Raw genomic sequence first — 144,179 nt, 5'->3', positions numbered from 1 at the left:
TCTGCCACTGATCATTGTGATTTTCCTTGAATAATGATTTTTCTCCCTAAGATTACTCTCCTTGTCTTTAAAGGGACTACATTAAGTCCATTTTTAATTTATCCTGTTCGTTTGCATAAATATAACAAGAGCAGCAAATGATCACTTATGATCTTTAGTTCTGTTTTGCTGGAACTTACCCAAGGAACATTTAGGGTGGCCCTCAGTCTGCTCTTCAGGGCACAGAAGCTGGGCCACATACCTGGCATTCATCCTTGCCTGTACACACCTGTCCTTTCCAAGTCTTTCTGGTTTTCCATTGTGCCTTAAGGTCCCTTCTAGCCATCTTTCAGGAAAACAACCTTCGTTCCTTCCCTGGAGAGATTGCTGTGGACCGCACAACCAACCATGGCAGCAGGCCTTTTATTTCACGGGCTTTTATTACCTTTGAAAGTCATTCCCAGTTCCTTAGGGCTTTTTGGTAACAACCTGAGCCCAAGCATGTCTCCTTTAGGCTTGACATTCCAGTCAAAGGCTTGGTCAGAAAAAGGAACCTCTATTAACAACTGGTCTTATTAGTTCTATGCAAAGAAACTTAAGTCATTACTTACTTGTTTAGAATGCCAAACTCTGGAGAGATCAAATAGGGAGAAAAATATACAACGTGAAGGAAAATCTTTGTCCTAATATTCACTGAACTGGCATTTCCATTCTTCATATTTTCATTTTCCCCCACTAAAAAAATTTTTTTGTTTGTTTTTCCATTACAGTTGTCTCACTTTTTTTTTTCCCCTCTTGCTTCCCTGTATCCTGCCCCTCCCTTCCCCCACATTCAGTCCCCACTCAGTTGCCCATGTCTGTGGGTCATTTATACATGTTCTTTGATTTGACACTTCCCCTTCTTACCCCCTTTTCTCCCTCCCACCTCCCCCCTTGTTACTGTTAGTCTACTCCTTGTTTACATACCTCTGGTTCAATTTTGCTCATTTGTTTGTGTTGTTCATTAGTTTCCTGTAATAGGTGACAGCATAACGTATTTTTCTTTCGTTGCCTGGCTTATTTCGCTGAGCATAATTCTCTCTAGTTCCATCCATGTTGTTGCAAATGGTAGAAGTTCCTTCTTTCTTTCTGCTACATAGAACTCCATTGTGTAAATGTACCACAGTTTTTTGATCCACTCATCTACAGATGGGCATTTAGGTTGTTTCCAGCACTTGGCTATTGTAAATAGTGCTGCTATGAACATTGGAGTGCATAGGTTCTTTTGAATTGGTGTTTCAGGATTTTTCGGATATAATCCCAGTAATGGAATTGCTGGTTCAAAAGGCAGTTCCATTTTTAGTTTTTTGAGGAAATTCCAAACTGTTTTCCATAGTGGTTGCACCAGTCTGCATTCCCACCAGCAATGCACCAGGGTTCCCGTTTCTCCACATCCTCTCCAGCACAAGTTGTTTGTTGATTTGTTGATTATGGCCATTCTGACTGGTGTGAGGTGGTATCTCATTGTGGTTTTTATTTGCATCTCTCTGATGGCTAGTGATGTTGAGCATATTTTCATATGTCTATGGGCCCTCTGTATGTCTTCTTTGGAGAAGTGTTTGTTCAGGTCCTTTGCCCATTTTTTAATTGGGTTGTCTGTCTTCTTGGTGTTGAGTCGTATGAGTTCTTTATATATTTTGGAGATCAATCCCTTGTCTGAGATGTTATTGGTGAATATATTTTCCCATATGGTTGGTTTCCTTTTCATCTTGCTGATGTTTTCTTTAGCTGAGCAGAAACTTTTTAGTTTGATGTAGTCCCATTTGTTTATTCTTTCCTTTATTTCCCTTGCCTTAGGAGATATATCAGTGAAAATGTTGCTATGTGGGATATCTGAAATTTTCCTGCCTATTTTTTCCTCTAGGACTTTTATGGTATCACGGCTTACATTTAAGTCTTTGATCCATTTTGAGTTTATTCTGGTGTATGGTGTAAGTTGGTGGTCTAGTTTCATTTTTTTGCATGTCCCTGTCCAGTTCTCCCAACACCATTTGTTAAAGAGGCTCTTTTCACTCCATTTGATGTTCTTTCCCCCTTTGTCAAATATTAGTTGACCATATGAACCTGGGTTTATTTCTGGGCTCTCTATTCTGTTCCATTGTTCTATATGTCTGTTTTTATGCCAGTACCAGACTGTTTTGATTACCGTGGCCTTGTAGTATAGTTTGATATCAGGTATTGTGATTCCTCCTACTGTGTTCTTCCTCAAAATTGCTGTGGCTATTCGGGCTCTTTTTTGGTTCCATATAAATTTTTGAAGTATTTGTTCTAGGTCTGTGAAATATGTTGCTGGTATTTTAATAGGGATTGCATTGAATCTATAAATTGCTTTGGGTAGTATGGACATTTTAATGATGTTGATTCTTCCCATCCATGAGCATGGTATATGCTTCCATTTATTTGTATCTTCTTTAATTTCTTTCTTCAGTGTTATGTAGTTTTCTGTGTACAGGTCTTTTACCTCCTTGGTTAAGTTTATTCCTAGGTATTTTATTTTTCTTGTTGCTATGGTAAATGGGATTTTTCTTTCAGTTTCTATCTCTGAGTTTTTATTGTTGGTGTATAAAAATGCCTTTGATTTCTTAATATTGACTTTGTATCCTGCTATTTTGCCGAATTCACTTATTAGGTCGAGTAGTTTTTTTGTGGAGTCTATAGGGTTTTCTATGTACACTATCATGTCATCTGCAAATAATGACAGTTTTACTTCCTCTTTTCCAATTTGGATGCCTTTTATTTCTCTTTCTTGTCTGATTGTGGTGGCTAGAACTTCCAAGACTATGTTGAATAGGAGTGGGGAGAGCGGACATCCTTGTCTTGTTCCTGATCTCAGGGGGAATGCTCTCAGTTTTTGCCCATTGAGTATGATGTTGGCTTCAGGTTTCTCATATATGGCCTTTATTATGTTGAGGTATGCTCCCTCTATTCCCATTTTGCTGAGAGTTTTTATCATAAATGGGTGTTGTACTTTATCAAATGCTTTTTCTGCATCTATTGATATGATCATGTGGTTTTTGTCTTTCATTTTGTTTATGTGGTGTATTACGTTTATTGATTTGCGAATGTTAAACCATCCTTGCATCCCTGGGATGAATCCTACTTGATCGTGGTGTATGATCTTTCTAATGTGCTGCTGGATCCGGTTTGCCAATATTTTGTTGAGGATTTTAGCATCTATGTTCATCAGCGATATTGGCCTGTAGTTTTCTTTCTTTGTTGTGTCTTGACCTGGTTTTGGAATTAGGGTTATACTGGCTTCATAGAATGAGTTTGGCAGTCTTCCCTCTTCTTGTATCTTTTGGAATAGTCTGAGAAGGATAGGAGTTAGTTCTTTCCTAAATGTTTTGTAGAATTCACTTGTGAAGCCATCCGGTCCTGGGCTTTTGTGTGCTGGGAGTTTTTTGATTACTGCTTCAATTTCACTAGCTGTTATTGGTCTATTCAGACTTTCTGCTTCTTCTTGATTCAGTTTGGGCAGACTATAGGTTTCCAGGAATTTGTCCATTTCCTCTAGGTTGTCAAATTTCTTGCCATACAGTTGTTCGTAATAATTTCTTATAATCCTTTGTATTTCTGTGGTATCAGTTGTGATTTCTCCTCTTTTGTTTCTGATTTTATTTATTTGGGTCCTCTCTCTTTTTTTCTTGATGAGCCTGGTTAAAGGCTTGTCAATTTTGTTTATTTTTTCAGAGAACCAGCTCCTACTTTGGTTGATCTTTTGAATTGTTAGTTTAGACTCTATGTCATTTAATTCTGCTCTGATCTTGATGATTTCCTTCCTTCTACTTGATCTGGGCTTTGCTTGTTGTTCTTCCTCTAGATCTTGTAGCTGTAGGGTTAAATTTTTTATTAGATATTCCTCTAGCTTTTTTAGGTAGGCCTGTATTGCTATGAACTTTCCTCTTAGGACTGCTTTCGCTGTATCCCATAGGTTTTGGGTTGTTGTGTGTTCATTATCATTAGTTTCCAGAAACTTTTTGATTTCTTCCTTGATGTCATTGTTAACCCATTCATTATTTAATAGCATGTTATTCATTCTCCATGAGTTTGAATGTTTTTGAGTTTTTTCCTTGAGGTTGATTTCCAATTTTAAGCCATTGTGATCTGAGAAGATGCTTGATATAATTTCAATTTTCTTGAATTTGTTAAGGCTTGTTTTGTGTCCTACCATGTGGTCTATCTTTGAAAATGTTCCATGTGCATTTGAGAAGTATGCATATTTTGCTTCTTTGGGGTGAAAACTTCTATATATATCGACTAAGTCCATTCGATCTAGAGTGTTGTTCAGTGCCTCAATATCTTTGGTGTTTCTTTGCTTCGAAGATCTGTCCATTGTTGACAATGGGGTGTTAAAGTCACCTACTATGAGTGTGTTGTTGTCTATATCTTTCTTGGAGTCTTTCAAAAGTTTCCTTATATATTTGGGTGCTCCTAAGTTGGATGCATATATATTTATAAGGGTTATATCTTCTTGATGGATTTTTCCCTTAAGTATTATGAAATGCCCTTCTTTGTCTCTTTTTATGGACTTTGCTGTGAAATCTGTTTTGTCTGATATAAGTATTGCTACCCCGGCTTTTTTTTCATGCCCATTTGCTTGAAATACTTTTTTCCATCCCTTTACTTTCAGTCTGTGTAGATCTTTTGTTCTAAGGTGGGTCTCTTGTAGACAGCATATATGTGGGTCATTCTTTCTAATCCATTCAGCTACCCCATGTCTTTTAATTGGAGCGTTTAATCCATTTACATTTAAGGTTATTACCGATAAGTACTTATTCATTGTGATTTTTCCCCTTTGTACTCGTGTTCTTCTCTGTCTCTCTCTGTTTCTTTATCTTCTTAGAGCAGACCCTTTAGCATCTCTTGCATTGCTGGTTTGGTGGAGATGTATTCTTTTAGCCTTCTTTTGTCTTGGAAGCTCCTTATTTCACCCTCCATTTTGAATGAGAGCTTTGCTGGGTATAGTATTCTAGGTTGTAGGCCTTTGTTTTTCATTGCTTGGAATATTTTTTGCCATTCCCTTCTGGCTTGTAGTGTTTCTGCTGAGAAATCTGATGATAGCCTTATTGGAGTACCCTTGTATGTTATTAGTTGTTTTTCTCTTGCTGCTTTTAGGATCCTCTCTTTGTCTTTGAATGTTGCCATTTTAATTATGATGTGTCTTGAGGTGGGCCTGTTGGGGTTCATCTTCATTGGGACCCTCTGTGCTTCCTGGACTTGCGTGACTCTTTCTCTCGTCATGTTAGGGAAGTTTTCTGTCATTAGTTTTTCAAAGAGGTTTTCTATCCCTTGCTCTTCTTCTTCTCCTTCTGGAATTCCTATGATACGGATATTATTACGTTTCATGTTGTCCTGCAGCTGTCTTAGAACCTCTTCAGTCTTGTTCAGTCTTTTTTCATTTTGTTGCATTGTCTGGGAGTTTTTGTGTAGGTTGTCCTCCAGCTCGCTGATCCGATCTTCTGCTTCCTCTAGCCTGCTTTTAATTCCTTCTACTGTGTTCTTCAATTCAGAGATCGTATTCTTCATTTCCTCCTGGCTCTTATTGATAGCTTCTATGTCCTTTTTCATGCTCACGTAATTTTCTGTGAGTTCCTTGTAGTTTTTCTGGAGTTCTTTGTAGTTTCTGCTGAGCTCATTCAGCTTCTCCATAATCCATGTTTTGAATTCCATATCTGATAGTTCGCTCCCCTCTATTTCATTTAGCACTCTTTCTGGGGATTCTACCTTTCCTTTTGATGGGAGGTTGTTTCTTTGTCTCCCCATTTTTTTGACTCCTATTGTTTGTTGGTGCTTCTTAGAATGATCTGCACTTCCTGGATCTGCCTCTGGTGGCATCAGATCATGTACCAGTTTGGCCCTAGGCAGCCTGTTGGAGACTTCCAGGGATCTACTGCTGTTGTCTGTCTTCTTTGATTGTTAATCTACTCAATCTGTGATTAGCTGTCAGGCTTAAGGACTGTGGGTGTGGCAGCTTAATTCCTGTCGGCAGGGCTTTTGCTTCCCCTCAGGCTGACGCCACTTGGAGGGGAATGGTCTACCCGCAGTACTGGGGATGAGTCAGCACTGGGACCCAGTCGGCTGCTCCTCCAGTTCTCCCCTCAAAGCCACCGTGCCAAACTCTCCCCAAGTGTCTCCAGTCCTCTCTGCCTTCCCTCTGCTTGAGCCCAGGGTAAGTGGTGGCCAAAATATTTTCGTATGTGATCTACTTAAGAGCTCTTTTTCTCCTGCTGTTTCTCTCTGGCTAGCAAGAAACCCTGTGGCTTTTCACTTTTCACAGCTGATACTGTTTTACTTTCCACTCTGTTGCTGTAAGCTGGGAAGCCCAGCTGGGGGTTTAGACCCTGCCCTTCTCAGGGGGAATCCCCGGCTGCTGAGCTGTTTCTCAGTCCCTTCAGCTGCCACCCATGTAAGCCCAGCCAGCCCTTCCGCGTCTCCGCACTCCCTACCGGTCAAGTTGTGATGTAGCGGCCTTTTCTGTCTCTCCGTGGTTATAAGACTTCTTTCCAGCTAGTGTTCCGTTGGTTATTCCAGATGATTTCTCCAAAATTAAGTTGTAAATCCAGACTGGTCCTGGGAGGAGGTTAGTGTAGCTTCCATTTACTCCTCCGCCATCTTGGATCTTCCTCCAAACTTTCTTTGTGGCACTTTTAGTGTCCTAATTTTTTCGGTGACCCCAGGCCAAAAGAAATACCTAACAATTCCATTTATTAATTAGTTTTAAACAACTTAATAAATATTTATGTCTGAACAACTTAGTAGCTGTTTGAAAATATTGTACATGTCAACTAAAATAAAAAATTATAATAACCAAAATTGCTTATTAATGGATATGTAACTTGTTGGGCACTACATAGCTTCCCATACCTGGTGATCAGACTTGTTAAAAATGATTAAAGAAGATAATTTATGTAATACAAACAAACTTTATTTAGCACTTTATGAAGCAGGCAGCTTCTGTTCCCAAGAGTCCAGAGAAATGCAAAATGAGGTGGAAGGCAGGAAGCTTTTATAGGATAAAGAATAAGGAACAAAGACAGAACAAAAAAAAAATTAATAAGAAAGAAAAAATTAAGTACAGAGCCCAGAGTTGGCTTGGTGGTTGGAGACTCGCTGACTGGATATCATGCCTTTTTCTGTCAAGCAAAACATTTACAGGGACACAAACATTATCCAAGTTTTTGTTTGCCCACATGGCACCCCGGGCAAGAACAGCTCCACCTTGAGCTTAGACATTTATTTCAACAGACTGACAGCACTGTCCTCATTCCCTGTTCCACATTGCTTTGACAATCAGAACAATGAACCCAACTTTACAAGCATATGATATCATGGAAAAAGAATGCTACACAATCTAATGCTGATGCTGTGAACTACCAGGACCTTATAGCTGGTGTGGCATCTGGTAGGTGCCAAGTATTGCTGTGCTTCTCTTAACATTTTAAAATATCCTGTGACATCTCTGAGTTTGTGGCAGCATCGCAGGACATCTTGGAGCGCAGCTTGAGAACCATAGCCTTGGTAGGCACTTCACGCCCTTTTTACTTATATTTTTGTTTTCTCTTAAAACTTTTTTTTTCCACTTTCTTATTTGAAGACTTATTGCCCAGAGTCACTCAACTGGTGGAATATACACAGTGAAAAGAATGCAAAAAATATAATGTTTTGGCCATTAGAAGAAAATGTCAATAACAATATGAAAAATGGGGGGGGGGGGATGAACTCAGAAAGTCTTAGAAAATGAGATGAGGAATGATCTTATCAAATCATCCAACACATGTCAAAGAGTGTCGTAAAGACGTATTTTTTTCCCTTTACGTTATGGCCAACTCCTGTTGTTTGGTTTTGATTGGCAACTGGGATAGACTGGAACAGTGGAGAGTTGGTGACAGGGATGTTGTGTTGTTGTTGTTGTTGTTTGTTATTCTTTAAAAATATTCAAAGTCATGAAAAGCAAAGAACTAGAGCCAAGATTGCTCTACCCAGCAAAGCTATCATTTAGAATCAAAGGGCAAATAAAGAGCTTCCCAGACCAGAGAAAACTATAGAAGTTCATCATCACCAAAGCATTATTATATGAAATGTTAAAGGGACTTATTTAATAAAAAGAAGATCAAAACAGTGAACAATAAAGTGGCAATAAATACATATCTATCAACAATTGAATCTAAAAAACAAACTAAGCAAACAAAAAGAACAGAGACTGAATCATGGATATATAGAATGTTTTGAAGGGATTAAGAAGTACAAATAGGTAGTTACTGAATTGCCATGGGGATGTAAAGTACAGTACAGGAAATGGAGTAGCCAAAGAACTTATACTCATGACTCATGAATATGAACAATGATGTGGTGATTGTCTGAGGGAGTGGGGGGAGGGCTGGGAGAAAGGGAGAAAAATTGAGACAACTAATAATATAATCGATAAAATATAATTTTAAAAATAGCTCTGGGCTGATGTGGCTCAGTGGATTCAATGTGGGCCTGCGGCTCCTTTCCCAGCACATGCCTGGGTTGCAGGCCAGGTTCCCAGTTGGGGGTGTGCAAGAGGCAACCAATCGATGTATCTCTTGCACATTGATGTTTCTCTCTCTCTCTTTCTCCCTCCCTTCCCCTTGCTGTAAAAATAAATAAATAAAATCTTTAAACAAAAGAATAAAAATAAAAAGAAGTGACGGGGGAAACAAGCAAGGAAGAAACGAGAGAGAAGGACAAATACAGAAAGGGAAGAAAAGATTGTCACTCCCCTCACATATTTAGTTTGTTTTTAAGTTACTGATGTAGCAAATATCTATATCCCCTTGCCTAAAAATAGTCACATTTGCATCAAATGCTTTAAGGTAGAATGTTAAAGAAACAATGGGTGGTCAGAACTTGGGCTAAAAATTAAAGAATCATTAGTCTTGCACACGGGCCTTCCCTCTACCTCATTCTATCACAGCCTTAGTGAGACAGCCATGTCTGGACCCGCTCAATTCTTTCTGTGTTCCACTTTAAGCATCTTTGTATTCCAGTCTCTGGGTCCATTAGAACAAAATGAGGTGAAGCAAAGCCTCACAGTGGGACAGGGTTGCTCAGATTGTGCAGAGTTATTAAATCCTCAGTCATTCTGGAAGTAGGAACTGTTTTTCTTAACCCAGAGGAACCATAATTATCTAAGTGAATGGGGATCTCATGGGTGGTTCCTTAAAAACTCAGTGAGTCATAAAATCGAAAAACAAAAAACCCAAATTTGGAAATCCATAAGCAATAAGAGCACTGTTTCAGAATCACAGGGACATTTTTGCATTTGTTTTCAGATTCCTGAACTTAGGTTTCATTATGTAGAAATCTGAGCTGGTGGTAAAAGGAGCAAAAATGAATGTATATGAGCCCCATGGTTCATAATCAGCATGTTTCATAGTCCAGTGTTAGAACAAGGAGCAGTGGTAGGATTGTGTTCTCATCTCGCAAAGCAGCTGTGCTGACACTTCAAGCAGCTGGCTCTAATGTCAGCTATTGACCTGACCAATCATTTTGCAGTGAAGTGAAGCACTCTAGCCTTGCTCATAGCATTGTCAGTGACAGGAGCACTCCGGAAGACAAACAGCTAGTGATAAGAACCAGCCCTGCAGCCTACAAAAGAGAAAGTTTACCTTTCTATAAACTAAAAGGGAAAAAAGGCAAGGCATCAGATTTTAAATTACCAATTAGCAATTCCATTCTGCAGCCAAAGCACTTATCTGTTGAGCTGAATGGACCACTGTAAAGGTTTTGTTTAATGATATTTCAAGAGTTAGAAGTCTACTATATGAAATACTTAACTCATTTGCACCATCATTAAGAGATGAATTAGAGCCATGGCATTTAAGAGTTGAATGTGGTGCTGTTACACAAAAAAGTAACATCTTTTGAGCATTTCCACAGAGCCCAGAGAGGCCTCCGGGTTTCAGAAACCAGAAGTGACTAAAGAACCGTGGGATTACTGAAGGTATGGAAATCAAAACATCTGCTCCAAACTGTCTCCTTTTATGTTAGGAGCTGTCAATTTCCAAAGCCATACTAGAGAGTAAAGATTTTCTAAAAGGCATGGAAGAACAATTGCTGGCCCTTAACCATGTCTTGAAACAAGCCCAGCAATGAAGCACTTGGGGGCAATCACAATTATACTATTAGAGAAAGTGGGGAAGTGGACCTGAGGCCTTCAAATGGAGTCTAGTTTAGACTGGTGTAGCAAATTTAGGAAAATGGAAAAATATAGGTTCCATGGCTTTAAATTCCACCAAGCATGAAAAAGAAGAAAGGAATGTATAGTGCAATTATTATCTAAACCATACAGAACTCTGTTAGTTTGTGGAGGAAGCCAGGAATCACAGGTGTTTCCATGGGGCCAAGCGGACAGTGACTCTGAGTGGTTCCCAGATACAGAATGAGGAAGAAAGAAATGAATGGAAACCTCAGATTTGGGATCTCACATGCAGATTCTGCTAACAACAGCAATAAGAGCAACACACACATTCTTTCCTCTCTCACGGCCTTTAAACTTGCTCTTCCTTCTGTTGGCAGTGAGAACGGCACCAGGTGTTAGACGGGTGGAGTCAGACTGGACCTTGGTTCAGCAACCTCTGTACCTGAGTTCCAGCTAAGAAAGAATTCAGAGCCAAGACTCAAACCATAAGAGAGTTATTTAGAAAGCCTCAGAGGTAGAAGTGAGCTGTAGAAGAAATGAGCTCAGGAAACAAGTTACAAAGACAAAACAAGGGCTGTTGGAGCTTAGGAGAAAGAGGCAAGGAAAATGCACCTGGGGGAAAAGAGGGTGGGAAAGGCAAGGGCATGCTCCATGGAGAGAGCCGCACTGGGTCCTCATCTTGAGGGTATTTATCTGGAGGTCTCAGGAGAGGATCCCAGAGAAATATTCATTAGCTTTCCAGGTGTGTCCTTTCAGGGTCATGGTCTCTACTATTTGTCAGGGCCAGGACAGGGAGTCATTAGTCAATGCAGCTGATTGTCATGAGCATATGCTTGTGATACAGTCTTTTCTATGTCAGCTGGGCAACTGCTTGGCTAGCTGCCTATTGAGCAACCGGCACCAAGGAATAGACAGGAGTCACATGAGGTAACTATGCTATTCACTTAGCTTTTATTGAATGCAGATTCACTCAAAGTAGAGCATCAACATACATTAATATCCTACTTACACTCTAATAATCTAAGGTAAATATAACACACAGACACACACACAACAATTGAAAGGGGATAATGAACCCAAGTCCCAGAGTCTTAGTCAACAGGTCTAGGAGGCAGCACAGTGAGCAAGGAAGCTGTCAGCATCTTGCAAGGATGAATCCCCAGAGCCAGGTGGGCGATGTGGCAGATAAAGTCCTCAGTACAACAGAGCAGAGCCTCCAGCAGCCGATGCCAAGGGAGATCAGCATGGCGTGGAGCAGCACTCTGGTATGTGGAGCTCAGCTGTCTCAGCAGTGGTCTGAAACCTGCCTCAGTTATAACCTTGAAAGTGGTGTACTCCACCCTTCTGGGTCTCTTGATAAGTGTCTTGGCACCCCTGATGGCAAGTGAGAAATTTTCCCAGGAACCTATCTATGGGTGGTCCCACTCGGCAGATATGGCTGTTCTGGGCACATGTACAGATATATTAGGTGTGTCTCCTTGCCAGATGTGTCTAGCATGACTTAGGTGGTTTCCTTGTTGAACCAAAGTGTCATGGCTGACTGGCAGCCATCTTGGTTGACCAGAGTGACTGCAATTTGTTTTATATACATTATGCTATCTTGATCACACCAATGCCATTTTATTGGTCCTGCTCTCCACACTGGTCCTGATGTCATCCATGGCATCACTCATCTGGTTTTGCTGTTTTTCTGGGCCTGGAGCTGAAATGCAACTGAGACCCAGATGTTATCCCTAAGGGTTAATGCTTGAGAGAGTGCTCATGTAAGGACTGGAATAGGAGTTGCATGAAACCACTCCTGGGCCCCTTGTTCCTCCTCCAAAGGGTCTACCACATGACTAGCATCATGCCACGGGAGGAAAGTTCAGGGGAAGGTCCAAACCACATGACCTGTGACATGAAAGGTCAAGGGGGCCTAAACTGCATGACCAACAGTATGTTACGGAGGGAAAGGTTACCCTGGGGGCAAGGTCTTTGCTTTCCCAGTTTTGCCCATTGCTAGGCACCCAGGATTTTCTGCCCTGGGGACCTTCTGTACCTGGCCTATAGTCCTTGCTCTGATCAGATCTGTCTTAACTGCCTACCACACTCTACCCAAAATACTCTCTGTTTTCACATGGCTGGCTACAGCTAGTCATTCACCCCTCCATAATCTTTGCTCAAGCACCAGTCAACTTCCCCCATATCACTGCTTCAGTGCCTTCCTAGCTCTTACCGCCACCTGAACTTACTATCTGAGTATTTGTTAATGGTCTGCCCTTCACAGTGGTGGCAAATGTTTAATAACTGGCTATGGAGGAGGAGGAGGATGTAAATATATGTAGCATTCAACTTCCAAATAATGATAAAATAAACAATACTTTATTGAAAATTCCATATACTTAACTGATTCTCATAGAATGCCTTTGAGGACTTTTGACAAACTCTTATATCTGTAGCCAAACTATGGTTGTAGTTCAACCATGATTTCACAAATGGAGTTGCATCCCAATCTGCTCTTTTTTTCCCAGTAAAAGTATTGTCATTAATTCTGATAATTCATCTGCTATTAAACTATTTCTCACCCTCATAAAAATTATATTCACTAAACTGTGACCTCTTTCAGTTTCAGCACTATCGCAATAGAGCTAGCTATCACTTAGGATTTTTGTGTAGTTGCAAGGAGTGGACCATTGTTTATTAATAGCTTGCAAAATTCCTAAAAATGTATCAATCTGCTCTCATGGGTCAATACAAGCTCTGCACCTCTCCAGCTTGGATGGTAGGAAGTTCTATGAGAAGATGGACATCTGGCACATATTAAATACATACAGATCCTTTTTAATACAAAATGTCCTAATATCTTGGTTTTGATCCTCTATACCCAATTCTTAGTCTTCCTGGAATGGAAAGACTGGGAGGCATGCTACCATCCCAACTATGGTCACCCAGCTATTCAGGATGGCAGTTACCATCCTATTATTTGAGGATTCAAATAATCAGAGATGTTGGTCAGAGTTGAGACCTGCCTGGAGTTGCAGACATCAGAGCAATTCTCTCTGTCAGACTGTCTTTTTTATAGACATTGTGTCATGGGTTTCAAAATGTTGAAAGGGTTTTTAGTCTTCTGATTCACAGCTTAATTCTGCCTACTCACAGAAGTTTGTGACTTCCACCCAGGCTCGTCATGTGATTGGCTTTAGCCTTTGTTTAGCTCTTGATATGTAGATACATTAGTTTCCTAGGGCTGCCCTAACAAAGTACCACAAACTGGGTAGCTTAAACAACAATTTATTGCCTCACAGTTTTGGAGGCTAGGTGTGTGACATCCAGGTGTTGGCAGGGCCGGTTCCTTTTGAGAGCGCTGAGAGACAATCTGTCCCATGCCTCTCTTCTAGTTTCTGGTGGCTTCCTGGCAATCTTTGACATCCCTTGGCTTGTGGACCTAGGACCTTGATCTCTGCCTTCATGCTCAGATGCTCTTCTCCTGTGCCTGTCTATGCTTAAATTTCTCCTTAATATAAGGATACCAGGCATATTGGAGCAGGACCCACCCTCCTCCACTGTGACCTCTTCTTAACTAATTACATCTTTCCAAGGTCATATTTTTTAAGTATATTTTATTGATTATGTTTTTACAGTAGTTCCAATTTTTTTCCCCTTTGCTCCCCTCTGCCCAGTACCCACCTTCCCTCCAGCAATCCCACCCCCCTTAGTTCATTTCCATGGGTCATGTATATAAGTTCTTTGGCTTCACCCTTTCCTATATATTATTCTTAACTTCCCCCTGTCTATTTTGTACCAACCAACTATGCTTCTTAATCCCTGCACCATATCCCTATTTCTCCTCCTCTCCCCTCGAAGCTGATAACCCTCCAAATGAGCCCCATACCTATGATTCTGTTCCTATTCTGGTTTGCTTAGTTGGATTTTGTTTTTATTTTTTAGATTCAGTTGTTGATAGTCGTGAGTTTGTTGTCATTTTAGTGTTCCTAGTTTTTTATCCTCTTTTTCTTAAGTCAGTCCCTTTGACATTTCATATAATAATGGCTTGGTGATGATGAACTCCTTTAGCTTTACCTTGTCTGGGAAGCACTTCATCTGCCCTTCCATTCCAAGTGATAGCTTTGCTGGATACAGTAATCCTGGTTGCAGATTGCGTTTCATCACATTGAATACTGCTTGCCAGTCTCTTCCTACCTGCAAAGTGTCCTCTGAGAAATCAGCTGATAGTCCTATAGGCACCCCCCTGTAGGCAACACTCTGCCTCTCTCTTGCTGCCCCCAGGACTCTCTCTTTATCTTTCACCTTTGGCATCTCAATCATGATGCATCCTTGTGTGGTCTCTTTTGGGTCCAGCTGCACACTAAAAGGCAGTGGGTTTAATCCTCAGTCAGGGCACATACCTAGGTTGTAGCTTCAATCCCTGGTCAGGGTGTGTCCAGGACACAATCTGATCTAGTAGCAGTTTCTGTGTAAGATGAAAGAGCAATTACTGGGATTTTGCCAACTTATTTTTTAAGTCATACTTGTGACCTGTCTGTTAGAAAACAGTTCAGTCCTGACTAGTGTGACTCAGTGGATTGAGCATCAGCCTATGAACTAAAAGGTTGCTGGTTTGATTCCTGGTCAGAGCACATGCCTGGGTTGTGGGCCAGGTGCCCAGTTGGGTGCAAGTGAGAGGAAACCAGTCGATGTTTCACACATTGATGTTTCTCTCCCTCTCTTTTTCCCTTCCTCCCGTCTCTCAATAAATACATACATATATACAAGAAAATATCATTAAAAAATAAAAAAGAAAATAGTTTAATTAGGAAGTGATTTGGACACAGTTACATTCTAACACCAATTTGGTAGTACTACAATGACCAGAATATCAATATTCTAAGGACAACTACTGTATGATTTCACTTATATGTGGTACCTAAAAAACAAAACAGATGAACAAGGAAAACAAAATAGAAACAGACTCAAATATAAACAAACAAACTTATGGTTGGCAAAGGGGAGGGAGTTGGGGGGAAAAGAGAAAAAGGTGAGGGTGAATAAGAGGCACAAATTTCCAGTTATAAAATAAATAACTCACAGGGATGTAATGTCCAGCACAGGGAACATAGTTAATAATATCATAATAACTGCAAGATGACAGATGGTTACTGGACTTAGTGTGGTAATCACTTCATTATGTAATAAATGTTAAATAACTCTGTTGTATACTTGAAATTAATAAGATATTCTGTTAGTTATATTAGAAATTTTAGAAATGTCAGTATCCTTAATGCTTATAGTAGTTAGCAGAACACACACATATCTGACTCTGCTTCATCGAGAAGATATATAAGATTCCAGTGAACCCCAGATAAATCTTGTAATATTCACATCTAGATCATTCCTAGGGCTTGTTAAAGTACTTTGTAGAAGAAGCACATGCCCAGGAGACAAGCCTGTACATGTAGGAGGAAAATGGTGGAAAAATAAAACAGGGAAAGGGTCTGAATTTCACTTACCTGTAGCCCAGGTATCATGGATCCTTGTGAGCAGCATCTTCTCCAACTTTGAAAATGGGGCTCAGTCCACATCACATCTGCACCCGGCTCAGATTCCTCACAAATCTTCAGAGAACAATGCCAAGCTTACTAGAAATTTTGTGGTAAACAAAGAAAAGGTTCATATTGTTACTGGACAACCTTGTGCTGTTCCAGAACAGTCACTAAGGTTCTACTGCTCGTGCCGAAGGCAGGAGTTTAGTGAAAAGGAAAGGGGTCATTTATTTACAGGGTATATGGTTTTGGAATGATGGTAGGTTTCTGCCTCAGAGCCTCGATCCCTTTAAAATACGCAAAGACAAACAGCTCTGCCACCCTCTGCCAGTTCAGGAGTGTGCCTGAAATTCTCTTTCCCCACTCCTAAAGCACCGGCCTTTATGAAATGTAGAGCACTGCAGCAGGAGTACCCAGGCAGCTTGTCAGGTTCCCAGTCGCAGTTCAGCTAGTGCTGCCACTTTCTCTGCGGGAGGGGTGCGGGGGCTTGGAGCCCAGCCATGGCCACGCAGTATCCAGAGAACCTGCCGATCCCTGGCACTGAAGCGCCTTCTGTGGCCATCCAGGCTAGCCACGGGAGAGGAAAAAGCTGATGTACCTGGTGCTTCCAAGCATGCTCTGTTTTAAAGTCCTCTCCCAGAATCCCAGCAGCGCTGGAAGCCAGTGGGGGTGTTCAGCCTTCCAGCCAATGAGGGCCAGGGTGGGCCATGTTTGCCTTTGCCCCTCCTCTGGGTGCCGTGCTCCTTAGGGGGCAAAAGCCTCCAGCAGCACATGCTCTGAACCAGCTCCCTTCTGCAGAGTCAGAAGCTGCCCGGCTGCCTGACAAGCCCCCTTCTAGCGGCCTCTCCCTTCGCAGGGAGGGCAACCTGCTTCTAACCCTCAAATCTGCTTTGGGGTTTTCGTCCCACCTTCTCCAGCTATTTGGCCTGACCGCTCTGTTACAATATTGCACCTTAAACTGCAAACAACCTAATACAATTCCCCATTTGACATTTCTGTTATTCACCCGCTCTGGCCTGCCCTGTGGTGTCTCTAAATACATTTTCCTCCCAAACCCCTAACTTCACCATCTCCCTGCCTCTTAAGATTTATCCTTTCCTATGAGAACAATATGGCCCTGTCTTAGCACTTTCTATTTTGTATAACTGCACATTACTTAATATTTCCTCTGAGAAGAATTTCACTTTGCACTTAGGAAATAATCTTCCAGTTGCGGGGCCCTGTCCTCCTTATAAGGCTATTTGGGACTGTGAATAACAGGCGACCTGCAGTCAGTCTAACCCAGTGGTCCAAGATGCAGGGCCTGAAGTCAATATTCTGATCATGTAAATTACTCACGTAGTTGTTTGGGTAATTTACCTCATCTAAATGACTCGGCTTCTTTAAGTCTCACTTTCTTAATATGTAAAAGGAAGAGTGTAACCTGAGCAATAAAGGCTGAATCTTGGATAATAAAAATAATGCCTACCTTATGCATTTGAGGAGGGTCATGTTAGATATTATGTGACAAGGACTTCTCTGAGTCCAGCACCTGATGCAAAATAACAAATGGGTTATAATAATAATTATTAAATCACTCCCAATCTCAATCATTCCAAGTTGTGGGGATCCAGAACAAGTCACCCCAAGATGTGCCTCTGTGGTATGCAGATTATTTTGAGATAAAGGCAACTTTAGCCCCAGGCTCAAGAGAAACCTCTGTGCCCCCACCTTTCATTTAACTACCCAAAAGAATTTGAATTAACAGCCTTGCCCATAAGAGATTATCAGAGATAACTTCTTTGACCTACCTATAGGGCAGGGCAAACTTGTATTTATGAAACACATGCTCTTCTTATCATCCTACAATGACCCTTTGAAGCCCCCAAGGCACCTTACTCATCTCTAGCTCCAATGTCTTATATACCTCTCCTACATGTGAGGTCTCTGACTCTGTCATGTATGTGGGGTTCCCATATACATGTATGCATTAAATTTCATCATTTTCTCTTACTAATTGTCTTATGTCTATTTGATTATTAGACCAGCCCCCAAAACCTTGAAGTATATGAGGATCTACCATATTAACTCTAAGTCGTCGTCGGCGGCAGCCGTCCGTCTCGAGAGACGATGGTGTAGCTTCTTAAGAGTCTATCTGCACCACCGAGAATGGCTGTGCAGTCCGACTCGGGAGTGACACAGTATCTGTCTCCTCCCGTGTTGAATCGACTCTTGCGATGACGCTGGAGTGTCCTCTCCAGTGAAGCTGAAGCTACAGAGCCTGGGCAGGGTGATATGGAGGGTCTGCTGTTGCCCATGCAGCAGACCCCCCCTCTCTTCGCAGCTGAAGGGTCCAAGGGAAAGACGGAGTCAATACAGCTTGGCTTCAGGTGCGCCGCAGGAGTTGCCGGTGTTGACTACAACGTCAAACCGCCTTAGGGACTCCGGCTCCGGATTTTCTGTCGGGGTTTACTCCCTTAGCCTTTCCCCTGAAGAGGTATGCCGCAAGGCAGCGGAGGTTTTTTGGAGTCAGAGTTTTCCTTCTCTGATGTGCCCTGACTGGAAGATCGAACCAGAGGCTCTATAACTTGCCCAAAAGGTACAGATCTGATTTTGCACCATCTGTGTAGCTCTAGGGCCCTTTCTCTTCTACAAATTGCTGTAGCTCAAAAGTAGAATATGACCAAATTTCCTAAAGAAAATTCTAAAGGAAAAGAGAAGTGTTAGATGAGTAGAAAAGGGAGAAGAAAGAGAAAAAGTAAGGGGGAGGACAAACAAAGAGAATCAGATGTTGAGGGAGAAAAAAGAGAGCAGGAGGAAGCTGGGAGGGTAACTTCTCTAGTCCCATCTCCAGCAGCCTGGAGAAGAGCCAGCACTCTGAGCTCACCCTTATCACCTTAGGTGGTATGTAAATGCATCACTTCTGTGGTTTACCAACAATTCCAGCTAGCAACAGATTATCTCGCCCTCTCCTTAGAGAGGCTCAGGCAGAAGTACTTTTGCCTCCTTTTTTTATTTGTTTTTTGTTTTTTTTGGTACTACACAATAATTGTCTCTTATGGGTTCACCTCATTCCTGTAACCAGACTATAAAACACTCAGGACATGTACTTTGGTTTACTCTTCTGTAAGAAGGTAATCACAGATGAAAATACACTACTGAATTTCATGAAACCTTTTAAAGAAGAAATTAGAAAAACACTAGATAGAGCTTGGGGCAGAGAGAGTTATTTTAAGAGTAAATAACAGAATAGAGAGCCCAGACATAAATTCACACATGCATGGTTAATTAATTTTTGACAAGGGTACAAAGAACATACAATGGAGAAAGAACAATCTCTTCAATAAATGATGGTAAGAAAACTGGATATCTGCATGTAAAAGAATGAAAATAAGACACAAACTTTATATCATAAAAATTAACTCAGAATGAATCAGACAAATATAAGACCTGAGACGATAAAACTCCTAGAAAAAAACATAGTGAAAACATCCTTGGGATTAGTCTTGGCCCTGATTTCTTGAACAAGAGGCCAAAAGTACAAGTGCGGCTCAGTTGGTTGGAGTGGTGTCCCGCAAAGCAAAAAGTCACTGGTTTGATTCCTGATCAGGGCACATGCCCAGGTTGTGGGTTCAGTCCCTGGTCTGGGAATGTGTGAGAGGCAACCAGATGATTTTTCTCTCTCTTTCTCCTTCCCTTCCTTTCTCTCTCTCTCTCTCTCTCTCTCTCAAAAAAAAAAAAAAAAAGGCAAAAGTACAGACAACAACAACTAAAATAAGTGAGACTACATTAATCTTAAAAGCCTCTGCACAGCAAAAAACAAAACAAAAAAAGATAATCAATAAATTGAAAAGGCAACCTACAGAATGGGAGAAAATATTCACAAACCATGTATCTGATAAGGGGTTAATACACAAAATATACAAAGAACTTATATAACACAATAGCAAAAAGAAAAAAGAAAAAGAAAAAGGCAAATAATCCAGTTAAAACATAGGAAAAGAACCTGAATAGACATTTTCTAAAGAAGACATACAGATGGCCCATAGGTATATGAAAAGATGCTCAACATCAATAATAATCAGGGAAATGGAAATCCAAGCAATAATATCACCTCAAACCTGTTAGGATGGCTATTACAGGGACAGAAAAAATGTCCCTTCTTCCTTTCTTTGTTTTTTTATTTTTTTTATCTAATGATTAAATTGACATAGGTGGATTAACAGGGAAATTTTAATTACATATATACAAGATCTTCAAAGAATAAGACTCAAGGTTAGTTGTTCAATTGAGGTTTACATATCATCCTGAGCTAAGGAATGGGATAGGCCCAGGACTTAAAAGGGGAGAAGGGTGATCACTGCATGTTAAGAGTAGATATTTGATAATTAGAAATTTGCTCTGTCAGGGGCCATAACCCTTGTCAGCAGGAAGCAGTTACTGAAGAGAAAGAGACCCTCTTACTTCATCACCCCTAAAAGACTTTGAGGGGTTTATGAGACAGGATAGTAAGAAACTAGGAAAATTCCTTGGCAAGTGGAATAGGAAAACAGACAGATAGCTGAACACAATAGCTAAGCAATTTACAGCCAGATGTAAAAGGTCACCTCCCTAGAGATAACCTCTATGCCCCAGTAGTATTTTAGCTGTAGGCCCAGAAAAGCATGAAAACTGAGTGGGCAATGCCAGGACCAACTTCAATGACTAAAGACCCCCTGACCTGCCACTGACCAAATAGTTCTTTTTGTGGTACAGGTCCCTATGTAATTTTCTTTCTTCTTCTTCTTTTTTTTTTTTAGTTAAGGGAGAGATAAAAGATTTTCCTGAGTCTTCAGCTCAAAATAATCCACAAGCCAAAGCAGCATATTTTGGGGTGGCTTATTATGCTTCCCTTCACTGTTATCAAAAACACAAGTGACAATAACTGTTGACAAGGACACGGAGGAAAGAGAGCACTTATACACTGTTGGTGGGAATGTAAATGGGGCAGTCATTATGGAAAAGAGCATGGTGGGTCTTTGAAATATTAAAAACTGAACTACCATATAGCCAGCAATCTTACTTCTGGGTATTTACCCAAAGGAATTGTAATCAGTATCTCAAAGAGATATCTGTATATCAGTATACCCATGCTCATTGCAGTATTGTTCATTCACAATAGTCAAGATGTGGAAACAACCTCAAGTATCTGTCAGTGGATAAATGGATAAAGAAGATGTGATATATACATATACAATGAAATATTATTTTGGCATGAGAAAGAATTTGCAAAAATGTGGCTGGACCTGGAGGTCATTTTTTCTAAGTGAGATGAGAGAAAGACAAATACCGTATGATCTCACTTACGTGAGAAATCTAAAAAAGACAATCATAGAGAAACAGAGAGTAGAGTGATGGTTACTAGAGGCTGAGAGGTGATAGAATTGGGGACATGTTATTCAAGATACATAATTTGTAATTGGTAGATAAATTCTGGAGAGCTAATGTGCAACATAGTGATTATATAATCAACAATAGTGTATTACATACTTCAAAGTTGCTAAGAGAGTAGCTCTTAATTGCTCTCACCACAGAAAAAATGATAATTATGTGACCTGATAGATTAGTTAGGTAATGCTATGGTGGTAATCATATTATAATATAGAAATGTATCAAACCAACATTATACACCTTAAATTTATACAATATTATATGTCAATTATGACTCAATAAAAAATTTTAAGAATAAATTACAAAGATTTTGGAAATATACTGCCAATATGAATTTATCTTGTTGGTCTCATGGAGGTGAGGGTGTTTCCTGAAAAGAATAATCCCCCTTTCACCCCTTGGCTACCTGGGAAGAGTTCAGTTCAAGAGCAGACTCGGGAAGCAACATAGGAGGCAAGGTAGGAGGGATATTTTATTGCTTTGTGCCTGGTAAACCGTTGTTTTAATCTCAGGTTATAGGATTTCCAGGAGCACTCCTATTAACAGGGGGTGGCTGTTTCTTGTCACACAGAGATGCCCCAGGAGGGAGGCAGGAATGTGTGGAAGAAAAGGACTCAGGTTAGGTCCTCACTCTGCTGTATCTTTGGCTCATTCTTGGTGTCACAGATCCTTTCTCATGTGTCTTTTGTCACCCATACAGCCACTAAATCACTGCGGGGTCCACACCTACGCCTGGGTCAGAGTGACCCAGGGAAATGCTGGATCCCTTCCCTGGAGGTCAGAGCATTGGCCAGCAGAGAACAGCTGGTCTCAGCATGCTTGGAGAATTCCCTGGGGATGTTACTCTGATGGAGTCACCTAAGCAGAGCACTGTCTCAATTCCCCATTTGTAATATGAAAGGAAACGATGTCTGCCTCTCAGAGTTGTCATTAGGATTAGAGAAAATATGTGCAGAGTGACTGGAATTTACACAATTTTTATTCAACCTTTAATCATCTCACCTATGTTATTATAATTACTACATGCCATCGAGCAACAGGAATATGGCATTGAACAAGACAGATCAGGTTCCTGCTGTCTTGACATTACCTTCCTGCGAGGAAACACAGACCATCAACAGATAAATACACTATCAGCCTGAGGTGAGGGAACCTGGATGGGAAAGGGGGCAAAGCTGAGCAAGGGTGTGCTCAGGCATCTCACCTTGGCCTGATCATCGGGGACTCTGGCAGGCAAATGGCACCTGCAGAGTTATACTTTGAAGCCAGAGGATGAACCTTTTGTACCCCGGTCTCTGTCAGTCCTTGGCCACTCCATGTGAAGTGGCTCGTTAGTCAAGGGCATGTCTATAGAGAGGGTCATGGGTGGAAATTGTCCACTGTGGCATTCACAGGAGGTAGGCTATGGACTCACTGGCTGGTAAAGGATTTCTGGGAAGAATGCCAACAGCCTCTACATATGTTCACAAGGGAAAACGTCACATAGCAGTAAGTGCAAGGAAGCAATGAATTTCAGCGACATGAAAGAGACTATGTGCTTACTTTAAATTGGGTGGCCATGAAACAAGGCTTGCAGATTCAGATTCTGTGGAACAATCTGGGGGGCCCTTCTAAAGCAAAAGAATATAAAATCATAAAAAGTAGTACACACATGAAGATTTATCAAAATAAGAAATCCAGCAAATTAAAAATCAGAAAATCTAACAAACATTACAAAATCCAGAAAATAAAAGTAACACATTTATATTAATGAAGTCCCTGACATACCTCTTCCCACATACTTTGGCTATATATATTTTTTATTACCTCCTTATGTGATAATTTTTGACAATATACTCTCCATTAAGAGAATAAGAACATTTTGATCTTTTCCCTAAAGTGGTAGATCAAAAAAATATTTTTTGTTGTTACTGATATATTTTTTAAGTTTCTTTCAGCTTCAGAACTGTTATTTGGTAAAGTTGTGTGACTTTCAGGATTATTGCTAAGTTTGGGAAAGGCTTTAAAGCTTCTTTCATATTTGAGCTATAACCTTTGGAAAGATGGACTAGCTTCTGACTCCACACATTTCACACTGACTCTTCTCCCACGCTCTCCTAGTCTTTTGGTTGCTGGGTGTCACATTACATGTTCACAGTGACAATAGGCAGTCAGCAGCGTGTGAATGATGAAAGTACTCCAAGAAATTGTTCCTGTGCTAGGACATCTAGCAGAAACATACCTACACAACAGAATGAATGCAAATTACTTAAATATTTCCCTTAATCTTACATGAAATGAATCCCTACATCAACTCTCCTTAGCCAGGTCCCCAAATGCTCAGAGTCTCTCTAATGCCTCCTGACAAGGGGGAGCATAATGGAGGGACAATTGAGGGAAAAAGAGAGTAGCCTTATGTTTTAACTGATTCTGGTTAAAATATTTTACTTTTGCAACATTTATAAAAACACACAAGCATGTGACTAGGTTGCCAGGGACCTCTGGGACTTACAAAGGGCCATAAAAATTAAGACTCTGAAATGTATAAGCTTCCTGAGCTTCACCTTCAGTTCATCTCTGTTAATGAGGGACTATCCAAGGAGGTGACATAAAAAACAAAGCCACTTAGTTGACAATTGATAAACTTTTATTAATTGGAGCTTGTGGTGATTCCACTGTGGTCTTTGAAGGCAGAGATCTTTAGCTCTATCCTGAGACTCAGATCAAATGATGAAAAGTCAGGAATATAGAACTTTATCTGGAAGACTTCTTTTAAAATAGAAGTTGCCCGCATTAAAGACCCTCCCAAAAGTATCTAATTTATGGGCTACGACCACTCACACATCTAGACAATAAATGGTAATTTCCTAAGTGTCTGTACAGCATTGGTTGGAATCAGTGAAGATTTGAAACCAGTGTAGTGTTTGACTGTGTTTTGCATATTCTTTTATTTTAATTAATTTTTTTTTCAATTACAGTTGACATTCAATATTATATTAGTTTCAGGTGTACTGTATAGCATAGCATTTAGACATTGACAAAACTTAGGAAATGATCCCCCCATAAATCTAGTACCCACCTGACACTATCCATAGGTTTGCATCTTCTCTTCCTTTGCTGGGTCCCTGAGTGAGGAAGTCCCTTATTCCTGCCAGGTGTTCTTTATTAGAAGAAGAGTCTCCCAGTCTCGTAAGTGTTTGTTTACCTGCCTGTCTTCCTTACAAAACTGAGCTGTGCTAGGCCAGGAGCCCTGTTTCATTTATGTGCCCAGCACACAGACAGCCCAGCACACAGAAGGCACTTGATCCATGTTGCAAGATGGATACCTAATTATTTGCCCAAGAATGTATGAAAGAAAGAAAATTATTCCACCAGTTTTTTAAATTTTATCTCAAACTCACAAAGAGAAGTAAGTTAGTACCTTGTCTAATTTGGCCAGTAATGTAATACTTAACTCTGAATGACTTAGGAATGTTTCTGTTTTTCAGGTCATTTGCAGAAAGCATGAGCTAGTTTACATAAATATTTTTCACTTTGGATAGAAAGTATTCACAAAACAAAGGAGAAATAACACACAATGTGCAGTTTTCATTCTGGTTTCTCCGCACCAAAATACGAGCAACATTCTCTTTCTTATTTTTGAGAAGGACAAGAGAGCCACTTTGTCTAGAGTCACTGTTCTCTTTGTCAATAAATAAAAGATCCTTGTGTTTGCAAGGATTTCACATGATGTACTAAAAAAAAAAAAAAGGCGTGTAAAGTTTCCACAGCAAGCGTGTTCACCAAATTTGCGTGAACCACTTAATTACAGAGGATTCAGGGGGATAAACCACACTTCTGTGCAGTGCTAATAAAAGGCTACAGGATGTCAGCGTGCTTTTCCTTTGGGTTTCCTCTTTCCTTGCTAGCTTTCAGATCCAAAAACAACAAAAGCAACAACAACAAAGAACCCACCAATTATTTTTTAATTAAAGTTGAAAATTTGAAGCTTATTTCCATGAGACTAACATTAACTCACATCAAACTAATAGCAGAGAAAACATTTTTTCCTGTATTTAAACTACCAAGAGTGTTTAATAAAAGCAACTTAAATCCTTCATAAACTTTCTAGGGTTCTCAAGTAAAACCTAGCTTAAGATTAAAAAAACAAAAACAAAACTTGTTTAACTCCAAGGATTTCAAAGGAGTTAAGCAACATAAATCATTTTATTTAAAAAATTAAAATCAGGACAACTCCTGAAACTAGTAAATAAAAATTAACTCTGAATATTTGAAAAATATCTATATCTACCAAATATCTATGTTTCTAAGGCAAGAAGGCCCTTAGTTTCATTAATTAAGGACTAACAGGAGCTGGTAAAGGGGATTTTATTAAGTAAAAGTTTATCTATTTATTGTACGCTAAAAAAATAATAAATTAATCCAGGTAGCTTCAGGTAATAGTCCACCACCCAACAGCCCTACACCTAAGGGTAACGCTGAATGGTATTGAAAATTTTTGCCTAACTGCTCTCAACTATTTCTGTGTACACAGGTCTAGAGTATATGTGAAAATCAGGCCTCATTATTGGGCTCTGTTAAATAACTTTACTTTAATCAGTCATTAATACCTTAGTTTGAATTGGCATCTGAGCTAGCAAGGATGTGAAGGTAAGATCTCTGGGTAGTAGGTGGGCTACGGGGTCAGGAAATGTGAACACATTAAATAGTCAAAAAGTAGCTGTCTCAGGGAGACAGCTATCCTCTTCCTGAGTGTGGTCTGTGCACCCAAGTCATGCCATCCTATAAGACTTTTCAGGAGATGACAGATAACCTTCCCCAAGGCCCATGTTCTTTTCTCTCTCTATGGGGCACAATGTAGTGGTCAAGCCTATAGGCTCTGCAGCCAGTCTTGCGTTTGTGCTGTATGATCTTAGACAAGGTACATTTTTTGTTTATGTGTGTCTGCTTCGTTAAAATATACCTTTCATGATAGGGGAGACTTTCTTTAGTTCATGGTCATAGAAGAGAGCCTGGTACATCGTAGGTGCTCAAAGTTTACTAATTGAATGAGTGAATGAAGAATTTAACCTCTCTGGGGTTTCTTTTCTCGTTTGTAAAATGAGAATAATAATAGCACTCAATGTGACATATATAAAGGTAGCAACCAGAGTCAAGATGTAGGATCAGGGTTTACCTAGTCAGGGAGTTCTTTTATGCTCTTCCTGTTCAGGGAAGAACATGGTTTCAGGACGTGTTGCTGGGGACAAAGAGGGACAGGGAAAGCAACCACAGGTGGATGCTGTTATGCGCAGTTTAATCATGTTTACTTGGAAATTCACTCTGCTCTTTCAAGAGGGAGACCTGATCGTACAGATGTCCTTAAGCTCTTATTTTTGTTGTCACGAGCCAGCCACTTATATTTAATGAAACAAATGACTCATAAAATGTGATGGGGAAGGAAGAGGGATAGGAGCAGAACTTTTCAGTTACATTTTGCAGCTCTTATTTGACTTACACAGCTTGGGTGGGAAACTATTTTTAGAATTCAGTATGCTCAGTTACAAAATAAGTGTGTAAACATTGGTATCTTTCCTACAGAGGACTGTGTTCAGTTGGAAAAAAAATAATGAAAATGTTTTTGCAAAAGCAAAACTAAATATGAAACACCAATGAATAAACATAAGAAATATGAAGGCCTATATGAAAACTCCTCTGCAAAATTACTTAGAGACATAAGAGAAAATAATCCAATAAAGAGACACTTTATTTCTGGTTGAAAAGTTTTATTATTATAACTATTCCCAAATTAATTTATAAATTTTGCATGAAATTATCCACAGTATTTTTCTTGGACCTATATAAAATAATTTTAAGCATCAACTTTTTAGACTAAAGTTATAAGAATAACCATTATAACTTAGAAGAACAGAAGATATGGTTAAGGAAGGACTTGTCCTATCAGTTAGTTAACAAAACATATTATAAAGGTATAACATTTAATATAATAAATAAGACTGTTAGTCATGACTCCCTAAATTTATTCCATGGCCTATTAAGGGTCATCAACTGCATTTTGAAAAACAGTGGTTTATAGATATTAAAAATAGGAAATTTGGTTACATTTATTTCAGTATAGTCATAATGCAGAATATATGCAGTCATTAACAATAATGTGGTAGAACTGTATTTGTTTGCATGAAAAGGCTTGAAAATGTATTGGTAACTAAAAAGTTTGCTAGAAATACCCCATTAAAAATTTTTTTTATTTATTTTTAAAGAGAGGAAAAGGGAGGGAGAAAGAGATGAAGAAAAACATCAACGTGTGGTTGCCTCATGCACGCCCCCAGCCAGGGACATGATCTGCAACCCAGGCATGTGCCCTGACTGGGAATCAGACTGGCGACCCTTCGGTTTGCAGGCCAGTGTTCTATCCACTGAGCCACACCAGCCAGGGCGAATTATCCCATTTTTAAAGAACAAAAAATGCATATATATGGAGAAAAAACATAGACAGGTAAATGCCAATATGTTAACAAGAGTTATACCGCATTTTTCTTTAACTTAAACCTTATTTCCATTTTTTGCTATTTTATTTAATATTATGATTACTAACTTTATGAAAAAGACATTTTCCTAATTTCTAATGATACCTTTAGGATAGAGTCCTAGAATTAAAATTACATTAATAAGCATTTTTAAAGCTACATCACAAAATTATTTTCTAAAAGGGTTGTAGCAATTTTCATCCCTACCAGCAATGTATGAATGGCCACTTTCTTGTACTCTTAATTCATATTAGGTGCGTGATTTTTCAAAAATTAGTAGATAAAAAATTTAAAAAAATTTTTGCTCTTGTGATAGGTTAAATTGTTTTTTACTCTTGTTCTGATTTGTTCTTCTTTTATTGACAATATGGTTAAACACTTTTCTATGTTAGACATTTGTATTTCCTCTTTTGCGTATTATTGCAAATACTTTCTGCCTGGACCATTTTCTTTTGAGTAATAATGAACATTAATGCCATGATGATGACTATGACACAATTTTTTTCATGCTTAGAGAATAAACTATTATATAATCTCATATCAAAACTCAGCATCTAAAATCTCCCAGTTAAAGTCCTACCTCATTATAAAATGAAGAAAAATTTTAAGATAGCTAAGGATCTATATGCCCTTTACTTATTATAACTTATTATAATCAGTCATTGCCAAAGACATTTGCTCATCTATCCTTGATACTTCAAATATAATGACTCAAATTTCCTTTCCCCACCTCTAAATGTGCCCCCAAAAGTAATTTAACTAATATGTTGGCCCATTACTTTAACAAATTTTATTTACACAACATAAAATTTCCTTATGAACAACAATGAATAAATAAAATTGTTTAGAAAAAAATTATATTGTGTCCAACAGACCTAAAGAAAAAACACCTTACTGAGTTAGAACTAATTCTTGGTCTATTTTTAGCAATCAACAGAGCTACCATGGAATGTTCAGGACATACTTATAAAGCTATAGTGAAGACCATTGTTATTTTATTTACAAGAGTTGGACATTTTCTTAAGTAAAAGCACTTAAAATCAGTGGTTTCCAAATTGTGAGTGGGTCATGAAATCAATTAAATGGAGCAGACTGGCTTTATTTATTTACTTATTTTTAAATTCTCACCTGAGGATATGTTTTTTAAATTAATTTTAGAGAGAGACAGAGAAACATCAGTGTGAGAGAGAAACAATTATTGACTGTCTTCCATATGTGCCTGGTAAACCCGCAACCTAGGTATGTGTCCTGACCTGGGATCAAACCTACAACCTTTTGGTGCATGGGAGGATGCTCCAACCAACTGAGTCACCTGGCCACAGCGAGACTAGCTTTTAAAAAAAAAAAAAAAAAGAATGGAAGGGAAAAGAAAAGAAAACAAAAAACAACAACAACAAAAAGCTGCATTGTATATAATAAAGTTATTACTTCATATGATGTGCAGGTTGCTTGTCAAATGAATCCCTACTTTGGGCTGTGGTCTAATAGGTTTAAAAGCACAGAACATAACATAGTAGCCAGTGTTCATCTCATTTAAAAAAAAAAAATCCATCCTCACCCCAAGAATCACAGGCATACCTGGGAGATACTGCGTGTTCAGTTCCAGAACACTGCAGTAAAGCGAGTAGTAATCTTTTTGCTGGTGGAGGGTCTTGCTTACAATGTATTTAAAAACAAAAAACAACAACAAAAACCCCCACAACATCTATGATGTGCAATAAAGTGAAGAGCAATAAAATGAGCTATGCCTGTACCTTCCGTTAATGATTTAAATTTGTTTTAAAGAGGGTTTATTCGCTGCTACCATATGCTAGGCATTGTGCTAGGCACTGAGGATACGGTGCTAATAAACTAAGATCCATACTCTCATAGAGCTGCCACAGAGCGGAAAGGCAGGTGACATACAGCATCAGGTGGTTCTACAAGGACTGTGGAAAGAAGGAGGTAAAGGGAGGACCAGTGGCTCCAGTGCAGTTTTAGATAGAACAGTCAAAGAAGGCATGACAGCGAAGTTGACACATATGCAGAGTTCAATATTTGATTTTTTTAATCTGCATTTTAAAATGTTATTTTAGATGTAAATGAGCCCTGTCTGGTGTGGCTCAGTGGATTGAGCGTCTGCCTGTGAACCAAAGGGTTGCCTGCTCGTTCCCAGTCCGGGCGCATACCTGGGTTGCAGGCCAGATTCCCAGTTGGGGGCATGGGAGAGGCAACCACACATTGATGTTTCTCTCCCTCTCTTTCTCCCTCACTTCCTCTCTCTCTAAAAATAAATAAAATCTTTAAAAAATTAACAAATAAAGGTAAATGAACATCTTAATAAATAAGTAAACAGTTGCTGAGATTAAAGAACATAAACTATTTTAATTTCCTATTATAACATTTAACTTTTTGTTCATTTATATATTTAGTCATTTGCTCAAAAAAAATGCTTACTTTGTTCCTATTAAAGGCTGCTCACTGTATTGGGTCTTGGGGATTGAACTAAAAAAATATATAAACTTAATTCTTGCTCTGAGAAGTGTCCAGTTTACTGGGGTATTCAAAACCAGTACACAGGCAAAGGCAATCACAATGTGATACGTAAATAACAGGGAAATACAGGTTCCAAGTCCCTTCTTGGGAAATCAAGGAAAGCTTCCTGGAGGAATGATGACTAAATTGAGATATGGAGGCTGAAATAAAATTACCAGAAGTTTCAAAACTTTTGACTCACTCTCACTTAAAATCATAGTGGTGCTTAATGAAATATTGTGAGTTAGGCTACAAATGCTTTTACTTCACATAGAAATAGCCCAGTCATTACCCTCCTCTTAAAAAAATACAGAAGGAGGCTAGAGAATGTTTACATACCTGTTTCCATTCAGTTTAAATCTATAATGATCTTCTATCTTGTAATCATAAAGTTAGAGTTCTGTTTGTTTACTAAGAAACGCAACAGGTGTTCCTGTAATAGAGGTATGTTTTTATAGTTGGAGGGGTTGTTGATCCACAACCTGAGACTATGAATGTTTCTACTGCAGAACTACATGCAACATGTTAAAATGTCATTTGCAGAGAGCCCTGTTTCCTCACTTGAGGTTGTAAACTATTTGTCATAGGTTAGTTAAACTAGCTCACCATCCTTGTGATAATTAACCAGGAAGACATCACGGATACTGTTACAAAGAACTCAACCAGTATAAAAGCCTGTGGGTTTTGTTAGCATAAGGATTATATAGAAGCTTTTCCTTCTTGCAAAGGTTATGCAAATAAAAGTAAAACCAGCGAGGCTAAGTTACAGTAATTTTAAGTACAATTCAAGTCTCGTTCTCCCACAGAAGTTAGCACACGAGGTGGAGCAGAGGAGCCTAGCCCAGTGTTCATGGGAACGGAATCCCGTGAAGGTGCAGGACGCCAGCACAGGCAAGCTCTTTTCAGGCACTCAAAGCCATTCAAGTGCGAAGCTTCCAGGGAAGATGGCAGATTGGATAGATGCATGAGATGTCCCTCCCCAACTTAATCTACTATTGCAATACTTTCCTGGAATGGCATTTCATAACTGCCACCTCCTAATTTTTATCCAAAGCATTTATTGCTATAGAAAATACTATATATTTTACCCTTTATTTTTTCTCTCCCCCCCAACCCCCACATTAGAATGCAAACTCATGGACAACATGACTATGGTCTATTTTGCTTACTAACAGCCCCAGTTAAAAGTGAAGAGGGTCAGGACTGAGGCTAATTAACTTTGATCTTCACTCTAGGCCCAAGGTGATATGGGTGGATAATTTGCTAACTCTCCTCCTCTCCACCTTCTAACCCCAGGTTAGTCTTTTTAAGTATTTCCCCTTGGGCTGATCAAAAATTTCCCCAAGAAGAGTCTTGCAATCTCCCGCCTTGTGGGTAAGGCCTGGCAAACCATCAGATTCTGGCAGCTGAGTGAAGAGAATGTTGGAGTTTCTGCATTCGATGTATTTTTATCAACTTTTACACATTGGTTTGTAGACTTGTGGGAGCAAATCCATGACCAAGTTAGCTTATGTCAAGAAATAGAAGCAAAAAGCTGATTATCTGTCCTTTCATTCTATGTTTCCAACTTCTGACAGTTTCCTTTGATAGTCTCTCTTTGGTCCTGTTTATCAACTCAAACATTATGATATATATGTTCATTTACCTCAGGTCTTTAACATGCTCTTTGTACATATCCAATCTGAGAAATCCCCTCTTATTCCTCTTTGTCCTTCTACCACCAATGAACCACAACTTCTCTCCTTATTTAGGACAGAACCTGTCCTATATTTATTTATGTCCTTTACACAAACCAAGGAGCCTGATACAATGAAGTAACAGGTATTTCTGATCAAAGAGGATGAGGTAGAGGAAAAGGGAAGCAAAGGAATTGACTGGAAGGCCGGGAGCTTCATAACACAGCATGCTGAGGATGTTTATGGGAACTTCATGGATTTCCTTAATTCTACCACATGTATATAAAGATTCCAGCTGAGTTTATATTAACTTGATGAACTTCATTTCTCCATGAAGTCATATTGGCAAGAAAAATGGTCTTTAAAATCAAGTCCCTCCTTGCCGAACTTTCCATTAATTCTTCTGGTTCCAAGCTACCATGAGCAAAAGAACTGCAAAGATAAATCAAGTTCACTAGTTAACCAGATTTTACCAATGGGGATCCTGGGACTCTTTGGTAGATGATGATACCTTTCTCAAACAATAGCATAACACTTACCTAATGGTGACTTTATTTGCTTTTTTTAACTTGGTAGCCAAAACATTAATTTGCTGTTGGTAATGATAGAGAAATCTTATTAAGAATTCTTTGGGGGGAAAGCATTGCACTTGTGTCAAAGGAATGTCTTGGTAAGGCCTTCTGGGAGTATAAAACAAGACTAGCAACACATGTGTTCATGGACAAATGAATTGATAAATAAAATGTAGTATGTACATACAATGGAATGGAATTCAGCCTTATAAAGGAAGGAGATTATGATACATATTATGACCTGGATGAAACTTGAAGACATTATGCTAAGTTAAATAAGCCAGTCACAAAAAAATACTGTATGATTCCACTTGCCTGATGAGGTGTAGTAAAAAGTCAAGGTAAGTTGGCCAAAAGGGATCTTTTATTTATTCATTCATTCATTCCATATGCTTTCTTACTGGAAACGTAGGCCCAGGAGATTCTAATTGCATAGGTCTACAGTGAGCCCATTAATCTGTATTTTCTAAATGGTCCCCAAGTTTTCATGATGATCAGACAGGCCTGGGAACCACAAGACTAGAGAAAGAGTATTAAAATTTTGCTTGGGCTAATAAATATTTGGGACTAATATTCTAAAGTGATTATGAAACTCTACTAAAAGAATTCCAGGTTTAAAGAGGACCCTTGTCAAGATAAATCCTTATGCTAGAAAAGTTTTTTGTAATTCTATTTTCTCTTACTTGAATATTACAATTACATAAATACCTTGATTTCTTCTCTCAGTTGTTATAGGTAACCAGTATGCTTAATTCTTCTTACCTGTTCTGTAGATAGGAAAAGGTAGGTTCAGAATTGTTAGTTCACCTGAACAAGTCACATTCAGAGTATCTAAAATAAAAATGTATGCAGGGCCAGCTTCCTGAGCTCAAGACCTCTTTAATCACATTGGGCCCATGCTTACATGCTTACATGAGCCCTGTGCTTGGATTAGTGGTCTGCTGTTGCTATCTTAAAATTTTTAATGTTTTTAACAAGAAGCCTTGCATTTTCATTTTACACTGGGCCCTGCAAATCTAGCCAGTCTAGGACCTAGGTCACTGGTTCCAAAATGTGATGTTCTAGGCTCACCTGGAGGAAAGGTCATATGGGTGAAGCAGCACTGTCCCTTTTATTCAAGACTTAACATTCTATTTTAAACACAATTTTCATATTGGTTTGGCCATGTAGCATTGCAAAATTAACAAGAGTATCCACAATTTAAAGAGAATTTAGAGCACAGAATAAATAGTTACAACCAAGTTTCGGAGAGAAATCCTCACAAAGACTAATATAATTTTCTCACAAATATTTACAAGTTTTAAATTCTTGGACATTAGTCATTCCATTTATTTTGGTGTTTCCTTGTGAACGAAGTCCACCCAGTGTCTATATCTTATTGAGGAAAATCTGTGAAGCTAATGCAGTAAAAAGAATCAAGAATGACAAAAATAAATGTTTTCAACTTGAGCCAAAGCAAATCACTTGTGCATTCATATGTTACAGAAAATGTGATCCCCTTTTTCCATTTTTATAAGGCCAACACCTATCAGAAACACTAATTCTTACCACTTACTGATTTAGACTAGGTCTTAAAAGCATAAAAAGGCTGTTCATGGAAATGAACAAAGAAAGTATTTGTATCTCTATCTGAGAATGCTTGCCAGAATCCATTCCAAATTAGCAGAGTAACATTTACTTTACATTTGTATGTTTTGGTGAATTTTATAAACCCTGATGCTAACTGACTTTTGCTTGTAAAGCAGAGCTATAAACTGATGTGAGGAGAGAAGACCCGTGATATGTCAGAACTGAAATGTTCGAGCCTTATTTAGTAAACACGATCACCCTTTTGCACCAGAAATCACCACAGAAGACACTGAGGTCCCAAGTCCAGGTTTCACTTCTTCCTTATCCCAAAGCACCTTAAATGCTAGCACATGGAAAGTACTGAACAAACCCTCTCATAACCTTCCCTCCAATTTTGGCCTCTCAGGGAACAACCCCCTTTTTCCTGCTAATTTTTCACCCAGATGTGTCCTGATTGGGCAGTGCTCCCAGGTGGCCAACTTTTCATGTTCTCTCTGTCAAACTTCCATTATCATTTATTTGTTCCCAGTTCCGCTCCCTCTGATTCCCAGATGAACATAATGTGATGACTAACTTAGGATCATGTTTGATTAATTAGTGTATTAACAAGGTAGCATGAGACTTCTATTCTTTTTTAGGTGATATTTTTTACAATAACGATATATTAAGACAGTGGCCAATGGAATGACTTAAAGTTAAAATTTATGGCTACACAATTGGGATTTTGAAACACCTCTGAATCTCATAATTTATGGCAGCCTATGGACAGGACTGGCTCTTTCAAAAAGGTACGTATTCATTTCTTTACTTAATCATCAAATATGTATTAAGGACTTAGCCTGTGCCAGGGCATACAACATTGAACAAGATGATCAGGCTCCTATTGTCATGAAGTTTACATCACTGGCATGTACCAAGAGAATCTACAAAAAAGAAAATAGATATATATTATATGTGTGTGTGTGTGTATTAATAATAGTAAGTGCTAGGATGAAAATAAGACATGGTGATGTGAAAAGAAGTGACTAGGGTGTGGGCCTGGGGCTATAGCTGAGTGGTCAAAGAAGGCCTCTTTGAGGAGAGACATTGATGTTGAGACCTGAATGATAAGAAAGAACCAGACATGCAATGATCTGGAAAGAGAACATGTGTGGCACATGGGAAGAGCTAGTGCAAAGGCCCCAAGATGAGAAACAGTGCTTTTGGCCTAAGGGTATTGTGGCTAGAAAGGAGGATGAGCAAGGGAGGTGAAGGTGAGAGGTAGGCAGGGGCCAGTTCATGTGGGGTCTTGAAGACCAAGAAGAGGCTTTGGATTTCATTCTGAGTGTGACCAGAAGCCACAGGAGTGCCTTAAGCAGGGGCATGACATGTTCTTCTTATGTTTTAAAACAGCCCTCTGGCACTTGAATTGTAACTAGATGATAGAGAGATGCCAGAGAAGAAGCAAGGAGGACAATTAGGACTGAGATACTGGCGCTTAGGGCGAGATGGCACCAGCGGAGATGTTGGCAGCAGACAGAGTCAGGACAGATCTTGGAAATGAGAGTCAATAGAATTTGCTGATGTATTCCATTTGGTGGGGAGGAAAGGGAAGAGAGGAGTCAAGGATGAGTTCTGGCTTTTTGGTTTGAGTAATTGAACATACGGTAGTGTCATTTCCTGAGATGGAAAGGTTGGGAGGGGGTTGCCCTGGTCAGATGGGCTCAGTTGGTTGGAGTGTCATCCTGTAACTAAGGGTTATGGGTTCAATTTCCAGTCAGGGCACATATGTAGGTTGTAGGTTTGATCCCCAGTCCAGGCACATACTATCCCCAGTCTGGGCACAATTGGGAGGCAACCAGTTGATGCTTCTCTCTCACATCGATGTTTCTCTCTCTCCCTTCCTCTGTCTCTAAAAAGCAATGGAAAAAAAAAAGTCCCAGGTGGGAATAAAAAAATAATAGTAATTTTTTTTTTGAAAGAAAATCTGGGAGAGGGGAAGTTTGATGAAACAGGTTTTGAGGGAGAAATCACAACTCATACTTTTTAGATGTTGAGTTTGAGATGTCTATGAGACATCCAAGTAGAATTGTCAAGTGAACACTTAGCTATGTAGGTCTGGAGCACAGAGGAGAGGTCAGGGATAAAAATGTAAATTGGGGAGTTGTTGGTATATAGGTGGAAGTTAAGGTCACAGGGCTGGATGAGATTATCTAAAGAGGGAGGGTGAATGGAGAAGATGAGGAGTCAAGAATGCCACCACTCAAAGGGTAAGCAGAGAAGTCAGTAAAAGGGCAGTTTCAGAGTGATGGCAACAGACTGAGTAGATTGAAGAAATATGTGTTATACTCTTTAAGATTCCCAAAGTTGTGCTGGTCTAGGAATGCACGCATGTTCTCAGAGGTTTTTAATTCCTTTTTCTAAACTATGTGGCACACAGAAAATAACAACAAAATGTGGGGAAGTTTTCATTGCCACCTACGTAGCTCATAAATCTTGAAACACCTGAAAGAGCTCTTAAATAACTAACATTGATAATTTTATGGGGTAGCTCTCCAAGACATCATGAAGAAAAAAAACCAATAAAAGCAGCTGTAAAAAGTCTAACAAAAATAGAAAACCTGACTGGGAATAACTCATCCTGATGAATTTCTATGTTGTAATGCTAACAAAGCTACCATAAACACAATGCATTTACTTCTGTGGTTAAGGCATTCATATTATAACAAATCCCACGACTAATAAAATGTTGTCTACAATTGTGACAGGCTTTTATTTCACTTGTCACAAAGTGCTACTGAAATTGTATCATGTTCCATTTAACTCAAGAATTGTTTTTATGGAGCAGAGAGTGAAGGAAAGGGGTTGTGCTTGCGGCTGAAGGGGACACAAACATGAGTCATAAGCAGCCCCTGCCTCTACCACCAGGCTGCCACCACAACACAGGCAGGGACTGAGTCTGTCTGGGTGGCCACTGTAACCCAGCGTCGGGATGTAGAAGGAAGGCACTTGTCTTAGTCCTGCAGGCTACCACAGACTAGGTGGCTTTTGTTTCTCACCTTTTCGGAGGCTGGTAAGTCCAGAAACATGATGCCAGCAGGTTTGGTGTTTGGTGAGGCTTCTGCTTCATGCACAGCCAACTTCTTGTGTCTTCACATGGCCAAGGGAACTCAGTGGAGTCTCTTTATTGAGAGCATTAATTCCATCATGAGGGCTCCATCCTCATGACCTGAGAACCTCACAAAGGCCCCAACTCTTAATACCATCACCTTTGGCACTATATTTTCAACATGTGAATTTTTAGTGAGGCATCCAAACATTCAGACCAGAGCAGTGCTCAAGTCAATATTTCTGAATACAGGAATTAATTCAAATTAGAGAAAGATTAGTATATCTAGCACATAGTAGGTAGGTATTCAATAAATATTTATTGAATAAACATCTTAGGCTATATTACAAAATAAGTAGGAAAAACATGAAGGGATATAAAACTAGGATTGTCAGAAAAGGTTCTTAAAAAATTGTGGCTTCTGAAATAGGCCTTGAAGGGTAGGTAGAATGTTAACAGGTAGAGTTAGAAGGAAAGCTATTCTAAGCATGGAGACAAGAAAGACATGTTTCTTTAAGATTTTTAACCACAAAACAAGACCCTTTAAAATGAAAAAGAGAGAGGGAGAGAGAAAGTATATACATGCTGAAGGAGGCTTTTCACTACCCAATCATGTGAAGTGTAGCGCTTTGAGTTTGTTATCTAGTATTGAGCCAAATGTTCTGTAGGGGGAATGTGTATCAGTGCCCTGGGCTGCGTCCCACAGTGACAACTTGCAGAGAAAGCTGCTCCCTATAACTAATACCTACCTCCCCTGCCTGACCTTATCTTCTTGAGAAATAGCAGTTTTGGTTAGGTCACCTGTAAGTTTTAGACGAAGAAATTCAGCCATCCAACCTCACCCAGAATCATGCAGATAAATCAGAGTAAAACACAGGCAGCAGAGCTCAAGCCTCCTGCCCCACTGTAAGGACATGTATATGGTTAGAAAAACACATCGTTTTCCTCCCTGTCTGCTTTCATGGAAAACAGGCCAGCATCAAGGGCATGTACCTGCAGGGCTAATTGACAAGATGGAAACTCATACTGTCTGTTCTCTTCCTAAACATTTGAAAAGGAGAAGACTCTGGGAAGTGTGAAAAGATTACAGATAGGGCAAACTGGGGAAGAGTCTCTCTCTCCCCTCTGGTGCTCTGCCTCAGAAATATCCCAGATGTGTGTTTGAAAGATGAGAGAGAAATGGGCAGGGCCAGCCTCATGGGTGTGGGGACCTGCACCTAGGTTTAATGCCACAGTCTCACTGTCTTGAAATTCTCAATAATTTTTGAACATGGGACCTCACATCTTCATTTTGCACTGGGCCTCTAAATTGTGTAGTAAGTCCTGGAGGTAGGAGCTGACAAGAACTAGCCTTCAGGGAAAAACAAGTTCATGCCTGACTCCCACTGGGCCTTAAACTGATGCTTCTTGACCAGTTTCTGGTCAAGCATTTTCTTTTCTCAAGCATGTCAGAATACAGGGACCTTGGACTCACTAACCTGGGTCTGAGGAAAAAGCAGGAAACAGCTCTCCTCAACTATAACATTTCTTTGAAGGCTCGTATTTTATCCTAAAGAAAAAAAGTGATATTTGCATGCTGTTCCATAATATATCTGTTGAATACATTTAAAAAATAAGATAGACTCCATCTTCCCCCTAAAATCTTTAGGACTGACATATCAAGAAGATATAGCTTCTTTATTACTTGGGTATGAAGGTCTTTTGGCCTGTCAAATACCCACCCCCACCCCCCACTTGCTATAGCAACGGGGGGCACACAGGGCCAGGGGACACAAGGCAAAGGTCCAGATCAGCAAATACCCACTTGTGGGACTCCAACTTTCTCTCTGTCCTCACATGGTCCCCCTGTGACCTTTGTGGGCATGCTATGTAGCTCAAAGTTTCTGACTCCTTTCTTTCTGCCCTTCTTCTTTTTCTTCTTCCTATAAAAAACCTCATATTTACTTGCTAGAACACAGCCCTAAAATTGCTTTTAGCCTTTAATCAGAGAAGTAGAACCACTAGGAGTGATACAGACAATGGATTTGTTTAAAGAATCGAAACTCTAACCAACAATTTTTGGAGCTCATTAAATCGTCTACGTAAGGCTATGGATTCTGCATCTGGTGCTGGGGCTGCAATCTGTAGAGTAGGTAGTCGGGAAGGAAAGATGGACATGAAGTGGGAGAGAGCAAGGACCAACTGAAGTATATGGGGACCAGCTGAACCCCTCCAGGACACACCAGTATCCTAGCATTGCTTGTTGGTGGTGGAAGAACTACCCCCATCACATAGAACTTGGTTATTCAGACCTCTTTAGATGGGCAACAGCTGTTAATTATTTGGAATGTAGGGATAGAACATATGACAGTACACATCTATTATAAAAATGAAACTGCTTATTATCTCAATATTGTTTCTAATGTGGGTGAAGAAATGTAATAAAAACTATATGAGAATGTAAAATAAAGCATACTATTCTCTCTGCCTGGGCCCTCCATGACTTCATCCTTCAGGTTTCACCTTAAACAGATACATCTTCAAGAAGCCTACTCTGACCTCCACTCAGGCCCACCCCAACCCAGTTAGCATCCTCGGTTACTCTGCCCCATAATATCCTGTAATTTCCTTTTTGTAACATACATCAAGATGATAATTGACTGGCTGTTCATCTCTGAGTCTTCCCCAAGAGCATATGAACTCTATTAAAGTAAAGGCTGTTTCTCCTTTCCCTGTAGGATTTACAGTGCTTAGTATAATATTGGATGTTTAATAATTATTGATAGACTGACTAAATCAATCAATCATGAGGAGACAAAATAACTTGTTTTGGTGCTATTTGAGTATATTTATAATTTTACTTTGTGGAGGTATTATTGAATGGACAGGATTTAGGCTGTTTCAAAAGGATCATTGAAAATGATTCAATGAATTTACAAGTTATCAACTACAGTGTTCCCCCTTATCGACAGTTTCACTTTCAGCAGTGTCAATTACTTGCAATCAATCATGGTCTGAAAATATCATATGGGAAATTCCAGAAATAAACTATTCATAAGTTTTAAATTGCATGCCATTCTGGGTAGTCTAGCACTGTCCTGCTTTGTCCCGCCTCGGATGTGAATAATCCCTTTGTCCACGGTATCCATTAGTCATTCAGTAGCCTCTTGGGTTATCAGGTCTACTGTTTTGGTATCTCAGTGCTTGTATTCAAGTGACCCTTACTTCACTTAATAATAATGGCCCAAAGCACAAAAGCAGTGATGCTGGCAATTTGGATGTGCCAAAGAGACACTGTTAAGTGCTTCCTTTAAGTGAAAAGGTGAACGTTCTCAACTTCATAAGAAAAGGAAAAAAACATCGGATGCAACCCTGTAAGATCCCTACAACCATAAACCCCAAATCATCAATAAAATGATTATCCCCATTTTACAGAAGTAAGACAAAGAGTCTGCATTTCCGACAAGCTCCCAAGTGATGATGATGCTGTCCCTGGGCTACACTTTTTTAGGTTCCAGATCTTCAGCCTTCAATCTTCTGTACTCCCTACCTCTGTTCTTTAATTGATTCCTGAACTTGCTTCTTTTCCAACCTAGTGTGAACTCCAAGGGCAGTAATTTCAACCATACCTTGCCCCCTTGCCTTTCTGGAACAACAACCCTGGCAATCTCAATCCTTGTATTGATCAAACCTCCAGTATCCAGCCACAGAACCTCTAAAGGAAACCATATAATTGCACTGCTTTTATAACAAATGTTTGATTTCTAAAGTCAAGTCAGCAATCCTTCACTTTGTTTCTAGTCAGTTCCCTTTTCTATTCCTTATTGTGACTTTGCTTAAATCTAACTAATCTCCTCAAGCCCATACCCTCTCCTTTCAGTGAACAATGATGTAAGGAGAACCCTTTCAAGCCATCTAGAAGTCACATTTAGCATAGTACCTGCCACATACCTTTAAAAAATCCAACAATATCATCCTGGCCTGGTGGCTCAGCTGGTTGGAGCATCCTCCCATATAGCAAAAAATTGCAGGTTCAATTCCTGGTCAGGACACTTACCTAGGTTGCCGATTTGGTCCTCAGTTGGTCAGGGTGTGTGTGGGAGGCAACCAATCGATGTTTCTCTCTTACATCAATGTTTTTCTCTCTCTCCCCCGCATCTTCTCTTTCCCTAAAATCAATAAACATAACCTTAGATAAGAATTTAAAAAAATCAAACAATATCATATTAACATTTCCCAACTCTTAGAAAACTCTGCTTAATTAAATTAGATTATTTCTTTAAGAAACACCTCACACAATGACCCAGATCATGTGACACTATAGTCTTAGTTCTTCAGCGACTCCGCTCTGCTGCCTGGGAATCACAGGCAGCCGCAGGGTTCCTAAGAGTTCAACTGTACAATATCTAGCTAACAAAATGGGGCAGGCGAACTCTTGAAGGCGCATTCAATTCACTCGAGGCACTTTAAAAAATTATCTTTCCTGGGCCTCAATAAGAGAAATCTGGTTCAATTCATCTGGAGTGGGGCCCTGGCACCACAATTTCTAATGTGTTGAAGATGAATGTTATTGCAAATTAGGGATTTTCAAACTTTCTATAGTCACGTTACCCTGACAGGTAATCTGTGACAGATATATGAGATCTCTGCCGGCACCACAAACTCCCTCCAGTTTTGGTGAAGTCTTCCCTCGTTCTCCCCATTGTGAACACAGACCACTCAATCTGTACAGAAAGAAGCATTTTAGGAGAACGGAAACTGACCTAGGAAGTATTAGTGGAGGGGGTATTGGATTTACGAATAGTGACTCTATTTCCTAATATGTGATTTTCAGTTTTAAATTTAACTCTGATTTACTCAAATCTCGTACACCACATATATTTGTCGGAAATGTTCCTTCACTCCACATGACGGCATTTAAAACTTTTACACGCATGCATTCTTAAATCCCACGCGACTGCAAAACAGGGCTGCGGAGCCTGGCACGGCTGGGGCGCGGTCCCAGCGGCCGCAGAGACCGCAGAGACCGTAAGAGCCCGTGCCGGACTCCCTGCACCCCCATCTTGCGCGGCGCACCCCGGGGCGCCAAGTGAGCCGTAGGGTCTCCAGCCTGCGACGCCCAGCGCGTGGAGCCCGCCGACCTCTTATCTCCAAATTTGCAGCAATGGAGACCCTCGGGGGAGCGCCCCCGTCCCCCACAGCGGCTGGAGTTGTGGCGGAGGCGAGGACACACTTCAAACCCAGCAAAGACTGAAGCTCCTGCCCAGCCGCACAGCGCTCGCTGCTCGAGCGCCTGGTCTCGCAGGTACGAAGAAGACAGAGGAGTCCAGGACCGCACGTCTCGGCCCCGCCTAGGAGGAACCCTACGGCGCCTGAATGGGCCAGAGGGATGTCAGTCAGGACACGGGAGCGGGTCCTGGGAGCGCCCGCCCCCTGGCAGGGCTATAATGACTGGCCCCGCGGGCCGCGGGCGGCTGAAGGTGCGCGCCTGTGCCGGGGTGAGGTTGAGGGCGCGCGCGGCCGGGTGCAGCTGCCACAGCTGCCTGGCGGCGATCTGCAGTCGAGACTTGGGGAGGGAAGGAAGGGGCGGGGGGCGAGATGGAAGGCACCCCAGGCTGCCCATGTTCCGGTTGCACTAACTCCTGAAGGTGTTGCTTCCAACTTTTACCTCCTTAGGAAGCAGGAAACGATAGTGTCAGATCTGACACTAGAATGTTTGTGCCGAATCTAGTAATGCCCCTACGCGCCCCCCCCCCGCCCCTCCGCCCCGAACCAGTTCCTTGTCTCAGCTTTATTATCATTTTTATTCATCTCTAGAACATGGACTTCGGCCGCTTCTGGCTAGGGCTGCTGCTGCCTTTGGTAGCTGCGCTGGATTTCAGCTACCACCACCAGGAAGAGATGGAAGCGTTTTTGAAGAATGTTGCCCAAAACTACAGTTCTATCACTCACTTACACAGTATTGGGAAATCTGTGAAAGGTAGGGTCCGTCTCGTGCACTTTTCCAAACCTTGCTTTCGTTCATTAAATATACCTTAGCTTCGTGTCCCTCCCTCCGTGAAGCTACCCAGAGGAGCTCCAAGCGGGTACACCTATGCCTTGCTTGTTGGTTGTTTTCTGCTTTTGTGTATTGTGTTGTTTTATTTTATCAAGGGAGTAGTAACAGGACGACCTGAGTTTTACTAAATGTCCCTGCTGTCATTCGATGTCATTGAGTCCTAGGAGTTAATGGCGTTCTTTCTTTTTCGATCTTGCAAACATCGATTGCCTGGAATGTGTATTTTAGTTCTTTTTCTAGATAAGCCTCTGCCAGGGAAGTCCGTTTATCCATCTCAGGTTTCCCTTTTTGTTGACTTCTTTAAATGTGATTCAGACTGTTAGTATCACATCTAAAGGTTCTTTTGAACTAAAATAGTATGGTTCTGTTGATGAGATTTCCATGTCATGTATAATTAACCCAAATGCTTAAAGTTGTGCAAAAAATATGGCTCTGATACTGTTAAAGGCTGTTTTTAAAATCATCCATTTGAATAAGACAATTGCTGGATAAAAAATATATGTTAACAGTGATTGGTACTATTTCTAGCATTTTCACATTTATCACTTAATTGCTTTATTGATTTAATTGAGAAACTATATTAGTGTAAATATATAATTCCGTATTTAACAGTTATCATTTTTATTGATGGGGATGTTGAATCATAAAGATATTAAGTATTTTGTCCAAGATCACCATGATGGTAAGTTATATAACCAGGATTGAAACTCAGATCACTACTTCAAGGCTTGGACATTTGGGTGCAAGGCAAATAATTTTATCAGATATTACTTCTTAATGCTCTATTATTATATCAGTACCTGCCAAGAAAACTTGGTACTTAAATCAAAAGTTTTGTCAAGTTTATGCAGTTTGGATTTCAACTTCTAATATCTTCAAATGCTACCTAAATTTTGGCTGCAAGCTTTTCAGCCAATTGGGAGTCTCTTAATTACCATATTCTTATTCTTTCCCCCAAATTAAGGTCAAGGTTTTTATTTTTATTTATTTAGTTAGTTATTTTCCCCTTCTTTCTTTTCAATTTTTTTTTATTGCTCTATTACAGTTGTCCCAATTTTTCCCCCATTGCTCTGTACTGCCCTGCCCCCCATCAAGGTTTTTATATTAAAGGAAAAGTATTTCATAAATTTACTTATATGCAATGCAAAATAAAAATCCTGGGTTTATCTGTATAATGGTACCTTTGTTTTTAAACAACATTGCCAAAGAATTGGTGCTAGAATTACTCTGTATTGCTCTGTACTCTTAAGATTATAGAGGTTAGATGTATGAGAAATCATATCTTGAATCAGCATATGTATTCAACCTTTTGAAATAATTTCCCCCTGAGGCTAGAGAGGAGCAATTTTAAAAGATCTAAGAATACTAATTATATTAATGAAGGAAATGTAGAATGCAACTAGCTTGAGTAATAACTCAGTCATCACTTAAGCCACAAGGTGAGGAGGATATTGTTAATTTTAAGTACTAAATTAAGTATTAGATTTGGTAAGTTTTTATTTGTGCAGCACAAAGTGCATGTGAAAGAGAGCTGGGGACTCTCTTAATGTGAACCAGCTATTTTGATCTCTCCTGTGTGATATCAAACCACAGACCAGCAGGCTTAATTTTTTTTACTTTGTATGAACTCATATGGTTAAAGGACTGAGGAGTTATCGTGTAAAAATAATATCTGACACTAGTGGTCATATATTTGCTCCAAGTAGGTTCTGAATAATTACTCAGATTAAGAAAAATCCCAAATCTCCTATTAGGTTCCAAGTAGTAGGTTACACTACACACTAGTAGCTGGGAGTCAGTTGCCACTATATCTGCATGTTAGTATGAGCATTGAAAGACAGAGTCGCTTTGTTGGCACTCTTCACTAGATAGGCAATATTTCCAGGCCAATCTGCCCTCTAGTGCAGGAGCACTGATCTCTTATCTCTTGTTGTCAAATAAAAATTTAAAAAATGACAACAGCCAACACAACCATAGCCATTGGTGTGAATGAATCAAAATTATACCTATTATTTTTGTCAGATTGGCAAAAAAAATAATATATTTTTTGGTGTGCCACAGAATTTTAGTAGTTAGTTTATGTGTGCCATGAGATAAAAAAGGTTGAAAATAGCTGCTCTGGTTTAAGATAAGTTTGCTTAGCAAATAGGATTTATCACATATGATATTTATTTTTCTTTTTGTTATGTGTATGAACCTACACAGAAGGGAGAATAATATTCCAACTCTGCTGACACATTTTAAAATTTTTGTAATGCATATTTCATATAGTTTCATTGTTGTAATAATGGATTCCATTCTACTTCTTTCTCCAGTTCTCATTATTATATCACATATTTCTATGAATTGACAGTTTTCAAATGTGAATTGGTTCCTATATAGTATATTATCCTCTTGATTATCTGAATTTTCTTAGTCATTCACCTCTTTGAGACATCTCTATGGTTTCTGATTATCTTTTTTATAAACAGTGATGCTATAAAACCATCAATGCATGTTATGATAAGTACCTTCTATTATATTGGGTGATTTTTTTTCCAGTTTTTTATTTGAAGTGTTTGAAGACCACAGACAAGTTTAATGCATGTATACCTTGTGCCTAGGTTTCAGACATAGTAGACTGGCCGACTGACCGTATTTCAGTTGACTCTTTTGGAGAAACTCCATTACCTAATAACATAGTAAAGAAAATCTACATGAAACAAGAGAGTGAACTCAAACAAACAAAGCAAAACAAAACAAAAAACTTGACAACTGAATTGAGAAAAATCAGTAAAAGTACAATGTTCATTGGTTCCTTCCTCTGTTCAGTTAAGGAAGCTTCTCCCTCTTTCCCACCTCTTTTGGAATTTCTAACTCCCTTTGTGTAGTAGGATGCCTGGAACATATTCAGTAACTTACATCTATCTGTTTGATGGTTTGAATATTTGCTGGCTGAATGCCTTGTGGAGTAAGCAAAGGTGTGTGCCATTTGTCCCCTACCATCAGTAGTCTGCTTTAAAACACAAATGTATTGGTAGGAGAGGCACAACGTGGATTGTGCTGGTCCCACACCAACATATTGTGGATAAAAACTTGGGAGGAATGTTTTGGGAGCAAGGAGTCCCAGCCCCACACCAGGCCCCCCAGCCCAGGGTTCCAATGCCAGGAAGATAAGTCCCCATAACTTCTGGCTGCAAAAACCAGCCAGGATTGAGCTGGCGGAAGACACTACTAGAGTCCCAAATCATTCCTTTTAAAGAACCCACACACAGACTTACTCAGAGTCACTCCTTCTAAGCTCCAGCAACAGGATAGCAGCTTGAAAGGCACAGGGAGAAACTGAAGTGTCTGGCATCAAGCTGAGAAGAGGCCACTGTCTCTTTACTGAACCCTCTCCCCAACAGAGCCACAGAGTTTGCAGGCTGGTGCCATATCTGAGACTCCATCAACCTGGCTAACATTGTTTGTCCTTCCCTGAAGATCCCCAGAGATTTCATCCTATCCAACTTATGGGCCCACCCAAGCTGCTTTCCCATATTAATGGCTGGTCTTGGCCCATGCGACACAACTTCCTAAATCCTCTCAAACAAGCAACAGCCAGCCTAGATTCACAGCTTGGCTTTCCCTGGGAATCTCCAAGCTCACATCTCAGATTGCTTTATAGTTCAAGCAGGTGGCCCCAGGCAAAATACAGGTGGAGTCTGAACTGGAAACCCCAGAACCTGTGCACCCAGTGAACAGCTACAGATCACATCAGAGCACTACCATCATGCCTTGCACAGCTGATCCTCCACAGAGGATGGAGGATGCTGGTCAGTGGTCACAACCAGTCTTTGCAGCTGACTGGCTTGGGTAACACCCCCCCCCCCATTGACCTGTCAACAGCAGTCAAGGCTCAACTACAGGAGGAGGTTGTACTCAGCCACATAAAGGGAACACCTCACTTACTCATCTTGGGTGATAGGTGAGGCTGTGCCACTGGACCCTACAGGACACCTACTATAGTAGGCAACACTACAAAGACATGGAGTCAAAGAAGCTCTATCTAATACATAGAAACAAATACAGGGAGGCTGCCAAAATGAGGAGACAAAGAAACATGGCCCAAACGAAAGAAGAGATCAAAACTCCAGAGAAAGAGCTAAATGAAATGGAGATAAGCAATCTATCAGATGCAGAGTTTGAAATACTGATATTCAGGATGCTCAAGGAACTTAGTGAGGACCTCAACAGCATAAAAAAGATCCAATCAGAAATTAAGGCTACACGAATTGAAATAAAGAACAATTTACAAGGAAACAACAGTAGAATGAATAAAGCTGAGAATCAAATCAATGATTTGGAACATAAGGAAGCAAAAAACAACCCATCAGAACAAGAAGAAAAAAGAATTTAAAAAAACAAAAAAACAAGGATAGTGTAAGCAGCCTCTGGGACAATGTCAAGAGATCCAACATTCACATCATAGGGATGCCAGAAGGAAAAGAAAAAGAGCAAGAAATTGGAAATCTATCTGAAAAAAATAATGAAAGAAAACGTGCCTAATTTGGTGAGGGAAATAGACATGCAAGTCCAGGAAGCACAAAGAGTCCCAAACAAGATGGATACAAAGAGGCCCTCTCTAAGACACATCATAATTAAAATGCCAAAGCTTAAAGATAAAGAGAATTTTAAAAGCAGCAAGAAAAAAGCAGTTAGTTACCGACAGGGGAGTTTTCATAAGACTGTCAGTTGATTTCTCAAAAGAAACTTTGTGGGCTAGAAGGGATTGGCAAGAAATATTCAAAGTCATGAGAAGCAAGAACCTACAGCCAAGATTGCTCTACCCAGCAAAGCTCTCATTTAGGAATCAAAGGACAAGTAAAGAGCTTCCCAGACAAGAAAAAACTAAAGGAGTTCACCATCACCAAACCATTATTATATGAGATGTTAAAGGGACTTGTTTAAGAAAAAGAAGAGGATCAAAACTACAAACAATAAAATGGCAAAAATAGACTTCTGGCCAAGATGGAGGCCTAGACTGACACGCTCCATCTCACTCCACAACTAAGAAGAACTACAACTACCACAAAACCAGAAATAACCAGAAGTTCCAGAAAATAAATGGAAGTCCAACGTATGACGTTATAAAGTAGTGGTGCTCGTCTGGACGGGTAGGAGGGGTGAAGTTGGGGTGAAGAGGTCAAGCTGTGCTGGTGGTGGCAGCTGAGGGACAGCGGTAAGCACAGACACCCATATTTAAGGGAAGGCGAGAAGTGCCTGGGGAACACCCCCAGCTGTAGACCAAACCCGTCAGCTTGTGATTCCAACGCCGGGGAACACAGACCCCATTGCCTTGGACTGTGAAGGCTAGAGGGTGTGGGGATGGAGGAGGAGGCTCCCAGTCTCTCAGTGGAGAGTGAAAGGCAGGAATCCATCTTGGACCCCCCTTCCCTACACAAAGCACCACAGTGTGGTGAGAAGGGTCACCCAGTATGATGAGTGCATAGGGCTCCGTCCCCTATAGTGTAGGAGGTGTGACACAAAACTGTCAGGATGGCAGGGATCATGATAGAGATCCTAATTACACAGCTGACGAGACAGCAAATATATGATCTATCGGACCAGCAGACAGATAATCTTTCTGAGGCTCAGTTCAGAGCTCTGGTTATAAGAGAGCTTTCAGACCTAACAGCAGATCTTAAACAAGACAGGGAAGGAATGAAGGCTAGTCCTGCCGAAATGAACGAAAACACATATGAAACAAGTGGTGAGGGAAGGAAAACCAGGGATCAAATCAACAAATCGGAACATAGGGAAGGAACAAACAGTCAGCCAGTGCAGAAAGAGGAAAGGAAAAGTGAGGGAAATGAGGAGAGGCTCAGAAACCTATGGGACAGCTATAAGCACGCCAACATCCAAATCATAGGGCTGCCAGAAGGTGAAGAAGAAGAGGTAGAAATTGAAAAATTATGTGAAAAAATAATGAAGCAGAACTTCCCTAGCTTGGGGAAGGAAATAGACTTACAGGTCCAGGAAACACAGAGAGTTCAAAAAGAAACTGGACCCAGGGAGAACCACACCAAGACACATTATAATCAAAATGTCAAATATTAGGGATAAAGACAGAATCTTGAGAGCAGCAAGAGAGAAGAAGAGAATTACATACAAAGGGATACCAATAAGACTATGAGGTGATTTCTCAAAAGAAACTCTGCAGGCAAGAAGGGACTGGCAAGAAATATTCAAAGGAATGAAAAGCAAAAACCTATAGCCATGATTACTCTATCCAGTGAAGCTGTCATTCAAAATAGAAGGGCAGAGAAAGTGCTTCCAGGACAAAGTAAAACTGAACGAGATAATCAGTTCTAAACTACTGTTATATGAAATGTTAAAGGGACTTGTTTAGGAGAAAGAGGATCAAACTTATGAACCTTAAAATGAAAACTGTATCACAACAACTAGCAACAGAAGCTAGGGAATTGAAACAAAGGCAAACTAAGTAGACAAAGAGAGTGGGAAAAGAATTATAGGTATGGGGAACATTATGGAGGGATGTCAGCAGGGAGGGGGTAGAGGGGAAGGGGAGGGAGATGGTACAGAAATTAAGAAGCATAGTAGGAGGGAGTGGAATATTTAGGAAGATGTTGAAAAGAACTATATGCACAACCAATGGGCATGGACTAAGGGGGAGGGGGACAACCAGAGGGAGGGGGGGTCACTGGGTGGAGGGAAACAAAAAGAAAAGAAATTGGAACAACTGTAACAGCATAATCAATAAAGCATATTTTTTAAAATGGCAAAAATACATATCTGTCAACAATTGCATCTAAAAAACAATTGAAGCAAACTGGAAGGTCAGAGACAGAATCACGGAATACGTAGCATTATGATGGTTGCCAGAGAGAAGGGGTGTGTCCGGGAATGGGTGAAGATGTGAGGGGATTAAGAAGTGTGAATAGGTAGTTACAGAATAGCCATGGGGATGTTAAGTACAGTATAGGAAATGGAGTAGCCAAAGAACTTACACACATGACCCATGGACATAAACAATGGCAGGTGGATTGCCTGAGGGAGAGGGGGGTGCTGGGTGGAGGGAAAAATTGGGACAACTGTAATAACACAATCAATAAAATATAATTTTAAAAATAAAATAAAATACAAATGTATTTATTGTGGATTCACCCTGCTTGGGCCTAACACTCCCAAAATTAGTTCTAGCCACCATTTTAAATGAGAATTCCTACCATCTCTCTTTTAAGAATCATGTCTTGCCTTAGAACCTTTACTTTATCTAATTAAAGAAGATTGCAAAGGGCAAGAGGTTAGGTAATAAAAATCTCTGTTATCAAGTGTTTTCCATGTAGTAGGTACTCTAATGCATTATTTCAATCTCAACAACTCAAAGTAGGCATTATCCTCATTTACTGAACAGGTCAAATATGGCACAGAGAATTTAACTTGCTGAAAATCATACAGCTGATAAATGTCAGAGGGAGGATTGAAACTCAGATTCACCTGTCTCCTAAGCACATTTCTTTTCTCTTTGAAGAACCAACATGAATGGACCTGGAAACTATTATGCTAAGTGAAATAAGCCAATCAGAGAAAGACAAATACCTTATGATCTCACTTATAGGTGGAATCTAGTGAACATAATAAACTGATGAACAAAATAGAAACAGAGGCATAGACACACAGACCAGGCTGAGAGCTGTCAGAGGCTAGGGGGAGGGATGGTCTGGATGAAAGAAGTGAAGAGGTTAGTCAGAGAACATATATGCATAGTCCACAGATACAGACAAGTGTGGTGACGGCCAGAGGGAAGGGTTGGGGGTGGGGGCTGGGTGGAGGTGAGCAAAGGAGGGGGAAGTGGGGACATCTGTAATAGTGTCAACAATAAAAGTAAAGTAAAAAACAAAAAAGCGGTTTGACACAGACATAGATGGTTACATGGAGACTGAGGTTGTTAGTGAAGGGTTTCAGATTCATGGTTTGGGCACATTTAATCTGAAACTACACTTCTGCCAAGGAAGCGTTGTCCATTACAGTACCCATTAGCCACTTGGTTATTGAGCAACTGAAATGTGACTAGACCAAACTTACGTGTCCTAAAGTGATTTTGAAGACTTAATAGGTAAAAAAATAAAATTCTCCATTAGTATTTTATATTGATTACATGTTTAAGTGAGATTTTAATATGTAGGTTGAATAAGAAATACTTAAAACTAATTTCATCTGTTTCTTTTTACCTTTGTTAATGTGGTTTTGGTCACTAGAACATTTTAAATTACATATATGATTTTCATTATAATTTGATGGCCTATGTTGATCTAGAGAGAAATTTATTAGTAATATTTTTCTGGGTACAAAAAGAGTTCAAATTTGTTTAGAAGATTTGGATGATACAACAAAGCAACAAAAGGAAAATTAAAATCTCACCATCCAAAGGAAACATGTGCCTTTCCCCCCTCCCATTGTGCTAAATATCTTGTTTGTCCATGCAAACATTTTATTTAGAAAATTTGATTTTTAATGCCTGCTTTGTGTCCTATCAATAGAAATACTATTGTCTAGTTAACCCGCTGATGGGCATTTAATTTGCTTCTAAATTTTCCTCTTATAAACAATGTCATAGTGAACATCTTTGTAGCTAAGACAGCAAAAGTTGTTAGAGCACAAGCTTTGGAACCACAGCATCCAAGTTCAAACTCTAGATTCTTGACATTGTAGGCAGTGTGACCCTGGGTTGTTAGCATAATTTCTGACACAAAATCAGTGCTCCATAAGAACTAGTGTTAGGGATATATTAGCTGCTATTAGGGATACATTTTCCTAACAGTAAATTACTGGGTCTTAAGCAGTTTTATGCTATATCATACATGTGACCAAATTGCCTTCCAAAAATGTTGTATTGATTTATAATCTCATGAGAAATGTATGCTAAGAGAAAAACAATTCTTCCAAATCTTATACTACTCATAAATCAATACTGACATTAGTGGTTTGAAAGATTACTAGAGTATTTGTCAAAAGAGTACAAAATTTTTGTTATACAAGATAAATACTTCTGAGAGATTTACTCTACAGCATAGTGCTTATTGATAATAATTCTGTATCGCATGCTTAAAATTTTGCTAAGAGGATAGATATTATGTTGAGGTGATGGTGATAATGACGATGAAAGATTAGTGTACTATCAATTTTTCATTGTGTTTACATATGAGGGAGAATTTATTTGTCATGCTTCCCCCCACCCTACCCAAGAATTCTCACCTTCATTTACTCATTCAACAGGTATTGATTTAATTCCTCTGCCAGGAGTCTTTATACAATTTCAGATGCTCAAAAGCCTCCCTAGATTTGGCTTTGATTCCTGTCCCAAAGAGATGTGCACTATGTTCACGTACACAGATCTCTCATTGTCTACTGCTCTTGACTGTAGATTTTGGCTGGTGATTGGTCCTCAAAAAATAAAAATAAAAAAACAAATAAACAAACATAGTGTATTAAATTTTCTCACAACGTTTAGTTTTCTGTCACACTCTGTTTTCTCAACTGTGGTCACGAAACAGGTTTGCTTGAGATCCTATATAAAATGCCCTTTGTGATGTTAAAAATGGGAACATAGGACTAAATATCAAGAAAACCACTAAAATCTAGGAATTTCGGCTGTAACACACGTTTGTGATTTCAAGTTACACCGATTAAGCAAGACTTTCCCCTTCTTGAAATGCAGTCATTTCTCTGAAACATCTTATAGATATCAGCCTTGTTTTCTAGCCATTCATGTTTTTTTAAAGACACTGCTTTTTTTGTTATCTTATAAGGAAATTATTGAGACTTATGCTGTTTGTAGTATAATTTAAAAGAAAAATTGAGACAGAGAATGTCCTAAAAGTAACACAGAATTATACTCTGCTTCTTATATCTAGTAACCATTTTTATTCCAAATCTCAAATATATCTAAAGAGGTGCAAGTGGCATTTGAAACTTTAAAAAAAAAATAATGACAGCCAACACCAAGTGAATTTTGCTATTTGCCTAGCACTTAATCATTTTAACAATAGTATGAAATACCATTATTATCCCCATATTTACATGTGAAGAATCGAGATAAAATGAATTGTCCATAGTTTGTAAATCACAGAGGTGATTGGAACCAGTCTGTCTTGTGCCAAATAGTAAATAAACCCTTAAACATTTTTGCTGTAGAGAAAAGTTTCTCCAGTTATCTTTTTCTCTGTTCTTGTCACCTCCCCTCCCCTCCTACACATCGTACCCCTACCCCTGTGATTCTGAGAAATTTGACAAGCATCCTCTGTCATCCAAGCACATTAAATGTTTGTGATTTGGGTTTGTTTTTTTTTTATCGTGAGTGATCTGTGGAATTCCTTGAACCCTTTTCAGTATTTAGTTTCATCCACAGCAGTTCGAATTCCATTTTTTGCTGCAAGCTTAATTTTTTTCTATATGCAAAACTCTTGGGTTAAGAGGTAGGAGAAGGCAGAGATTCCGGTTTACACACTTAACAGGGCAGACAGGATACCACCCATCCACCAAACTACAACTTTGGAAAAGAGTGGTTCTCATTAAGAGCAGTAGCCCCCCCTAGAGGGAGTTTCGGAAATTGAGGGGAGGTTTAGGTTATATAAGTCTTGGTGTGGGGTGGATGGCCACTCCTAGTGTATCCTCCTGATCTTGTTATCAATACAGAGAATAGTCATGTATAGTGAAAACTGTCTCCTACATTTTCTGATACCCTTCCTAGGGGAAAGACCAGCTTAGAATGATCTGAGCCTAAAACCAAACGGTTTTATCTACAAACACAAAATACTATAGATAAAATGAGGAAAACTTGATTTTGTTTTTCTCTGAACTTGACTGAGATATTTCGCATTCATAAAATCTTGACACCAGTGACAACACGACTGAATTAGCTCCTGCATTTGTAATAGATGCAGTCATCATGACGCTCAAGTATAGACAGCCTTTCGTTCCACAGGTTCTGCATTGCTGGATTCAACCAACTGCAAATCAAAAATATTTTTAAAAAGTTATATTGTTGCTGATGTATACTATATAGTTAGGCCTACCATGATTGCGTCTGTACTGAACACATACAGACTTTTGTTTTCTTGTCATTATTCCCTAAACAATACTTATAACAACTATTTACATAGTATTTACATTGTATTAAATATTATAAGTAACCTATAAATGATTTCAAGTAATCAGGAGAATGTGGGTAGGTTATATGCAAATATTACACCATTTTATATGAGGGACTTAAAAATCCTTGGATTTTTGGGATCTGCAGGGTCCTAGAACCAATCCCTCATGGCTTCAGGGGGAGGGCTATATAGATAAGCATCTGACTTTATTATGTCTTCTAATTGACAGTGCCCAAATTTTTACATTCTGATACCATATTTTATTATGTTGTTCTCCTTTTGTTTCTCCTTTATATACATTTTGAACATTAAATTGATCTTTTTGAAATTATGTATATAAATGTTGTCTTTTCTATTAATTGAATGCCAGCGTAGTAAAAGGAGAGTTACAAAATATCGGACATGAAAGAAGAGTCATAGACTGATAAGGTTAGAACTGTTAGTCTACAATCACAGACAGAGAGAGCTGATAGGGACCCACTTCAAATTTATGTAGCAGCATCCAAAAGGTGTTTGGTGTCTGTTCTTCATCAATGAACATGTGCGTCTGGAGGTAACAGCATGGTGACAGCAATATCTAGAGTTGAGAGATGATAACTGCCATTAGCTCTCCTTGTATATTTAGAATTTCCCTTTCTCTAAGAATACAAAGCAAGAAAGTATAAAAAAAATCTTAAACATAGTTTGTAGTGGAAATAACATATGCTCACCTGTTATCTTATTTTGTTAATAAAGACCTAAAGATTTTTAAAATCTTAAAGTAAAAATTAAAATAAATAAATATATATATATATAAAATACCAACATGCACTTGGGTTAGGGGTAGGGGATTAAATCAGATCTTCCTATCTAGCGATTTAAAACAATTGGTACTCTTCCTAACTTCTAAGCAGTTCAATGTCATGTAACATAGTATAGCAATTTGATGAGAGGTTTGTTTAGTCCTAATTTGAGTATGTGTTAAAATAAAGCAGACATGAGTTGCACATTAAAAATGTTTCTCATCTCTGCATGTCAGATGTTTAAATTAAAGTACACATTTTCTAGCCTGTGGCCTTTCACATATATAACTTCAAATCGGAGGGCTTAGTCTTCACTGTGTCAGGAACAGTGCAGCCAACTTCAAACAAGTTGCCTTCGAACTGGCCCCAGAGACTTATCATGAATTTACCCAGAGCTGAAGATAACAGCCATTTTGTTGGGGTATAAAGTCATTAACAGTAGTGCTTACGTATTTGGTGGGTTTACCCTATTACAGAGTTCACTAGAAGAAACCAACTAACTCTTCTATTTGTTTAAGTAAAGGGCTTTCAATTCGTCACTTTTTCAGTTTTTTAATTTCACTGACAGAAATCTCTCTGAGGGTACTGGGACCACATTCATGGAGCACAAGTGAAGTCACATGAATTAACAGTTACCCAAATGCACACCTGAGACTCCTTTCTGTCAAAGTGCACAGATATATTATGAACACAGCAGGTAAAATTCAATATGATGTTACATTTTTAGAGTGGGTGTGGATGTGACAGACCATTTGATCATTTATTCAGTTTACTGAAGCTTAGTCCAAAATATTACCTCCTCTTGGGAACCTTTTTCTATCCCCTGGGCAGAGTTAGAATCCCTCATTCCTCTTCCCCGAGTATCTTCCAGGAGCTCTTGCTATGCTGTATCTGGAAAGCGGGGACTAGGCTTTGTTCATTTTGTATCCTAGGCCGGTACATGCTCATATGTGACAGACCCTCTAAGGGTCAAAGCTGAAGAGTTTTTGCATGTGTAGTAAATGAAACATGAATGTAAATATACTTTCATACAGTATACTATGTTATTATTTTGTATAAGTATATAGGATGTGTATTTTTATATATACTTTTATATAGTTCCATATACTATATGTAACTTTTTTCTAATAACTTCATAAAATTACATATTGTATATAGTAAGTGCTTTAGTCTCTCAAGAAAATGAAATTGTTTTGCTTTTATTTTGTAATGTAAACTTTTTGTGGCTAAAACTATTTTATGGTATTAATATGACAAGTTGGAGAGGTAGAATTTGAGGATCTCATTATGCCACAGCTCTAGATTAATTCCTGGAGTGGAGGAGGAGGCAGCGAGGAAGTTAGTGTGTTTCAGGAAGTAAAGGGCACAATAAATTATTTACTGACAAGCCTAAAGTTGTTCCTCCCGCTTCCCCTCAGCACCCCCAAACCTAAGCAAATGTGCATCAAAAGAAGAGAAGGTAAACACAGGATACACACACACACACACACACACACACACACACCCCTCCATTAAGAAGAGTTTAAATAAATATCCCTGGTTTAGTCTGAACAGCACAAGAGTAATTCAAGTGTCTAGAGAATATAAAAAGAGAGAAATGGAACATGTGATGAAGGCTTTCCCCAAAAAGAGCTAAACAGAGATTTGAAACCCCTCAATTTTAGGGGCCTTTTTTTTTTCTCCACACTCAACAATGTTGTACAGATTTAAGGTGAAGGCAGTCAACATGTTTAATTATTCTTGCTGTGAGTGATTCAGAAAGGCATGGGTTTGAAAAATACATAGGTAGATAGACTGTAACAGTATCTTAGCTTTAATTTTTAGTCCCTGTTAAATATTCACTCCCTTGCCATTGTTGGTGACTCCGTTGAGCCCAACCATTATAATTATTTTATTTTTTAATTATATTTTATTGATTATGCTATTATAGTTGTTCTGATTTGTCCCCCTTTGCTGCCCTCCACCCAACACCCATCCTCCCCCAGACAATCACCTCACCATTGTTCATGTCCATGGGTCATATGTATAAGTTCTTTGGCTACTCCATTTCCTACACTGTACTTTACATCCCCATGGCTATTCTGTAGCTACCTATTTGTGCTCCTTAATCCCCTCACCCCTTCACCCATTCCCCCAGACCCCCATCCCCTCTGGAAACCATCAAACATTCTCTAAATCTATGCTTCTGTTTCTTTTCTGCTTATTTGCTTAGTTTGATTTTAGATTCAGTTGTTGATAGCTAGGTATTTATTGCCATTTTATTGTTTATAGTTTTGATCTTCTTTTTCTTAAATAAGTCCCTTTAACATTTCATATAATAATGGTTTGGTGATGATGAACTCCATTTGTTTTTTCTTGTTTGGGAAGCTCTTTATCTGCCCTTTGATTCTAAATGACTTTTCTGGGTAGAGTAATCTTGGTTGCAGGTCCCTGCTTTTCATGACTTTGGATATTTCTTGCCAATCCCTTCTAACCCACAATGTTTCCTTTGAGAAAGCTGACAATCTTATGGGAGCTTCCCTATCAGTACTGCTTTTCTCCTGCTGCTTTTAAGATTCTCTCTTTATCTTTGGCATTTCTCTTATGATGTGTCTTGGAATGGGCTTCTTTGCATCCATCTTATTTGGGACTCTTTGTGCTCCCTGGACTTCCTTATCTAATTTCTTCACCAAATTAGGGAAGTTTTCTTTCAATATTTTTTCAAATAATTTCCAGTTTCTTGCTCTTTCTCTTCTCCTTCTGACATCCCTGTGAAGTGAATGTTGGACCTCTTGAAGTTGTCCCAGAGGAGGCTTACACTATCCTCATTTATTTGTATTCTTTTTTCTTCTTGTGTTTCTGATTGGTTGCTTTTTGCTTCCTTATGTTCAAAATTATTTATTTGAGCCTCAGCTTCATTCACTCTACTATTGTTTCCTTGTAAATTGTTATTTATTTCAATTAGTATATCTTTATTTTCTGGCTGGATCTTTTTATGCCATTGAGGTCCTCACTAAGTTCCTTGAGCATCCTTATAACCAGTGTTTTGAACTCTGCATCTGATAGATTGCTTATCTCCATTTTGTTTAGTTCTTTTTCTGGAGTTTTGATCTATTCTTTCATTTGGGTCATGTTTCTTTGTCTCCTCATTTTGGCAGCCTCCCTGTATTTGTTTCTATGTATTAGATAGAGCTGCTATGACTCCCTATCTTGGTAGTTTGGACTAATGTAGTAGGTGTCCTGTAGGGTCCTGTGGCACAGCCTCACCTATCACTCAAGCTGGGTACTCGAGGTGCACCCTTTGTATGGGCTCAGTACACCCTCCTCCTCTTGTAGTTGAGTCTTGGTTGCTATTGGCAGGTCAATGGGAGGGTTTTACCCAGGCTAATCAGCTACAAGGACTGGCTGTGACCACTGAGCACCAGTCTCCATCTTCCTGGAGTATCAGTTGTTTAGAGGCAGGGTAGTGGTGCTCTGATATGGTCTGTAGCTGTCCACTGGATGTGCAGGTTTCCTGGGTGGTGCAGACCAAGGTCATCCCCCAATTGTGTTTCTCCCAGGACCACCCTGCTTGAACTATAAAGCAATCTTAGATGGCTGCTACTTGTGGTAGACTTGGAGATTCCCAGGCAAAACCAAGCTATGAATCTAGGCTAGTTGCTACTAGTGCTGGGCCTGAGGCCACTTAGCAAGAGGTACAGGAACTGAAGGCTCACTGAGTCTGGCTGTTGCTTGTTTGAAAGGATTTAGGAAGTTATGAAACATGAGACAAGACCAGCCATTCATATGGAAAAGCAGCTTGGGTGGGCCCATAAATTGGGTGGGGCAGAGTTTCTGGGGATCTCCAAGTCAGGGAAAATAGTGTTAACCATGTTTATGGAGTCTTAGATATGGCAACATCCTGCCAACTCTGTGGCTCTGTTGGAGGAGGGTTCAGAAATGGGACAGTGGCCTCTGCCCACCTTTCTCCCTGGGAGAAATCTGTCCCCCAGCTCTCATTCTGATGCCAGACACTTCAGTTTCTTCCTGTATGCCACCAGTGCCTTTCAAGCTGTTACCCTGGTCTGCAGCTCAGAGGAAATGAGTCTGAGCAAGTTTGTGTGTGGGTTCTTTAAGAGGAACTGCTTGGGACTCTAAAAGTTTCTTCTACTCACTCAATCCCCACTGGTTTTTGTAGCCAGAAATTGTGGGAACTTACCTTCCTGGCACTGGAAACTTGGGCTGAGGGGCCTGGTGTGAGGCTGGGACTCCTTGCTCCCAAGACATCCCTCCTGAATTTTTATCTACCACACAAGGATGTGGGACCAGCCAGTTTTCCTCTCCACCCCTCCTACCAGTCTGGATGGATGTGGTTTCTTTAATTCCATAGTTGTCAGACCTCCATTCAACTTGATTTCTGACAGTCCTGAGTGATGGTTGTTCTATACTGTAGTTGTAATTTTGATGTGGTTGTGCAAGGAGGCAAGCCTTGTTTACCTGTGCTGCCGTCTTGACCAGAAGTCCTTAAAATTCTTTTAAAAGGGAGTATTCACTCTCATGAAAGTGTAGACACCTGGGGACAGGTGGGGAGCACAGGTCATTTTAACATGTGGTAATTTCACAGGAGCTTTCCCATAATTTTTTATTACTCTAACAGACTCAGATGTACAGTCTTACTGAAATAGAGATAAGCCTAGCTGGTTTATCATCTGTTACTAGTCAGTTCCTTTCTATGTATAAAGAAATAGAAAGATAAATTGGGAAATAGCCTTAACAAACATTTCATTGGGCTTTGTAATCTTTTGAGTTCTTAATGTACAAAATGTGGTTTCAGATTCTATTGTGTAGAGGCAGACAGTGAGCCCTAAGGCCTGGAGGTGGAAAGGGTTCTCTGTGCTCTGTAGAAAAGAGACCAGTGGAGCTGAAGTACAGTGAGCTCAGGGAGAGGCACTGTATGAAGTGGGAGTGAGAGGAGTGCCTTAGAAACCAATAGAACATAGAGAGTTTGAATTCTGTTCTGAGAATAGACTTGAAGAGTTTTAAGCAGAATGATGTCATCTGATTAGGTCTGAAAATAGATAATTTTGGCTGCCGACTGGAGAATTACTTAAGGGCAAGTATAGACACAGGGAGAAAAATTCAGTTAGAGTAATCTAGGCAAATGTTGATGGTAATTTGGATTAAAAAGTGAGATAAGTGGGGGGATTCCACTTCTGGAGATTTGTTTGAGAAATAGAATCAACAATACTTGCTAATGGATTGGAAGGTGGGTAGTCAGGAAAAAAATTAAAAATCCAGGATGACCTTTAGGATTTATGTTTGGGCAACTGAGACTAAGAGTATTATTTACCAAGATGGGAAAAACTAGAAGAGGACAAGTATGGGGTGAAATCATAAGCTCTGATTTAGGCAGTTTTTATAAGTTTGAAATTCTTAGTAGACATACAATGGGAATGTTCAGTAGAGAGCTGGGTATGTGTGGAGTTTGGGGGAGAGGTTGGGCTGTAGAAATAAAATTGGGAGTCATCAGCATATACATGATATTGAAGTGCGTGGGACTGGTAAAATAGTCTAGAGAGTGGAGATAAAAGAAAGCAGAAATAGAGCTGTAGGACAATATAGCACGAGTCTGGTGGAGATAGAAGCCAACAAAGGAAATGGAAAGAAAATCGTCAATGAGGTAAGAGGAAAACAAGGAGTGGTGTCACGGACATCAGGGAAGGGCAGCAGTTCAAGAAGGAGGCGTTTCAGGGTCCATGAACACCCACTAGTGCAGAAGGGCTAACAGCTTAACATAAAGTCATACTCACAGCTAAGAGTTATTAAGCAAAGGATACAGTGTGGGAACAGTATCATAATGTTATATATAGGCACGGATGAGAGAAGCCAGCATAGGCTTTCTTCTTCTCCCTTGGTGAGGATCCCACAGGTGCCTGTTTCTCTCCAGCTGTGAACTGTACCTCCACCCAGGGAAGCCAACTCAAGTCACAGCAGTGCAGAGTTCTTCATGGGAGCTGGTCAGCCAGCTGTGCAACCAGCCAGGGTACTTACCCACACTTTGTGCCAGGTGCATATCATGAATCTTCATGTTTACTTTAAACAGTGCTTTCAGTCAGCTTGGTACATCCTGACCCATTGACTTGGTGGTACAAAATAACATCATTAATTAGTGAACATTTCAGAAGTGTAGTGCTCAGTTTGGTTAGGGTCATTACTGTGACTGCAGGTGTTCTCAGAGATAAGAAGTGAATAGAACAGACTGGCCATGTTAATTCTTTCCTTGCTGAGGTCATGGTTAACCATGTTGAATGCTGCTGTAAGTGAAAACTGAGAGCTATAAAGTGAAAGATCCTAAAGTATGGTTAGTTAAACTCTATTTTTGTCTAGACATATTAATTTAATTTACTGAACAAACATTTATTGAATGCTTGACATAGTCTGTGGGATGAGGACTAGGAATAGGGAGATAAACGATGTGGTTCCTGCCCTGGTGGAGTTGACAGTCCAGGGGGTGGGTGGGAGGGAAGAGTCGTTGAAGAGATACAGAAGAGATTGGCTCTGTGGGGGTCTGTGGTGCTGACACCAAAAGGATAAATGGAAGCCAGCCAGGTGAGAGGGAGAAAGCAAGGCAATAAATAGCATATTAAAAGGCCTGGTAATGAAGGAGCATATTGATCTGAGGAACAAAATAAATTCGGTGTGACTGGAGAGGGGAGAGTGAAATGGAGGAAGGAGGCAAGGCGGGCAGATCATGGAAGAACTTGTACCATTGTTAAAGACTTTTCGCTTCATCCACAGGGAGTAATAATCATTCTAGGGATTCATGCATGATCAGAAAATAGGAAAATTTTTCTGATGGAAAAATTTCTGATAATTTTATAATTCATCTTGCATTACAATAAAGAGTCCCTTTAAGCAATAATGCAAAACATCAATTTCTGGAATTTAAAAAATAAAAAAAGTGAGAAAATACAAACACACCAGGGTGAGTAAACCAGAGCACCAACAAATGTATTATTAAATATATAAAACTAATAACAATTCCAAAGAACAGTCAGTGTGAAGAGTTCTGATTTAAATACCATAATTGGATCAAATTGTTCACTTAGATATAATTTATTTTTACCACTAGAACTTATTAGAAGTATTTCGATAATTTGTCACAGAGTCTTTTCTTTTTGCTCTCACAGAGCATAGATCATGCAAAAAGAAATGATTCTTTAATCAGCAATTTTGTAGACAAATTGTGTGTATGCAAACCATACAGAAACTGATCAATATGAACCAAATCTATAATTCAAAGAGAAATTCCAGAGTATCTAGGCACAGATAATTTTTTCCCAGCTGTATTGAGATATAATTGACATATAACTTGTGTAAGCTCAAAGTGTATGATGTGATGTGATGATTTGATACACATGTATATTATAAAATGATCATAATAAGGTTAGTTAACACATTCATCACCTCATATAATTACTATTTTGTTATCGTGGTAGTAAGAACATTTAAGATCTACTCTTTTAGCAACTTTCAAGCATATAATATAGTATTGTTAACTATAGTCACTATGCTGTACATGAGCTCCTCAAAACTTATTTATATTTTATAACTAGAGGTTTCTACCCTTTGGCCTATACCCTCTCATTTCCCCCAACCCCTAACCATCATTCTACTCTGTTTCTATGAGTTCAGCTTTTTTAGGTTCCGCATATAAGTGAAATCATACAGTGTTTGTCTTTCTTTGACTCATTTCACTTAGCTTAATGCTAAGTTTCATCCATGTTATAGCAAATGACAGGATTTCCTTCTTTTTATGGCTGAATGATATGAGTGTGTGTGGGGGGGAGTTTTGTTTTTTGTTTGTTTTTTTCTTTATCCATTCAACCCTCTATGAATTCTTAGGTTGTTTTCATGCCTTGGATATTTGTGAATAATGATGCAATGAACATGGGAGTGCAGATATCTCTTGGTGACAGAGGTTTCATTTCCTTTGGATATATAGCCAGAAGTGTGATTACTGGATCTTATGGTAGTTCTTGTTGTTTTGAGAAGCCTCCACACTGTTTTCCATAGTGGCTGTGCCAATTTACATTCCCACCAGCAGTGCACAAGATGGGAACATATACTTTCAACTTAAAAATAATTTGGGCCTGGATCAATGTGACTCAGTTGATTGGGTGGCATCCCACAAAGCGAAAGGTTGACGGTTTGATTCCTGATCAGGGCACATGCCTGGATTGCAGGTTCAGTCCCCGGTTGGGTGCGTATGAGAGGCAACCCATTGATGTTTCTCTTTCACATCGATATTTCTCTCCCTCTCTTTCTCCCTCCCTCCTTTTCTCTCTAAAAATATGTAAATAAAATCTTTTTAAAAATAATTTTGTAACATTGTTATTATGAGATACTACCATTTGTATTTTCAAGTGGTATGTGGCAGCACTGAGAGGGAACTTAATCTTGATCTCATGTTCTAGGTAAGCTATTCAGTAGGAGCAGCGAGGGTGGGACCTAATGGCTACCTATATTATGTACGCGGCACTGTGCTAAGCCCTTTTCAAATCTTCCTCCTTTAAGCTATATACAAACTCTGTGACATGTTATTTACATTGCCATTTTAGAGCCAAGAACAAATAGATTTTATAGATGAAGAAATGGAGGATCCACAATTACATCTTGGTAACTAACTGATCTGGGTCATTAACCCAAATTTGTCTTGTTAAATTTATGTATGTGTTTGTTCAACAAATATTTTTTGAGCTCCTGTTCTCTACCTGAATCTGTGTGGGAGGACACATGTCCTGGACTTTTCTCTTTGGGATCTAAGGCTGGGAGCCTTATGCACAATCACTTCAGTGTAACAAAGGCCTGGCCTCTGGGGCGCTTGATAACACTGAGAAAGGCTTATCAGGGAAGCTGATACTCGAATAAAGCTTTGAATGTTACCAGGCAGGCAGGTGAGGGGATAAGAATTCCAGGTAAAGTGAATGGAAAAAGAGACTGGAGTCAAAGGGGCATGGTGGGATGGTGTTGCAGAAAGCAGATGGAGCCCTGTATGCTGAGGAAGTGGGCCTGCCCTTGCCCACATGGAAAAGGACAAAGGCGGGACTGCAGCATCTAATGTTTCTTAGCATCAGGAGGTCCTAGTTTGTGCTCACTGGGAAATACAAAGTTTTAGAAAGATTTTTGTTATCATCATGGTAGTTTTAAAAAACAGATTGTTCAAAGAACAGTGATAAATAGGGAAAATATTTTGACTCCCATAACTCTTCACTAAAAATGCAACATTTGTAGCCCCAAGAGAACTATGTTTCCATAGGACATTCTGTTCTCTGTCCTTAGGAAACTATGTTTAAACAATAATAAAAATGGGGTGTTTCAAAATTAGTAATAAAGCTAGACACTTTATTGAGTGCTTACTAGGCACTAGCTACTTTCACGCATTATTTTACAGCCTGACATCAGGGAATTAGGTCATGTTATCCCTGTTTTAGAGATGGAAGACTGAAGCTTGGGGAAAAGGTGACTTGTCAAAGACAGCTTAGCTCGGAAGTGGCAGAGCTGGGCACTCCAATCCAGGTCTGTCAGGATTCAAGGCCCCAGTTCTTCCAGCTTTCAAATGGTCTCTAAAGCCTAGAGGCTTCTGTGAGGTGACTTGGGTTCCTTCATTGAGTGAGAAGGCAGGCCGCTTGGGGTCCCCTTCCTTAAACCAGAGCAATTCAACTTTAACTTTTTACATTGGATGTTCACATAAGACTTTATTGTATAAAGGTTCCATAACCAGGGTGGAACCTGACTAGCATGTCTAGGCTACCTGTGCAAGAACAGACTGAGGATGTGCCACAAGCAAGGCCATGTGCCAGAATCTCTGGCATGTGCCAAGGGGTATCAGTTCCCACCCTTTGGAACATAGTATTCTAGTGGGACGTGTATAAGTGGTGCTTTACAAAGGTTCAGAGCCCTCTGAAACTGATAGAAACAAGATTGTATCTGTTAGGAAAATACTGAATATATTCTATATATCAAGCCAAATGCTGGGAGCTTGTGTAAATAACAGAGCACTTGGCTGATCACTTATATGTTGAGTAAGGAAAAAGATTTCTTGACCGTCCCCTCGCCCACATCCTTGCTAAGATCAGGGCAGATACACTCTCTAAATGCTCAGAAACACTTCACCACCTCTACTAATTTGCCTGGGCTGAGGAGCTCCCTCCTCACAGTTGAGATTCAGACTTATACAGGCTCTGTTGATCGACCAGGTGGAAGGAAATAGAGAGTAGCAGGCAGAATCTGGCCCTCGGGAACTTTGGGTTTTCCAGTGAGCACAGGCTAAGATGCCTTAGTTGCTAAGGCTGCAGAACCCCTGAGGGAAGACTGCATAGGACATCAAGTCCACTCATCATCCTTAATATCCAGAAAGGGGAGATGGTGGTGCAGTGTGTGTCCTGTGAATGAGATGGTCAGGTTAGCATGTACCCATGTCATTCCTCACCACTGGTGTCCCGCTTGCTAGCAGGGGAAAGCTTTTTCCTGCATGCTAGGGATGGAGCTAGAAATGAATTAAAGAGAGAAAACAAAATAGCCTTTTACATTGGGTAAATTAACAGAATCCCAGGCTGCTGCCCTGGCTGGGTGGCTCACTTGGTTGGAGTGTCATCCTGCACACCAAAAGATTGTAGGTTCAATACCCAGTCAGAGTACATACCTAGATTGTGGGTTCAATTCCTGGTCAGGGTACATATGGGAGGCAACCAACTGGTGTCTCTCTCCCTCTATCTCTCTCTCTTCCTTCCTCTCACTCTCAAATCAATAAAAAAATTAAAAAAATAAATAAAAGAATCCCAGGCTGCCAAATACTGAGGCATGCTCCATTCATCAGCAGACCAAACTATATTTTCTCTAAGGGATATATTATGAGCTAGTATAATGGTACATGTAGTCTAGTGATAAACCACTCAATTTAAAGGTAGAAACTCTAGGGAAATAGAGTCAGCTAATGGACTAGACTGCTGCCCATTATTGGAGAAATGGTAACTCTCCAAGCATTTGAGTTCCAAAATGTCTCTGGCTTATAAGAATTACAGTGTGATCTTAGAGGTTATAAGTGACCAATAGAAGTGTAATAATGCCTTTTCATATATATATATATATTTTTTTTAATGTAGCCACCTTTAAAACAAGTTATCATCTGGCAGTCACTTTAAACATAGATTGTTTAACAAAGTAATTTTAATTTTTTTAATCTTCATAAGAAAAAGATCCTGATATCAGGTATTGAAATTGAGGGGCTTTCAGAATAGAGGAAATGCTATATTTATACCCACACCCATAAATACAGACATATTTGTGAAACAATAACATGACAGTTATTAATAGTGGTTAAGAACACAGTCTGAAGAGTACAGATTACCTGGGTTCAAATCCTGGTCTTGCTATTCAGTAACTTTTCCTGGACCAGCTTCTTACCCTCTGTGTGCCTATTTCCTCTTTTGTAAAATGCAAATAATAGTATTTACTTCATAGGTCGATGAGAGGGTTAAATCAGTTAATAGATGTTAAGTGCTCAAGTGTGATTGGTACATAATAAATGCCATGGAAGTCTATGATACTCTCATTGGCAACTTGGAAGTGTAGCACTGACATGTGCTTCGGTGTTTAAAATACTTGAAGTTGCTGTTTACTGGGGGCATTTTTGGTGTCAGGCACGAGATTTGTGCTTTATCCCACTGAATTTCACAACATCCTGTAAGATAAGTACCAGCTGAGGACTTTAGAGACTGACTTGCCTGTGGTTAAGAAATTTGCCCAAGGCCATGAAGCAAGTAGCTGGCAGATTCAGACCTGAACTCCCAGTCTGCAGAGCTTGGTTCCTACCCCCACCACACCTGCAGGTTTAGGCTGACCTCGTTCCTGTCAGCACACCTGTGACCTGGGCCATACACATTGCACACCTGAGCATCTGGACCAGAACCTCCATTTGTCAGAAGAGGAACACGAGGCCACTGGATTAAGTGAATTGCTGAAGGTCACCCTCTAATGAGACTGTGAAGCCCAGATTAGGAAATCAGGTGTAATATTAAGGCTCTGTCTTTCTCTGTAAGGTCCAGTTGCTTATGGTACAGTTGGCAAAAAATACGCATGATAAGCTGTCAGACACCAGATAACTGATTCCATTGGGGTCTAGCACATGCACACTAAGATACTGGGTAACACAAATCATCTTTTGCTTTTCTTTGCTTTTATTGTTGGCTGAACGTAGAAAAATAAGATTTTTTTGTTTTCCCACTTTTACATTTTCTTTGGAAAGTCCCCTATCTTTTTAAGAGGTTTAAAATTATGCTTAACAATAATGTAATCATCTTAGAAAAAGACCAGCCCATATTTCTCTTATCACTGTTTATCACTGGCCCTGAGAGGATGAGAGCTTTCTGTCCTATAGAGAAACACATTTGTATAAAGTATGTACGTGGATGTAGATTTAGAGCATCATTTATAATAGTAAGAAATAAAAATGATAGTTATTTAATTAATACCATTAAATTATATACTTAAAATGGTTAAAATGACAAATTTTATGTCATATATTTCACACAATTTTTTAAAACTAACATAACATACCAAAACCATTTAATTGTACACTAAATGGGTAAATTGTATGGTACCGTATATGAATTATATTTCAATAAAGCTGTTTTTAAAAAGTAATCAAGAGAGATTTGATTAGTTTATGCTAGACCCAGCCAATGGAACTTTATACAAGCTTTCTAAAAGAATGAGGTAAATTTTTATGCTTTGACATGAGAAATGTCCAGAATATATAATGAAGAAGAAAAAAGTTCATATCCAAACTTTTTTCTATGCATTTACATATATACACATGAATACAGTTTCATTTTATGGGTATTCCTCTGTACATATTGTCAGGCAACTTGCCCTTTTCCCTCAGTGTGTTGGAGGCTGGTACATATAGCCATAACTCACTGTTTTTAACTGTTTCATACTATTCCTGGTTTGAATTTATTAAAGCTTATTTAACCATTTCCATGTTGATGAGTATTTAGGGCATTCACAAGTTGCAGGTATTTCTAGCAATGCTGTGATCCATACCCTTGAACAAGCACATAAGCTCAGTAATTTCCCAAGGCAGGCGTTGCTAAACCAAAAGGTACATGCACTTTTGTACTTGGTAGATACCAACAAATTGCCCTTCAATAAAATGTGTTGTTTCCCTCCCAACACCACATGAGTATGTACATTTCCCCACATCCTAACCAACACTTTAATTTCTTTCCGATCCAATGGGTAAAAAATAATAATTTCCATTTAAAAATGTATTTTCATGATTAAAAACTAGAATGGGCATGTTTTTACATTTATTTTCACCTTCTATAAACATTGAGGTTGTGCTCTAGTTGCTGGAGACATCAGTGAACACACAGACCTCTGCCCTGTGGAACTTACATGCAAAGCTTATTGGAAATTTATATTTCCTCCTGCCCTTTCCCCATTTTTCTAATTTGTAGGTCTTCTTAGGTATTTTTTATTATATATGTGGCAAATATTTTCACTCATTCTGTGGCTTGTCTTTTAAACTTTATTTTTAATATCTTTTGCCTTAGTGAAGTTTTTAATTTTCATGAGGTCATATTCATCTACCTACTTATTTATGCTTTTATGTTTCATGTCTCATTTAAAACGGCCTTCTTTACCCCAAGGTCATAAATATAGTCTATACTTTTTTCAATATTTTTATAGTTTAGTTTTTATATTTATAGCACCTGAGTCCATCTGGAATCTATTTTTGTGAGTGGAATGGTATGTGGGTAAATTTCACATCTGACAGTATATATTTTTGAATGTTCAAATTTTTAAAAAGCATGTGTGATTTCTGTAAGCAGAAGGAACCATGACACTTAGAGAATGAATGTCCAAGGGAGAAAAGGTAAAGTGATGGGGAAAGAGGGCCGTGGGCCTGTGGAATAGATTGGGATCGTAAAGGATCTAGATCGGGATAGAGGTAGAAAGATGAGCCCATGGCCGACTTGTGTCCTGGTTGCTATAGCAGCTCAGGAAATACATGAAACATCTCAAATATACAAAGTGTCATAGCTTCAGAAAACAAGCTAAAATGAATCAGAAATTGGATTCCGTGGTATTTATAGTTGTAACAGAATTGTTAATTCATCATCAGGGACAAAATAGAGTTTGGGGTAACACCCTATTTCAAAGTAATCCAACCTTGGAATAATGATTGACTTGATTCCCGTTAATTCTGGCTACCCAAGGTTATTAAAAGTGCATTACTAAAGTGTGTAGGCATATTAATTAACTCCTGTTAGATTTAAGACAGAGAATGTTGTTTGGCAGAAATATGGGTAACAGATGAACAAACCTCAGTAGATATAATTCCTTAAAGCAGGTGGAGTAAGAACTAGTCTGGGCTAATCCACTCAAAATCGCCCCAGTACCTTTCTTCCTTTGGCAGAGGATCCATACGATCCTTTAGTGTCTGTGTTACCCCAATGCATTTAGAAAAACTAATTCATCTATCAGACACAATTCCCTGGTTGCTATGTGCTAGACCCTGTTTTAAGTGCTTTTCAAATGTTAGCTCATTTACTCCCTGTAATAACCCAATGAGGTACAGTCATAACCTTATTTTCTCACCTTTTTTCCCCCAAGTGTTTTTTTTAAGTTAAATCTTTATTGTATTTTTTTCCATTACCATTTAGTCCTCTTATACCCCTCTCCCCCCAGCAATCACCACACTATTGTCCATGTCCATGAGTCCTTTTTCCTTTTTGCTGAATCCCTTTACCTCCTCACCTTCCCCTGCCACTAGCTGTCATCCAGCTCTCTGAGTCTGTCCCCATTTTCCTTATTAGTTCAGTTTGTTCATTACATTCCACATATGAGTGAAATCATAGGGCATCTGTCTTTCTCTGATTCACTTATTTCATTTAGCATAATGTTCTCCAGGTCCATCCAAACTGTTGCAAATGGTGAAATTTTCTTCTTTCTATGGCCTAGTAGTATTCCATTGTGTAAATGGCCCATAATTGTTTTATCCATTCATCTACTGATGGACAGTTGGGCTGCTTCCATATTTTGATGATTGTAAATAATGCTGCAGTGAACATAGGGGTTCTTATGTTCTTTTTGACTTAGTGTTTTGGGTTCCTTCAGATATATTCCCAGGAGTGGGATTGCTGGGTCAAAAGGCAGATCCACTTTTAATTTTTTGAGGTATCTCCATACTGTTCTCTACAGTAGCTGCACCAGTCTGCATTTCCAACAGTGCTAGAAGGTTCCCCTTTCTCCACATCCTCATCAGCACTTGTTGTTTGTTGACTTATGTTCATTATTGACATATAAAAGTGCAACTGATGATAGCCATTGTGACAGGTATGAGATGGTATCTCATTGTGGTTTAAATGTGCATTTCTCTAATGATTAGTGGCATTGGGCATCTTTTCATGTCTTTTGTCCATCTCTATGTCCTCTTTGGAGAAGTGTCTATTCAGGTCCTTTTCCCATTTTTAATTGGGTTATTTGTTCTTTTGGTGTTGACTTTTGTAAATTCTTCATAAATTTTGGATATTAACCCCTTATCAGATGTATGAGCAAATATGTTCTGCCATTCTGTAGATTGTCTTTTTATTTTGTTGATGTTTTCCTTTGCTGTGCAAAAACCTTTTAGTTTGATGTAGTTCCATTTATTTATTTATTTTTCTTTTGTTTCCCTTGCCTGGGGAGATGTATATGATAAAATATTGCTACAAGCAATGTCTGAGATTTTGCTGCCTATGTTTTCTTCTATGACATTTATGGTTTGGGGTATAACATTTGTCTTTAATCCATTTTGAATTTATTCTTGTGTGTGCTGTAAGAAGGTTCCATTTTTCTGCACATGTCCAATTTTTCCAACACCATTTATTGAATAAACTATCTTTAGCCCATTGTATGCACTTGTTGCCTATCAAATATTAATTGACTATAAAGGTGTGGTTTATTTCTGGGTTCTCTGTTCTGTTCCACTGATCTATGTGTCTGTTTTTATGCCAGTACCATGCTGTTTTGATTACTATGGCTTTATATTAGGTAGTGTAATTCCTCTAACTTTGTTCTTCATTCTAAGGATAGCTGTTGCTGTGCAGGGCCTTTTGTGGTTCCATATAAATTTTTGAAATATTCGTTCTAGCTCTGTGAAATACATCATTGAAATCTTGATAGAAATTGCATTAAATCTATAGATTGCTTTGGGTAATATGGACATTTTAGTGATGTTAATTCTTCTTATCTGTGAACATTGTGCGTGCTTCCATTTATTTGTGTCTTCACAATTCATTTCTTCAGGGTCTTATAATTTTCCAAGTACATGTCTTTTACGTCCTTACTTAGGTTTAGTCCTAGGTATTTTGTTTTTTTTCTAGCAATTGTGAAAAGGATTTTCTTTTTTTAAGTATATTTTATTGATTATGCTATTACAGTTGTCCCAATTTTTTTCTTCTTTGCCCCTCTCTGCCTGGTACCTCTCCTCCCCTCCAGCAATCCCTTCACCTTAGTTCATGTCCATGGTTGGTGCATATAAGTTCGTTGACTTCTCCATTTCTTGTATTATTCTTAACTGCTCCTGTCTATTTTGTTTCTACCTATTATGCTTCTAAATTCCTGCACCATTTCCCCATTCACCCATTTCCTCCCCATCCCAGCTGATAACTCTTCAAATGATCTCCATATCTATGATTCTGATGATTCTGTTCCTCTTCTGGTTGTTTGCTTAGTTTGTTTTTTGTTTTCTTGTTTTTGTTTTTTTTAGAATCAGTTGTTGATAGTTGTGAATTTCTTGCCTTTTTAATGTTCATGGTTTCGATCCTCTTTTTCTTAAATAAGTCCCTTTAACATTTCATATATAATAATGACTTGGTGGTGATGAATTTCTTTAGCTTTATCTTGTCTGGGAAGCACTTTATCTGCCCCTCCATTTTAAATAATAGCTTTGTTGAATAGAGTAATCTTGGTTGTAGGCCCTTGCTTTTCATCCCTTTGAATACTTCTTCCAGTCTCTTCTTGACTGCACAGTTTCTTTTGAGAAATAAGCTGACAGTCTTATGGGAACTCCTTTGTAGATAACTCTCTGCTTTTCTCCTTCTGCTTTTAAAATTCTTTGTCTTTCACCTTTTGCATTTTAATTATGATGTGTGTTGGTGTTGTCCCCTTTGGGTCCAACTTGTTTGGGATTCTCTGTGCTTCCTGGACTTGTATGTCTATTTCCTTTGCTCAATTAAGGAAGTTTTCTCTCATTATTTTTTCAAGTAAGTTTTCAATTTCATGCTCTTCCTCTTCTCCTTCTGGCATCCCTGTGATTTGGATATTGGCATGTTTGGAAATGTCCCAGAGTCTTCTTATACTATCCTCATTTTTTTTTTATGAATTCTTGTTTCTTCTTTTTGTTCTGGTTGAATGTTTATTTCTTCCTTATAATTCCAAGTTGTTGATTTCAATCCCAGCTTCCTTTCCTTCACTGTTGGTTCCTTGTAAGTTTTTCTTTATTTCATTTAGTGTAACCTTCATATCTTACTTTATGTTGTTGCCATACTCAATGAGTTCTTTGAGCATCCTGATCACCAGTATTTTGAACTCTGCATCTGATAGGTTGACTATCTCCATTTTGTTTAGTTCTTTTTCTGGGGTTTTGTTCTTTCTGTTGGGCCATATTTCTTTGTTGTGTAATCAGATGACAGTCTAATTGAAACTCCCTTATAGGTAACTACCTGCTTTTCTCTTGCAGCTTTTAGGATTCTCTTCTTGTCTTTAAGCCTTATAATTTTAATTATGTTGTGTCTTGGTGTGGGCTTCTTTGGGTCCAACTTGTTTGGGACTCTCTGAGCTTCCTGGACTTTTGTGTCTTTTTTCTTCATCAAATTTGGGAAGTTTTTGGTCATTACTTCTTCAAAGAGGTTCTTGATCCCTTACTTGCTCTCTTCTCCTTCTGGTATTCCCATGATGCAGAAGTTGTTATGCTTCATATTGCCACATCAGAAGTAGCAGAATTACAACATGGACCTAGGTTTTCTAGCTCCAGGTAAGCATAACCACTTGCTGATGCCTCCACATTGACTATATAGCAAATGCAGTGGGAAGAAAAGAATTCTATTCTGATGAAACCTCAAGAGGCAGAGCTGAAAGACCTGTGTCAGGAAAAGATATTTGTAATGCTTCTATGGTTATCCAGCCACCCTGGAGGGAGCCTCGATAAAGTTGAAAAACAGCTGTTGCTCTGGCTCATCTGTCTTCAGTTATAGTGTGACTTCTGCAGTTCCTGGCAAAGTTTGACCCTGTAGTAAAAATGGAGGAGAGTGCCTTCTGATGTAAGTGGTGGCTTTTCCATGGATAGCTCCACTTACACTTCTTTCTGGAGGGCAGTGGTTCTCAATTTGGTCCGTATCCCATGATGGAATACTATACAGCCCTGATAATGAATGATTTATACTTACACAACAGTATGAATGAATCCATAATAGGGGGTAGTGCCTGGAAGCAGGCACAAAGGTGCTTCTGGGGTGCTGGATACACAACCGTATGTTCACTTCATAAAATCCACAGTGAGCTGTACAATGTAGTTTTCCTTATGTATATAGTTTCACTAAAGAGTTTCTTTAATGATGTATACTATAGTTAACTGAGGTATTGTGAAAAATTCAAACTCCCAAACTCACATCTAGAGATTCCCATTCTGGGTGGAGCCTAAAAGAGATTGCATAGTAACAAACTCTGCTGCAGGTAGTCCAGACATAAGCTTGTAAGAAACACAGCGATGCTATTGACCTAGTCTGCTGTTGACCAGCTCAACTCTGGACATCAGCAGGACTACACAGGCTCAGCAAAAGGTGTTTTGGAGTGACTGAACTCACACTATAGGATATATCTTACTTAATTTTAAAAATCCACAAAAATGCAGAAATATTATACAGAACTCCTGAAACAAGATTTCTCTAAATCCCTCTGATGTCTATATGGGAGGTATTTAAAAATCTTCCTGCATTGTAATGGGAAGAGGAAAAATTTCAGATGTGGTTCTATCCTACCAAAGTTGATCTCCATTAGATAGAAGTCATCTGTGTGTGACTATATCACCATCCACATCCTTCACTGTCTAATCTTCCCCTTCCACCCATGCAAAAGCTGTGGTTAAAGCTAATCCTCCCCAGCTTTTCCACTAGGTCTTTGTCATACTATTTCATACCAACTTACATGTGTGTTAAATGGAAAAGATGGCTTGATCCATACATTATTATTGGCCTGTAAGTGCACATCTAACTCTTGAGTGATGGTTAGACATCTCAAGGTATTGCCTTATTACTCATTCTTTGGCTGAGTATTGCTGACTTGTTGAGCAATGAGAAAGCCCTGGAAAATCTTGTTGCCCATCCTCTCTTAACAATCTGCCTCATCCTTTCAGCCCAACCATTTGGTTAAGTGTAGTGAAGTGAAATAGGTGAGAAGGTGAATCAGGTCCCTGTCCACAAATTTCTAAAATTCAGTTGAGGTAAATAGGTGCACGCTCTCAGGAAGGATAAAGGCTGGCCACCACTCAAATGATGTGTGCAGAGTTGTGATTGTGACATGATCCAAGGCTACCTTGACCCATTGTGAGAAAGTGTCTGAAAGAGTCAGAAAGCATCTCTGGAATGGCTCCTTATCTTTGCTTGGACGTTTCACTAAGGTTCCTGTGTCACAGCCCATGGAAACGTGGTCCTTTTCAAGAGGCCTGACTTGCATCATACATTTATGTGTTTGAAATCAACCCTAGGCATCTGGCCCACTCTTTCTTGAGAACAGTTTGCCAGTGAGCAGTGTGCTATGTGACCAAGCTGCCTCACATCCTTTGTGAAATTGGCAGGACAAAATTAATTAAATACATACAAACTAACAGAGATCAAGATAAGATATGCCTTAATGTGTGAGTAAACTCAGGTGGCTTATTAACAGCTGCATTTCCTCATGCTTCTTCAGAAATGGGCATTTCTCAACCTGTGTTTTCACGTAGGAGCTGATACACAATGAACCTAATTATATAGTGTGATGAAACTGAGGAGTTGGGCTTGGGAGATTTTTTTTACCTTAAAATATTCATTGGTGGTGGCACCTGTAATCTTGGGTCTGTTCTGGCTGACAGTTCAGAGCCTGAACATTCAGTGTTGCTCCTTTAGACAGACAGGCCAAAAGCTGTAGTTATGGGTGCAAGATGGCATTGTTAAAACGATGGTGTTCAGCTTAGGAAAGACTTAAGATGAATCAGTTGTAAACATACAGCCAGAGAAGCAGTTGGGAAACTTAGTGACTTCCAAAATAAATGCTGGTTTCTTTGTCTATGTGTGCACAGGCCTACTCTGCAGATAACATTGACTTTGAATGGTAACCAGTTAGCGTCTCAGAGCTCTTACAGACAAGGAAGTAAACACCTGAAAGTGTCTTCTCATTAATGAGTCTAATGCCACTATCAGAGAAGTGACTTACTAATAGGTGCTTTTGTTGGGCGGGGAGAGGGACATGGGAGATGAAGTTCTTGCCTTGTTTTCAGAGTTAGATGCCTCAAGTTCTTTGTTCTCAAAAAGGTAAGTACCTATTGCATCTAGGGTGGTTACAGAGGAATTTCTGTTTTACATTGGAGCAATGTGGAACAAACATTAATCTTAGAGTAAAACAAACAAAAAACCCAGTTCACATCCCAGGCTGACTGAGCCTATTTTCTCACATATAAAATGAGAGTAACATTGCCTTTATCTCATTGGGTTTCTGTCGAAAGTAAAATTACATGAAGTATATGAAAATAACTCTGGAAATTATGTAAAATACCTGCCTTTTAAACAGGTATGACTTCCTGACATCTTTGAAGTTTTTCCTCAGATTCCATGATTATGACATCGTTTAAATATGCTACCCCCTTTCTAATGTTAATAATGAAGTTCTCAGTGAAATGCTGGAAAAGTCCCAAAACAACAGAAATTCCTACTAAAGCAATTCACTGTATAATGCTCCACAATGAGTGATCATCATGAACAGGTCTGCTGAAAGCAACATTGCCAGTTGCTTTGTAGGCTTGAGAAATCTGTTGATAATTTCTGAAGGTAGGGTGTTGCAATGATATGAATGTACTGGTTCTTGTTTTGTTTTTTTAAAGTAAACATATTTTATTGACTTGACAACAGTAGGTACAGCAAATTTAACATACTACATTGTTACAGAAATTCATTAGCACCAGTTCATGGTTTAAATGATCTAGAACTATATTGTTAAACTATACTCATACTCTTGGCTATATTAAAAATGAACACAAACAGAAATGAAGTAAATGTCATTTTTACTACTCCTTCAAAGGAGATTGAGTATCATATTGCTTCTTAAGTTTGTTGACAACAAATTTACGCTATGACTTTGTTAAGGGATAAATTGAAAGAATGCTTGAAAGCCACAAACATATGGTCCCTCACTGATGTCCACTGAATGAAGCAGGGCTTCACCTGAGACTGTGTTCACAGGCTGGGAGACATTCAGGCCCTTCTTCTCCTACTGTTCTTCTCAGTAACCACTGATCTGGCCTCTCCTCCACTCCCTCTCTTGTAATAGCCTGGCTGATCTGTTCCAACCAAGGCCCAAAGGGGAGTGGTAATCAAATTGAGGCAGAGAGAACAATTTCAACCATTTACATTTCTCTTTCCCTGACCCAAAGTCCAATCTTAAGGAAGAGATGGAAGTCATGATTAAATTGCCCTACACTCAAGCTTTACCGATACCTTATTCTTATCCTATATTAATCACTTGGACCTTGCTAGAGTAATGACTTGGTGATGAGAAGGTTGAATGATCACATAAAGCATATAATTTTAAATTATTTTTGTAGATTTTTTTCTGGTCTTGCAAAAAAATAAAAATCCCTGTCCTTTGTCAACATTCACATTTGCATCAAGATGACTTTTCTTTCTCAATATATAGGGAGATTTAATCAGCTAATATGACTTTGTTTTGAATAGTTTACATGGGAATTTCTTAACCCCTCTACTAGTGTAGTGTTTTCAAAGGGAAGAAACAGCCTGTGACTGTCTCACCTGGGGGCCCTATTCCCTCCTCATGGCTTCACCTTTCATTTTAAGTGACCACCTCTGACTTTTCTTGATCCTGCATCTCACCTTTACAAGCTACTGAAGCCAGAAGCCACTAGATCAGAACATGACTGTTTTACCTTTACCTCTTTAAACATTCCCCCTCCCCATTGTTTTATTTAAAATTTTTTCAAACCTATAGAAAAATTGTAAAAGTAGTAAAATAAATACACAGTCTCCATATAGATCTACCAGTTCTTACTGTTTTGCCACATTTGCTTGCTCTCTCTCATGAGCTCTAGTTACAGATTTTGCTGAACTATTAGAAATGCAAATAGCATGCTTACTTACTAAATATTTCAGCCTGCACCATCTAAAAATGACTTCTTCCTACCTAACCACAAGACACCATTATTAAACTAAGAAAAATAATGATCATTCAATAAACAATATACTCCATATTTAAAGTCCTCCAGTGGTTCCAAGAATGCCTTTTTTGACTTTTTCCCCCCTATTAGAATCCAATCAAGGATTGGAAACACATTGCATTTAGTGTTATATCTCTTTAGTCTCGTGGTCTGGGGCAGTCCCCCTGCCTTTTGTTGCCATTGACAGACTCATATTGAACCAGTTTTATATAGTTGACTGATTCCTAATGAGCCAGTTCCTCATCAACAAGTTCCCAGGTTGCCCTCTTACAGTAATGAGTTGAAATCTCCCCACACAGGGCTAGACTAGAAATCTTAACCTGGTTTAGCCTGGAGATAGTTAAAATCTGTATGATGGCTTCAATTCCTTTGGCAACAGACCATGTGGGAAAATGTTGTGAAAGATGTGTTTATGGTTAATGTTTCAACGCAATTAGCCAAGGTGACCTGCTTTCAGGTCCAGCACCATCCTTTGGCATTTTGCCCTGGGAATTCTGAATGAGATGCAGTCCTCGAGTTTGAAAAGTAAATTCACCTGGTGTCTGGTGGCATGACTGTGTGACTGTTTTTGTGATAGAGTTTGAAGGACAGCTTCTCTCAAGGTAGCCCCTACCACCTTCTGAATTCGCACTTCAAGTTAAAAAAATCTTCAGTGTTTCTGGTCTATATGAACTGATCTGCAGATCTTCTGGAACATACCATTCTGCTGACTGTTGGCCTGAGGCCTCTATATTTTATGAACACTGTTTATATTTGAATTTTTTCTTTAATTGCTCTAATACTGTGTCATCTGCTACAGCCTATTCTTTGTCATCAGCTCTCTGTGTTTCTGGCATTGTTTGTGAAGATTGTGAGGATTAAATGAGATAGCAACCCCATAACGTACAGGTAAAATTGATTCCATAACACAGATAAGAAAACCAATTCGCTCACAGAGATTAAGCAACTTGCCCGATACCAATGGCTGGGGGTTTAAACCTTGGCAGTTGGATTCTAGAGCCTGCACACGTCATCTTTGTATGAGGTACTCCTAAAGGGATACTGCATATCCTTTAAGAAGTTTTAGATGCTGTTTTGAGGCAGATAGTGTGCTGCTGAAATACTGGTTTTGATGTGCTTACTAAACCAGTGAGGTGTTTGTGAGATTTAAATCTCAGAACAGTGATACTAGTGAGAAGTCCACCTTTGTTAAGTTTAGGTCCTGCAGGAAGCTCATTTGGCAACATCAGGGCTTCTGTTATCAGGAGCTAAGCATCCTTCTGGCTGGACTCTGGCTTGCATCACTTTCAAATGAGAGCGTTTTAGGGCACAAATTTAGGGAATAGGATGATGGAAAGAAAATGTTTTATTCTCCACGTAGCCGATGAGGACACCAGAAAAGTAATTGCCATTATTTCTTGCCACTAAAAGATGCGTCCTTGTGGTAGAAAAAATAGCCAATAAGGATAAGCAGGCCTCCAACAAACTGTCTTTTCTTTGGGACAAGTGGATCGGAATTGACCTCATCATAAATTACAGCAGGAACTCATCAGAAATAAAAACACCAACTGGGGAGAAAGAACCAAACCATCAACACTGAACCGGAATGCCCCTGACCAACCCTAAAAGAGAACTTTTAAATGGACAATAATGTGTAGTGTTAGCTGTAATTATTGTATCTTTTAAAATAACATTTAAAAAGTCTCTTTAAGTACTTTTTGTACTTTTAGATAAGATGATCTGATTATGTTTGACTTCTCTTCCTAGGGACCAAAAAGGAAAATTCTCAGCTTTTTATAGCATGAGGCCTCTAGAGGTTTTCACTTTGGGGATTTAAAAACAAATTTCCTGTCTCTATAAAAAAAAAAAAAAAAAAAAAAAAAAAAAAAAAAGACTAGAAAGGAACAGGGAAATTATAATGGTTGGGACATGAGAATTATGGCTGGTTTTTAGAACTCAATTTTTAAAAACTTCTTAGAATTTTATAATTTATGGCTTAAAAAGTAAAATTTTTAGAGGAAGGGGGACAGATTCATCAGCCTCTGACCTGGGAATAGAGTTGGGAGAATGGAGAGGACAGAGCTGGCAGAGGAGGAAGACAGAGGAATTTCCTAGAATCCCCTTTCGGTTGATGGTTGCTGATTAATGAGACAAGCTTCTCTGGGAGTGTTGGCTCTCTTGAAATAAAAAAATAAGAAAAGAAAATGTATTTCAACTCCATATATTTTCAGATTTTTCCTTTTATCAACTAAAAAGGGAAATTTCCTTGAGCAACCAGAAGAACCCCTGATTTAGAAATTGAGATCCCCAAACCTCTCCACTCACTTGTTCAGGAAGAAAATAGAACCTAACATCTACATTTCTCAGGTACTTAAACACATTAGTGCCATGGGAGCAAATGAGTAAGCAAATGAAATCTCCTCTCCCATGGTGTTGAAGAGTCTAATCTGAAGCCACATAGTTGGTTTAGACCCTGGCACTCTCTTATATGGAAATACTCCAAGAAGGTGCATCTACTCTGGAATTGGTCTAGAAAATTGGGCCCTTTTCAGAGTCCATCTCAGATGGCACTTTGAAGTGTAGCTGCAGACTTTTTCATCAATACTGGAAAATAATCTGATCTCTGGATCAGAGGTGACCCCGGATCCAACTGGACTTCCTCAGTTGCTTACCAATATATACAGTCTTTCATTCATTTAGCAATATTTATCAATCACCTACTATGTGTTTCCCAGGCATGACACTCAGTGCTGCAAGCAGAGATACGCAACCCCTTGATGGCAGGAAAGCCTGTGTTTTCAGTAAGTGTTAGGAGAGGGGTTGCAGAAGTGCTATCAGAATTCAAAAGGGAGAGTAACTAGGCTGGTACAGGGGGAGACCAAGGGAAGGAAAGGGTAAAAAAGGTGTTGGATGGAGGGGACTTTTGGTTGAGCCTTGAAAAGCCAGTGGAAGTTGCCCCTTTGATCAGCTGGACTAAGGACTATCCATGCAGAAGAACGAGCATACATTAAAGATAAGGCAAATGGTTGGCTCCCTCTGGAAATACACATAATTAAGAATGGCTCGAGCCTGGTGTAGGGGATGGTGGAAGGCTCAGGGCAGGGAGGGGGCAGTCCATAAGAAGCCTGATGTGCTGTGCTGAGGGGCTCAGGTACTATCTCGATGGCAGGGGAACCATGTGATCAAAGTCGCATTTGATTAACCCCCAAATAATAGAAAGTGTGTCAAGCATTTTACTTTTTTCGGACTTCATTTTTTTGTATGATGTCAGAAATACAAAATTAGTGGGGTTTTGGCAATATAATCAGTGAAGGATTCATACTTGTTTCAACTGACTAAAACTCGGCTCAGGATAGATCGTCGGTACATATTTGTTGAATGAGTAAGTGAGAAAATGAAGAGTTAAGCCCTTGTATAGGATGGTCACTTACACAATGGAGATGTGTTTGATTTTTTACAAATGAGCCTGGGATTGCTGCATTCAACCCATCAAGGTTCCAGTTGCAGGTGACAGTGCTGCCTGCTGCTTTCGGCGTGGTCTCACACCCATGGTATAGCCAGTCTTTGCTGTCCAGGTCCCGGTTCCTGATGTCAGGCCCCATGTTTCAGCACATTCCTGGCCTACCCTTGTCTACCACCATGTTTCAGTGCATACTTAAAAGGCCACCCCTGCTCACCTCACTTGAGATGGCCCCACATCCCTTACCACAGCAGTTCTCAACCTGTGGGATGCGACTCCTTTGGGGGTCAAACGACCCTTTCACAGGGGTCACCTAAGACCATCAGAAAACACATATATAATTACATATTGTTTTTGTGATTAATCACTATGCTTTAGTTATGTTCAATTCATAACAATGAAAATACATCCTGCATACCAGATATTTACATTACAATTCATAACAGTAGCAAAATTACAGTTATGAAGTAGCAACGAAAATAATTTTAATTTTTTTTTTTTAATGTGTTTTATTGATTAAATTATTACATTTGTGCCAATTTCCCTTCCCTCTGCTCCCCTCCACCCGGTGGCCCCCCTCCCTCCAGTTGTCCCCCCCTTTTAGATTATGTCCATTAGTTGTGCATACAGTTCCTCCCAACCTCTCTCCGTCTATTCCATTCCCTCCTACCTTGATCCCCAATTCCTATATCATCTCCCTCCCTTTCCCCACTCCCCCTCCCTGTTGACCTCCCCCCAATGTGCTTCCCGTACCCACAGTTCCTCTTTCCCTCTCGTTGCCTATTTAGTTTGCCTTTGTTTCATCTCCCTAGCTTCTGTTTTTTTTTTTAAACCAGTCCCTTTAACATCTCATATAACAGTGGTTTGGATCTAATGAACTCTTTCAGTTTTATTTTGTCCTGGAAACACTTTCTCTGTCCTTCTATTCTGAATGACAATTTCGCTGGATAGAGTATTCGTGGTTGTAGGTTTTGGATTTTCATTACTTTGAATATTTCTTGCCAGTTTCTTCTTGCCTGTAGGGTTTCCCTTGAGAAGTCAGCTGATAGTCTAATTGGGACCCCTTTGTACATAATTCTTTTCTTCTCTCTTGCTGCTTTTAAGATTCTCTCTTTATCTTTAATTTTTGACATTTTGATTATAATGTGTCTTGGAGTGGTTCTCCCTGGGTCCAGTCTCTTGGGAACTCTCCTTGCTTCTTGGACCTGCAGGTCTATTCCCTTTCCCAAGTCTGGGAAGTTCTCCTTTATTATATTTTCACTCAATTTTTCAAGTTCTAGTTCATCTTCCTCATTCTCTGGCAAACCAATGATTCTTATGTTGGGCCTTTTATAGCTGTCCCAGAGGTTTCTGATCCTTTCGTTGTTGCTTCCCATTTCCTCTCTCTGCATTGGTTGACTGCTTGTTTCTTCTCCAAATTCCAGTTTGTTGAAATGAACTCTGGATTTTATTTCCTTTCCTTCTATCTCGTATGCGGTTTTGTTCCTTTCGTTATGAAAGTTTTTCGCTTCTTTCATATCTTTTTCCTGCTCTTTTGTGAATTCTGTAAGCCACCTGATAACAATGGCCCAGAACTGAGCCTCTGACAGGTTTCTTATCTGTTCATCTGTCAGGTTCTCTATCTGCTGCCTGGTGAGCTGTGTTACCGGTATTTCTAAAGTTGCCTGCCTCATTTTGACAGATGCTTTTTGTTTTCTTGGGCTGGCTGTGGGGGCAGTGCCTGCGTACGCGTCACAAATTAGCGACCGGCGCCTGCTTGTCCGCGACCTATTTCGTAGCCCTGTGGTGCTTTCTGTGGGGGCGGGGGTCCAAGATGGATTCACACAGTTATTCAGCTAGGAGACCGGGATCCGTCCTCCCGCCCCCCTGGGCCTCACTGTTCAAGGCGATGCGGCGGCCGCTCTCCCCAGCTCCGGAGTCGCGCACCGCCCGGGACTTGGCCACCGGGACTCCCCGCCGGGGTCGCGCACCGCCAGGGACTTGGCCTCCGGGACTCCTCGCCGGGGTCGCGCACCGCCAGGGGCTTGCGTAGCCGCTCTCCCCAGCTCCGGAGTCGCGCACCCCCCGGGACTTGGCCACCGGGACTCCTCGCCGGGGTCGCGCACCGCCAGGGACTTGGCCACCGGGACTCCTCGCCGGGTCGCGCACCGCCAGGCCAGGGGCTTGGCCACCGGGACTCCTCGCCGCCCGCCGCTCCGGGTGCGACCGCAAACAGCACTGCCCACTTTAACTCTTACCTGCCCAAATGGCACCGTTGGTTTATAACTTCATATGTTGGACTTCCGTGTAGTTTTATTTTCTGGAATTTCTAGTTATCCTTTGTTTTGAAGTAGTTGTATTCCTGTATAGTTGTAGAGGGAGACCTAGCGTGTCCGTCTAAGCCTCCATCTTGGCCGGAAGTCCCGAAAATAATTTTATGGTTGTGGGTCACCACAACATGAGGAACTGTATTAAAGGGTCACGGCATTAGGAAGATTGAGAACCACTGCCTTACCACGTGGTTAATAATTAGGTGCTTTTGTTGTTCCCCCCCTTTTTTAAAATTCATGCCCAACTTTGCACTCCTAAAATTCAAAGCATTACCTCAGCTCTGGAATCATATCTATCCACATACAAATACCATTTGATGGTGTGTGCAGATATAATGAGATTATCCAGGGAAAAAATTCCCAGAGTTGGGTTTTGCCAGTGGTGTCTTAGTTAGGAAGACTGTGGTATTCCTTCCTCAGGCAGTGTTTTCAGTGCGCTCTAATAGTGACACATTGGCTGTCCGCAGTCAGCCTCCAGGTAAGGTAAATGTGCATGACACCCTGCAGTGCTATAAAAACAAAACATAAAAACAAAATGGTACATGTTTTGTTTTTAATAGCCTCTAATAATTTGGAATTTAGATTTGCCCTAGGCAGAAGAAATAGCCCAGCCCATGTTGCTTCCAGGAAGAGCAGAGTGCCTGCTCTTCTCATAGTAGCAGCAGGACTCCTGGGACCTCCGGTACCTTTCCAGACCCCTTCTTGACAGGCTCCTGTGTTCATGAACAAGGTGCGGAATTCCTGGCACGCTGCACAGGAAACAGCAGTTAAGCTTCATGGAGATTACATGGGGGCTAACTTGGGGCGGTGGGGGGGCAGGGGTAGGTCTTTGCGTCTGTCCAGTGTGGGTTCTCAGCTTTGCAAGTACAGAAACAGACTGGGTGTTCACATTGGCCGGCCAGAACCCCTCAATTCAGTACAGAAGCCACAGTGAACACAGACAGTTTGCCATGAAGGGAGGACATTTTGTGTCGCAGAAACAAGATATGTAGGCTGCAGCTGGGTTTTGTCTGTGTCTTCCATCCTGTTGCTACTCCCCCTGCCCCCCTTACCTTTTAGCCAAACATGGTGCAGGGAAAACACCTAGTGGCCAGATCCCCTGAAGTACAGCCACTCCAGGCTCCACAACTTTGGGACTTGCCTGTGTCCTTAAATAGAGAGTAATTTGGGGCCAAACTGGTATACCAGCTTGAAAAACAGTTTTGAGTTTGCTCACCAAATGGAGCAAACAATAGCTTTCACTTCTCAAAGGCTCCTTGCAGTGTCTTCGCAACCTCCTCCTCCCAACCCTTCAAAAGAAAAACATCTCAGCACCGGAAATGGTACATAGCAAGCTTGGGTCATGTTGTTTTGATTTTTCTTTGATTTTCTGTCTTTGATATTTTCCATCTCGTAGGTGACTAGAGCAGTGCAGCAGGATGGTTAAGAACAGAGCCGATTCCGTGGGTAGACTGCACAGCTTCGTTCCTGGCTATGGTGGTTCTCAAACTAGTGTGAATGAGAACCCCCTGGATTCTTCTTAAAACGCAGACTGCTAGTCCTTACCCCAGTTTCTGATTCAGCATTTAAGGGATAGAGCTCAGGGATGTACATTTCTAACAAGTTGCCAGGTAGTGCTGATGGACCACTGCCTTATGAGGTTATGGAAGGTTGTGTCCACATGTGTAAGAGGTTAACACCAGTACCTACTGCTTATGGTTGTCATTGTTAAGTGGATATACATGAAATGCTTTGAGCTGTGAATACTACTCTGCAAGCAGAGCCGATCTGGACACTTGCCTGTGCTTTTGGTCCTTGTTTTCTTGTGCCAGCGTTGGTTTTCTTTTTGTAATGAGCCACTGAGCAGGTGTAAACTTGGGAGGCTGAGTCTATAACCTGACTGTAGTAATGTGCTATTTGCACCTCTTCTAGGGAACCATCCATTATTTAAGGTAAGATTTTGTGTGCTGTGTGATAAGCCTCTGTGTGTGTAGTAATGGGAACGTGCATATGTGAGATTGAAGGTCCCAGATCAGATCTTGAGCTCGTTCTTAGAAGCTCACCAGTCTTACACCAGCCTTGCTAACAGGGCTGTTATTCACATTTATGCATTAGGACACTGGAACTCAATGCACCGGGCAAGCTCTCTCAAGCTTTGACTTAGGTCAAAGGGTAATGGTGAGGATACACAGAAATGTGTAGGCTTGGGAAACCAGCCGCTGACCCATCACTCTGGATACCAGAGCCTTGTGGATCAGATATATATACAAGCCTCATGAAAAACTGGAATGTGCTTCATCATCTCTGCAGCTCTGCTTCAGTGACTGGCCACCCAGGCAGGGCCTCTGCTCCTCTCTGGGCATGGTTCACAGAAACTCTCAGATCAGAGATAGTCTTATAGCATTGTTACATCAACACCCAAATGGAATGTCCCAGTAGGGCAGCCCTCCATTCTGGTGTGTTACCCTGGCTCGGTCAGTTGTAGCCAGGTAGCAGCCTGCGTCTTGCTCCAGGTGCAAATCTTAGCAACATGATACAGAAAGAAGTGCTCGGGAATATTCCCTCCCGAGTGGGGTTGGCTCTGGCCTATCTAGTACCTTCAGGGAAACTGAGGCAGCCTGGAGTATTCAGAAGAGCACAGATTTTGAAGTCAGACAGACCTGGGGCTGAACCCTGCAGGGTTCTGCCACTTAAACCAGTTTCCTCAGCAATAAATTGTGGATATCATCCACCACACAAAAGTGTTGTGAGATCAAGTAACATAAAGTGTTTAACATAGTGCCTGGCATATAGTATCTGGACTTAATGAATGATAGGATTTTGTTTTTTATTTTTTTTTTTTTTTTTGCTTTTCTTGGTTTATTTTCTTTTTTTTTTTTTTTTAAGTATATTTTATTGATTATATTGTTACAATAGTTCCAATTTTTTTTTCCCCTTTGCTCCCCTCCGCCCAGCACCCCCCTTCCCCAACAATCCCCTCTCCAAGTCCATGCCCATGGGTCGTACATACAAGCTCTCCCGCCTCACCCTTTCATATATTCTTCTTCTTCTTTTTTTAAAATTAATTAATTAGTTAGTTAAATATTTTAACAATAAAAAATAACAATTCCTCCCTCTCAGACTTAAGACCCTTTACAATCTTATAAAGGACAATGGATGAAGGTCTCGAGCTCCTCTAGCTGCTTCAAGCTGGACATGGTCGTCGTCCTACCTACCCGTGGGTCAAGAAATCCCTAATAAGAGTGGGGATGTGGAGGGGAGGGTGGCCTTCCCACAAGGGGAAGGATCGTGCAGACTCCAGGTTGGTTGGCTGTCTCTGGACAACGGCATGCTTGGTTTGACAGGCTGGCATCCTTGTTGTATTCTGGGGGCAACAGGGTTAAAGGACATCATTTAATCCGTAACCACTAGATGACAAAAGACAGGTATTAATTTTTTAATGTCCCACATTAGGGAAAAGAAGGGCTTCTTTGGAGGAAGGTGTGCCAGGTACATCTCACCTGTCCAAAACCCTTTTGCCCATTATACTTATTTTGGACTGAGGGAAATATTTTAGGTTTCCCCCATCTCAGGCCTCTGGGCTTTTTCTGTCCAAGCCATTAGGATAGAAAAGAGAAACCAGTTTTAAAGTGAAGCCCACAGACCACCCCGTTCTTCACCAACCCAGCCACTTAGTTCAGCCAAACCATTGAGTCTCAGGAGGCAGCAATGCAGACAGGATTAAGTGAGGCCTATGCATACAGATAATCACTCAGGTAATGAGATTGTAGGCTTATGCCCTTTGAAAACAGAAAACACATGTTAATTTATGTAACATAACCCACATACAAGTCTCTAAATCTGTAGGACTGTCTTATCGGAAGGAAAATCCTTGTCCTTCTAATATTCACTGAACTTGCATTTCTATTCTTTATATTTTTATTCCCCCCCCACTAAAAAATTTTCTGTTTGTTTGTTTTTCCACTACAGTTGTCTCACTTTTTTTCCCCCTCTTGCTTCCCTGCACCCTGCCCCCCCCCCACAGTCAGTCCCCACCCAGTTGTCCATGTCCATGGGTCATTCATACATGTTCTTTGACTAGACCCTTCCCCTTCTTACCCCTTCTCTCCCTCCCATCTCCCCCTTTGTTACTGTTAGTTTATTCCTTGTTTACATACCTCTGGTTCAATTTTGCTCATTTGTTTGTGTTGTTCATTAGTTTCCTGTAACAGGTGACAGCATAAGGTAATTTTCTTTTGTTGCCTGGCTTATTTCGCTAAGCATAATTCTCTCTAGTTCCAATCATGTTGTTGCAAATGGTAGAAGTTCCTTCTTTCTTTCAGTACTTATTCATTGTCATTTTCCCCCTTTGTACTCGTGTTCCTCTCTGTCTCTCTGTTTCTTCATCTTCTTAAAGCAGACCCTTTAGCATCTCTTGCAATGCTGGTTTGGTGGAGATGTATTCTTTTAGCCTTCTTTTGTCTTGGAAACTCCTTATTTCACCTTCCATTTTGAATGAAAGCCTTGCTGGGTAGAGTATTCTTGGTTGTAGGCCTTTGTTTTTCATTGCTTGGAATATTTTTTGCCATTCCCTTCTGGCTTGTAGTGTTTCTGCTGAGAAATCTGATGATAGCCTTATTGGAGCTCCCTTGTATGTTATTAGTTGTTTCTCTCTTGCTGCTTTTAGGATTCTCTCTTTGTCTTTGAATGTTGGCATTTTAATTATGATGTGTCTTGAAGTGGGCCTGTTGGGGTTCATCTTCATTGGGACCCTCTGTGCTTCCTGGACTTGCGTGACTCTTTCTCTCGTCATGTTAGGAAAGTTTTCTGTCATTAGTTTTTCAAAGAGGTTTTCTATCCCTTGCTCTTCTTCTTCTCCTTCTGGAATTCCTATGATACGGATATTATTACGTTTCATGTTGTCCTGCAGCTGTCTTAGAACCTCTTCAGTCTTGTTCAGTCTTTTTTCGTTTTGTTGCATTGTCTGGGAGTTTTTGTGTAGGTTGTCCTCCAGCTCGCTGATCCGATCTTCTGCTTCCTCTAGCCTGCTTTTAATTCCTTCTACTGTGTTCTTCAATTCAGAGATCGTATTTTTCATTTCCTCCTGGCTCTTATTGATAGCTTCTATGTCCTTTTTCATGCTCACGTAATTTTCTGTGAGTTCCTTGTAGTTTTTCTGGAGTTCTTTGAAGTTTCCGCTGAGCTCATTCAGCTTCTCCATAATCCATGTTTTGAATTCCATATCTGATAGTTCGCTCCCCTCTATTTCATTTAGCACTCTTTCTGGGGATTCTACCTTTCCTTTTGATGGGAGGTTGTTTCTCTGTCTCCCCATTTTTTTGACTCCTATTGTTTGTTGGTGCTTCTTGGAATGATCTGCACTTCCTGGATCTGCCTCTGGTGGCGTCAGATCTTGTACCAGTCTGGCCCTAGGCAGCCTGTTGGAGACTTCCAGGGATCTACTGCTGTTGTCTGTCTTCTTTGATTGTTAATCTATTCAATCTGTGATTAGCTGTCAGGCTTAAGGACTGTGGGTGTGGCAGCTTAATTCCTGTAGGCAGGGCTTTTGCTTCCCCTCAGGCTGACGCCACTTGGAGGGGAATGGTCTACCCGCAGTACTGGGGATGAGTCAGCACTGGGACCCAGTCAGCTGCTCCTCCAGTTCTCCCCTCAAAGCCACCGTGCCAAATTCTCCCCAAGTGTCTCCAGTCCTCTCTGCCTTCCCTCTGCTTGAGCCCAGGGTAAGTGGTGGCCAAAATATTTTCGTATGTGATCCACTTAAGAGCTCTTTTTCTCCTGCTGTTTCTCTCCGGCTAGCAAGAAAGCCTGTGGCTTTTCGCTTTTCACAGCTGATACTATTTTACTTTCCACTCTGTCGCTGTAGGCTGGGAAGCCCAGCTGGGGGTTTAGACCCTGCCCTTCTCAGGGGGAATCCCCGGCTGCTGAGCTGTTTCTCAGCCCCTTCAGCTGCCACCCGTGGGAGCCCAGCCAGCCCTTCCACGTCTCCGCACTCCCTACCGGTCACGTTGTGATGTAGCGGCCTTTTCTGTCTCTCCGTGGTTATAAGACTTCTCTCCAGCTGGTGTTCGGTTCGTTATTCCAGATGATTTCTCCAAAATTACATTGTAAATCCAGACTAGTTCTAGGAGGAAGTTAGTGTAGCTTCCACTTACTCCTCCGCCATCTTGTTTCTCTCCGGATTTTGTTTTTTAATTGCAAATATGGAAATGTGAAAAAAATTTACTTGTTTTTTTCACCCTATCCCTTAGCCCCTTATCACTGATAGTGTGCCATTTTCAATTTTTTCTTCTTTTTTTGAGTATAACTTCTCTGGTTTAATTTAAAACATAATGTTTTAAATAATTCTTTTAAGGGAGTCATCCGTTATTTAATTTAAGGCTTTATGTGCTATGGAGCCATTTCCTTCCATAGTATTTTTTAATATAAAGTCTGTTTTGGCCTGGCTGCTGTGGCTCAGTGGATTGAGTGTCGGTCTGCGAACCAAGTGTCGCTAGTTCGATTCCCTGTCAGGGCACATGACTAGGTTGCATGTCAGGTCCCCAGTTGGGAACGCGAGTGAGAGGCAACCACACAGTGATGTTTCTCTCCCTCTCTTTCTCCTTTCCCCTCTCTCTAAAAATAAATAGACAAATAAATAAATAAATAATTTTTAAATAAAAAATATAAAAATAAAGTCTGTTATACATGGTGGTAATTATATGTAATTTTGCATTCTGATTTCTTTCACATGATAAAATGCTTTTATGTTATAAATTCTTACACAGTTTCAGTGAGCATGCTGAAATTTACATAAAATTACTTATTGTTGTACACCTACCAATAGAGCATTGGTTCAGTAAATGACAGTACATTCACATATAAAATATTAAGCGACCATTTTAAAAGATACAGTAGAAGTAGATTTGTTAACGTAAAGACATGTTCACGATTATATGTAAAATGAGATGATTTTACCTTAAGATTGACTGCCTCCAAAATCTATATCTAGACATTCACTGCCTTGGTCTCAGCTGCTTTCAAACTTTAATGGGCCTCAGAATCATCAAGGGATCCTGATAAATGCAGGTTTCAGGCTTCCCACCTAGAGTTAGATTTAGGAAATTGGGCTCAGGGATTGGCCTTTCCACAAGGATCTGGATGATTTGATATGGGAATGTCACTCCACCCAGTTCTACCTGTTGGATCTACATGAGGTCCACCCAGAAAAAAACTCCAACCATCATTTCTATAACGAAAACAATTTGTGCAACATCGATGTAACCTGGCAGACAAGGAGAGTGGACTAGAATGCACATGCATGAACAGTGATGACTTCACTGTACTAGTCAGTGGGGGCAGTAGATGCCATTGAGTGAGCATGTGTACTGTGTGGCCGTCACATTAAAAAATGACTGAGCAAGTAGAGCAATAAATTTGCATCAAATTTTGCATTAAGCTTAAACATTCCTCCAGGGAAACTATTCCGATGATTCAGAAGGCCGCAGCTATGAGCAACTGGTGATTACAAGCTTCATCACAACAGCACACCCTCTCATACATCACATCTTGTGCGGAGATTTTTTGTGAAACATCAAACCACCCAGGTGACTCAGTCCCCCTATAGCTCAGATTTGGCAGCCTGCAACTTCTGGATTTTCCCAAAACTAAAATCACCTTTGAAAGGGAAGAGACTTCAGACCATTGATGAGATTCAGGAAAATACAACAGGGCAACTGATGGTGATTGGGAGAACTGTGTGAGGTCCCAAGGTGCCTACTTGGAAGGGGACTGAGGTGTCATTGTCCTATGTACAATGTTTCTTGTATCTTCTTCAATAAATGTCTCTATTTCTCATAGTAAATGGCTGGATACTTTCTGGACAGACCTGGCACTTCAATTTCCAAGCTTCTCTTACCTTTTTCAGAACTCCTATAGAACTTCATGGTACTTATAACCAGTTGTCTTGTCTTTGTGCAGCCTTCCAAACTGTAAGACTCTCCCCATTCCTCCAAACAAACCCAGCGAGGCACCCCCATCACATCACTGGGATTTGTGTCAAGCCCCTAGTGAGTTCCTGAATACAGATACTGAAATATTTGTAATCCAGGTTTTGTTTACTTTGTAATGAGGAAAAAGAGACTAAGCAATTCAGAACTCTTAAGCACTCCTGGTATTAGCAAGAACTTTGGGGAACCTTTCCAACCTTGATAGAAAAATAAAAAATCTTGTTTAAGTTACCCTTACCTTGGCAATCAGGCTGTGAAAAGTAAATAGTTTGTCCTTTGTGTATTAAGTCTGGTCGAAACCAGAGACAGCCAGTGTTCATTGGAGAGGGTGCTTAAAACCCTTCAAGAGGCTTGCCGTTCCTAAAGCATTGTGTGAATATCTTCTGGATTTATTGCTTGGTTTCTGTCTTAGACTTTGTGCCATTGAAGTTTATTCAAGGTTTCTCATCTTGCAGTTCACTTAGGGGCCATTTGTGCTCAAATTGAAGTTGAGTTTCCCATCAAAATACTTTTTTTGTTTGTTTGTTTGGTTTCTCTCCTTCCTTAAACAAAATAATATCGGCCATCCATGTCAAGGCAGGTTTTTGTTCTCTTACACTCTCTTTTATGTAACAGGCCAGCTGTTGCAGATGTAGAGTTATAAATATAATAATTGGCAAATATTACGTTGAGATGATATTGGATTTTTTCCCCTTCCTATGAGAGGATGAGACTATATTCTGTGCAAATCTGTGATTATTTTAACTTTAACAGGATGAATATCCACCTAAAAGAATTCCCCAGAAGGAAACCTAAAGAGCCAGGTTTGATAGCTCACTCCTCAGAAAAAGCTCTTCCTTTCTTCACATGAAAATGTTAACTTCGTACAACTAACTCCAAATGACCTGAGCATTGGTATTATGGAGGAATGGAAGGTTCTGATTAATGAAATGGTTCTGATGGGTGGATTGTGTTGGTCAACATGGCAAACTCATTCTCCTGAGCCCTGTTCAGACATCAGATTTAAAACCCTATACTTGTAGTTTTACATGCTCCTCATCTTTGGAAAAGGTTAACCACTCATTTTATTCTACATCCACAACAATACCTTATACACAGTCTGGTGTAATTATATGTTTGCATGTTGCTCTTCTCCACTAGGTCAAAAACTCACTGGGCATAGAGCGACTTACCTGTACAGTCTAATTGCCTGATTAAATGCCCAGATAAACTAGTGCTAAATAGGTGGATGTATGAATGTTCTGCATTGAACAGGTGGCATCAAGCAGATAAACTGCATTTGGTATTATTTTCTGAGAATTCCTGTAGTTACTAAATTTAAAGCCATCACCCTAAAATATTGTTATAATAAGAATAAATGGTGAGAAAGATAAGTCCAGTATGTGCTTCTCCCTGGATTCCTCATGGTAACTGAGTGTTCCCAGGCCATGGGACCCCTGACTTAAGGAACTAGATCTGAAATTCTGTAGAAACCTACTTGACATCAGCCCATTAGCGGCTGTTAAATTCCTTTCCTGGGCTCTTGAATTCCACAGAAGGCTTAGGTGTCACAGATATTGGAACTTGTTATGCATGTGATAGATATCAAACATACAATCCCCAATCTCTAATTTTTAAGTGTTTGCATTCAAAGAGCCAGATGATTATAGAATTGAAAGAGACCTCTTCGTTTTCCTGATTAGGAAATCAAGCCTCTTGAAAGACGGGCAGTTTTTGTTAGTGGAAGGAACACTAGAATTGAAATCAAATAGGCAGGACTCAGGTCTTGGCTCTGGGGCCCCAACCACAGCCTCCTACTGGCCGGCTTTGTGATCACAAGCAGTTTTCGTAATGATTTTTGAAGATCAAGCTTTCCCTTTTGTGAAGTTTGGTTCAAAATCCATCTCGGTAAGTTATGGCAGGGATTACCTGAGATCATGTGAAGCAGAGTACCAGCTATAATGCCCACACAAAGCAAATCCTCAACGATCTGTAGTCTCCGCCTCTCCTTGCCCAAACCACACCATCTGTGACAGAATTAGGACCCAGCTGTTTTCCTGGAAGTGTTATTAGGATACACATGGGTCCCAGTTTACTTCACTGGCATGTCAAGGACACTCACTGCAAAGGAGCCGTGTCCCATCAGCATCTGAATACAAGATTCAGGATTTCTCACCTGAAGAACAGGCTCCCTTCTGAGTTACATGTTTCATGGTTGTGGCTTTCTTCTCACTTTCCTTGCTCTGAGAGTCATGGCACCCTCCCATCAACCAGCCACTGCAGTTTAAGTTTGTATCCTTGTGTGAATTAGCAAGATCACTTCTATAAAGCACTAGAAACTCAAAGCAAAGTATATAAGCATTCTGGAAAAATCAGATCCATGTAGCCTAATAAATCTTCAGGTTTTAAAAATCACATCTTAATATAGTAAGTTAAATATTTGTGCTCAATTGAAAGGGTTTTAGCTGGCAGTAAGCGCAGAGCACTTTAAGAGGCATTAGTCATGAACTTCAGTCATCACGAAACATTAATCAGGTGGGAGAAGCAGCATCGTCTGTTTCCTTTGGTCACTCTCCCAGAGGTCATTTGTCATTTTAAAAGACAACTTACTTTTCGATCTTTTTCTTCCCTATAAAGGCAGAAACCTGTGGGTTCTTGTTGTGGGACGCTCACCAAAGGAACACAGAATTGGGATCCCAGAGTTCAAATACGTGGCAAATATGCATGGAGATGAGGTACGTATGGGGCTTGAACATCTGAAATGTCACTGTGGAAACTTCCCCTGAGGTCTTTTGAGCTCTTTGTAAATGCCAAGGAGGCAGCATAAATTATAGCAAAGAATCTGGACAGGTCTTCCTGTTAGGCCTTCTGAGAGAATAAGGAACCAGGGCCCAACGACCATCTCATCATAGCCCGTTGGTTGTTTACCCAGTGTCCTGTGAGGGTAACTTGATCTTGTTTTGTTTTGGGGCTGGGAGACCAGCAGTGCCCACAGTCCAACTGCCAGCTGAGTCCCTGCACTCCTTCCTGGGCTGATTTTCCCACCTCCTGGTCAGCATCAAGGTGGCCCGGCAAAGGAGCTATATTCTATCTGAACTCAAAACAATCAGAAGATCCCAAATAGTTATCCAAGCTCATAACATCTGGTTTTTTGAATCTTGTCACTTGCTCTTAATCTAATATTCAATGTTTTCAGTGCTCAAGTTTAGATAATCAAAGTTAGGGTTCTCTCATACCCACCATTCCACAAACACATAAATTCTATCATGTCTTGCCTCTTCTCCAAGTTAGCAGGGATAAACTCTATTTTTGATTGGTTTCCTCTTATATCTTTCATGTTTTGCAAAGTGCCCTTTTCCCTCTTCTACCTGTTCTGCCATTCTTCCTAGGCATTTGAAAATGCTCACTGCTATTCCTCACCTTACTTCCTCAGAGTATTTTAAGAATATGGCAACTGTAGTATTTTCTGTTCACCAGGACTCCATACAACCAGGCAGTCAAGTGGAAGGGAAAGACAGTTTCTAGTCATCACATTAAAGAAAGTTTACATAGGAATCGTCGGCAGCCGTCTGTCTCGAGAGACGATGGTGTAGCTTCTTAAGAGTCTATCTGCACCGCCGAGAATGGCTGTGCAGTCCGACTTGGGAGTGACACGGTATCTGTCTCCTCCCGTGTTGAATCGACATCTTGCGATGACGCTGGAGTGTCCTCTCCAGTGAAGCTGAAGCTACAGAGCCTGGGCAGGGTGATATGGAGGGTCTGCTGTTGCCCATGCAGCAGACCCCCCCTCTCTTCGCAGCTGAAGGGTCCAAGGGAAAGACGGAGTCAATACAGCTTGGCTTCAGGTGCGCCGCAGGAGTTGCCGGTGTTGACCACCACAACGTCAAACCACCTTAGGGACTCCGGCTCCGGATTTTCTGTCGGGGTTTACTCCCTTAGCCTTTCCCCTGAAGAGGTATGCCGCAAGGCAGCGGAGGTTTTTGGAGTCAGAGTTTTCCTTCTCTGATGTGCCCTGACTGGAAGATCGAACCAGCGACACTTAGCTCGCAGGCCAACACTCAATCCACTGAGCCAAACCAGCCAGAACTGTAGTAACAGTTCTGTATTCACAAGGGACGAGGCTTAAGCTACTGGGTGAATATGGAGACTAGGAATAAAGTCAACAGTGGAAGGCCAAGCAGAGAAGAAAAGAGAAGAAAGAGAAAGAAGCTAGATCCTTAAATGACATTATCTCAGCCACTAGACCAAGTCTTATCTGAAGCCTTTTTAAATTCTAAGTCAATGAATTCCTCTTTTTGTCTAACCCAGTCTCAATCAGGTCTTCTGTCACTTAAAATTAAAATTAAAAAGAGTCCTGGTTGGTATGGCTCAGGGGATTGAGCACTGGCCTGTGAACTGAGGGGTCACCGGTTTGATTCATAGTCAGGGTATATGCCTGGGTTTTGGGCCAGGCTCCCAGTTGGGGGCATGTGAGATGCAACTGATTGATTACATAGGAATAATGTGTACCAAACTGTAAAACACACTTAGCTTGGAGGAATGTCGAAATAAATGTATACCCAGTGAGTACAACTAGCTGGCTTGTTAAAACACTTCTGAAACTGCAATCGTGTGGGTGGCATGCTCTAATCAAATGCTGAGCTTCCTGTCCTGGCTTAACCCGCCCCAAAGCTGCGCTTTACAGAAACAGGACCCACCCCTAGTGACACATACATACAGCCTGCCCTTTCCAGGCATGCTGCCCAACCTGTCCTGCCCAGAGAGGGCACTGCTTGCATCTGGAGTTAAGATGCAAACACTTGCCTCCAAGAACAGAGCTTATCTTTGCCTGATTGGTAGGCGAGTGGAAGTTCAATTCCCCTGTGACTTTTTTGAGCATAATGGGCTGTGCTTTAAAAGATTTAGTATTGCTGGGAGTCTGACCAAACTTGTCTTTAATAAAACAGCCATTCATTACAGACAGCAGCCTGGACTTCCTTTCTCTGTTGATCAAGGTCCCGTGGAATCCACTTTTAATAAGAGACATATGACACTCATTGACTTCAGTCATTTACTTACTGAATTCCCTGCATCTCAGAGGGAGCAGCCTGTTGATCAAAAATTAATCCTCTGAACCGAAACTTCCAAAGATAAGCAAGAGTCCTTTCCCTCACTCACCTCTGATTCTGCTTATTCCTCCCATAGAATTTCCCAAATTTCTGTCATCTTGCTCCCCAGCTAGTTAATGTAGCCCATCAAATCAGGGCTCTTCTAGTTCCCTTCGATCTGAGGGCTGAGATTGGGCAGGGGCAAAGGTTCCAGTGTGTTTCGGGGTTGGGACCTGAAGTGCTGTTATCTCTGTATATCCCAGCTGGGAACCGAGTTTGTGGCCTCTAGGGGCCATGGAGACACTTGTTATTCTGAACTTGAGATCTTGTATATTCTGCTGTCCTGGTGCCACTAGGAGCTGGGGAAAGCAGCCGCTTAATCCAGAAAACAGAGTCATCATGGGAGGTAGAGGAGCTAGCTACTTTACTCATCCCTCTTCTTCCAGATCTTTTGGCATTGCAAGAACATTTTCAAAGCCCACTATTAAAAAGCAGCATAGTTAACATTTTAGGGCAGTGGTTCTTAACCTTCTTTGGATGGAGTTCTTATTATTCTGGCCCAAACTTTGAATGCTGACCTCAGGGTCTATGGCTCTTCTGGGAGTTGCAGACCTCCTGTGGAGAATCCCAGCTGGGGGCACGTGTGCACTGAGTAACATGGTGGACAGAATTAACCCCACTATTATAAAATGTTTCCTCTTTTCCCTGGGCCCACGCCAGCGTGTGTGTGTGTGTGTGTGTGTGTGTGTGTGTGTGTGTGTGTCCCACACTTCATGCCATGGCTAGATGACAGTGGCATCAACATCAGGAAGATGCAGTTCTGTTATCAGACCTGCCTTGTACCTCATTATTGCTTTAAAATCAGATGTTTTTTTAAGTTAAAAAGAATCTGTTTTTACAAAACCAACATATGTACACCTTAGAAGAAATACAAACAAACAAGAAACCTTACATACTGCCCTTCCAAAGATTAGGACTGTTAATTCCTTACTATTTATCGCTCCAGATTTTTGCATGTGCATATCTTTGCCTGCACTTTTAGCAAATGACTGCACTAATTTGCTATTTATAATATTTTTAAGGTTAATACTAACTCCTTTTTCATGTAAATAAATCTTTAACCTATCTTCACCTTATACTCCACTTTCTAGTTCCTCATATTGTCCTCAAAATGTACCACGAAATAGCCCAAATAAGAATCCAGTCTAGAACCATGTATCACATTTGGTTGCTATATCCCTTGAGTCTCTTTTAATCTAGCATTTAAAGAATCTTTTCACGACAGTAGGCTTAATAAGGACCCGGTCAATTGTCCTGCAAAATGTCCCATGTTCTGGATATTTTGTTTCCTTCTTGATTGTATCATTGAACTTGTGCTTCTAGTTCCTCTGTTTACTTCAAATAAGAAGTTAGATCTAAAACATTTCTTCGGTTTAGGTGAAATGTTTTTGGCTAATATGCATCTTAGAAATTGTGAAGATGGGTTAATTTGGCATATGCTGAGCGTTCAGGCTAATTAGCTGGCTACATTCAGGAGTGCAAAAAGCCAACTGTGAGTAGTAAAATCAACTTAAAATGGCCCGTCTGCAAGCAAGTATTGTTACAGAAGAAGTGAACTTAAATCTACTCTTGTTTTACATGATATTTTTCTTGTTGTCTTCAGTCACCTTACCATTGGCTCACAGCCTTTCCATGACACTGGCTTGCTGTGCAACACAGGTCAGGTGGCAAGTTACCGTCTCTGCAACGCTTTACAGGAAAACAATGAAAATAGGCAACATGTATTGAGCACAGACTACACTAAATGCTTTTGGTCACCTCTGCAGGAGGCATGTCTGTTAGTCATTTGCCTGGAAGGGAGTCCAGGTTTGTGTTGGGTCATAAGCTTTCCGAACCCAGAGCTAGAGCCCTCAGCTCTGCCTCCTTTACTCTCTCTGCTGCTTTTGCAATGTTCTGTTTTTATTTTTACATCTAGATATATGTCTTATTTTTACATATAAGTTAAATTAGTTTTGTTTGGTTGGATATCTTCTTGTTCCAGTGCCATTTGACAACAAGATTTGGGCTCGTTCACCATGTAAAAGGGTAGCAAGCTCAGAGGAGCACTGGAATACATATCTCCCAGTTGCCTCTCTCTGTCCCTTTCTTTTTCCTACTCCCTGCCTCTCCCTTCCTGACAGCTCTGGAGTCACACTGAGTAGCTAACTGACATTGGATATGCCTTTGTCACCTGATGTTCATGCTGTTTCAGGACCTGAGAGGAATATTTCTAGGTTTCTGCCTTTCTCATTTTAATGAGACTAGCAGGTGTTTTTCTAGACCATCCAGTCCTTCTTTGCACATATGTTGGTGTATTGCACTGTAGAAGCCGTAGTTATAGGTTTAATTCATGCAAGCTCCAAAGTGGCGGTGCTGACACAGCTGGAGTCTAACAACTGTTTTTAATCGTAAGGGAGGATGATGCCTGCGCACCCTGAGTTAGGCTCTGTGCCATTGCCTCACTCCACAGATACTCACATTGTTTGGGAGTCGGGCCTTTGCCTCCTTGCCCTGCCCGCCTCCTCATTCTGCCACTGGCTGGCTTTGTAGTAAACTATAACCCAATATCTACAATCAGAGCTTTACCAAAAACTGGACCCTGCCCTGAAACTGGGAATAACTAATACCCTTGGCCTAATTGTGGGGACAGGAGAGAACCCTGGGAAATCACTGCTTCTTCCTTCCTCAAGCCCTCCCCTCTCTTTGTTTTGTGCTTATCTTCTATTCCATATTTTAAAAACTTTGTAGGAGAAAAATCATACTTGGGTAATCTCTAGACTCTTAAGACATGTCTAACTCATCTCTAATGGAAATATGTATTAAAGTGAGGCCCATGTGCTTAAAAAGTTGGGTGCCAACAGTGTTAAACTGGTTCAGTAATAGACAAAGTACAGATCAGAGGCTGGGTTCACAAGGTGCCTTTGACCTCAGGGCCCACTGTCATAAGTAGTATGGGGGTATGTGTTTCTTAAGCTTAACTGAGTTGCTAATTCTTATTTTTCTGGAGATTTCTTTAAAAGCTTCTGTTTCTTAAACATCAATGCATTATTTTTACTATAATAGTTTCTTTGGGTATAGACTTTTAAAATATCCACATCACACTTAGAATTTCACTTTTGGTGGCATCAATTCATATAGCTAATTGTATGAGTGTTCCTGATATATAGGTTGATGGGAAAAACATTCTTTGGATAATAGTGACCACATTTTTCAACTTTAAAAGATAAAAGATTTTCACATACTTTCTGGATATGAGATAGTTAATGGGATATAGTTTGTATGTCTAAATGCTTTTAGATGGTATTTTAATGTTTACATAAACAATAGGAATATCTAAAACTGTGCCTGTCCTGGAAAATCTGGGATGTGTAGTCAACATGCTGTAGAGGTTCCAAACTTAGTAAAAATAAAACAAAAAATTAAGGCATTAAAGCTTGTCCTTCCAAATGCCATTTTCCAAGTTTTTTCTTCCTAGTTGAGCAAAATGTCCTCAGTTTTGCTGTGTGGCTTTGGATAATTAATTCTTCCTTTTTGGATTTAGAGAGAACTAATCTTTATGCCAGGTGAGGTATCTAATTCCTATAAGACATGTATTTAATTCCTTATATAACCATCCTTTTTTTCTTTATCTCCCTTTTGGCTGAGGTAGCCAGAAATCCCGAGTCCTCGGCACAACCAGAATTGTTAACCCCGCCCATGTAAAATTTGTTCAATGTTGAAAATTCTTCAAATAAATAACTTAAGGATTTGTACATCTCCCCTCACTAAGGGCCTTAAGTCCTCATGTTTTCAGAAAGTTCCTTCTTAGAATAGTCTTGACCTTGCATTAGATTGACAACAGTAATTTTTGAGCACATGGTATAACAGGAGCTGGGTAAAATATCAGTGCTCCAGAGAAAGCCATTAGATCCCCACCCTCAGGGATTTTAGATGGTGAGGTGGGGGAGGGTGGCCTGTCAAGGTCGGTCAGGCCGCTGTAATGTTTTTGAACTGCATTAGGATAGCACAAGCATGGAGAGTTATGGGACCACATAGGCAGGAAACGGAACCCCGACTTTGGGAGGCCAGGTAAAAGTGTGCTAGGTACTGTAGGAGTTAGGCTATTTGAAGAAGGATTTAGGTAAGCAATCAGATAAATGAATTAAATCTATAACCCCATTGTGCAGCCTCAGAACTGACAGGCTCCTTTCCCCCCCAGAAGCTGCATGCCAGCGCAGCATTGCAACAACAGACCCTGTCACTAGCAGAGCTAAGTTTCCGTGCTGCCTCTCTCACTCACTCACACAACACACTGCCGCTGTTTGGTTGTTTCTACCAAAGAAATGTTTACATTCTTTATAAACATTCTTGAAAGAGCTCAAACACTCAATTTTACCTATTTAACAAATTCCAACATGACTGAATTAAAACTGATAGTCATTTTCTGTTTTCTGGGTTATTGCCATTTTAACTACCGGATGAATTATGAGTGAAAGGCTCCAGAAGCTGGTGTGTTCATCCAGCCTTTCAGTTTCTAATTGGGGATTCTCTCATTAAGTCCACACTCCCCGCAAAAGGAAGTAGGCATGCTAAGTGAAAGGCTGGGTAAGCTACTGGAGACTGTTTGACCACATTCTTTCTTAAAATTTGGATTCTCTAAGGTTTCATATTCAAAGACTTAATTTTAAATGAAGGGAAGTTTATACATAAAACATGAGTGTTTGAGACATCTATATTAGGGTTGGGAAGAATTAATTTGAATATTATTTGGCATAAATCTGCTGTTACAGAGGCAGCAAGAATATGGCCCAACAAAAAAAGAGGACTTTGTTTAACTCCCCCTGAAATTTCATCTGTTTACTTCAGCATTTTTAAATAATCTGACTCTTCGTTAGTTCTTTGTTGTATTTCCAAGATTTTTATTTATCCTCTGCAGTTAGGAACTTGTGATTTGTTTTGGCATATGGAGACAAACAGAAAATATCTTTATTACACATTTTTTTCTTGAAAAACATCATGATTTTATTTTATTTTTCTCACTACCAAAGGTTTTCTTTAATTTAAAAGTGACACTGGAAAAATAAGAGGAAATAAGAATCATTCAGAATACCATCACTAAAAAATAACCATCATTAATATATGTCTAATACACATCTATGTATTTCTGTAGTAAGAGAATGAGAGGTGTTAAAAGGATATAAAAATAAAATGTGTGTCATACTCTATGTTATTTTTAAATAAATAGTAAGTATGAGATTTAATTTTACTTGGATTTAGCAATAAAACTGAAGTGAAACTAGAATAATTGGTGAACTTGACATTTTCTCAAATAAGAAATTATCAAAAGATTCTTCTAAAGTCAAGAAAAAAATTACGAAAAGCTTTGAAACTATTTAAAATTATTTTAACTTTTGATAGTATCTTATAAGCCATTGCTATGAAAAGTGAAGAAACTGGTACTTTGAAAAGTTTTCTCTCCTCTCCTTTCCTCACTCCTAGCCTCTACCCTCTCTGTTAATTTTGAATCTTAACTTTTATACTGTATTCTGTACTCATATTACCACAGTTGCTTAATCTAGTTTTATAGCTTAATCATAGCTTCTCTACTCTTCTTTGTTTTCATTTGCTTTTGGTTGAATGAATTTCGTTGCTAACTCATGCCTTGAGTTCTGGTGTGCTTGAGGATGTCTGGCTCAGACAGTGAAGAGGGAAATTCGCATTCAGAACCACGAGGGAATCTTGTATGGCTCCCTTCTGTACTTGGCTTGGAACTCAGATGGGCCTCTGGTTTTTCTGGAACCATCCCTCCAATTGAAACATCCTACAGTCTCCAACCAGCATTTGAAATTTTTAGGAGCTGCAGGTGATTCCTGGTCACTGCCTCCTCCCTTTCCTTTATCCTTTTCTCTTCCCCAACCCCTAGTCAGAAGAACTCCTTAAATCAGCTCACTTTCTACATTTAAAGTCACCTTTGAAAATTAAGTCACCAGTCCCTTCTCTATTGGTTTTAGGGTAGCCAGTAAATGGCTCATGGAGGTTGCTTCCAAAAGTGCTTGAGCTTCCAAAGCACAGAATTGAAAACCCAGTATATGGCTCACATGACTTTTCTGGTTATTAGTTTGTAAGGACTTTTTCAAGTGACAGTTTTGATCGTAAAAACAAAAGTAACAGTAGGGGGGAAAGATAGAAATGAGTAGGAAATCATTGAAACCAGAACTGAATATATTTCCACTCTGAATTTTATGGCTGCCTATGAATACATAATTCATATATACCAAATTTTCTTAGTCGCAATTATTTTGTGTTTATTCAGATAACAAATTCATAAAATGTGGTCTCTCTGCTTGCCTGCCAGTGAGGGGCATTAAGGAATTGCCCATCCTTTGCTACAACACTGAATTCCCACAGTGGAGCTGTAAGTGAAAATTCTTATCCTGCCCACTGCGAACATCAATGCCTCTGAAGCACTGTCCTTATTTAATCACCTGCTGGCCCAATTTCCCATTTCCTAACCCTTCACCAGCACCTGATCTTGTGTAAGAGGTAAACATTCCTTATTCAGAAACATTCCTTGAACCCAGGATTATAGGGAGAAACTAATATGACCTAATCAACTCTTTCTATAATAAGGCTGAAACATGAATTACTTTCATTTTTTAATAAGAAAAATAGTAAATCTCTTCTTTGGGAACTGTAAAGCATGTTCTCTCACAGGCCTTCAGTTCATCAATCATTGGTACATAAGATAGTTTTAGGCAGATGTGATGACCATCTTATTTTCATAGTCATGCTTTTATTTTAATGTACATTAGGAACATATATCTATAAAAATAATAATGACACAAAGTTTTCTTTTTTTGACATTCAATATTATTTTATATTAGTTTCAGGTGTACAGCAAACTTTACAAAGTGTTCCCCTAGATACTTCTAGTACCCACCTGGCACCATACATAGTTATTACAATGTCCCTAAGGCGGTTTGACGTTGTAGTCAACACCGGCAACTCCTGCGGCGCACCTGAAGCCAAGCTGTATTGACTCCGTCTTTCCCTTGGACCCTTCAGCTGCGAAGAGAGGGGGGGTCTGCTGCATGGGCAACAGCAGACCCTCCATATTACCCTGCCCAGGCTCTGTAGCTTCAGCGTCATCGCAAGATGTCGATTCAACACGGGAGGAGACAGATACCGTGTCACTCCCGAGTCGGACTGCACAGCCATTCTCGGCGGTGCAGATAGACTCTTAAGAGGCTACACCATCGTCTCTCGAGACAGACGGCTGCCGACGTGTATTAATTATATTCTTTATGTTGTGCTTTATATCCCATCACTATTTTGTAACTACCAATCTTTACTTCTTAATCCCTCCACCTTTTCACCCAGCCTCCCAAAAGCCCCTCCCCTATGGCAACCATCAGTCTGTTCTCTGTACCTATGAGTCTGTTTCTGTTTTGTTCGTTCACTTATTTTGCTCTTGAGATTCCACATACAGGAGAGGAAAAAAGTAGGTTTACAGTTGTTCATAACAAATAACACAATAATAATAAAAAAATAAACTTTTGTGTATTCAAAACTGTAAACCTACTTCTGCCAACCCCTGTATAAGTGAAATCATATGGTATTTGTTTTTCTCTGTCAGACTTATTTCACTTAGCATAGTACCCTCTGGATCCACCCATGCTGGCGCAAATGGTAAGATTTTCTTTTTTATGGACTAGTAATATTCCATTGTATATATATGTACCACAACATTTTTATCCACTCATCTATTAGTGGGCACTTGGTTTGCTTCTATAGCTTGACTATTATAAATAATGCTGCAATGAACATGGTGTGCATATATTATTTCGAATTTGTATTTTGGGTTCACTTTAATTCCTTTCTAAAAAGTAAATAATTTACAGCCCTGACTGGTGTGGCTCAGTGGATTGGGCCAAACTGTCCTACAAACTGAAAGGTCTCTGGTTTGATTCCTGGTCAGGGCACATGCCTGGTTGTAGGCCAGGTCCCCAGGGTTGAGGGAGTGCGAGAGGCAACCAATCGATGTTTCTCTGGCACTTCAATGTTTTTCTTCCCTTCCCCTCTCTCTAAAAATAATTAAATAAAAAAAATTTTAAAGAAATTATTTACAGATGGGTATTTTTTCATTAACTTTTAAAAGAACTTATACTAACGAATCATTTCCAGCACATCTGTGATTGATTGCCACTTGCCAGAGTATCGGTGTGCTTGAGAAGCAGTGGTCTCTCTCTTGCAACTGGTTTTGGTATCTACCATGTGCAGAGTCCCTTGTCGGGGAATCTGTGCTTTGGAGACTGTTTTCCTTGTTTTCCTCAGACCCAATACTATCCCTTTCCCACATACAGACTGTAGGGCGGGAACTGCTGCTACATTTAATTGAATATCTCGTAACCAGTGATGGGAAAGACCCTGAAATCACAAATTTAATCAATAGTACCCGGATACACATCATGCCTTCGATGAACCCGGATGGATTTGAAGCTGTCAGAAAGCCTGACTGTTTTTACACTAACGGAAGGTAAGGATGGGCTAGTCAGTGTTTCTTTAATATAAAACAAAACAAAACAACAAAAAGGCCCCCATGAGAGAGTGCCTTTGGCCCTGGCGAGAGGGGCTAGGGAATCCTCTCAGAGCCGTGTCACACCACAGCTGTGCTGAGAACTTCTCGGTGGCCTGCCCATCACTTTGAGGGTGAAAAGGCAGGTCCCAAATAAGGCTGCTTTACTGCTGGGCCTCACTGCTTCCGTTGCTACTCCGCCCCCTCAAGCAGCTCCAGCAGCTCTGACCCCTCCGTCTCTGCAGCTCCAGGCTCTTTCTCACTTCCATTTCCCACTCCTCCCCCCAACCCCCTCCCACTGCTTCCCCAGCATATCCTCAGAGGCTCCTTCCCTAGCCTATCACGTATATGTTAGGTCCCCGATCATACTCATGTGACCTGGCACTGGACCTTCATAGCACAATTGTTAATGTCTAATTTCTTGTTTAATGTCTAAACTATAAGCTTCCTCAGGGCAGGAATCCTGTCCATGTGTGCATCATTGTTAAATCTCCAGAGCCCAACATTAATATCTAGACCCTCAAGAATTTCGTCGTCGGCAGCTGTCCGTCTCGAGAGACGATGGTGTAGCTTCTTAAGAGTCTATCTGCACCGCCGAGAATGGCTGTGCAGTCCAACTCGGGAGTGACACGGTATCTGTCTCCTCCCGTGTTGAATCGACATCATGCGATGAAGCTACAGAGCCTGGGCAGGGTGATATGGAGGGCCAGCTGTTGCCCATGCAGCAGACCCCCCCACTCTTCGCAGCTGAAGGGTCCAAGGGAAAGACGAGTCAATACAGCTTGGCTTCAGGTGCGCCGCAGGAGTTGCCGGTGTTGACTACAACGTCGAACCGCCTTAGGGACTCCGGCTCCGGATTTTCTGTCGGGGTTTACTCCCTTAGCCTTTCCCCTGAAGAGGTATGCCGCAAGGCAGCGGAGGTTTTTTGGAGTCAGAGTTTTCCTTCTCTGATGTGCCCTGACTGGAAGATCGAACCAGCGACACTTAGCTCGCAGGCCGACGCTCAATCCACTGAGCCAAACCAGCCAGGGACACCCTCAAGAATTACCACTTGACTTATTAAGTCAGTACAAGAACTAACCAAAAAGAACAGTGAGTCTTGTAACTTTCTTTCTTCCTTCCTTCCTTCCTTCCTTCCTTCCTTTCTTTCTTTCTTTCTCTCTCTCTCTTTCTCTTTCTTTTTTTTTTTTGAAGTGAACAGACGCCCAACATTTCACTTCATAATAAAACAAAATATGAAGCTTAGAACTGGATCACTGGTGCTTTCTCCTCTTATCTCTTCCCAGTTCAAAGTGCTTGAATCCTTTGATAGTGCTTTCTTAGATCTACAGTTGGGCTCAACGCATTCAAGCCTCAGCACAATCTTCTTTGTAGTTTAGCCTTTTGCAGAAAATAGGCTTAGTCTGCCCACCATAGCCACCCTGCTTCCTGTCATTACACCGCTGTCCCTGCACATACAGAGGATCCTGCCCTTCTTGTGCTGCGTCACTTTGTGGGGTTGAAGCTTGCGACACTTCTTACGGAAAGTCTGGTGAGTTTTAGGACGTTCACCATGTTTGCAAGAGCGCTGTCAGCACGGAGAGCAGTATTTCTGATTTAAACAGTTTATTTTGTTTCAAGCTACCTCAGGAAGTTTGGATTTTCTCAAATGTCTAATATACATTTATATTTGTGCAACTAAAATCTGGTTGCTTTACCAAAAATAAATAAGATCTTACCACTTGATTCCCTTCAAGTTTTTCTAGCATACTTAAACATGGCCAGTTCCCTTTTTAGAAACACAGTTGTAAAAAGTAACACATTCGAGTGGTTTCTGTTATCAGGCATTGGGTGGAACAAAACATTCATTTAGTTTTTTCCATAAAATAAAAGACATACTTTTCATTTTAACCAATAACTTTATTAATTTGGATATTCTAAGTATGTCGGCTATCTCCTGTGTGGTAGAACATTGATTGTTGTCTTGATTTGATCACTATCAACTTCAACGGGTCTACCTGACCATGGAGCATTGACCAGCAAGAAATCTCCAGCACGAAACTTTGCAAACAACTTTTGACACATTCAATCACTCACAGCACCTCACCATATACTGAACAAATCTTTTCTTTCTTTTTTGCATTTCAGTTGTGTTTTTATCTCCTGAAATAATAAAGAATAATATGCTAAAAATGTTGCTTATATTCTTACATCTTCATTATTAAAATGGCTACACAAAAATTCACCAATTTTGATAAGTGTTTTTTTTTTAATGCACTCTGATATGGCAGCTGTCACAATACAATCTAACCAAATAGTTTCCAATGAAGTTAAAGACAACTAAACGCTACTAGAGCCATCTTACAGAAAAAAACAAACAACCCACTACTATGTAATAAACCACCACGAAATTTCGGGACTTAAGACACCTTTTTATTTACTCTCAATTCTGTAAGTTAGGAGTTTGGTCAGGGCAGAACAGGGATGGCACATCTCTGTGCCATGATGTCTGGGGCCTCAGCTGCCATCTGGCTGAGACAGCTAAGTTGGGACCATGTGTCTGGAGTCTAGTCACCTGGATTCCTCATTTCTCTGTATGGACTCTCCACATGGCTAACATTGGGATCTCAGGGTCCCAAAAGGGACTGGTCCAAGAGCAAACACCCCAAGATGGAAACAGTCATCAAACTTCTGCTTACATCACAATAGCTACTGTCCCATTGGTAAGAGCAAGTCACACAAGATGGGGACTACATATTGTGGGAATGCTAGGTGTGGTTCACTAGAGGTGGCCAAGGCAAGCATCCATCACACCCGGAGCCCAAACAAAAGGTTCACACATTGCATGAATCTAATCCTTCACATACCACCAGTAAACCCTAAAAAATTCTTTCTTTTCAAGGGAAAATGGTAACTTCTATGACCTGAATAGAAATTTCCCTGATGCTTTTGAATTTAATAATGTATCAAGGCAGCCTGAAACTGTGGCAGTCATGGAGTGGCTGAAAACAGAGACATTTGTCCTCTCTGCAAACCTCCACGGCGGTGCCCTGGTGGCCAGTTACCCATTTGATAATGGTGTTGCAGGTAAGCAAACATGGGCCCAGCTCTGGCTTTCTAAGTCCAGAGTGAAACTGTACACTCTCTGATTCTGGATGGGGATAAACGGTCCTCCTCACTTAAGTTCTCTGGCAGGGGTAGAAAGAGCCTCATTTTCTCAACCCTGAGCCATCCTTCCTACAATTTATAAATGGTAGATGGATAGTATGGCTGAATGGACAGGCAACAAAAGGATTACTTGACAGTCACTGGTGAAACAGTAAAATTGGGATTTAGGTTCTCTCACAAAAGGTAACATGGCTAAGAGAAAAGAAAACTAGAATTCACCTTTCTTTGCTAATCATATGAGTAATAATTGCTGACTACTCTTAAGATTCTGCAGTATGAGGTATCTACCAAGGACTTAAAATATTTTGGTGGCTTCATTTAACTCCTATAGAACAAAAGGAAACTTAACTGACCTCCAGAAATTAGCAAGAGTGACTACAAGGATATTTAACTCTTAAGTGGATTTAGGAGGAGTTTGGATTTGTAGATGGCTTACCCTGTGTGATGTCACCTTGTGTGTGTTCATTAGACAGTAGGAATAGAGTGGAGGGAGCATTCGTGGAAGAGGGTAAAGGTTTTCTCTCTAGGAAACTAGAGCTTTTGAATGGGATGTGATGATGTATTTGCTCATACGGCATTGTGTGCTCCCTCTAACTCCATTGTCAATGAAAAGGTCTTGGTTTCTCTTCCATGTGCAGCAACTGGGACATCACACTCCCGGAGCTTAACTCCTGATGATGATGTTTTTGAATATCTTGCAAATACCTATGCTTCAAGAAATCTCAACATGAAGAAAGGAGATCAGTGTAAAAATAAAATGAACTTCCTTAATGGGATTACAAATGGATACTTTTGGTATCCACTCAAAGGTGAGTTTCTCTCCATTTCTGTCATGCTCCTTATTGCCTGCACCCAGAGGTACCAGCTGGTTTTTGATGACCCCAGTGGTTGTCATAAGTTTGTCAGGCACAGTGCACTCCCTTCAGTCACAGGAGCCATGGAGGTGACTGGCCATGGGAGAGGTGCTTAGACGTGTTTCTCACTGCCAAGGCTGCCTTCATTCACTCAGATACTTGTGCAGTTTTTTCCTACTCTGAGTCAGAAACTGTGCCCAGAAAGATGAGCAGGAAACAGATCTTCACCCCCAAGTTTAATAGAGAAGAGCGACATGCAAATAAATAATTGTTATAGCAGTGTAATTAGAATAAAAATAGAGATTTAGAAAAGGTACCAGGTACCAGAGTGTAAAACGAAAATACAGTAGGGATTGATGAAGACCTGGGAGAAATTGAAAGCTTATGTCTGTCTTATCTAGTGGGGACAGCTGCTCCTGACATCCGGTTAATTATTGCTGTGCCACAGTGGGTCCCAGTATTGCCAGATCTTCCAGTTTGTAAAACAAGCTGGATTTGTACCTGAAGTCTCATGATTTTAAAACTACTTTGCAGGCTAACCAAAAGAGCTCTTCAGGCTGGATACAGTGGGAGGGAGCCTCCTGTTTTCCAACCTTAGAATAGGATGGCCAGGTGAGGGAGGGGAGGTAAGGAAACTGCCAGGCAGGGAACATGGGAGCAGGGATGCTCTTATCAGAAGGAATAATAGAAGCAGAAGCCCAGGGATGTCAGAGAACTCGTTCTAGTCTGGGAACTGAGAGATAATAGGAGGAAGATGGAAGGATGTGAAGGAAGACGGTGGGCTGGATCTGGATTTCCATGGCCCCAGTGGAAAATGTCCCCCTTTGAGGCTGGTTTGCCTAAGCCTCCCAAGAGCAAGCTTCAGGCCACATTTCTGCATACAGGACACTTCCGCAGTTGTTACTTTGGGTGCATAGGCTATCAAGTAGTCTTGCATAAGTTGGTCCTTTTGTGTCTGGGCGGCTTTCTGCCAGCTTTCCAGATAATGTAAATAAGCATAGACCCCAATGGCAGAGCTGTCCTTCACATACACTGTGTGTAAATTTCAACACAGATCCAGATGTGGGAACTTAGCTCAGAACCCAATCTTGCTGTCAGGAATTGTTCCCAAGTGTGCCTATGTGCAAGCTGTGTATCCTTCTGAAAAAAAAAGGCAGGCAGAACCAGCTACTTTAAGGAGCTTAAAACAAAGCATTCCAGTTCAGCCTAGAGGTTTTGTCAGCCAGGCCTGAGGCCTTATACAGAGGTGCACACACTCCCCACACCCAGCATTCTCAATTCTGCATGCTTTGCACACCTGTTTACCATGTGAATTCTATCTACCTGGGACGCAGCCATCCGCCAAGGGCTTGTGTTTTGTTTCTTTCTCCATTTTTTTCTCCTCATATTTCATGGTGAAAATAAGGTCAAAGAGAAATACAAAACTCTTATTAAAAAATAGAAAGGACAGAGAAATTCTTCCTGGCTAGAATCTGGACCTACATAGATACTACTTAATATACAAATAATATTTTAATTTATCAATATTTTGACCATGTTTTAGCACAAAATTATTTTCTACTTCTGTACTTCCCAAATACCCTGATATAGCTGAGAATACATATTTCACTGGGCAGATATCAAGTACAACAAAATGAAATATGGCACAAACTACTTCTTTCAAAGTTACTCTATTTCGTCAAATCCAAAGTGGCATTGATTTGTAAAATACAATGTACAACTGAGAAAGAAAGAAAAAAATATTTCCAGGCAAACTAATGACACAATGATGTTTTTCAACCATGAAATTTAAGACGCATCCCAATTCAGAGATTTTAAAATATGAAGTTTTGCATCTTAGAAAATATGAAATATGATCATAACCCTTTGAAAGCAGATTCTCCGAAGGTAAGAACTGGAAAGTGAGCAGGGCAATGGCAACCCCGAAGCACCAGAGGCTGGGCCTCTCCCCTCTCAGGAGTCAGCCAGCACCCTTTTTTCCTTCCCAGAAGCAGTTCGATGTCATGGGTAAGAGCATGGGGTCTTGAGCAGGAGCCTGTGCGCTCATCTGTCATCGCCTGGCTGGAATCCCTTATCATCTGTGATTAAGTATCCTCATCTGCAAAATATGGGTAATAATTGCTGTGAGGCTTCCATGAGTTGATACAAAGCTCTTCAAACCGTACCCAGCAATAGTGAGCACTCACTAGGCATTGGCCATGATTATTCCTCCAAATTAGTGTACTTAGCTTCATGTAGTAAATGTATTTATAAATGGGTTATAGGAATATTTTTAAATAAGTCTCACTGTAGTGTACAGCTGTTTAAAGTGTAATTTAGGAAAGAAATATAATTTGAAGAATCCTTTTCGTAATGTACGATTACAAAATAGAACTGTTCCCCTACGCCTCACTGAATTTTATGCAGTCGTACTTCAATCAGCTGTGATCTAGTTAGCCATATGGGGATATTTAGGATTGCCTGGTCATGCCTGGCTAGTAAATTGTCAAGCCCTGATTTTATATGCTAATGTCAAAATCATCTTTTCCTGTTTACATGTCTTTTCCTTGCAACTGTCTGGTTCACTTGTCCTCAAGGTATGGGACACTTGGCTCCATTCCAATTTTAGACCTTAAAAAATATTAAATATGCTTGTGTTTAGGTGGAATGCAAGATTATAATTACGTCTGGGCCCAGTGTTTTGAAATTACATTGGAGCTGTCATGCTGTAAATATCCTCGTGAGGAGAAGCTTCCACTCTTCTGGGAGTCCAACAAAGCCTCGTTGATTGAATACATAAAACAGGTGCACCTAGGTTTGTGAGATTTTCTTATTAATTACTCATAACAGAAAATATAACATCTTAGCCGAGCCTCTGATTGAGAAAATGCAAGCTCCTATTTGTGTCTCCTAGGTACAGCTTCATTTTTGTACCAGAACTAATGGTTGAGAATTCTCTATGTATGAACATCTGCTGCATGTGAGAAATGCCATGCCCATAAGTTCATACAAGAGAAAGTACGGTGTATGTTATTTTAATGTGGGGATGCAAAATCCAGAGTACCTCTAATTTTACACATTGAATGACCTGGAAATCAGGCAAAAGATCAGGAAAGCAGGTTGTTACTGTTACATCATCACCCAGTTAGAAAAAAGCCAAGTTTGCTTGCCAGCTGCCATGCAATATCACAGACTCAGAGAACATTGCACAGGCCATTTTGCAATTTTCCAGAACTGAGATTGAGATTGAGCATCATTAGTTGTAACTCCTCCTACCCCTCCACTCTGCCAAATGACCTGGCACTGTGAATCCTCCCAGCTCGTTTTTTGACAGCTGACTGGCCTTTATCACAGATGGACAGACTAACTGCAACAAGAGTGATAGTTCTCAAACATGTGCGGCCAACTCATGGGGAGGGTTTGTTAAAACACACATTGCCAGGCCCCACCCCCGGAGTGTGACTTAGAGTGTGGCTAACATCTTCCTGGGTGATGCTGATGCTGCTGATCCAGAGAAGCACTCTGCTGGTGATGATGGTGGACACACACATAGTTCGTTTATTTGACCAGTCTGTCTCTTTGGGCAGGGTGTGGAGGGCTCTTCTGCGTTGCTAGAGTTAAACTTATTTTTTTCCATTCAGAACGGTTTATGGGGAAGGAACATCAGGAATTGGCACAATAGTGATGCTAACACATCAAGCCAAAGTGGAGGGTGTATGTTTGTGTTGAAGAGGTGTGTATTGTGTGCCCGCGGCATAATTCCTGTCATTTTCTGCATGTTTCACAACTGCTAAAAGGAGATGGAAATGGTTGATGGAGGGAAAAGTAGGAAGCACAGGGGTTCAAGGCTGAGTTCAAGAAAAATTAAGAGATTTCCTTGGACACACATCCTCAAAATGGATGCTCCAAAAGGAGGAGCCCATTTCAGACCTATGTCCCAAATCCCTTGCCCCCCACCCCTCATCCCAACACAAGTACACAGATTGTTGGTGAACATACAGGGCTATGTCTAACTGGCTGAGACACATATGGGGTAGGTTGTTTCCCTGTGACAGATGTTACAAAGTTTCATCTTTCTTTTTCACCAACATCTTAATATTTATTAAGCTTATTTTTGGTCCTTCTCCTTTCTAATTGTCATCAAACTTTGTTTTGTGTCCTCTCTTACTTAATATTCTGGTATTTCTCCACTAGACTTTCCTTTCTGTTGTATTTCTACTTATATTGATCCTTTACTGTGTACTCTGCCTATTCTTTTCTAAAATTTCTCCTTCATCAGCATCAACAATGGAGGACAACTGAACATGAAATATACTCCACATAACTGCACTAGTTTAGAAATTTCGATCCACTTGTAAAGGCTCCTTACCAAGCACTGAATTAAGGTAGGCTCTGAAGTATCATGCTGACATAATACTGCCAGTGAAGGAGCTTTGTGAACTGTTAAATAATACACAAACTATAGCACGACTATTGTCATTATTATTTTGGAAGGTGTATAAGTCCATTTAGACTAGGTTTTATAAAGAATACGTTATCTCTCTGCCTGTCTCTATAACCAGATATGTACAACTCACTGAAAAATATGTATGTTAGCACATCAACCCTGCCCCCTTGTGGTTTAAAACAGAAGCTTTTTTCCCCTAGTTTAATCATGAAACCCTATTTCAAAACAGATACGATGTAGTTATTTTACTTGGTAGAAAGCTTCTCTTCAAATTGGTGCCCAGTAGATAGCCAAAGAATATCTTCGTGGGTGATGGGAGCAAATACATTCTTATTGGTATTGTTCTGGTTTAAGGAAACTGTTGATATTTGTCAGTCTAAGTCACATTCACTGGTCCAGTTTCACCACTTGCTAAGATGCTCTGAGTCTCTGAGATTTTGACCCATCTGAAGTCTCTGGCCTAACTTGGCCTTTTGCTCTAATGAAAGGGCCTGGCTAAGAGGACAGGGGCCTGGGTATGGCCCAAGTTGTTTTGTAATCTGTCCCTGTGTAAAACCTTGAGAAAGCCACTTGTCCAAACTGCAGTTTTAGTTAACGGCTGAGCTCTCTGTTCTACTCCTTTGATCTATGTATCTGTTGTGCCATATTGTTTTGATTACTATACCTTGGTAGTACAGTCTGAAATCAGGAAATGTGATGCCTCTCACGTTTTTTCTCAAGATTTCTTTGGCTATTCAGGGTCTTCTGTGGTTCCATATAAATTTTAGGATTACTTGTCCTAGTTCTGAGAAGAATACCATTGGTATTTTAATAGAGATTGTAGACATTAAGGCCAAGATAGCAAAGAAGGCCGAGTCTAAGTTCTAGGGGCCTGGAATGCTTGTCCCCCTCTCTGGGGAGAAGCAAAGACAAACAAGACATGCCCTGGCTGGTGTGGCTCAGTGGGCTGGGCGTGGTGCCACAAACTGAAAGGTCGCCAGTTGAATTCCTGGTTCTGGCACATGCCTGGGTTGTGAGCCAGGTGTTGGGTTGGGGGCATGTGAAAGGCAGCTGATCGGTGTTTCTCTCTCATATTGATGCTTCTCCCCCTCTCTCGTTCTCCCTCCCTGCCCCTCTCTCTAAAAATAAAATAAAATCTAAAAAAAAAAAAAAGATGAGCAAGACACAGTGTTACCTGTTGCTGTCCTCTCTCCTCAAAGCAGTTCTGAACCCCAAATTTTGGGGCATGGCCCACAGCATCTGGAAATGTAAACAACCTAGCCAAAGAGAACCTGGTATGTGCTGAAGCCAGTGGGACACAGATACATATCTGTTGTCAGATGTGGAATAGGTGGCAACAGTGATCATTAGGTGGGAACAGGCAGTGAACAAGCATTCTCTGAGTACCACCTTGCTTGGACTCTGCATTAGCCCAGCACATGCAGAATTCCAGTTCTTGTCAGACACAGGCTTTTCATTCACGAAGCTTGATACTTTTCCAAGGAAGGGAGAGCTTTAGAGCTTTACATTTCTTTCCCTCATTTTCACATGTGGCCACAAAATTTAAGTCTCAAGTTTTATTCTCCTTTGTTTATTATCTGGACTTTTTTTCAAAATTTTACTTTTTGTTCCCCTGATGGAATAGTACTGGCTCTCTATGCATCTCTTTGATCTACTGGTCTTTTTCCAATGTTTCAATTTCAACATGTACAAATAAATCGTGTCTTCTGGTAAAACAATTACTTCCATCTCAGTGGAAGGCTTGGTGATGCCTGGACAGAATATTGTAAAGACCTGTAAAACATGAAGACAGCTTTTGTTTAAGCATGGTCTATGTTTGTTCAGCAACGGTGATATTCAAATACCCCAGCCTTCCCTAGCTTGGAGAACTGTGTCTTGGTTTGGGTAAGGGTCAAAAGGAAATGAATTTTTGGATTTTTAGAGGATAGTTAATGAGGATCAAACTGGAATATGAAGATCTTAGTGATTCTCCTAAATCCAAATTCTTCCTATTTTCTCCATATTTGAGGATAGGCAGACTACAGGTCACTTGAAATCTTTGTTCAGTTGTGACACATGCTAATATATGGGTGTCATTTGGGTACCTAAGGTCATCCAAAAACACTATTTATGTGAAAATTGAACTATTTTCTATTCAAGTATAACCAATTCTCGCCAAGAAGGAATTTGCCGCTCTTTTTTAAAGGACCATGTCATTTTTTCTCTTGGTGTCTTCTGCCAACTACTCATTATTAGCATCCTGAATTATGTTTCAGCATTATCTTAGATCTTAAAGGATGGTATTAAGTCAGTTACAAAGGTAATTTTTATTTTTTTGAGTTTGCTTTTTGTTTTGTTTGATCTGATTGGTTTTGTACAAGTGTATGGAAAATACAAAAGATGCTGACAGACAACACCTCTACCACAAGCTATGTTGCTCAAATGCACAAATTTTCTAAGTGGCGGGAAGATGAGCTAGTTCAGAGTCCCAAAGGAGGAAGAAATATGCATAGCTTCTTCCGTCACATATTCCTGCCTTTGCTGGAACAAAGTTGAATTGACATTCCAGAAACTTACCCAGTATTTGTCTCAACTACAAATTTATATAGCTACATTCTTTCTGTTCCTTTGTATAGTTTTTCTTATCCAAATAAGAAAAGGATTAAGAAAAAAATATGGACTGATCAAGATTTGTTTTTTTTTAAAGAAAAGTATTAATATTTGTTCAGCCACCTATTGTGTTACTGTGTTTAATCTTCAGGACCATCCGGGAAGGTGGTATATATTGTTCCCAAATTACAGGTGATGAAATTGAGGTTTCAGAATGTTTAGTGGCTGGGGAGCTGTGATTCAAATTGAGAACTGACCTCATTCTTTCTGTCACACCAAGCTATGGTGTATTTATCTAATGTATCAAAGGACCTGCTAAGAAGGGCACAATAAAAATATCTTTCAAAGAATGCCACTGAATCCCAAAAATAAATGTATAATAGGGTTACTAAATTATTACTGATGTTTGTGATTGGGTACTACCTAAGGATATAAAGGATATACAAGGTCTGTCCGGAAAGTATCCACCTGCATACTGTGAAAAATAGACACATTTATTAAAGAAGATACAAGCAACATTGTACACGGGACACTGATACCTCAGTCCCTTTCAAAGTAGACATCTTGGGACTTCACACAGTTCTCCCAATTACCATCAGCTGCCCTGCTGTATTTTCCTGAATCTCATCAATGGTCTAAAGTCTCTTCCCTTTCAAAAGGTGAGTTTAGTTTTGGGAAAAGCCAGAAGTCACAGGGGGCCAAATCTGGGCTATAGGGGGGCTGAGTCACCTGGGTGATTTAATGTTTCGCCAAAAAACTCTGCAAAAGACGTGATGCATGAGTGGGTGGGTGTGTTTTCATGATGAAGCTGCAAATCACCAGTTGCCCATAGTGGCAGTCTTCTGAATCATCTGAATAGTTTCCCTGGAGAAATGTTCAAGCTTAATGCAAAATTTGATGCAGATTCATTGCTCTACATGCTCAGTCATATTTAATGAGATGGTCACACAGTACACATGCTCACTCAATGGTGTCTACAATTCCCATTAACTAGTACAGTGAAGTCATCATTGTTCACGGATGTACATTCCAGTCCACTTTCCTTGGCTGTCAGATTACGTTGATGTTGTACAAACCATTCTCATTAGATTAACAATGGCTGGACTTTCTCCAGACAGACCTCATAAAACTAGAAATTAATTACAAGAAGAAAATCGGAAAATTCACAAATGTGTGGAGATGAATCACATTACTGAACAACCAATGGGTTAAAGATAAAATCAAGATAAATTTTTAAAAATACCTTGAAACAAATGAAAACAGAAATACAATATACCAAAATATATGGGATGCAGTAAAAGCAGCTCGTAGCAATAAAATGCCTATGTTAAGAGACTTAAAGGTTTTAAACAACCTAACTTTGCACCTCAAAGAAGTAGTAAAAGAAGAATGAACTAAGCCCAAAGTTAGAAGAAAGAAAGAACAAAATATCAGAAGAAATAAATGAAATAGAAACTAAAAAAGAAAAAAAAAGGATCAATTAAATTAAGAGCTGGCTGTTTGAAAAGATAAGCAAAATTGATAAACTGTTAGTTAGACTCACCAAGATAAAAGGTAGACTAAATAAACTATAAAATATAAGAGAAGACATTACAAGTGATACCTCAGAAATACAAAGAACCATAAGAGACTCGTCGGCAGCCGTCCGTCTCGAGAGACGATGGTGTAGCTTCTTAAGAGTCTATCTGCACCGCCGAGAATGGCTGTGCAGTCCGACTCGGGAGTGACACGGTATCTGTCTCCTCCCGTGTTGAATCGACATCTTGCGATGACGCTGGAGTGTCCTCTCCAGTGAAGCTGAAGCTACAGAGCCTGGGCAGGGTGATATGGAGGGTCTGCTGTTGCCCATGCAGCAGACCCCCCCTCTCTTCGCAGCTGAAGGATCCAAGGGAAAGACGGAGTCAATACAGCTTGGCTTCAGCTGCGCCACAGGAGTTGCCGGTGTTGACTACAACGTCAAACCGCCTTAGGGACTCCGGCTCCGGATTTTCTGTCGGGGTTTACTCCCTTAGCCTTTCCCCTGAAGAGGTACGCCGCAAGGCAGTGGAGGTTTTTTGGACTCAGAGTTTTCCTTCTCTGATGTACCCTGACTGGAAGATCGAACCAGTGACACTTAGCTCGCAGGCCGACGCTCAATTCACTGAGCCAAACCAGCCAGGGCACATAAGAGACTACTATGAACAATTATACACCAAAAAATTGGACAACCTAGAAAAAATGGTTAAATTCCTAGAAACATATCAAGAGTGAATCATGAAGAAACAGAAAAGTGTGAACAGACCTTTTACTAGTAAGGAGAATAAATCAGTAAACAAATATCTTCCAAAAAACAAAAGCTCAGGACCAGATGGCTTCACTAGTGAATTCTATCTAATACTTTAAAAAGAATACCAATCTGTCTTTAACTCTTCCAAAATAAAGAAGAGGAAATGCTCTGAAACTCAATTTATAAGGCCCTCATTACACTGATGCCAAAAGAGGAAAAGGATACACACACACAAAAAAAATTACAAGTCAATATCCCTAATGAACAGAGGTGCAAAAATCCTCAGCAAAATATTAGCAAACTGAATTGAACAATATATTAAAAGAAACCATATCCCATAATCAAGTGGGATTTATTCCAGGGATGCAAGGGTAGTTCAACATCCACAATACAGTGAATGTGATACACCACTTTAACAAAATAAAAGATAACAATCATGATCATCTCAATAAATACAGAAAAAGTATTTAATAAAATTTAATATATCCATTATGATAAAAACTCTCAACAAAGTGTGTATACCTCAACATAATAAAGGCCAGATATGACAATCCCTCAGCTAACGTATTCAATGGTAAGAAGCTGAAAGCTTTTCCCCTAAAATCAGGAACAAGACAAGAATATCCATTCTTGCTACTTTTATTCAGCCTAGTACTGGAAGTTGTAGCCATAGCAATTATACAAGAAAAATAAATAAATAAAAGCGTCCATTCAGAAAGGAAGAAATAAAATATCACTATTTGTTTTTTAATTATATTTTATTGATTATATTATAGCTGTCCCATTTTTCACCCTTTGCCCCCCTCCACCAAGCACCCCCATTTTCTCAGGCAATCCTCACACCATGGTTCATGTCCAAGGTTCATGCATATAAGTTCTTTGACTACTCCATTTCCTATACTGCACTTTACATTCCCATGGCTATTCTGTAACTACCTATTTGTATTTATTAACCCCTCATCTCTTCACCCATACCCCCATACCCCACTCCCATCTGGAAATCATTAAAATGTTCTCCATATCTATGATTCTGTCTTTATTCTTATTTGCTTAGTTTGTTTTTAGATTCAATTATTGATAGATAATGTATTTATTGCTGTTTTATTGTTCATGGTTTTGATCTTATTTTTCTTAAATAAGTCCCTTTAACATTTTATATATTAATGGTTTGGTGATGATGAACTTCTTTACCTTTTTCTTGTCTGGGGAGCTCTTTATCTGCCCTTTGATTCATTTTAATTATGATGCCTCTTAAAGTGGGCCTCTTTGCATCCATTTTGTTTGGGACTCTCTGCGCTTCCTAGATTTGCATGTCTATTTCCTTCACCAAATTAGGGAAGTTTTCTTTCATTATTTTTTCAAATATATTTCCAATTTCTTGCTCTATCTCTTTTCCTTCTGGCATCCCTATGACATGAATGTTGGAACGCTTGAAGTTGTCCGAGAAGCTGTTTACATTATCCTTGTTTTTTGGATTCTTTTTCTTCTTGTTGTTCTGATTGGTTTTTTTTTTTGCTTCCTTATGTTAAAAATCATTTATTTGATTCTCAGCTTCATCCACTCTATTGTTTTTCCCTGTAAATTGTTCTTTATTTCAATTAGTGTATCATTCACTTCTGACTGGATGTTTTTTATGCTGTTGAGGTCTTCACTAAGTTCCTTGAGCATCCTTATAATCAGTGTTTTAAACTCTGCATCTGATAGATTGCTTATTTCTCTTCTGCTTAGTTCTTTTTCTAGACTTTTGATCTGTTCTTTTATTTGGCCATGTTTATTTGTCTGCTCATTTTGATAGCCTCCTTGTGTTTGTTTCTATGTATCAGGTAGAGCTGCTATGACTTCATGTCTTTGTAGTGTGGCATAATGTAGTAGATGTCCTATAGGGTCCAGTGATACAGCCTCCCCTATCAGCCAAGCTGGGTACTCATGGTGTGCTGGCCCTGTCGGCTGAGTACACCCTCCTTTTGTAGTTGAGCCTTTATTGCTTTTTGCAAGTCAAGGGGAGGGATTTACCAAGGCCAGTCAGCTGCAAGGACTGTCTGTGACCACTGAGCAGCACCTCTGCCCTCCATGGAGGATCACCACGGGCAGGGTGGTGGTGTTCTGACATGGTCTGTAGCTCTCCACTGAGTGCACAAGCTCTGGGGTTTCCCAGGTGGTGAAGGCCAAGTTCATCCCCAATCTGTGTTTTGCCCAGGGCCACTCTGCAAGTGCTATAAAGCAACCTGAGATAGCTGCTACTTGTGCTAGGCTTGGTGATTCCCAGGAAGTTGAGCTGTGAATCTAGCCTGGCTGCTGCTAGTGTCAGGCATGGAGCCATTTAGCAAGAGGTAGGGAGGGTAGAGGTTCACTGAGGCCAGCTGTTGCTTGTGAGGATTTAGAAAGTTGTGAAGTATCAGCCAAGACCAGCCATTCATATGGGGAAGCCACTGTTAATAGCTGTAAGTTGGGTGGGATGGAGCCTCAGGGGATCTCCAGGGCAGGGCAAACAGTGTTAGCCAGGTTGATGGAGTTTCAGATATGGCACCCACCTATGGAATCTGTGGCTCTGTGGAGGGAGGGTTCAGAAGAGGGTCAGTGGCCTCTTCCTGCATTTATGTCTGGGGGAAAGCTGACTCCCAGCTCTCGCCTTGATGCCAGATACTTCAGTTCTACCTTGTATGCCACTGGCGCCTTTCAAGTGGTACTTCGGCGCCAGAGCTCAGAGGGACTGAGTCTGAGTAAGTTTGTGTGAGTTACTTAAGAGGAACTGCTTGGGACACCAGTAGTTTCTTCCACCAACTCAATTCCCACTAGTTTTTGTAGCCAGAAGTTATAGGGACTGGAACCATAGTCTGGGGGGCCTGGTGTGGGGCTGGGACTCCTCGCTCCTGAGATATCCCTCCTGAATTTTTATGCACCACACGTGAATGTGGGACCAGCCAATTTTACATCTCCATGCCCTCCTACTAGTCTGAATGAATTTGGTTTAGTTCCATAGTTGTGAGACTTCTACTCAACTCAATTTCTGAGTGATGGTTGTTTTATACTTTAGTTGTAATTCTGATGTGGTTGTGTGAGGAGGCAAGCTGTTTTTACCTATGCCTCTATCTTGACCAGAAGTATCCTTATTTGCAAGTGATGTAGCATATATATAGAAAACTCTAAAGACTCCACACAAAAAAACTGTTAGAAATAGTAAACAAACTTAGTAAAGCTGCAGGGTACAAAATCAACATACAAAAACCTGTTGCATTTCTATACAATTATAAAATTATCAAGAAAACTATCCCACTTACACACCACTGCTTCCAAAAGAATAAAATACCTAGGAATAATATAACCAAGGAAGTGAAAGACGCATAGTCTGAAACCTTAAGACACTAATGAAAGAAATTGAAGAAGATGTAAATAAATGGAAAGACATGCCATGGTCATGGATAGGAAGAATATTTTTTAAATGTCCATACTCTCCAAAGCTATCTACAGATTCTTTTAATCCCATACCAAAATTTCAATGGTATTTTTCACTGAAATAGAACATAAAATCCTAAAACTTCAATGGAACCACAAAAGACCCCAAAACAGCCAAAGCAATCTGAGAAAGATTAACAAGCATCATGCTCCCTGATTTCAAACTATAATACAAAGCTATAGTAATCAAAACAGTATGGTATTGGTTTAAAAACAGACACATAGATCAACAGAACAGAATAGAGATCGGAAACCACTTATACATATATGGTCAGTTTACTTAGGACAGGAGCCAAGAATGTACAATGGGAAAGGAAAATCTCTTCAATAAATGGTGCTGGGAAATCTGGGCAGCCACATGTAAAAGAATGAAACTGGACCACTGTTTAACAGTGCACACAATAATTAACTCAATATTGATTAAAGGCTTGAATATAAGACCAGAAACTGTAATACTACTAGAAGAAAACAGGCAGTAAGCATCTTGACATCAGTTTGGTGATAATTTTTTTGACCTGACACCATAAACAAAGGCAAAAAAGAAAACTTAAAGAAATGGGACTACATCAAACTAAAAATCTTCTGCACAGCGAAGGAAACTAGGAACAAAATTAAAAGGCAACCTACTGAATGGGAGAAAATATTTGAAAAGCATATATCTGATGAAGGGTTAAAATTCAAAATATATAAAGATCGCATACAACTCAATAGCGAAAGAAAAAAAAACAATCTAAAAAATTGGCAGGGGATCTGAATAGAGATTTTTTCCAAAGAAGAATAATAGCCAACAGGTACATAAAAAGATGTACAATGTCACTAGTCATCAGGGAAAAGCAAATAAAAACCACAGTGAAGTTATTACCTTACAACTGTTAGAATGGCTATTACCAAAAAGACAAAAAATAACAAGTGTTGGCAAAGATGTGGAGAAAGGGGAACCCTTGTACACTGTTAGTGGAAATGTAAATTGGTGCAGCCACTACAGAAAACAGTATGGAGGTTCCTCAAAAAGTTAAAACAGAACTACTATATGATCCAGCATTTCTACTACTGGGTGAAAACACTAATTTGAAAGGTGTCTGCACCCCCCATGTTCACTGCAGCATTTCTTACAATAGCCAAGACATGGAAGCAACCTAAGTGTCCATCAATAGATGAATAAAGAAAATGTGGTATATAATTATTTACAATGGAATATTATCCAGGCATAAAAAAAGAATAAAATCTTGCCATTTGCAACATGGATGAACCTTGAGGGCATTATGCAAAGTGAGAAAGACAAATACCATATGATCTCACCTATGTGGAATCTAAAGTAAACCAAGCAAACAAAAAAAAAAAATGAACTTAAACTCAGAGATACAGAAAATAGATTGGTAGATGCCGAAGGGAGTGGTGGGAGGAATATATGAAAGTGGTCAAAATGTACAAACTTCCAGTTCCAAAATAAATAAGTCCTGGAAAGACGTAATGTACAGTATAATGAATATAGTTAGGAATACTGTATTGTAATTTGAAATTTGCTAAGAGAGTACATCTTAAGAAAAAAATTATAACTATGTTAACCAGACATATTGTAATGATTATTTCACAATATACACATATATCAAATCATTATGTTGTATACCTGAAACTAATATGTTATATGTCAATTATTTCTCAACCATCTAAAAAAGTTCTCCTTTTCAAACATTTTATTAACTCAGAAAAGCTAATAAACATTGGGCATATTTTACTTAAATAATTATAAGATTTTTTTTCATAGGCCATAAAATAAAATATTTACATTTAATTCTCTTTTTGTCTTACAGGTCTGAAGGGTCGAGTTTTTGATCACGAGGGAAATCCATTACCCAATGTAATTGTAGAAGTCCAAGACAGAAAACATATCTGCCCCTATAAAACCAACAAATTTGGAGAGTATTACCTCCTTCTCTTGCCTGGGTCATATACATTAAATGTAAGTATACAGTTCTAGTTATTGTTCTTAAAATATTACAAAACTCACATTACTTCCTCATCCAAAAGGAATGTAAAATAAGTCTGGAGAGTCCAAACGTAGTACAGTGAATAAGGTCATAAAGAAAAAAATGACATCAGACTTGCCTTTGGCAAGGACTGAAAGAGATAAACATAATAGGAACAACAACAAAAAAATCATGTTTTTTCCAACTGGCAATTTTTTAATAAAAGCCAATCTCTCTTATTTCTTATAATGCTTTTTATGATTAAAAAATGGAACAAACCTTATTTATAGTAAAAAAAAAATTAAACAAATGTAGCCAGAGTGCTTGCAAGCTTTATAAAATACCATTTGAATACCCATCACATGAAACATAATTTCTGCTATTAAAAAATAATTTGGACAATATTTCTTTAGGGTTTATTAGAAATAAAATTTGATCCATGAATTTTTACTATATTAAGCAAGTGATAAACATATTTTGCAGTCCTTTCATAAGCAAATGATGGTGAGTTTTCCAATCAATGCAAGTGAAGTTCCAGGTTTTAATTCTAATTTAAGGTGTGTTTCTGAGTCATTTCTTCCTGGAAGGATGCATGGACTACTTTGAGCCCAAGTTGGTTTATGCAAATGAACTAAATGGATAAGTACCTGATTTAGTGGCCAGATTGGGCCTCTTACTCTTTGATGATATGACTTTTCTCTAGGAAATTCAAGATTCTTCTGCTTTGTTAAGTGGGTCTAATGCCAACCATAGCAGTTGTTCTGAGCAGAGCTACTCCTAGGAGCAGGTAGTCTATTCTGCAGGAAAAACTGGCTTTGTGTTTCATTACTTTCATTTTTAAGACATAATAAAGGCCATGGTTTTTAGTTTTTAAAACTATAGAATTCAGAGCCTCCCTGCTTCACAGATTATTCCTACAGTGCCCAGCAGTGGAGCTCATCAATTGCTGATTTGCTTCTTAAGAATCTCTCCTCCCACTGAGTGGACAGAACCCACTGGATAACCTCAGCTCACTGTGACTCTATGTTTAATTTACTGTGACATTTCCGTTCTATGAAAATAAGGGTTTTCCTTGTAGTGGATCTAAATTATTTTTATGTACTCCCATAAATAAGTCACACCCTTATAGAATAGTTATAAATAGTTTATTTCCAACTAATTAGACTAATGTAGGACATGTTGGCGTCAGCTACCAGTTCTAGGACGAGATGGGAAGGCAAGACTTTGGAAGCTGCAATGAATGGCTGATATACACACCAGTTAATGGTTATGTAAACGTTCTTCCCCATTCTTTTCTCTCTTCATGATATATAATAAAAGCATTTCTCAGTGGACATGACTACAATTAGTTAGGATTTGTTCTACTTTTCCTGATCATTTCCCTCAACAAAAACAACAAAATCTAGCTGAAGATTCAGACTCATATGAACAAAACCAGGTAAAATTAAAACATTCTAAGGAAGCAATAAACTTGTATACTTAGATCAGTTGCAAGGAGAATGGAATAATTTGAGAAAAGAATTCCACTTGTAAATAATCTTGATACCCAATCAGAATATTAAGTACAGACTTAGGACACAGGGAAACAGTCAATTCTACTTTTACTCTCCATGAAGGTGTTGGGGCAAATCACTCTATTGCTTCCTTCTCCTGATTTACATCTCCAGATAAAGGACCTGCCTTTATTTCCCTTTGTAATTCTTGACAACAGCATTAACAACTATGGTCCATATCAACAGACATTGAATAACTCTTTCAATGAGCAGAACTGAAGTGGATACGAGCCTGGGAGACCTGGCAGATTGTTACATGTTTCATAAAAGCTGCATTTTGGTGGTGTATATTAGTGTTTTCAATGTTGGCACTACAAAATATCTGAAGTCATTCAGATAATTGTTTCTTGTTTCTTCTCAGGTTACGGTCCCTGGACATGATCCACACCTCACAAAGGTGATTATTCCCCAAAAATCCCAGGACTTCAGTGCTCTTAGAAAGGATATTTTATTTCCATTCAGAGGGCAATTGGATTCCATCTCTGTATCAAATCCTCCATGTCCTATGATTCCTCTATACAGTAATTTACCAAGCCACTCAGCTGCAACAAAGCCTGGTCTGTTCTTATTTTTAGTGACTCTTTTTCACATATTGTTCAAATAAAGCAAAATGTGAAACTCAACCCCATCACCACCTGGAATCAGGGATTACTCATGCCAGGTTACTGCAACATCCAACTCCCTCTGTGGGATAACTGGACAGACTCCACCGTCCTTCCCTAAGAAGATAAATGGTTGTTTCCAAATCCCACAACATGCAATTTGTGATAACGAAACAAATGATTTGTTAGTCTCGATGATGAATGGAAGACACCTACCTATCAAGTACTGCCCACTTACACTTAATTTTAAAGTAGTTTTAGAAATTTGTAAGAAATAAAACTTGAGAAACAAAAAAGAGGTTCCTGCAAGAAGAAAAAAGTGAGCTAATTCTTATACAGAGAGCCAGATGTATATAAGCAATGAACATGAACATTTATTGATCACCTGTTATGTACAAGGCCTTGCTATGAGTGCCATTTATGAAGAGAGTGCCATATATAATTAGTTCTCAGGGCAGGGGAAATGATGACAGGACTGGAGATAGTTTTACAAATGTCCTAAGGAAATATGAGAGAAAATAGGCAACCGTATCTCAGTGACCCAAGAAAACATGGGCCTAATGGGACACAGGGGTGCCTGTAGAGTCCCAAAACAACTGGTCAATTAAGTAGGTGTCCCCACCTTTCTGTACCTGGGGGTCACGGTCCTCTGTTGTGCTGATAACCCCTAAGTGTGTGATTCTAGCCTCTTGCTTGAGCTTCAGACTCACATCCAACTGCTCACTGGATATACATCCATCTGGATGTGACTCAGAGGTACTTCAAGCTCATGTCAAATATTGAACATACTTCTCTGTCTTGATTACTAGTACCACCAAGCCAGAAACATGGGAGTTGCCCTTGATACTTCCTCCTCCTCCTTCATCCCATATATTCAGTCAACCTCTAAAGACTGATGTTAACTATGAATGTTGATCAAGTCTACCCTCCCTCCACGGCTGCTAGCACCACCCAGTTTCGGCCATCGTGGCTCGCATGCACCACTGCAAGTTTTCCTGGTCTCTTGCTCTCAGCCTTCTCTTCTTCAGATCCATCCTCCACACAGTCCTGGGGAAGGGGGAGGCAGGGTCTCTTCAAAACAAAAATCAACAACCTACTGCTTGGAGTTCCTACACACCTAATGTCCTGTTTGTGTCCCCTGTGTCTGGAATGCCATTCTGACCCAATTTTCTTTCTCACTCCTCCTTTACCTGAGTTCAGGCATTAACTCCTCCAGGAAGCCTTTGCGGTCTGTCACCCCATTCCTTTCCACTTCACCCCCTCCCAGTCAATCTGGGGGCTCCTCCTTTTTGCTCCCCTAACAAAACAGGTTACCCCTATTACTGGATTTACAACACTGTTACAACGATCTCCTACTTCCACATGTGATTTTTCTCTAGTAGAGGGTGAGCTTTTTGGAACTGGGGGCTATTTGTTTGAAAAATGCATTTTCATATCCTCAGAGAACATATTAGGAACTGAATGAATGAATAAAGGGTTCCAGCAATCTGCTACTCCCAGAAACTGTATAGAGCTTTGAGTCATTTTATGAAACAAGAGCTCCTGCTTTAGCAATTTCCAGTTCACTTATAACACTGACGGAAGAGTGTTTTCATATATGTGCCAAGAAATAAATTTAAATACTGTGCTTTTACTGGACTTTGCATTTATCCTGAGGTTCATAGTAAAGGTATTATGTTACCTGTTAACACTACAGCTACCTTTTCTTTTTCAAATTGGGAAACAAAATTTTTACCATTAATACTAAGTATGAAGCAATTGTTCTCTGCTATAATGAGTTAACCTAACTTAAAGCATCATATGTAAGAATTAAGGGGAACTATTAAACAGAAAAAGAAGCAACCCTGGTAAGCAGGTGTCTAAGTGCTGTGTATTGGTTATGGAAAATGAGTTGCCTTGGCTCTTATTTTAAATGGAAAGTTCTGTAAAATCTGAAAACGAAACTATACTGGGCTTGGTACATGGTGAATGCTTGAGAACCATACATGAATGGGAGATACATGGGCATTTAGGAGCTATTCTTGTGGCAAGCATATTCTACCTGCACAAAATCACACATGTTTAATATAAACAGAATTTGTAACCTTTTAATCACTTCTTTAAAACCTAGTAATAACCTAAATATCTTGATCATTTTTATTTAAATAAGCCATAATTTATTATACTAGAAAGTGTATATTAATGTATTACAGAAAATATATTGGTATATTACATATGAAAGTATATAAAATTTGGCTTGATTTACCATCAAGCCCTAAACAATTTTTCAGTGAGGCATTCTAAGTTGTAACTTTTCCTTTTCCAAGCAATTTTCCCTTTTTTAAATCTTATTTTTAATTTTTTGTTAATTTTTAAATTAAATTTACTGGGGTGACATTGTTTAATAAAATTATAAGTTAGCGGTTTTTGAAAAAACATGAACCAAAATCTGAATTGGTTCGTGAGCTTTAATGTTAAGGAAATGTTTTTAAAATAAGAAATTGTATCAAACAAAATTATTTGGAGATGAGCAGAACAATTAAAATAATCTCCAAACCAAATCTACATCAAACCTGAATTTAATTCAGACCAGGTTTGAGGTACATGTTTTCAACAATGGCTCTGTGCCCCATGGTTTGTAGCAAGGGATTAGCAAGTACAGTGGAATCACAATTACACCCTCCACTAATCCATTGAAGTGTCCAAGAGGAGAAACACCTATGGAATTTTGACTAGAGTCAGATCAGATCCGCACATCTCCCTGCGTGACCTTTTCTACTGTTTACCGCCCTGGTATGTTCCTCAAATTCCAAGTTCAGGTATAACTCCTTTTATGGAGAAACCAATGTGGTAAAGGGTTCCAAGATTGGAGAAAAGATAGCACATGGCAGTAAAATGATAATTAGGCAGAAGCCCTGGGTTCAAACCCCACTCCACATTCAGTTTCCTTACCTGTAAAATGAAGACCTCTGTTTGACTGATTCTGTGATTGTCAGAAGCAGGGTTTGAGAGCCACACTGGTGCTGTTTTTGGTGCTTGCCCAGGTGGAGAAAGGAAAATTAACACTCAGGTGAAATATTTTAAAGGCAGTGTAACTTATCCAGGACCAAATCTTTTGCTTCAGGTACAAACAGAATTGGTCTGAAACCTGAAATGAAACATTGATTAGCTAGAATGATCATTTAATCATATTTAAGGAAACTTTCATGAAGCAACAGTTTTTCCGGTGTACCTACTCAAATTATGCAAACATCAATGAATCTGAACGGTGGGGAATATTTTTAAAAGATTAAATCCATGCAAATAAGTGTCAGTGTTGATTTTGGTGCTTAATTGATCACATTCAGAATCGACCTGTTGGATGTACTCAACGGTTTGTTCTAGAAGCAAATTTGCATGTTCTACCTTTAGAGAGTAAAAATATCTGACACTTGATTGGAAATATTTTTTCCTAGGGAATCCAGAAAAATGAGCATTCCAGATTGTCTCATGGCAACAGGATAAGTTGTTTACTGAGAAGTTTGATTCTTATTGTATACAGTGAAAATACAATTAATGTCTATTTCATGACAGATCCCTTATATCTTCCTCATGACTTTAGATGAGGAGAGAGGCAGAAAATGGTTAAAGAACAATTTTTTTAAAAAGTTAACACATAGAACAGAAGTTTGGAAAAAATCTAACTTCATTGTAGACTTTGTATCACTAATAAGCAGGTATAGTACTGTATTGCTTACAAACCGTTTTATCATGCTTTAGCATATGAACTGTTCCACAGCCTTTTATAGATGTTTCACGATGATTTTCAAAGTTTTCTCAGTGACTTTCTAATTAAGAACTTAAAGTGCACAAATGTAAAGTTTTATTGGGTATTGGCCATGACTACCTCTGAACTTAATAAATCTAGAATGTTTCTTATTCTCAATAAATTAATATTCATGTAAACAATGAATGCTGTTTCTTTCCATTACATTACCTTTAAAACAAATACTTATGCAAGTTTAACAAAGTCTACATACTAGAGAACTGATTACCACTGATTAAAGCCTGGGAAAGATCAAATTTAATGACCTTTTATGAGGCAATACTGAAGTAACTCTCTAAAGCCCAGATAGTTCCTTCATAAGTTTAATGATATAGACTCATCCTAATATGTTATATTCCAAATTAACTTGTACTGTGGGGTTGATAATGAAAAATGTGCCTTCTGGTAAAAACAAACAAAAAAACTGGAAAATTCACAATGGACATGAATGTACTTAATGGGTCTGAGAAATCATGCAAGAAAATAATGGGATTTCCCAAACATACATCCATTTTCTTCAATAATTTAGCGTAGCCCTGACAAGTGTGGCTCAGTTGGTTGGGCGTCATCCCACAAAGCAAAAGGTTGTTGGTTCGATTGCCCATCAGGGCACATGCCTGGGTTACGGGTTTGGTCCCCAATCAATACTTCTCTCACACGTCGATGTTTCTCTCCCTCTTTTTCTCCTTCCCTTCCCCTCTCTTTAAAAATAAATAAATAAAATCTTTAAAAAAAAAATTTAGCTAGTACCATCCCTTTGAACTTACCTTCCTAGATTTCCAAACACATTTTGGGAAATGTTGATACAGGGAGAAGTCTTGAGTCATAATTGCTGAATAAATAAATGTCCTAAGTAATAAAGTGCTTTTGAAACAGAGCATACTTATAATTTGCCTCCTACAGGAATTAGAAAATAGCTCTTACCCTTCATCGATGCAACCTGATATCAAATTTCTAGTCAGAGAAATTGCGCTCAAGTTTATGTCTGTCCTCTGAAACATGCTAAAAAAAGTTGTCTAAATGAGACAGGGCTGAGTAGGAGACAGCTAATTTACAGGTACCAATTTCTAAAAGTGATCACTATCTCAATTTAGAAAGTAAAGTGTGGGAACAGTTTTCTATTTCCAAAAAAGAATTCATTTGCAGAAATTTCCTGGTATACTTTAGCTATATTTCAATTTGCATCTCAGAGCATCCATTACTCCCTAACCACCCCCAACCCCCACAAAAAAGCAAGGTACAACTTTTAAACACCTAAATTTTGAAATATTAAACATAGGGAGAGAGGTAAAAGAAAATGAAGTATAGCCAAACGATTAGTCCTTTTTAAAAAATTTTGATGACTAGTTTTATAATAAAAAGCAACTGATTTAAATAATTGAGCCCCAAATTTTAGAAGCACCAGTTTACATTATTGCTCTACCTTCTGACATAGTCACTAAAGATTTCTAGACTTTATACTGATGACTACTTAGGTCGGTTAATTTTCTAATTGATCAAATATCTTTCAACGCTAAAGCATAGTATTTTTATGCACAGTGAGTGTCTCATGAAGCTCTGAAGGACAAATAGTGAAGGATTTCAGGACCGAAATGTGAAGCTTGCTTTAACTGGGAATAGAACGCTCATCATTTCTTTGCTCTCAACAACCTCTCTTGTCAGTAGTTGGGTTTAACTATTAGGGAATGCCTCCACCTTGTGGTTTAACAAGTAGGTAACTAAAAAGATTTGGTTTTCGTGTGCCTCTTAAAAAAATGATGGTGATAAAAGGTGAAAAAAGTATTTAATACACAGGGATGTTTTGTATTTTAAGAAGAGATTTCCCCAATGTTACAACTCTGATATCATAACAACCTTTAAAGATCAGTTTCCTTATTTTCAAGATTTTAAAAAACTGCCTCCTTTTTCTGGTGTAAACTAGGAAAAACTGAATAGTTGTTTTCCTTGCCAATCATATTCTTTACTGAATGCCTACTGTGCACAAAATGCATTATACCGAGCACCTGGGGGAAGGTGGCACGAGGGATGTTACAATCATCTGCAGTGTAAGAATACAAAGCAATGTGCCAGTGAATGTAACAAGTACTCAGAGTTCAATGTAGGGAAAAATGACAGGGTGAATTCAAGGTTACCTCTGCTGAGTTATGGAAGTTGTGGTCATGAATGGATGCGATGAGATTAAACAAAAAAGGTGAGAGAATCAAGAAAAGAAAGCAGCAGTGTCATAGAGCTTTAAACGTCTAAAATGAACAGGCATTTAAGATAATACTCAACAAGCAATAAAATTAAAGTTTTTTTTTACCATAATAGAACCAACAGAAGAGGGAGTACAGTGAATTTAGACAGATATTATTGTGTTCTTGAAGAAAGGCTTAATACCAGGTGTGAACTGCACAAGGATGTAAATAAAACACAAAGACAAATACTAAAATGTAGCTGAGAAATAAATACAATTCATCTCAAATGACAGTAGTGGAAAAACTGAATAGTCGATTATGGTTCTCTTATCCAAAATGGTATTATTCTAGCAATATATTTATATATGATTTCAAAGCATTAGTTATCAATTACCAAACACATGGGGTCTTCTACCTCCTTGTCACTTCCTTATGCTCTCGTTCTATTTTTTTAATTATTGTATTTTTTTACCTTTTTGTTCCCCTATACCCCCACCCCTTAGCAATCACCACACTGTTGTCCATATCTATGAGTCCTTTTTCCTTTTTGCTCAATCCCTCCACCTCCTCACCTCCCCCCACCACTGTCACCCAGCTCTCTGAGTCTGTCCTCATTTTCCTTGTTCAGTTTGTTCATTAGATTCCACATATGAGTGAAATCATATGGTATCTGTCTTTCTCTGACTGGCTTATTTCACTTAGTGAAATGTTCTCCAGGTCCATCCATCCTGTCCTAAAGGGTAAAACTTTCCTCTTTTTTACAGCCAAGTAATATTCCACTGTGTAAATGTCCCATAGTTATTTTATCCACTCATCTATTGATGGACACTTGGGCTGCTTCCATATCTTGGTGATTGTGAATAATGCTCAAATTATTGTAGTGGTGCTTACATTCTTTTGAATTAGTGGGATTGCTGGGTCAAAAGACAGATCCATATTTAATTTTTTGAGATATCTTCATACTGCTTTCCACAGTGGCTGCACCAGTCTGCATTCCCACCAACAATGCAATAAGTTTCCCCTTTCTCCACATCCTCACCAGCACTCGTTGACTTATTGATGATAGCCATTCTGACAGGTATGAGATGATATCTCATTGTGGTTTTAATGTGCATTTCTCTAATAATTAATGACATTGAACATCTTTTCATGTGTCTATTGGCCATATGTATGACTTGGAGAAGTGTCTAACCAGGTCCTTTGCCCATTTTCTAAGTGGGTTGTTTGGTTTTTAGGTGTTGAATTTTGTAAGTACTTTGTAAATTTTGGATATTAACCCCTTATCAGATCTATCAGTAAATATGTTCTCCCATTCTGTTGGTTGTATTTTTATTTTTATTGATGATTTCCTTTGCTGTGTAAAAACTTTTTAGTTTGATGTAGTCCCATTTGTTTTTGTTTTCTTTCTTTTGTTTCCCTTGGCTGGGGGGATATATCCAATAAAAAATCGCTGTGAGCATTGTCTGAGATTTTGCTGCCTGTTTTCTTCTAGGATTCTTATGGTTTCAGGTATAACATTTAAGTCTTTGATCCATTTTTCATTTATTTTTGTGTGTGGTGTAAGAAGGTGGTCTGGTTTCATTTTTCTGCACTTATCTGTCCAGTTTCCCCAACACCATTTACTGACTAAACTATCTTTAGCCCATTCTATGTGCTTGCTTCCTCTGTTGAATATTAATTGACTATAAAGTTGTGGGTTTATTTCTGGGCTCTCTCTTCTGTCCACTGACCTATGTCTATGTGTCTGTTTTTATGCCAGTATCATTGTTTTGATTACTATGGCCTTATATTACATTTGATATTAAATAGCCTGATTCCTCCAACTATGTTCTTCTTTCTCGGGATCACTGTTGCTGTGCGGGGCCTCCTGTGGTTCCATATAGATTTTTGTAATATTTGTTCTATTTCTGTGAAACACGTCATTGGAATTTTGATAGGAATTGTGTTGAATCTATAGATGGCTTTGGGTAGTATGGACATTTTAATGATGTTAATTTTTTCCATCCATGAACATGGTATGTTCTTCCACTTATTTGTATCTTCTTCAATTTCTTCAGTGTCTTATAATTTTCTGAGTACAAGTCTTTTACATCCTTGGTTAAGATTATTCCTAGGTATTTTCTTCTTTTTGAAACAATTGTGAATGAGGTTGTTTTCTTGATTTCCCTTTCTGTTAGTTTGTCATTGGCATATAAATATGCAACCGATTTCTGGATATTAATTTTGTATTCTGCTACTTCGCTGAATTCATTTATCAGTTCTACTAGTTTCTTGGTGGAATCTTTGGGGTTCTCTATATACAAAATCATGTCATCTGTGAATAAAGAGTTTTAGCACTTCCTTCCCATTCTGGATATCTTTTATGTCTTCTTCTTGTCAGATTGCTGTGGCTACAATTTACAGCACTATGTTGAATAAGAGAGGTGAAATCAGACATCCCTGTCTTGTTCCCAATCTTAAGGGGAATGCTTGTAGTTTTTGCCTATTAAGTATGATGCTGGCAGTGGATTTGTCATATATAGCCTTTATTATGTTTAGGTATGTTCCCTCTATTCCTACTTTATTGAGAGTTTTTATCATAAATGGTGCTGGATTTTATCAAATGCTTTTCTTGCATCTATTGATATGATCATGTGGTTTTTATCTTTCTTTTGTGTGTGTGTGTGTGTGTGTGTGTGGTTAATCACATTTATTGATTTGTGAATGTTGTACCAATCTTGCATTCCCAGAATAAATCCCACTTGATCATGATGCATGATCTTTTTGATGCATTGCTGTGTTTGGTTTGCTGATATTTTGCTGAGGGTTTTAGCATCCATATTTACAGAGATATTGGCCTATAATTTTCTTTTTTGTGGGGTCTATCTGGTTTTGGAATCAGGATAATGCTGGCCTCATAAAATGAATTTGGGAACCTTTCCTTCTCTTGAATTTTATGAAATAGTTAGATAGAAGAAGTGTTAATTATCAGAATGTTTGGTAAAAATCCCCTGCGTAGTCATCCTTTCCAGAGATTTTGTTTGTTGGGAGCTTTTTTTATTACTGCCTCAATTTCACTGGGTGTAACCTGTTTATTCAGATTCTCTGATTCTTCCTGATATAGTTATGGAATATTGTGTTTCTAAAAAGGTATCCATTCCATGCAGATTGTGCAGTTTGTTGGCATGTAGTTGTTCATAATATTTTCTTACAATCCTTTGTATTTCTTTGGTGTCAGTTGTTATTTCTCCTCTTTCATTTCCGATTTTGTTTAATTGGGTGTTTTCTCTTATTTTCTTGATGAGTCTGGTTAAAGGTTTGTCAATCTTGTCTTTTCAAAGAACCAGCTCTTGGTTATGTTGACCTTTTGTATTTTTTTAAACTATTTCATTTTTTTTTCTGCTCTGATCTTTATTATTTCCTTCTTTCTATTCACTTTGGGCTTTGTTGTTCTTTTTCAAGTTCCTTTAAGTGTGAAGTTAATTGTTTATTTGAGCTTTCTCTTGTTTTTCAAGATAGGCCTATAATGCTATGAATTTCCCTCTTTGGATTGCTTTCCCAGTGTCCCACAGATTTTGGACTATTGTATCATTTTCATTTGTTTCATGGTATCTTTTGATTTCTTCCTTAATCTTCTTGTTGACCTATTCATTGTTTAATAACATGTTATTTAGTTTCCATGTCTTTGCATGTTTTCAGTGTTCTTGTGATTTGTTTCTAGTGTCATAGCATTGTGGTCAGAGAAGATGCTGGATGTAATTTCAATCTTCTTAAATTTATTGAGACTTTTTTTGTGTCCTAACATGTGGTCTATCCTGAAAAACGTTCCACGTGCACTTGAAAAGTGTATATATTCTACTGCTTTGAGGTGAAATGCTCTGAAGATAGTAAATCCATTTGATCTAGTGTGTTCTTTAAGGCTGTTGTCTTCTTCTTGATTTCCTATCTGGAAGCTCTATCCATTGAAGTCAATGGGGTGTTAAAATCTCCAACTATGACTATATTTTTGTCGATCTCTCCCTTTATATCCATCATGATTTGCTTTATATATTTATGTGCTATGCTGGGTGTATAAATGTTTACTAGGTTTACATCCTCTTGTTGGATTGTTCCCTTTATCATTATGTAGTGTCCATCACTGTCTCTAACTAAAGCCTTGGTTTTAAAGTCTATTTCATCAGATATAAGTACTGCTACCCCAGCTTTTCTTTTCTTCTTTTCCATTTGCATGAAATACCTTTTTCTATCTCTTTTAGTCTGTGTGTATCTTTCGATCTGTGATGGGTTTCTTGGAGGCAGCATATATATGGGTCTTGTTTTCTTACCCATTCAGCTACCCTATGTCTTTTGGTTGAAGCATTTAAGCCATTTACATGTAAGATGACTGTTGATAGCTATGTATGTAGTGACATGGTGGTGGCAGGTCCTTGCTGTTCATCATCACTTTGATATGTCACACCACTCCCTTCTGGCCTTAAATGTTTTTGTTGAGTAATCAGATAGCAGTCTAATTGGTTTCCCTTGTAGGTAACTACCGACTTCTCTCTTGCGGCTTTTAGGATTCTCTCATCTTTAAGCCTTGTCATTTTAATTATGATATGTCTCGGTGTAGGCCTCTTTGGGTCCAATTTGTTTGGGACTCTCTGAGATTCCTGGACTTGTGTTCTTTTTCCTTTACCAGATTAGGGGAGTTTTCAGTCATTATTCCTTCAAACAGGTTCTCGATCCCTTGCTCACTCTCTTATCCTTCTGATAGTCCCATCATGCTGATGTTCTGCTTAATGTCTAAAATGTTTCTTAAGCCCTCATTAAAAAAATTTTTTTTTCCTTTTGCTACTCCACCTGGGTGACTTCCTACCTTGTGTTCCAAATCACTGATGTGATCCTCTGCTTTATCTAACCTACTGTTTAATCCTTCCAGTGTATTATTTATTTCAGGTATTGCATTCTTTATTTCTGACTGGTCCTTTTCTATGATTCCTTTTTTTCATGCTGTGCAGTATCCTTATAATCATTACTCTAAATTCTCTATCTAATAATTTGCTTGCCTCCATTTCATCTAGCTCTTCTTTTGGAGAATTCTTTTTTCCTTCATTTGGGGTCTGTTTCTTTGTCTTCCTATTTTGGCTGGTTCTTTGTATTTTCCACCTTAGTTATTAAACTAATCATTTGTTAAACTAATCAAGCTGTAATCATCAGCCTGACTTAAGATCCACAGGGTGGGGCAGAGTAATTCCAGCGGGCAGAGCTATTGCTTCCCCCCAGACTGATGCCACTTGGATAGGAGTGCTCTACCTGAGAATGATGGCTCCTGGTGTATGGGGAATGACTCAGCCCAAGAATCCTGGTAGCTGTTCCTTCAGTTCTCTCTCCACAGCCAGCACCCCAGACTCTCCTCAAATGTTTCTAGTCCACTCTGTCCTTCCTCTGCTTGAGCCCCAGATAAGTGGCTGCAAACAAAATTTTGTGTTGGCCGTTTAAGAAGCTCTCTTGAGTCTCCATCTCCTGCTGTCTCCCCCTGGCAGACAGAAATGCTGTTGCTTTACACAGCTGGATGTTATCTGGGCTCCTTCCTGGCTCTGATGCTGTAGGCTGGGGAACCCAGCTTGAGGTTTAGACCTCAGACTTCTCAGGGTAACTCCCCAGTTGCTGAAATATCCCTTCAAATCTTCAGCTGCCTTCTGTGGAAGCCCAGCCAGCCCTCTCGTGCCTCCTCCCTACCAGTCAAGTTATGATGAAGTGGTTTCTTCCATCTGTTGGTGATTATAAGCCTTCTTTCCACCTATTGTTCAACTGGTTTTTCAGGATACTTTCTCTACAATTTAGTTGTAATTCTAGATTGGTCCTGGGTGGAGGTTAGTTTAGCTACCACTTACTCCTCCACCATCTTGGATCCAAGCTCTGTTGGTTTTTAATAGATCCTATTTACAGTCCATTTTACAGTTTAACATATACAACACTGGGCACCTTCCAATGTGCTGGTGCTTTTGCATATTTCTTTTAAAAGTATTTTTAAGTGTCAAAAATTTTCTACCATATATAATGGAAAACTGGCTATATCTTAGACAATATGGCCACAATCTAAACAATTGATATTTTTAAGCTGGAGAAATTTTTGTAAATACTGACTCAAAACCCAATTTAGAACCCAAACCACCAGAAAGTGCAGCTACAAACTCTTCACACTACACCGCAGAACTTGCAGATATTGCCACAAGCTTACATACCTGCCATTTACCAGTCTCCAGAACGCTTATGAAAAATAAAAATCTAAACTAAATGATGCCAACAGCTAACCCTGGTCTGGCTTTGGGGCCCACAATCTCCTGACTTAAAGCAGCTGCAAGACTCAAGCAAGTCCCAATGGTGATTCATTCAATAAATTACTGAAGGAGAAACATCGATTTTGTTGTTCCACTTATATATGCATTCATTGGTTGATTCTTATATGTGCGCTGACCCAGGATTGAACCCGCCAACTTGGCATATCAGGACGACACTCTAACCGACTGAGCAACCTGACCAAGGACTATTCAATAAAGTCTTATTGAGTACCCATATGTGTATCACAATCAAGGATGTTTTTGGTCCCATGGAATGCAGTTTCACAGATGACACAAAGAAATTACAGGCAATTACAATAGGGATCTTTCATGCTGACAAGTGACACAGTTGCTCCCTAGCCCCATCTCTCCTCCTTGCCTCAGCTACATCCTTCCCAGAAAAGAGAGTCCACTGTTACTTATTGAGAAACCACTTAAAACAACCTGAAATGTGGTAACACAAGTGAACAGGAAGGGGGCAAAGCATTTCACGACTCTACTAAATTTTAACATACTCTCAAGTTGACCTTACTCAGTACCTTGGAGGCTCCCAACTACATCGCATGCCCATTGACATGTGTATTTCCAAAGTGAGCAGGCACGGGCATAAGAAAAACAAGCATATTCAGACTTGTACCTTTGATAACACAGAGATGATATTCAAATGTAATTTCTAATTTAACAAAATTCATTACTATGAAAAAAATTTTAAGTTTGTAAAATCCAATCACCACATTCTTGAAACAATTCTTAAACATTTAGTAAATTATTAAAAAATAAATTTAAGCATATTAAGACAATCAAGACTACATTAGCAATGCATAGGCATGCTGAGATTATTTGCTCAGATCTGAATGTTTTGTAAATAGCACATCATTGCCTTAACATATATATACAATGTTTATAATCTCATTTTTACTACCAACTGTCCTCAGAAAAGATCCTTAGTCCTATACTTGAAGTATTACAAATCCCAAATCAATAAAGCTTTACTGTACTTGAGGATACTCTTTGGGTAAGGCAATAAACACTTCAGCCATTTATTTCCTACTTACCTATGTATATCAGGTAAGACATGTCTGTGGTTAGTTTTAGTTATTAATTAGTAACTGGCACAATTATCCTTCAGTTCTATTCTAAACATAGTTTAGTGGATTTATTGTCCCCACCTGAGTGTGTACAACTTGTTACACATGGAAGTAAAACACTGAGACCTTCAATCAAGGTGCTATTTTCACTATTTTGCTGATGATTCATAACTAAATATAAAGATGTTAACCTATGTAGTTTATTTTATAATCCTGTGTTCTGACCCTTTCATTCTTAGTGATGTAATATTTCTGGACAATTCAGAGCAACATTATGACATTTTCAGGTAGTTTAAAAAGTCCTTCTGTTTATTAAATTTCTCAATTACTCTGTGAATTCACTGGTTTCTAAAACTGGCTATAAGCAAAGGTCTGAAACCTAAGTAACTACCAGGAACCACAAAGCCCAGCCCACGAAGACACTTCAAAGTGTCATAAATTTCTCATTTAGCCAACAGATTGCATCAAATCCTGAAATTAGGTACAGAAAGGAGCCTGATGTACAGGCCAAGATGCCTTGGACAAGTCCACATTATACCAGGGAGACAAAGTTTTGTCTCTGGGTAAATGATGGTTACTTTGAAAGACTTCTCAAACTGATATTACCACCTATCCTTTACCAGAGCAGCTGGATAATAACAAGCATTTCTACTTACACAGTAAATGTAACTACCAATTTATTTTTTCCATGGAAAGAGTATTTTACAAGGTGCCGAAAGAGTAGAGAAACTAAGAATTTAAAGGTTTAAAAATATCTAAAATTTAAATATTAAATCTTTCATATACAGTTTTTCTCCTTACATAAAAGGTACTAAATAAGTTACACTTAAATCCTACTTAAAGTATATTTGGGGGAGGGGCGCTATTACTAAGTGCTGTCCATACAGTTGTAGGAAGTTAAAATAAAAAGAAGTGAAAGTGGGTTTTTTCTTAAAGGATCTTACGAGAGGCAGAAATGATGTCACAGATGAGAACACGGTCTGTCTTTTCAAATTTATCCATTACAAACACACCATTTTCTTTTTTAAAAATCCTCACCTGAGTACATGTTTACTGAGGAAGGGAAACATTGATATGAGAAATATCAATCAGTTGCCTCCACTATGTGCTCTAACCGGGGTTCAAACTCACATCCTAGGTGTGCCCTGATGGAAATCAAACCCGCAACCTTCTGGTGTATGGGACGATGATCCAACCAACTGAGCCACCCAGCCAGGGAACCACATGATTTCTTTGTAATGGAAGCTAACAGCAGCATTTTTGTGGTTTCTTGAAGGCAGTCATTTTCACTCTAGGTCTCAATGTGGCTTCTGTAAATCTTGGTTATAAGACTTCTATTCCGCTAGTCTTCAGTTGATTATTCAGGTTGATTGTTCTATATTCTAGCTGTAATTCCAGTTTGATCCCGGGAGGTTAGTTTAGTAACATCCATCTAGTCTGCTGCCACCTTGGATACTCAAAGCATTTTTTAAAAGAGCAGACACTTCTCATTTAAGAGAAAGTGGAAATTACTTAAAATGAGGGGCAAGAGTAAAGAATGAGCTATATATACAATTCGATTTACATTAAAACCCAAATATAAAATATAAACAGAAGTGAAACTTTAAAGGAAATATTCACTATCCCCGCCCCAAAGTAAATTACACGACACAAATCTACATGCACTAAGGTATCTTCTTACTTTAACAGATGTAAAAAAATAAAATTTCTTTTAAGTTTTATTTATTGATTTTTAGAGGGAGAGGGGAAGGGGAAGAGGGAGGGACACTTATTTATGGATTAATTGTTAATTGTTGTATGTGCTCTGACCAAGGATCAAACCCTCAATCTGGGCATACTGGGACAATGCTCCATTCAACTGAGCTACCCAACCAGGGAAAAAAAATTTCATGTTATCTAATATTTAGGGGTATATAGTTAGGAATATATGCTATTCTTTTTTTTTTTTTCCTTTGTTTTTTCCTTTGGCAGGAGGGGAGGGGGGTGGGGGAGGGGAGGAGAAAGAGAAATGTCAATAGTCTTGCCCTTATGTGCTCAACTGGGGATCGAGCCAGTAACCTCAGCTTGACTGGGAATCGAACCCATGACCTTTCAGTCCACAGGACAACGCCCCAGCCAAATGAGCAACACATGTCAGGGCTATAATCCTACTTTTGTAAGTAGTTCAACTAAGAGAAATAAGTTAGCACAATCATTTGAATTGGTTGTCTACATACAGGGCAGGGCTTATTTCTTTTCTTCAGCTTCTTTGCACATGTAAAGCATGCCATAAGATGTCCTGTTTTGCCATGGACGATGCAACCATTTTTAGGTCGGCCTTGGCAAATCACACAAGGTTCAATGGCATTATTGGGAAAATTAGATTCTACAATCTCTTCTTTGTCTTGTGTTTCTTCCTTCTCAAACTCTTTGATATCTTCTTGGCTGCTATAAATGATGCTACTAGAAGTGGATGGCTGAGAAAAGTCCTCGCTTTCTTGGGATTGGGAGGCTTGTGCAGTTTTTTCATCATTTTCCTCAACACATGATTCTTGGGAATCATTCACTGTATTTTTTTTACAATCAGGGACATCAAAACCCTCCTGTACTTGTGTTGAGTTTTCCAGTTCAGTTTTCTCAGGCATGTTTCCTTTTTCTTTCCCTTTGTCTTCAGGAAGCCAGTTCTCACGAAGGGCCCAACATCTGTTGCAATGTGATGGAAGGGGAGGATTCATTTCATTGCATGAAGTACACTTCCAATAGTCCTTCAATGAAATAAAACAAGAGTAAATTTCTGTAACCCTGTAATAACTAGTCATATTAACACTAACAACTTTAATATGATGAAGGTAAAACATATCACACAGCTGAACTTTCAGCATTTCATGTTTTATATAAAGCATTCAACATGTAAAATATGAGATTTTAAGTACTTTTTTCCACCTAAATGCTTAACCAGGAATCTATGAAGTTATTGGTTGGAGGACAGATATACAGTTGGTTCAGTGAATTGAAGCATCTGCTATGTGATTGATCTTCTACTCTATAACGAGACTTGTACCAATTCCATTTCCTTAAAGGCTCAATCCTGTATACCGTGCCCAGAGTCCAATCAATCTAAATGAAACTACTTCTCAATTTGCTGCAAACCCCCGTAGAAGTACTCTAAAACTGGGGTTCAGCTGAGTGTTCCCTAACTCCACTCACAAAAGCAATACTAAAACATTCAACAATCAAGCCCTGGCTGCTGTGGCTCAGTGAACTGAGCATCAGCCTGCGAACCAAGTGTCACTGGTTTGATTCCCAATCAGGGCACATGCCTAGGTTGCACACCAAGTCCCCAGTTGGGGGCACATAAGAGGCAACCACACATTGATGTTTCTCTCCCTCTCTTTCTCCTTTCCCCTCTCTCTAAAAACAAATAAAATAAAAAAACAAAAATGGTGCGGTCATCATGACAATGTTTAAAAAAAAAAAAAGCATTCAACAATTACTGCCAGCTAAAATGGGTCATCCTTGTTACTATTCAAAATGTATGCCCCTTACTTGTCTGTCTGTTCTTTCCTGTATTCTCAACTCTGTAACTGCTCATTGATTTTAACTTATCCCAACTTCATTTCCTAACCTTTCCACCATGCAATTTGGATAAGAAACTCCCATCACATCCCCAGTCTCTTTACTGAACATACTCTTATCTCCTTGCCTTAACTGAAGAATGGTTCTTGCCTGCGGATGCTGAGTATGTAACACTTACCATAAGAGGTCCTGCCTATCTTGCCATGAATAATGTAACCATTTTCAAACTGCCCAAGAAATGACATAAGGCTATAGCAAGGATGGAAAATGTTCATTCTCCCACAATGGTTCTTTCAAGTTTTTGAGGTAGGTCTGTAATAACTGATAAAACCAAATACAAAGGTCTTGTAATATCAAGGGTTGGGGGTGCTTGAAAAAGCTGAAAATTTTGCAAGATCTATGTCTGAAATATTTCACTCAACTTGACATCAAATGAGTCTAGTTATTTGAATTATTTTCTAACAGAGCAAAAAAAGTTTTCAAAAATTTTACAATTTTGCTTCCAGCCCTTGCAGCTGATCAGCCTGGACATAAATTCCTCCCACAAACATGCCAACAGCAATCAAGGCTCAACTATAAGAGGAGGGTGTACAAAGCCCATATGGGAGTGCACCTGGAGCGCCCAGCTCAGGTGAACTGGGAGACTATGCAACTGGACCCTACTGGACACCTACTACATTAGGCCACTCTACACCCTCAGGAGACATAGCAGCTCTACCTAGTACACAGAAACACAGGGAGGCTACCAAAATGAGGAGACACAGAAACATGGCCCAAATGAAAGAACAGAACAAAACGCCAGAAAAAGAGCTAAACAAAATGGAGACAAGATATCTACTAGGTGCAGAGTTCAAAACATTGGCTGTAAGTATGCTCAATGAACTTAGTAAGAACTTCAATAGCATAAAAAAGGACCAATCAGAAATGAAGGATACACTAATTGAAATGAAGAATAACTTACAGGGAATCAACAGCAAAGTAGATGAAGCCAAGTATCAAATCAGTGATTTGGAATATAAGGAAGCAAATATATATATCAGAGGAGCAAGAAAAAACACAAAAAATGAGGATAGTGTAAGACACCTCTGGGAGAACTTCAAGTATACCAACATTTGCATCATGGGGGTGCTGGGAGGAGGAGGGAGAGCAAGTAATTGAAAACCTACTTGAAAAAAGAATAAGAGATAACTTCCCTACTTTGGTGAAGGAAATAAACAAACAAGTCCAGGAAGTGCAGAGTCCCAAACAAGAAGAACCCAAAGAAGCCCACACCAAGACACGTCAGAATTAAAGTGCCAAAGGTTAAACACAAAGAGAGTATCTTAAAAACAGCAAGAGAAAAGCAGTTAGTTACCTATAAGGGAGCCTCCATAACACTATCAACCGATTCCTCAACAGAAAGTTTGCAGGCCCAGATGAGATTGGCAAGAAATATTAAAAGTGATAAAAAGCAAGAAACTACAACCAAGAATACTCTACCCAGAAAGCTATCACTTAGAATTGAGGACAGCTAAAGAGCTTCCCGGATGAAAAAAAAGCTAAACAGGTTCATCACCACCAAACCAA

General features: G+C 39.5%; 2 protein-coding genes and 1 long non-coding RNA gene across 7 annotated transcripts in view; 1 reads left to right on the top strand and 2 right to left on the bottom strand.

Annotated features, from left to right (window-relative positions):
* Window positions 1–31,871: 31,871 nt before the first annotated feature.
* LOC150012128 (uncharacterized) lies at window positions 31,872–38,576 on the bottom strand. Of its 2 annotated transcripts, XR_016510704.1 has the most exons (4): window positions 38,515–38,576; window positions 36,987–37,109; window positions 33,088–33,146; window positions 31,872–32,239 (listed from the first exon to the last, which is right to left on the bottom strand). It is a non-coding gene; the product is annotated as an uncharacterized LOC150012128 (long non-coding RNA). The 2 variants fall into 2 exon arrangements; XR_016510703.1 differs by lacking the exon at window positions 38,515–38,576 and having other exon boundaries at window positions 36,987–37,208.
* A 3,921-nt stretch (window positions 38,577–42,497) lies between these two features.
* On the top strand, window positions 42,498–129,634 carry CPM (carboxypeptidase M). Its single transcript, XM_090273589.1, has 9 exons — window positions 42,498–42,513; window positions 42,833–42,995; window positions 93,808–93,905; window positions 104,639–104,811; window positions 107,732–107,916; window positions 108,636–108,806; window positions 111,493–111,645; window positions 123,397–123,545; window positions 125,467–129,634. The coding sequence occupies exons 2-9, from the start codon at window positions 42,836–42,838 to the stop codon at window positions 125,707–125,709; spliced, it is 1,332 nt and encodes a 443-aa protein (XP_090129715.1). The 5' UTR covers window positions 42,498–42,513; window positions 42,833–42,835; the 3' UTR covers window positions 125,710–129,634.
* An 11,450-nt stretch (window positions 129,635–141,084) lies between these two features.
* The window catches only part of MDM2 (MDM2 proto-oncogene), a 23,496-nt gene continuing 20,401 nt past the window's right edge, over window positions 141,085–144,179 (bottom strand). For all 4 annotated transcript variants that reach the window (XM_090273587.1, XM_090273585.1, XM_090273586.1 and 1 more), the window contains one exon: window positions 141,085–141,802. In XM_090273587.1, the coding sequence (XP_090129713.1) occupies window positions 141,227–141,802 (576 nt within the window). In that variant the 3' untranslated portion in view covers window positions 141,085–141,226. The remainder of the gene's footprint in view (window positions 141,803–144,179) is intronic.

This window comes from Furipterus horrens, unplaced genomic scaffold (assembly GCF_987537825.1).
Source record: "Furipterus horrens unplaced genomic scaffold, mFurHor1.1.pri manual_scaffold_4, whole genome shotgun sequence".
Classification (NCBI taxonomy): Eukaryota; Metazoa; Chordata; class Mammalia; order Chiroptera; family Furipteridae; genus Furipterus; species Furipterus horrens.
This window is presented reverse-complemented; position numbering and strand designations above follow the sequence as displayed.

Bases quoted from the DNA above. Each gene is read 5' to 3' on its own strand.
- CPM (XM_090273589.1), top strand. From the start codon at position 42,836: ATGGACTTCGGCCGCTTCTGGCTAGGGCTGCTGCTGCCTTTGGTAGCT. The intron at 42,996-93,807 runs GTAGGGTCCGTC...TTCCCTATAAAG, and splicing joins TATTGGGAAATCTGTGAAAG to GCAGAAACCTGTGGGTTCTT. The intron at 107,917-108,635 runs GTAAGCAAACAT...TTCCATGTGCAG, and splicing joins ATTTGATAATGGTGTTGCAG to CAACTGGGACATCACACTCC.